This window comes from Gossypium hirsutum, chromosome A03 (genome assembly GCF_007990345.1).
Source record: "Gossypium hirsutum isolate 1008001.06 chromosome A03, Gossypium_hirsutum_v2.1, whole genome shotgun sequence".
Taxonomy (NCBI): Eukaryota; Viridiplantae; Streptophyta; class Magnoliopsida; order Malvales; family Malvaceae; genus Gossypium; species Gossypium hirsutum.
The window spans coordinates 108,862,597-108,976,705 of record NC_053426.1 but is presented as its reverse complement, the minus strand read 5'-3'; the positions used below and the strand labels follow the sequence as shown (position 1 = coordinate 108,976,705).

Below are 114,109 nucleotides of genomic sequence, written 5' to 3'. Positions count from 1 at the left end.
TCCACTTCGGGTAAAATGACCTACCTCTCCCACATCTTCAGTTATGGCTTTGGAATTTCCAACTTCCGGTGTGAAAATATTAACATCGTATCTCCACGGTACTGTTTTATTGTTCTTATAAGGGAAAGGAGATGGTACTTCGATTATTATTTTTGGCTTCACCGGCTCTTTCTTCGCGTCATAATAAATTATTAACGGTCGGTCGACGCTATATGGGAAACCTGATTATTGATTGTCAGAAGCGCATATTTCTCTTCTATCGGCCTCCTCGCTTTTATAAAAGATCCCAATCTCCTTGTTATCCATCATACTTTGCAGTAATCCGCTGAACTCATCGCAGGACTGAATGTCGTGCCCTTCAACGCCATGGAACTCACAAAAACTGTGACCTTTTGCATCTTTTCCTTCGAATACTCCGTCAAGACGATAGAGCAACTCTTTTTCAACTAGTACCTCCCAGATTTTCTGCAGAGGTATTCTTATTTAAGAAACTCATCTTCTACTTTGCCGTTCGTTTTTCTCTCCTACTGCGCTCACATCCCCTTCGGTGTGGTTTGGGAATGGATTCCCGGTTGTACCGCCAGTACCATCAAATCGCAAAATGCCCGCATCAATGAGCCCTTGAACTCTCCTTTTGAAGGCAAGACAGTTCTCCGTAGAATGCCCCTGATTCCCAGCATGGTATGCACAACTAGCGTTTGGATCGTACAATTTTGGGTATGGAGGTTTAAGGGGTGCCATGTAATGGGGGGATTTTAACTGTTTCTCCAAAAGTTTTGGGTACAATTCCCCATACGACACAGGGATGGGAGTAAACTGCGGTCTCTCGGGATTAGGCCTTGCTGGTCTTGGTTCATTTCTGGGTTGGCTTTGAGCGGGTATAGTGTTTTGTGGGAATGAGGTGATGGGTCTTTGGTTGTTCGTGGCGTAAACAGGATAGGAAGGAGGTGGTGCTTGGTAGTAAGGGTTTTGAGGGGGATAATAGAAATTTGGAGGTGGATAATTTCGAGGTCGGGGTTGGTTCGGATATGGATTAGAGGCATAACGGCTTCCCATTCCCACCATATGGGCTTCTGGTTCTTTCTTCTTCATAGGTGCTGCCCTTTTTGAACCTTCTGAGCCTTCCATTCTACCGCTCTTGACGGCATTCTCTATGAGCTCACCAGATATTACAATATCCGCAAACTCTTTCGTGGCACTTCCCACTAATTTGTCATAAAATGGCACCTTTAAGGTGTTGATAAAGAGAACGGTTATCTCCGTTTTTGTTAGTGGGGGTTCCACTTGGGCCGAGACGTCTCTCCTTCTCTGCGCATACTGTCTGAAGGTTTCTGATGGCTTTTTCTCCATCATTTGCAAGGTCATCTGGTCTGGCACCATATCTGACACATGCTTGTACTGCTCGCAAAATGCTGACGCCAAGTCCTTCCAGGATCGAATCTTTTCTCTACTGAGTTGGTTGTACCACCGAAGAGCTGACCCTGTTAGACTATCTTGAAAGCAATGTATAAGTAGCTTATCCTCGTTCACATAACCGGTCATTTTTCGACAGAACATGATGAGATGTGCTTTTGGGCACCTTGTCCCATCATACTTTTCAAAATCAGGCGCCTTGAATTTCGGAGGCAATATTAGATCAGGTACCAAACTGAGTTCTTTGGCACTTAGTGCGGAGAAAACTTCAGTGCCTTCTATTGCTTTGAGTCTTTCCTCTAGACTTCTATATTTTACATCATGATTATCCAATTTCAACTTGGCTACCTCTGCTGGGTCGTCCAGATCTGGAACTAGTGGATCAGCAGGGCTTGCCCCTGGGTTCGACACGAATATTCCTTACCCCAGATTAGTGGGTGGAGCAGGTGGCATAGGTCGTTGTTCCAAGACTGTGGGTTCCCCTTGAGTATACCCTCTTTGTGTTGTATATGCGGGTGGTGGAGTGAATCCCGGAGGATAAAGTGGATCCTAATCGTGGTGAATTCTTGACTGAGGTTCCATAACATCGGGGTTCTGCACGGGTCCTTTTCCTTTGACCAAAGTTGTCATCATCTCCATCATTTTGGCCATCTGATCTCTTTGCTCGAGTGATTCCTCTCGAGATCTCACCATTAGGTCTCTCGTTTCTTGTTGCGATTTGGCCAGTTGCTCTTGTAATTCCTTTTGAGCCCTTTCCATTCTTTCAATTCTCTCATTGAATTCAGCCTCCATTATTCTAGCTTGTCGGCGCGTTTTATACGGATGACGTGGTTCCAGTCTTATGGTATTACAACTACGAATTATATATTTTATCTTTAGTGACCGAGTATGGGATATGCAATGTATGAATGAATGCATGAATGTCAAATGAATGTCAGTCATGAATGAATATGCAAAAATTTGGTGTTAATTTCAAGATAGCCCCTATTTAGGCATTTCCTTAATCAAAGGAGTATTACACAACGTTTCGGTCACTCTTATAATTGACTCCTCCATTAGAAACTCGTTTTTGGCAACCAATCTCTAATCAACACCTTCCTAACAAGATGCCTTCGATGCATGATAAAAATAAAAATACAGACAAACGACCTTGGTTAGCGCAACACATATAAACAGAGAAAAACTGTGGAAAATCTAACAAATTAAGCTACTTGGTCCAGTGGACTCGATTCCCTTGCTTAGAAAGCACAAATGTAAAAGAAATAGAAGGTAAGATGTGCTTTTCCCGTGTACTTATTTCGGTGACTACTAAACGAGCGGAGGTTCGGCATGACTCTAGTTGGGTGTCTCGTATGGTTCACTATATGCGGTTTTGGTTCTAGACAGGTACTCGAATTGCTCGCACTATCATCTGCTAAGATTAGCATGAAGCCTCGGTCATAACCCATCACAGGCTCACGAGTTCAATTCGAGGGATTACATTTACTTATGCCTATGCGGAGGGACAAGTTAACTCACGAAAGCATAAGTCATATGTAACCCGAAAGTATTCACTAGCCTGTGCGGAGGGACGAGTTAACTCACGAAGGCATAGCATTTACTTTCACTTAAACGGACAGAGCCCGGGTAGACAGCTTATGTTATGCAAAATGCAAGTGCACGGTGTGTGGGAGAAACTTGCAATCCTTCCATTTATTTTAAAACTACAAAACTAAAACGAAAGATAAAACAAATTAAGAGATACGTATGTATGATTTTTTTGAAAACAAAACTTAAGGATCATGATTAAATATTAATTTGAACACGGAAATTTGAAAATTTTGACAACACACGTTTAATTCAACTCGACTCTCAAAAATAGAGGTCCCCAGCGGAGTCCCCAGCTGTAGCGACGTAAAAAAAAATTTAGTTTTGCTTGGTCGCTAATTGTGGCGATTTATTAAACATTTGAAAACCAACTTTCGATTTTATTAACAAAGGGAGTCGCCACCGATCCTTTTTTATAGGTGTGATCGGACACCTAATAAAATTATTTTAAAACAAAAAGAAGGCCAAATTTAGGTCTACATGAAAGTCCAGAGAAAAATTGGGGATCGGGAGTCAGTTACGCGTGAGGAAGGTATTAGCACCCTCACGACGCCCAAAATTGGTATCTCATAAACATGTGTTGACTTGATTTTCAAAAATACGAGTTCAATATAATATTTAATCGTGATCCGATTGAAAAATGATAATTTTTAGTTTTCGATTTTTTTTTAGAAAGGGTGTCCCGTTTTTTAACACAAGCCGACGAATTTCACCCAACATAGCGATGAAATCGATGGCTTAATATTAAATCGGTACATTGCCTTATTTTTGAAATTAATTAAAACATGAGAAAAAAATATTCCTAAAGTGAGAAATTAAAAATAGATAAAGGACGCAAAAAAATGATATCATTAATGAAAAATATTAACATTGAATACTAGAATATTAGAATAACAATAATAATGATATTTACAAAATAAAAACAAATCATGTATTAATAATAAAATAGGAAAAATGATATATTTGGTAATAATAATATAAAATAATAATATGTACATAAAAATACATATATATATGCATATAATAAAAGTATGTAATAATAATATCTACAATAAAAGAAAATATTAGGAAACGTACATAAAAAATATATACATAAAAAATTTACAACAATAATATAAAATAATGATATGTGCAAATATATATATACATATGTACATAAAATATACACTAATATAATAATAGTTATAATAATACTAGCAATAGTAATAATTTGTAATAATAATATATACACAATATGGTATTTAAAAAATATATATATGTATATAATAGTATTTAAGAATATATACATAAGAAATATATAACTAATGGCATTAAAAAATATATACATAATATATATAAAATACCTAAAAAAAAAGAAGGGGGAAAGAAGAGAGAAGGGAGGGGGGAAAGGAAATCCGGTCAAGAGGGGCCGGTCACCGGTCGATCATCGGTCACCGCCTGTCGTCGGCCACCGCCGGCCACCGCCCACGGTGGCCGGAAAAGGTAAAATTTTTTTAACAATATATGTATATATAAAGAAAGAAAAAAACAACACAAAAAAAAGAAAAAAAAGATTCGAAAGAAGAGGAAAAAAGAAAAAGATGCAACCTTTTTATTGATGTTTCTTTTGTGTTCAAAATTTATAGGGATTTTTGTGTTTTTTTTTTCAATCTTTGTAAAAATCCCTCCTTACATGATTTTTGAATAGCTTTTTATAGCCATCTTTTACATGATTTTCTATTATTTCTTTTTCTATTTTGTAGGTGGTGTGGTAGACAATGGATGTTAAAAATGGGAGGAAAAATGGGGCAAGTGGGAAAGTAGTTAGGTGGCTAGGGTTTCTTGGTTTTTTTTGGGGGTTAGGTTTTTCTTTTTTTTTTGGGTTAGGTTTTTTCTTTTTTCTTTTTTTTTTTGGTTAGGTTTTTTTTTGGAGGACTTAATGGGCTTTTGAATTGGGTTTAATATTTGGGTTTTGTAATGGGTTTGGGTAGATGTAAATGGGTCATGGGTTAAGGGTTTTAGTGGGTTTAGAGGTTTGGTTGGGTTTTGATATAATCGAGCCCGGGCAATTTGCGCTTCTACAAGATGGATGCTCACAACCTCAATTACAACTCTTCAAAATCACAGTACCTAATTTGCGCATGGAAAACAAAACCGTACGCTGAGTAAAACTCAGTGGTATTTCTATAATCCGAATATTTAAAGACAATATAATATAATATGCACAATTGAATTATAAGAACATATTAATGTCTAGTATCATGACTATCATTTTTCATTTATTAAATAATATCCCAATTCACACAATTACTATATAAATGGTTATTCACATATCAAACCATATTTATTCGTACAATAGCATTAGTCATGCAATACTCAATTCATGAATACATTATTTCATACCATACTCAATTCATGAGTATATAACTCATATATTCCATGTATTGCCAACATATTTTATATTTTATTTTCAATTTAATATATCACTACCATGTCATTTCAATATCAATTATAGAACTTTATTATTTATTTACCCCTATTAACACGACTCAGACTCGGACAGATACAGGGATAAAACCAACACACCAGTTTGGCACCCAGTGCCTCATCGGATAATTCGAAGTAGTAAATTGACACCCAGTGTCTCATCGAATAAATTCGAAGTAATAAATTGACACTCAGTGTATCATCGGTTAAACCGAAGTAAATTGGCACCTAGTGCCTCATCAAATCCTATGACATGCCATCTATATCTGACTCAGCCTGATACAGTTAATATTATTTAATTTCACTTTCCAAATACAACCAAAATTGAATTATCATATTTTCACACATAGATATATTCATTTCAATTCAATAATCAATACTTTCATAATATATATGTCAATTCAATCCATTCAATTAATTTTAATCCAATTCAATGTCAAAGTGTCAAATACTCACCTCAACACTTACCATATGCACTAAATAAAAAAATACAACAATTAATAACTAGTTTCGGATTATAGAAATACAAACTAAAAATTCTGAGCTATTCGATATCGACTTTATCTTTCCCCTTTTTAGTCAAAGATTTTGGTACGACATTAGCTAGAAAATTATGACAATTAAAATTCATCAATACAACACAATTCAATTTCATATTGCATATTTCAATATTTGCCTAATTTTCAATTTATTCCCTAATCGTGACTAACTTTATTTCTTTACAAATGATTTTATATTTTCACACAAATTTCACTTTTAACTAAATTTAACTCATTATTTTCACTTAAATCCCTAATTTTAGAATTTTTACAATTTAGTCCTTATTATTCAAAATTTATAATTTATTCTACAATTTAGTCATTTTTCATTTCTAGCTTAAAAATCTATCAATTTAATCCCTAATACTAAAATTATTCAACATTAATAACATTTAAAAACTTAATAATTGCTAAAATTTTAACATGGGTCGGGTAGTACTTAACACCGGAATTCCAAAAACATAAAAATTATAAGAAAAAGGGACTAAATTGACTAACCAATTGAACTTGAAACTTTGAAACCCCTAAGCTTTCGCATTTGTTTCTTTCTTCGTTCTCTTTTTCTTTTTCTTTCTTTTCTTTCTGTTTCGTTTTACTTTCTCTCTTTCTTTTTCTTTATTTCATTTACTTATTCATTTGTTTTATTATATAATATATATACTTAAATATTAAGTAAACATATTATAATATATATTTTAACTTTAGTTATTATAATATATATATAATAATAAAATTCACATCTTATGTCGCCTCAATAAAAATAATGGCATAATTCTTTTTTAGTCCCTTTAATTTTTCTTTAATCTATAATTCAACTTTCACCCTATATGTAATTTAGTCCTTATACATAATTACTCTTAATTCATGCAAATTCACTTAACCAAAACCTAATTAACTACACAACTAGCTTTGTAAATATTCTTAATAAATATTTACGAGTCTAATTTATGGGAACAGAGTCTCGAGAATACACTTTTTGACACTCCTGATTATCGGGTCATTACAAAATTAGTGACCGGTGTAACAGCCCGATTTTGGGCCTAATCAGAATAGTGGTCTCGGGACTACAAATCCGAAGTCAAAGAAATTATTTTATTATTATTTTGATATTATAGCATGTTTTTAAGAGTGCATGAAAATTTGGTGAAGTAATTTTAGCGTTTGTGAGCTTAGTTGCGTAAAATGACTAAATCGCATAAAATGCAAAAGTCTTATTTTGATAGCTAAAAGTGTCAAATAGCTAGAGAACCTAAATTGGGGTCTTTAAAGGGAAATTAGACCCTTTAGGGAGGCATGTCTGGCCATAGGAGACAAAGGTGGTCAAATTTTCAAAGTTTGGTAATTTAGGTGGCTTATTTTGACTAAAATAGGAGTAAATAAAGGAAAGATGATATCATCCCTTTTTCACCTTCTTTCTCCACTGAAAATCAGCCATTGAAAGGGGTTTGAAAGCTTGAAAATTTTAGCAACTTGTAATCCTTACAAGTAAGTGATTTTGATAGTTTTTCTTGATGATTTTTATATTTTTGAGACCCTAGAAGCATGAGCTTTCAAATGAGGGTACTATTTTGCAAAATTATTAAGTGTTTAGGGTTTTTCCATGAAAAGATTTGTAATTTTTGCTGAGTTTTCAAGGAAGAAAATAAGTCTTGGGTGTCTAATAAACAACTTTTGTGAAAGATGTTAGCATGAAAACACCTAAAATGACTATTTTGCATAAGTTGTAAAATAGATGATAAGTGTGAGAAATAGTGAGAATTTGGATATGCTATAAGAGTAAAAAGGGGTCGTCTAGGCCTAATATGTGAAGAAATTCGATAAAAATTAATTTCCGGGCTTAGGGGTAAAATGGTCATTTTGTAAAAGTCTAGGGGAAAATTGGATATTTTGCCCAAATATGAATTGTAGAGTGCCTATGTTGATAAAGTGATTAAATAAGTGTATTTTTTATTATAGATTAAGAAATACTGAATCCAAACCTAGACCGGGGGAAAGCCAAGCAAATCGACTAGTCGCCACATTTTGTAATCTGAGGTAAGTTGTGTGTAAATAGTAAAACTACATTAATAATATATGTATTTGAATTGTATTGAAACTATTATAGCATAAATTGCTTGATTGTGGAAATAAGAAAATGTGATGAGAATAGAGATAGTAGAATTCCCGGTTGAACCTTAGGAAATAAATCGGATATTCATGCCATGACGTTTGGGTACATGCATCAGCCACATTATGAGAGCCAGTGTAATACCATGTTTGGGACATGGCATCGGCATTGAGACGAGTGCTAGTGTAAGACATGTTTGGGACATGCATCGACTACGAGATGTACCAGTGTAAGACTATGTCTGGGATATGGCATCGGCACAGATATGCTAGAACTTGTATAAGACCGTATCTGGGACATGGCATCAGCACTTGGCCCCATGTTTGACGCTAAATGAGTATCTGATAATGTTCCAAATGGTTCAACGGTGAAAGTATGATTTCAAGTTAATAAGGAAAGTATAACCGAGTTGTGAGTGGTACAGGTACCTATATGGTATGTATGAAATGTGAGCTCAATATATGCTATATGAAGTGTTTTGAATATTGATGACTAAGTTTTGCTTATGCCACTTGTGTATTGTGATACTTGTTGATGAATGAGAAAGTTATGTTGTATATTTATTTATATGCAACTTACTAAGCTTTGTGCTTACTTCCTCTCCTTTTTCATTTTCTTATAGTGCCGTCTATTTAGCTCAAGGACCAAAGGAAGTCAGAGATATCGATCACACTATTAATCGAAGCATTCGGTATAGTTTGATTTATATTTTTGAATATGGCATGTATAGGGCTTAGACTTTACTATTTTTGTGTCATTAAGAACGGGCCAAATGTGTTGGCTTGGGTTGGAAACCCTTCATTTTGTATTAAGTCTAGAATGATGGCAAATATTCATTTTGATATATGCAAATGAAGTTACTCTCATGAATGAGTAATTGCTTAATTGATATGTAGTCTATTGTGGCTGATTGGTTTAAATAAATTATTCTTGTATTGGTATGGTTGCTATTATGTAGGTTGTGTAAGTAAGGGTGGTAAATAGGCTTGGTAAATAGTCTTATATTGTCCACATGGGTAGACACACGGGCATGTGTCTAGGCCGTGTGTGACACACGGTCTGCCCTTTGAGCGTGTGGTTCGGCCGTGTGTCCCCTGCACGTAAAATTTTCAAGTCGATATGCTTTGTAGTAAACGCACAGGTAGAGACACGGCCGTGTGTTTCAGCTATATGAAGGACACGGCCTAGCACACGGGCGTGTGCCTTGGCCGTGTGACCCTTAAGAAATGCTGACGTCAGAAACATAATGTCTAGGTTTTTGCACATGGGTTAGGACAAGGGCGTGTCATGGCTGTGTGAAGGACACGAGCCAGGGACACGGGCATGTGCCAGACCGTATGAAAACCCCTTGTAGGTATAAATTAGGAATTAATTTCACACGGGTGTCGGGCACGGGTGTGTCCCTGTATTGCCTAGGCCGTATAAGCCACACGGGCTAACGGCACGACCATGTCGAATTGGTCACACGGGCGTGTTGCCCCTCCCACACGGGCATGTGCCCTTGTGTCAAGTATCATTTATCTAAAGTTGACTAAAGAACCCGATTTGGTTCCAAATGATTTCTGATGTGTGTTTTGGGCCTCGTAGGCCTATATTAAGGACGTGTTGATAAGCTTGAGAAAGTTTTAAATTTGTCCAAGTCTTGGAGACTCAGAATTTGGTCGTAAGCACGAGTTTAAGTTAGGTAATGCCTCGTACTCCATCCCGGCGTAGGATACGGGTATGGGGTGTTACACCCAGTAAGATCTCCTCTCGGTCTCACTTATCTTAATTTCCCTTAGGGCATCAATCATAATTTTTAAAGTCTATTTGATTTAGTCCTTTCACCCGAAAATCACATTCCCCGTATTTCCATCAACCAACCACCTATGATTTAGCTACTCATGTTCATATTCAAACCCAATGACAACAAGAAATTAAATGAAAGTATCATTAACTTAAACCCTAAGTAAATAAATAAAAACCCAAGCTTTCTTGCAAAAACTTGACTAGCATAACAATAGAGGCAAGAACAATAAACAAAAACACCAAAGAAATGATTTTTAACCAAGGAAATTAAAGAATACTGAATAAAATTAACATGCGATTAAAATGTAAACAAAAGAGGTTGAAGGTTTAACTAAACAAATAAACTCTAGCTACAATTAAAACTAACTTAACTACCAACTATGAAACTAAGAAAAGAAAAGAAAATGTGCAAGAAAAATAAAACCTAAGCTATGGATAAGAGAAGATAAAACTAAAACCCTAAAAGAGAAAGAGAAAACATAAGAAAACTAAACTAAACTACGGCTTATATCTAATGTATGTCTCTCAGCCAATTTTGGCTTCTTTTAGCTATTTTTTGACCCTACTTCTTATGCCCAAAGTACCCCTCAATGTGTGTTTTTTATTGGTGTTGAAGTTGGACAAGTTTACCCCTGCTGTCATTTTTCTTGTCATTTTTGTCTATTCTCGTCAAGGGTATCGCGATACCCATGGTCATGTATCACGATAACCACATCAGTCTTGACTTAAAGGATTCCTTGAGAGTTTGATATCATGATTCCTATAGCTGGTATCTCGATACCACTAGGAATGGCCTTGATCCTCTTCAATTTAGCGGTGTTAGGGGTATCACGACTTCCAAGTTTCGATAGCGCAATACCCTCTTCTAGGTGATGTTTTTGCTCATGTTCGAGCCTCTAATGACTGCCTACAACACTCAATCAATTATTAGGTCCTCGATGACGTATTTAGCCATTTCGGGTCTCAAAAGTAATCGAAAACATACTAATTCACTTATTAAAGCTAAGAACAAAAATTAAGTAAAAACATAAAGAATATATATAAATTGCTCAAAAGCAAGTTCGTTAACTGTACTAGGGAGGCTAATTTGACATATTAAATTACTATAGATCAGTGGTGAAACGTTATTCACAACAACAAGGTTTAGGTTATGATGACACATTTTCTCCCGTTGCTCGGTTTGAAACAATAAAATTTCTAATTGCATTACCCGCTCAATTAAATTGGCCCATTTACTAATTTTATGTGAAGTCAGCATTTTTAAATCAAGAACTCGAAGAGGAAGTGTATGTTTCTCAGTTGGAAGGTTTTGTTGTTTGTGGGAAAAAAGAACAAGTAAGAACAAACCTACCCATACCTTCTTTTTATAGCTTAAAGAAAGCTTCATGGGCGGAGTACAACAAAATAAACTTATACTTTCTTTTTAATGGCTTCGAGAAAAGTAAGAATGAACATACTCTTTACATGGATTTCTCTCATTAATGAGTTTAAATTGTGTAGGGAAAGAAAGTTTGAGATGTTAGACTTGGGTCTGTTGCATTTTTTTCTTGGGTTAAAAGTGAAGCAAGTTAAAGATGAAATTTTTGTGTAACAAGGGAAATATACAACTGATTTACTTAAAATATTCAACATATTAAATTGCAAAATTGCAACGACCCCAATGAACTTGAACAAGAAGTTGTAGATAGATGATGGGACTAAAAAAGCTAATATAAGTCACTTTAGAACCATGGTTGATAGCTTGATCTATTCGACTCAAACAAGGCCTGACATAACCTTTCTAGTTAGGGTAATTTCAAGATTTATACACGAGCCTTCAAAGCATCATCTTGGGGGCAGCAAAACGAGTTTTGCTCTATAGGGCTGAAACAATTGATTTTGGGTTATGGTATGAAAAAGTTCCAAATTTCAAGCTAGATGGGTTCAGAACAATTATTTGACTAGGTGTTTGGAAGATAGAAGAAACACTTTAAGTTACATATTCAATCTTAGATTGACTATTTTCTGGAGTTTAAACAAGCTACAATAGCCTTGTCTTCATTATAAGCTTAGTATGCAGAAGCAACAACATTAGCATGTCAAGGAATATGGTTGAGAAGAATTTAGTTGATCTTGGTCAATAATAAAATGGAGCAATTGATATTTATTGCGACAACAAAGCGTAAATTGTTATGTCCAAAAATCTAGCATATCATGGAAGAATATAGCATATTGAGATTCAAGTTCACTTTATTCGTGAACTTGTAGCAAATGGGTGATCAAGTTGCAATATTGTAATACAAAAAAGCAAGTAGTTGACATTTTGTAACGACCTGATTTTTAGTGATGTCGGAAACAATGATTTTGGAACTCTATTTCCGTAAACTGAGTTTGTAAATATTAAATAAAGATATTTTCGAAATTATTATATAGGTGAATTGAAATTTGGGTAGTCAATTTAGTTAAAATTGTGATTAATTAAGGTTTAGAGACTAAATTGTAAAGTCCAATCACTATAGATTTTTAATTAGAAAATTGCTTGGGGACTTAAATTGCAATTAACCAAAAATTCAAAACAACAATTAAACCATGTTTAAATATAAACTCATGGACGGTAGTGTTAATAATTGATTAACTAAGTAAATTTGATTTAATTAACATAAAACACGATTTATTTTTTAATTAACACAACTTATTTTTTAATTACAACTTAACCTATGTATAAAATAAAAAAATTTGGTGGAAAGAGAGATAACTTCATCTCTTCCAACCGGCCACAAGAACAAAAGAAACGACTTTACGCCATTTTTGGGTTTTTAGACTCTTTTGGTCCTTTATTCAAGTAAGTCCCTAGTTATTTTTATAGATTTTTTTATATTGAAAACCTGATTAAGCTAACCCAAGGATTAATTTGAGCAATTATTAAAGTTTCAATGAGATGCCATTGTTGAAAATTGAAAGTTTTAGATGTTAAATTGATAGAAATTAAGCTTAGTTTTAAAAAGGACTAAATTGTAAAGCTTAGTTTTATGTGGACACTATGACGCAAAATATCATGATTGCATTCCCATCTAAGTGTATTCATCAGAGATATAAGGAGTTTCCAACAACGATATGGAACTATTAATCAACTTGCATATCGAGTTCGGTGTTCCAATTTGTGAATCCATTAAAGGGCTCTTAGGCGAGCTTCAAATATCAACCCCCATATTCTTTTTCAATGCTGTCAAGCTCAACTTACAACTCCACTCTTTCAATACCATTAGACTCATGAAGTGCAATAATTGTTTCTAGATCATCATCATATGCTACATGATTAATTGCAAAATATCTCACTAGATTGTCACAAGTAATAAATTTATACCTCAACAAGCCTATTGGAGCTCCAATTTTTTGACCAATTTTGCATCTCATATCCACTAACTTGATATCCTTTCTAAACATCATGTTAATCAGACTTTCATGCTTGAAGATTACATCGATATTCATATCTCAAATCCAACCATTATTGTTCACCACATCACAAAACATGTTACTCATTTTGTAGATTATAGAAGGTAGATAAAGATTGCAAATTATTTAAAAGATAATACCAAGAAGAAGATAACAATGCTCAAGGAAAGAAGTTGTAAAAACTTAGTTCTCCCCTTGAACTGCTGTGACGATGTTTATATATAATCTTCAACCCCGACAACTTTGTCATTATTATTTCAATTAATCATTATTATTTCAATTAACTCTTTACTAAACCGCAAGCCTTGTTCCATCATCAAGTTTCCATCAACTCATCCAGAAACTTGTTATATTGTCTCAATCTTTCATCTACTCAACCAAAAGCGTTCAGTGCCTTTTTCTATCATCAGGCTTCCATCAACTCATCTAGAGACTTATTTTATCATCTCAATCTCCCATCTGCTCAATCAGAAGCCTCTAGTTCCATCATGCTAGGCTCCCATCATCCCAAGTATGCATGCATGTACAGCAAAACTATATTACTTCAATCTTATGTGAACCCTGAATTAATTGGTTGCCTTCATGTGAGCCCTAACATTTGATAGGTTGCCATAGTCTAACCCTAACATTGATTGGTTGCCTTACCCTAATAAGAATACTAAAGTCGGCCCCTCAGGGTGCTGACTTCAACTATATCCCTAAATAATTTCTATACCCAACTAATTTGCAAAATAGATTTTGAAACTAGTATATATGGTTAATAAAGCCTTGTTGTTATTTCCTCGTAATAATCAACGTATGTAGAAATATGTTATCACGACTCTATCAATAATGAAGGGCGAAATGATTATTAAGCAATTATTGTGAAATAAGTCAAACCACAAATGGATAACTAATGGAGCAACTATTATAACTAAAAGCTAAAATCTTAAAGTGTAAGTAAGATATTACAAAAAATTCAAATATTAAATCCATTGAAAAATATAATGATACAATTAACAAGAATACTAACATTGCATAAATACATAGGGAAAAAATCATGTGTACTATTTTTTTTTTAAATTGCTTAAAATATTTTTTAGATTTTTTCATCAGCTTACGCTAATTGAGAAAATAACCATCACCTCCACGATTAACTGCATAAAACTGCAGTTAAATTAGTTAATGGCAGAGCAAATTCTTCGAATTTCGCCGTTAGTGCCCGTCTTCACACCAATGTTGCTCATCTTCACCATGGACCTTGCAAATTCCACGTTAAAGTTCAAAGGCCGCGAGCCTCTCTCACCCAAGAAGCGCTGCACAAAAGTCCTGGTGGAGGGATCAGTCCACAATTTTTGATCGGACTCTAGTATTCCCCGACCATTCCTCAAGTTGTCGAAGAAGGAGGTGTCGAACCTGTTTCCACTACCAGTGTCCAAATCAATGCGCCTTGAGCCGTCACCGTTTTGTGGGCAAAGTGCTTGCAGTTGAGGCACGAATGCTGAGTTGACTGTGGGGTCTGGACCACCGTTGGTGAAGTTGTATAATCTGTAGCTAAAAAGCTGGCAAGCTGAAGTCCCTATGGTGTGTCCTCCTGCAACAACAAGGAACAAATGTTAAGTCAACCAGACTCGATATTAATCAGATAAAAGCTTTGGAACATTATTGAAGCAAAATTACTTACCAACGAGAGCAACAAGGTCTTGAGTGTTGAGACCAAAGGCGGCGAACTTTTGCTTTTGAGAATCAATGGACTCTCTAAATCCAGGCAAAATGGTGGTATCCGATGCCAATGAAACCCTCCCATCTCTGCGTCCAGTAGGAACCACCCAGTTTATTCCTCTCGTCTGCATTTCATATATGCAAGAAATACATAATCAGCCATTCATTGACAGAGCTTTTAGTAGTATATGATTAAGAAAACGTAGTAATGTTTACCAGAAAGACGGAGTCACGAGCTGCAAGGGTTAGAATATCAGCGCATGAGACGACACCAGGACATGTAGCTTCGAGCTGAGTTTTGGCATCGTCAATAACTTCATACCCTCTCAACAATCTGTTTGGAGGGGCAGTTTTCTCCGTATTAGGGCCATCAATGAGGATGGAGGCGTCACATCCCTGAACAAAGCAGTCATGGAAGTGCATCCTCAGCAAGCCAGGTGCAATGTTAGGATTAGAACGGAAATGGGACTGAACTGTTGACCTAACAATGGATTCAGCTCGAGGGCATGTTCTTGCATAGAACCCAACTCGAGTTCCCTGAGCTTGCACCAATGCAGCAGCCATGGCAAGCATGAAAGTCATTGCAAGGAAGAAACGTGGGTTGGTGTAAGCATCCTTCATTATCGTAGTTAGTAGACTGGGATTATAATTAAGGATAAAGAGCTAAGAGAAAGATATGGTGTGTGTGTCCAGTGGATGTAATTGATTGTGAGTTTGTGGGATGGGAGAGCAGAGCAGAGGTGGGGGTTTATTTATAAGCCAAAAATTTAGTCAACATAGAGAAAAAGTAAAGAAAGCCGGCTATAAGAAAAGGGAAAAATGGGCTAATTCAAAATAACAATAATGGAGGAATGATGAGTTGGTAGACAATTAGCATGTAGCTGCTTGCCTGCTTCTGCTTAAGCATAGTCGAAACGAAAAGCAAATTGCAATGGCGAGCTGTCTTTCAGCTTCACGTGAAGACCTAGTAATTTTTTCAAACATCATCTATTTAATAACACAGATATAAAATTATTATTTTTATTTTATGTATGTTAAAAAAAATGTATATGTAATTAGATATGTACGACTCAATTGAACTTGCCAACTGGCTAATTTGAAGGTGACAGCTAACTGCAGGCTTGCAATGTATTAAGATTTTCACTTGATTAAGATTTAAGACTCGTTAATTTTATATAATTCTTAAATCCATCGAATAAGACAAGACATTATCTTACCAACTAATTTTTATATATTTTCAAGAAATCTTATCAAATAATTAACAACTCATCTACGCCAAATTTGTCACATTAAATTGGGTAGCAAACTATAACTCTATTAATTTAAGATTTAAAATTAAATCTAAATGACTTTATGAATAATATAAAAAATTTATACATTATCACTATATCAAATAACGTCCAATATAAATTATATATATTCATGTAGATGTCATCTATTTATTGTATGATTCAATAAAAAATAAAAATAATGAGGACCCTAAAAGGCCACTATATCTAAAAGTCTGTGTAATCTATGGAAAAGGAATGATTGTAATATTATTAAATTGCGCAAGTGTTTGTTTTAATGGGATAAATAAAGTAATTAATTAATTTTTGTAGTAAATAATGATTAAAACTGTTCGTGATTCTCTGTTTAATATATACAGTGTTTTCCGAATTTAGAACATAAAATAACCCAAAATGTGAAATTTCGTTAACGCGTGCATTGGATTCCATGCAAATCCCTTTGTTGAAAGACATGAAAAAACCTGCTTTACTTTTCTACTCCTTAGCTTCATTTCCGTGTAGCATCAACAGTAGTAAATACCACTTTATTCTTAGAAATATATAAATTCAAAGAATGGTTTTAGGAAAAATATAAATATAAATTCAAAGAATGGTTTTAAGCAAAAATATTAAAGTTCATTTAAAAAATTAACAGGCCTCAAGGAAAGTTTTTTAGCTTAGATTTGGCTTGATTTGAATTTGCAAAAAAAAGAAAATATATATATTGTTTAGTTATTGTTTTTACTCATGTTTTGTCAGTGTTTTATTATTTTTTCATTATTTTGTTGTTATTTCATTATTATGTTACTATTATTTTGTTATTATTATTTGAATATTGTATAACTCTTGTTTTATTTTTTTAATGTTTTTGATGTATTATTATTTTTATATAAAAAATTAATATGAATGGGCAAAAAAAATTCACCAAATTTTATATGCTGTCTTCGATGTTAAAAAATAAATTATGGTATTGTATATTTTAAAATGTTGAAGAAAGGTTATGAGTAATTTTTTATAATGTGTAAAAAATTAAAACGGTTTTAGTTTTTAGCTATAGTTTCAACAATTGTAATTTTGCTATGTTATGATAAAAGAGGATAAGCTCGCCCTACTTATAGTCAAGAGGTTACCTTGTACAAATGAATCACTTCACCATACATTGCATGATCACCTTGTCTAAGTTAAGGGGTGAGTAAAATTCGATTCAATTCGAAAATATTAAAAAAATTAAAATTCGAGTTAATCAAATTGAATTATTCGAGTTATTCAAATTATTCGAGTCAACTTGAATAAGAAATTTCAGATTTCGAGTTCGAGTCGAGTTGAATTTTTACAATTTGAATAATAGATTAGTATAAATACCCTTTTGGTCCCTATCAATTTTGAAAATGAGCAAATTGGTCTCTCTCTTAACAAAAATTACAAAAAAATAAAATATTTTTTAAATCTTCAAAATAATTTTTAAAATTAAAAATATTTATAAAAATTCAAAAATTTGTATTTTTAAAAAATTATATTTTTTTAAAATCTAAAAGTATATAAAAAAAAGTTGAAATTTTAAAATTTTATAAAATAATAATTTTGGAATCTAAAGTGATTAATGATTTTAAGTTTATCATACTAAAACATCTTATTATTATTATTATTATTATGCTTTAAAAAAGATTTCAAATATATATGTTTTCAAATTTATGTGCTCTAACATAGAAATAGTTATATTGTAACAAGATTTTAAGTTGACATGATTATTAATTTTTCTAATTTAACTCGAACAATTTCACTCGATTCAACCAAAACACTCACACTTAATTTGAGTTATTCGAAAATCCAAATTAGAAAAAGCAAAATTACATCGTTTTAATAAATGTTTACCTGATTTAAAGTAAAAAGTCAAAACTATCAAGTTAAAAGGCAAAACTACGTTGTTTTAATAAAAGTTTACCCGATAGTCTTACTTACCTTCCCGAATCGCCCCACTTTCCCTTTTTCCTTTACTCAAAATTAATCTAAAAGCTTGTACTTCGTCTACTAGTTAAATAGTCGATCCATGTAAATGCAACATTTAACATAAATAATAAGATTCGTTAACTTGACTCAACTTGAAATTTTTTTACTCGATTCAGCTCGATTAAAAAAAATTCAAATTGAGTTCAATTACTAAATTAGAATTCGTCAACTCGACTAACTCGAAATTTTTTAACTCAATTCTACTCGACTTAATCGAATACTCACCCTTAATCTAAATTACACTCTTTATCAACACATCTTCCCTATAAGCTTAGCATGTGTGTACATCGAATCTCCCTATCACATCTAAATATATTTTTGGAAGACACCATGAATAAAGTACCTATTCTTCTTAGCAATACACCTATTTTAAGCTATCCATATTGTCGAAACCATTTTTAAATTTAAAAGCGAAATGGGGATCGACTTTTTAAAACAAAGTGCGGAGTCGCCACCAATCTTTTTTGTTTAGGTGTGATTGGATCACAAAAAAGTTTGGTCATTTTAATAAAACATTTTGGTTTACTAAAACAACGATTTTGGCCTACGTAAATTTGAGAAAACAGGTTCGGGAGCCGGTTACGTATGAGGAAGGATTAGCACCCTCATTACGCCCAAAATTGGTACCAAATTGATTAAATACTGTCCTTATGTCTGAGATTTAAAAAAATGTTTTTCGAAATGTGATTCCTTTTATAAACATTTGAATAACCCAAGTTGGTCGTCAAAATTCTCTTGTTTTAGAGGAATACAGCATCACGTCTAGCACGATAGGACACGATCCTTTATACCCTCGAAAACTCAATAAATTTCGACTTCCAAAAGTTTATATGTTGAAAATCATAAAAGGATGCCTAATTATTTAGTCCAACAAAAAAACCGAAACCCAGCACAGTAAGGCACGATTCCTCGAATTTCTAGACATTGAACATTGCCTTGTTTTAGAATTTAGAAAACGTGAGTGAAATTCTAAAGGGATATTCGATTATTTTGAATAAACGGGAAATTGCAACCCAGCACGATAGAGCACTATTCCTCGAATTGCCAAACATCGAACATTACCTTCGTTTTGAAGAATTTTTAAAGACATGAGTGAAATTCCAAAGGAATATTCGATTGTTTTGAACAAACGGGAAATCGCAACCCAACACGATAGGGCATGATTTTTGAATTGCCAAAAATCGAGCATTGCCTTTGTTTTAAAGAATTTTTAAATGAATAATTATAAAAATAGCTCAAAACGTGTTAATGCGACTTGAAATAAAACGAAATTAATCTTAAAGATTTGGACCTTATAAAGCTACATTTCGTAAACCAAGTGAAAAACAATGATATGGGATAATATACACACATAAAATACAATACTTGATGAATGAGGATAATGTGTCTTATTTAATCAACTAACGAAGTAAACAATTAAGCATAACTAACCTAAAAAATATAACCCGATTACGATCATGCATGGGAAATAATTGATATAATAATACAATGATGAAAATAATAATATAACAATACAACACAACAAAACAATACACACAATAATATGCCACAATAATATACATAGCATGATATAAAACAATCAATGCAAGATGTAAAAAAAAAAACAAAACAAAATGGCAATTAGAAGCTAATGTGCTATAAAACGATTTTAAAATAATGACAAATAAATGAACACGTAATATATAAGTTGACAAATTTGCATAAAAACTAGGGATATATATTTATTGAAATAGATATTATAGAAATAAAGTTTGAATCAAATCATATGTAAAATATTTTAAACAGAAATTCATTTAAAAATTGACAAGGTACATGATAACTTAAATAATATATAATATGAAAGAATAATAAAAATACATGATAAGATATAATACACATAATAGATTTACAAAACATGCATATATAAATAAATTACTTGTAAAAATAGCATGAGATTAATAATATATATATATAAAAGGTTAACCTATAAATTATATACATACCATTATATAAAAATATTTAAATGAGATACTATATAAAACATAAAAATAATATAATATAAAGAAACATTTCAAAATAATAACTTTATAATTACAAAGATGAAGTTCCTAAAATAGTTTCATATATACATAAAGAAAAATATTTAGCGAATCATAAAGCAAGAAGTATTTTAAAATAAAAAAAATCTATTAAAGTAATAGGTGTACTAATATATATATTAATATTTGAACAAGAGGTTATATAAGAGTATTAGAATAGCTTAATGCAAAAAGAAATTTAAAATGATGATTTTATAAAATAAAGTCATGCATGTACAAATATATATATATAGAAATAAAAATATTGTACAAAATATTAAAATAATCTAATAAAAAAATCTTCAAAATGATTGTATGAATAAGTAATTAAGAATAAAAAGGGGAATAAAATAAAAAAACTTAATTAGAATTAAACTAAAACAAAAGGGATAATCTAAAAATAAAACAATAATAATAAAAGGGACCAATAGGTAATGCGCGCAAATGTATAGGGACTCAAACTAGAAATAATCCAGGCCCCAAAAAGTTGCGTTGTACCACGAACTAGTATGCAAACGCGCACAAATTAACGAGCTAATTTTAAAAAAAAAAACAAGGCAAAACGAATAAGGCGCAATTTGAAGGCTCGCGCAGATGGAAGGACTCAACGCGCAAATTCCCCATTTCGAATGAAAAGGCGCGGATCCGGCCTGCTATCCGGGTTGACGCGCGGACCCTCATTGTTACAAACGGCGCCGTTTTCATTAATAGGTTATTTAAAACCCTTTTATATTTCCTTTTTCCAAAAGCAGCCAACATTTTAACCCTAATTTACAGCCCCTAAATTGATTTGTTAAGGCTCATTCCAGCGACCGCCGATCCACCATTTCATTCGGTGGCCTACAATGCACTAGCAACGACCAGATTCCACCGACGACGGTACCATGCGAGGAAACTAGGTATGCTATTTTATTTTTTTCTTTCTCTTTTCTTTAAAAAAAAACCTAAATCTAATACTGTTCATTTAAGAAGGATGAAACCGAATGTAAAAAAAAACTTAATACCATCCGACCCTCGTCCGTTTCTCAATATTTCTGAGATATTCGGGACTTCATTGGTGTCGTTTCAAATGTTTCTTTCTTTTATGCTAAAATAACAAGAAAATGAGAAGAAAGACAAAAGGATAAAACTTGAAAATCACCTTTTGATTTGTGATTTCAGCTTTTTTCTCTATTCACTCCGTGTGCGTAAAAAAGGGCCTTTACAATCGAAAAATAGAAGGCTTTATAGCCGAATAATCAAAAGAAAAAACAACAATTTTTGTTCTCCTATTGGCTGCTACTCCGCTGCTGTTTTCTTGTTTTCTTTTGCAGGTACGGAGCATGTGCTGGCACTAGGCGTGAGGGTGGCGTACGGCCTATTGACGTGGTGGCACGAGCGGCGTTGGGGCTGTACGGCGGCTGAAGGCTACAGTGCAAGGGAGAGAAACCCTAGGGTTTTTGTTTCTAAAGTCTTTTGGGCCATTTGGGCCTTGTAACTTTGGGTCTGGGTTTATTTGTAAATGGGCTATGGGTCATTGTAATAATTTTGGAATTTGGACTGTTATACGGTTTGGATTTTATATTTATTTTTTGTTTATAACGGCCGGGCAAATTGGCCCGTTTACACATATCAGAGCATATAAATTCTGTATGCTATTTAGACCCAAAAAAAAAAAGAAAATTTCTATACTCTTCTTAAACCTCCAAAATTACCTTACACAACTCTCGATGCATTGTATGAATTATCATCGATCCATTATTAAATTTTATATAAGATTCTATGTCTGTGGTTAAGAATAAATTAATTAAAGTTGTCACCAACTCGAGTTACGATTTCTTGATAGCATTGTTAATATAGATTACATTAGCCTAACTTGTAAAAAAAATCATTTTTTCAATGAAATACTTTTTCTCAAGAAACGATATACTATTTAAGTCACTCACATTTTCAGGTCAAAAGAAAAACACTATATACAAAAGTATACATGTTATTTCTTTTGTACACTTTTTTTTCATATAAAAAAACTTTTTTTTCAATTTTTTTATAAAATAGTAAAGATTAATTAAAAATATAATTATATTATTTGATAAAAGTAAAATATGATAATTTGAATATTTTATTTTTTAAAAAAAATATAATTTTTAAAAATAAAATTAATTTAACAATTTCAACCTATTATAAGTTATATGTATTTAATTAATATGATTGTTCAAGCTTAATTTGACTTAAAATATGGATCTTAGATTTTGATTAAAGTCATCCATATTAATAAATAATTAATCTAAGTTTGTTTTAGGTCTGACATATAAAAATAATTTATATTATTTTTAATTTAATATGTAATATTTGTATATGTTTTTCTTTTATTTTAGTAATCAATAACTTAACATATTTTTTATGCTTACATTATAGTATTTTATGATATTATAGATTTAATTTTATGTGATATATATTACATAATATATAAAAATAAAACAACATATGACAATATTAAAAACGGTTTGAGAAAAGCTCGGGCTATGGATGTTGGAGTCCAAACCCGATCTATATTTGCAACATGCCTAGTTTTCTTGTCGAAGCTCATTTGTGGGACTAATATTTGTGTCCAACTTTTTCAAATATTGAACTAAACTCTTTGAGTTTAGACGAATAACACAACCTTTAAACAAGTCTATTATGGTAGGACTTATCAAATAGTTTAACCTGCTCCCAATATCTATAACCAGTGGCAGTGCTAGGGGTTGGTAGGGCCCCCTAAAATGAATTTTTGTGTGTTTAGGTCTATTTATAATTTATAAAATTTTAAATTAATAATGGTAAAATTACAGTTTAGCCTTGCAAAATGATAAAAATTTGATTTAATCCTTTACAAATTATAAAGATATAGGCTATTAAAATGGTGAAATTACTTTTTTACTATCATAAGAATATAAAATTTAATTTCGGCCCTTCCAAAAAAATTTTTTTGGCTTCGACTTAGACTTGATCATGGACCAGACAGTGCCAAGCTGATGCAGAAATTTAGGCTTGTTTTTGGACTTGAGCCAAAAAAATGGGCCTAAATTTTTGTTCAAGCTCGACCCAGATAAAAATGTTAAACCGGACCCGGTCGTATTAAATTTTTTTATATTATTTTTTATATAAAAACAAATTTAATAAATATAATATATCAAGTATACTAAAAACATTAAAATAAATGTTTCCCCAAAAATTGAAAATACATTAAAAAAGTCTTTATACTTAAATAACAGTTGGAACTTAGCAAAACAGATGCCTCTAAAATAGTAGAAAAATTAATAATAAAATAAGAGTTATACAATATCCAAATAATAACAAAATAGTAGTAACATAATAGTAAAACAGCAACAAAACAATAGCAAACAACAGCAGGAAAAAAACTTTAGGCAGATTCGGGTGGGGTCGGACAAAAAAAATCTTACCCGAAGCCCAACCAATTTAGAAAATGGGCCTTATTTTTTGTCCAAACCTATATTTTTTTCCAAACCCTCCCACTTTCCAGACGGACCTTTGGGCATAAGTGAATGGCCCGACTCATAATTAAATCTACTTTGCCTCTATCTAACAGGTGAATATGCCTCTATTTATAAGTTTAAGTATTTCTATAAATCTAAATATTAATTCTTTGTATTTCTTTTTTGCATGGTCCAATCATTGATCCCAAAAATTTCTATAATAAAATTAGGTAGGTCACAAGTATAGTTCCTTAGCCACGATTCCGCTATTTACTTTTACTAAAAATTGAAAAAAAAATGGCTGAAATAGAGGAGAAATTGTATTCTCCTGATGGGTAGAAAGAGTAAAGTAAGTACGACTTTACATGCTTTGCTTATCTAGAAAGTAAGAAAGATGATAATTGAATCCGTGGATCCTTTTTCAGTCTTTCATTGAATGATAAATAACTACAAGTGATAGAGATACACGATTTAAATAACGAAAGATCTATTATTTAAAATTTGTATCTAGAATGACTGTAAAGGTAGGAACAAGACTAGATATAATTAGATCATTATAAGCACATCCAAAATCTTTATAGATAGAGCCAATCATTAGTTCCCAACTGGGGGCGAATGAAATCCTATACATAAATCTATTAATAAAAGAATAGAAAAAGCTTTTATTGTGTTGCTTAAATTATATAGGAATTCTTGAACCCAAGAGTTAAGAATAAGAAGTTCTTCATTCCCCAAAATAGAATAACCACTTAAAATAACGAAACAGATTAGATTGGTGAGAATTCGTTACTTGAATGAAACTAAATCTTGTGGAATCATATTGAATATTTGACGATACATTCCGTACTTGCTAAAAAATCGATCCCTGTTTACCAACCATATTTTGTCTAACCAAATCCAATTCTCTCTCAATGTGTTCTACAAAATATCCGATTCGTGTGGATTCTTCCCCCAACTAACGAAGAGATCTTGGCGGAATTGCCACATATGAAATTGAGCACAATTTTGTAACGAAATAGCCCACTTGCCTCTCGAGAAGAGATGGGAAACATGCTCAATATCATTTGATTGAATAGTTGCCCCAGTTCCTTGTTGTTTGAAGAAACTCTCCACTTCGATTGGTATTTTTTCACAAAAAGCAAATATGAGATTTCAAATAGGTGTCCCGAGTTCAAGTTAATTATATTTTACCTCTCACTCGAAGAAAGACGATTAAACAATTCTCAATCATGGTCCTTGCAGATTGAATCATCCATATGATATACAAAAAGAAACTCCAGATATCAAATTTTAAAATATTTTGATATAAATTTTGTATAAAGAATGAAAATTACCTCATAATAATATTTATTTATCTCAAAAGATTTTAATTTTTTAATTAAATTAATATTTGATTCACGTAAATATATTTTAGGTTGAAATCCACCATCATAGTTTCTTTGATAATAGTTAAAAAAGAAAAAACACTTAATAGTATGAACACGTTGATTCCATGTAGTGCATGAAACGCGTTCGAGCGAGAGAAACCATTTCAAGATATTAAAAAAAAAAAAAGGAAAGGAGAATGGGAAAAAGATAGCTTTAAGGCAGCCGAAAAGAGGAACGTCAACGTCAATGCCACCCTATTAGTAAGTAAATCAGAAGGCCAAGACAAATTAAACTTCGTCATCATCATTCTGTCACGCGTTTTGCCGCTTGGGTTTTATCATGTCTCACCAACTCTACTTAATCCCACTTTAACATATAATTAGCTAAAAGCCGAAGACAACTAAAATTATATATAGTTTATTTATTTACAAAAAAGCTGACTATTTTAAATACATTGTTGAACGCTATATCTTACAAAACAATTGTATACAATAAGTGAATTACATTTGAAATGTTTTAATGGCATATTTGACAAAATAAAATATCGATAATGACAATATATCATAAAAAAGAAAAGAAAAATAGAACATATAGATTTTAAGTAGAAACTTTTTTAGAAAAAAATTACAAGTAGAGAAAAAAATTTCACTATGTCGAATTCAAATAATTATAAGGAGTATAGAGTGCATCTATTTATAGGTTTAGAAAATATTATTCTAATCAACATCTAATCGAAATAATACAATAATGTTAAAACACCTTATTCAAATCAATATCAAATAGATGAAGTAAACTTCTATACAGATTCTTCTTGTGCAGCTTGTACCGTACTATCTTAACCCGAATTCTCAATGGACAAGTTCTCCAGCCCTTGACCTTCGCCCTCATGAATCTCCATCTTACTACATATATTTTATTTTAATAAAAATTTGGGTAGAACTTTAACATTAATTTTAACTTAATCAACTAAAATCATAAAAAGAAGAAGGATAAAAAGATGGAACGCTAATTGATAAAAGGTGCAAGAGAGTAGTTTGTCATTTCATCTCTCTTTCGAGTAGTTCATTTTGATCCATTCATGGAACTATTCCTTTCTTGGACGAAGAAACTATTCATAAACCAACACCTAATTAGCACCATATAGTGGAATCCACTTTAAAGTTTTTAAATGTTATCATTTAACCATTTAATTAATATAACTTTGGTCACTTACTCTTGCAAAGTATTGTGTTTACTAATTAACCATTTAAATGATTCCTTGCCTATCTGCGAAGCAGTCCAAGTCAAAGGGAAATAAATTAGATAAACACTACTCAAATCCCATTCGTGATCGACGACTTTGTCACTAGGTAGGAAAAATAGTGATATGGGACTCACATGCATGCAAGTTGATAATGCGAGAGAAAGTAAGCTTCTTTTGGCTTTACATTTGGCATGTACCCCAAAACCCAAAGTCTTAGCTGATCCATTTTGAATCTCTCTCTCGTATACACAGTAGCTGTAAAAGTATAGCTGACTTTCTTTTGCCTATATAAGTACTACTCAATTGTCAATCCTGAATCAAAAGCCTCATCTCTCAGACATTATCTTAATCAAGGTTTTTTATAAGCTCTTAGACAAGTATATCGTCTCTTACAACAATGGATGTCAGTTGTTTCAGCCAAAATGTCCTTTTAGTTACCCTATTGCTTGCCATAGCTGTCAGCTTGGTGGAAAGCCAGGGCACCAGGGTTGGGTTCTACTCAACTTCATGTCCTCGAGTTGAGTCCATCGTGAGGTCGACGGTTCAATCCCATTTCGGGTCTGATCCCACTATTGCTCCTGGTTTGCTCCGTATGCATTTCCATGACTGCTTTGTCCATGGATGCGATGCTTCCATCCTTATTGATGGACCTGGCACTGAGAAAACCGCCCCACCGAACCTCTTGTTGAGAGGTTACGAAGTCATTGATGATGCCAAGACTCAGCTTGAAGCTGCATGCCCTGGAGTTGTTTCGTGTGCTGATATCCTAGCCCTCGCTGCTCGTGATTCTGTAGTTCTGGTAACTATATGTTCCTTTGACCTTCGTTTCGGATGAAAGAATTAATAAGGATTATACGTAGTTTAATTATTGGTTAATAATGTATGATGCAGAGCAGTGGAGCCAGCTGGGCAGTGCCGACAGGCCGCCGAGATGGAACGGTTTCACAGGCTTCTGATGCGGCCAATTTGCCAGGCTTCCGTGACTCAGTCGATGTGCAGAAGCAAAAATTTGCAGCAAAGGGTCTCAATACTCAAGATCTTGTCACCCTTGTTGGTAAGCATTTAGGTTTCTATTTCATTCGAATTTAACCCTTAATTAAAAATTTCACACTGTAACTGATGAAATTCAATGCATTAATTTTATGTACTACAGGAGGCCACACGATCGGTACTACAGCCTGCCAATTCTTCAGATACAGGCTTTACAACTTCACCACGACCGGAAACGGAGCCGACCCTTCTATCACCGCCGCATTCGTTTCCCAGCTTCAAGCGCTGTGTCCGCAGAACGGTGATGGGTCAAGGAGGATTGGATTGGACACAGGCAGCGTTAACAGATTTGATAACTCTTTCTTTGCCAACTTGAGAGATGGGAAGGGAATACTGGAATCTGATCAAAGGTTATGGACTGATGCTTCTACCAAGACCTTTGTCCAACGATTCTTGGGCATTAGAGGCTTACTTGGATTGACCTTTAACATTGAATTTGGAAGGTCCATGGTGAAGATGAGTAACATTGAAGTGAAGACAGGCACTGTGGGTGAAATCCGCAAAGTTTGTTCTAAAGTTAATTAAACCAAACATAATTTGATGTTTTTATCAGCGTAAGCTGATAAAAAGTAAAAGCTCTTCATTCAAAATAATACAATCAGATACGTGTTTATGGATAGATACGCAAGTGACTGATCGAAGGGAAGCACTTGATTTATACAATCAGATATGTGTGTGTCTATATCAATTTATTAAGGGCTGCGAATGCTTTTGAGAAGTGCCGTGAAAAAATATTTTTGAAAAGTACTTTTGAGAAGTATTTTTGAAAAATTTAAGTGTTTGGTATTGCTGTCAAAAAGTGTTTTTGAAAAGTAAAATGTTTATTTTAGACATGATACTATAAGGTAACAAATATATATTTAAATAATATTTAAATTAATTAATATTATGATATTTTAGCAAAAATATAAAAAATAATTTATTATAACTTATTGTTAATATTTTAATCTACAATATTAATTTTAAATATTTCTAAGTAATTAATATTAATTATTTATTAAATTTCATAATTATTTCATAAAATCAAAGACAGAAGAATGGAAGCAAAAAAGATAAAACTTACTGGTAGTGAGAAGAGGAACAAACCAGAGGAAAAATAAAGTTCAAAAAAAAAAAGAAGACAAAAGGGAAAAGGTGAAAAAAATATCTTGTGTTAAAAAGGTAAATTAATAGTCAAAACTACTTTTTAGCTGAGAAAAGCTAATTTTTCCTAGAACTAGCTAAAAGTACTTAATTTAAGTCAAAAAAAGTTTACCACTGTTAGCTGTTCTTTACTGCTTTTAGAGAAAAAATACTTAATTATGTATAAATCCATCTCAAATGGAATAAAGAACTGCCCTAAGTGAGATTGCTTAAAAGCAGCCTAATTTGTTTATAGCTGGAATTGCTGACCTTTTAGTTTTGAAAAGATATGGATTTTGTCTATGTTAATTAATTCGATGGGTATCCATACGACATGCAACGCATGTAATGTCGAGAAAATTCGCGACATGGCTCCCTGCGTGGCTGCTATATTCTCCATATTTATACTCCAACGTAAAGAAATTAATTCTATAAGTACTTAATCATTAATAATTTCTTGATAAAGCAAAAAAATTTCTATAAAAAAATACTTATTCTCTTAGAAAAAGAATTTAAGTTCAAAATTTAAAAATAAAAAATGTGATATGAATTTCTAAAAATTTAATTATCGTACATATTTATTTAATATTTTTAGGCTGAGTAAAAAATAATTGAGAAATTAAAAACTAATTTAAATTTAAAAATAATCAAACCGAATGGAATTCTATTGTTTATTTAATTTATAATTAATTTTAATTTTTATAATGTAAAAAATATTTTATATTTTAAATAGTGAAAAAAAACTTAAAAGTTTTATATAAAAAATTATTTTTCAAAAAATACTTTATAAGAGTTATTAATTATTTTTTATTTATTAGGAAATTATAAATCTTTTAAAATTTTAAAGCGAATGCTCCTAATTTCATAGGATAATGTATTTTTACAAATTGGATTGATATTTATAGTAATCTATATTTATATTAAGCCTTGTTGAATTAAAAAAAAATGGCTACAAGTGGAGTTGGTGGTCTCTCTTGGCCAACCAATTAACTAATTAGGCAAATTTGTCCAAAAAGAAAAATCATAACTACAAATAATGGGGCAAAGTGCATGTTGAAAACATGTTCATATTTTCCCTCCTCGTTGCAAAAGAATTTTTTTTTTTTTGCCAATCTTAATTTTTTTTTTTGCCAATCTTAAGTTTACTCTTTTTTTTTTCTCTAAATGTTTTCTTTCACTACCCAGAAGCAAAGTTGTGCTACATTACGACTTTCATGTACAACAAATCACTACCCTGTACATTACTCTAATAACTCCCAATGAATACAAAGCTAGGAATTAATCAAATCTTTCCTTTTAATATTTTTTCCTCTAACATTCCAGATTCCTTTGATTATCTATGTGAAATGCTATATGAGAAATTTGATTTATTTGAAATTTTTAGGATTTAAATCCTAGGAAGGTCATGTGATCACATTTTTAAGTCATTTTTCTAGTTTTGGACCCAAGGGGTGAAAATCATTCTGCCCATCATGAGCATTTTTGTCATTTGACACATTTTTTTTATAGTTTAATAGAGAATGTGTGGTGATGAGATGATTTTAAGCCTTTGAAAAAAAATTTCTAAATTAAATTAAATTAAATTAAGGTCACACAAAAAGGAAGTTTGACCTTTGACCAAGATTTTTATATTTTAAAATACAAATAAAAGATGGGGGAGTCTGCGGTATTTTAGTGTTCATTCTCAGGCCCGGTGCATTTTGATTAAAGGGGAGTTTCTCAAGAGGGCATTCGGATTTGGTGTTTAATACGTGGAGATTGTTGAGGTAGTTTTTGAGCAATGCCTTGAACAGTGTAAATTAGTTTAGACATTACTTGTTCAAAAAATTTATCATGTTTAATTTAACAAATTTTGGCAACAAAAATTCTTGTGCTTTTATTTTAGTTGTTACTTTGGATGTTTTTAGCCCATATTTGGTATTCAAATTATTCATAGCAATATATCTTAAAGATTGATTTGGATTAGATCAAGCAAATTAACTTTTATATTTTGAGAAAGCTGAGCCGAGTAACTTGGTAACATATCCTGAAAATTTGAAGATGTTGCGCGGAAGCGTGTGAAAGAGTAAAATTATTGTACTGAAAAATCACACTAAGTTCAATTCCCAGGAAAGAGAGGTGGATCACGAGGATCGCTTACATACCAGATCTTTCCTAGCCAGAATATCACTCTATCGTAATTTAATAGCACAATAAATCACTACAATAACACTTGCAAAATATGCAGAACAAAAATAAAGAACACTAGAATTTTAACGAGGTTCAGCAAATTTTGCCTACGTCCTCGGGCACTACCAAATATATTTCACTCCAAAAATACAAGTGAAAGTTTACAAATAGGGAGAGAGAACAATTGCCTTAAGTAGAGAATGGCAAGTGTGGGATGAAGAAAGTAAGAAATGGTTAGGCCTATTTATAGTTGAGGTTCAAGGATCAACTTGCAATGTCCCTATACAATTAGGGACCAAAATTGCAATTATCCCATGCCAACTTTTAACCCAACTTGCCAACCAATTTTACTTTCTACTTTCGGTGCCCACCCTTTTTGACTTTTCAAACAATGGGTGGGTTCCAATAATCTCCACCTTGAAGATTTGATTAGGATAATCTTATCTTCACACAATTCTTTCTGCCTTTGACAACAACACTTGATAGTGCCTTCTTCAACTGTTAAACTTGCAGGATATTAATCAAGTTCAAACAATGTTCGAACTTGGTTGCTGTTACCACCTTGGTCATCATATCTGCGGGATTATTTGCAGTCTTGATCTTCTGAAGACAAATTTTCCCCTCTTCAATAATTTCCCGCACAAAATGGAATCGTACGTCGATATGTTTTGTACGTGCATGATAGACTTGATTCTTTGCTAAATGAATAGCACTTTGACTATCACAATACACGTTAATATGCTCCTGAACCAACCCCAAGGTTTTAGCCATACCTTGTAACCAAATAGCCTCCTTTACAGCCTCTGTTACAGCCATGTACTCGGCTTCTGTGGTTGACAATGCAACTATAGACTGTAGTGTAGACTTCCAACTTATTGGTCCTCCAGCAAGTGTAAACACATAACCGGTGGTTGATCTTCGCTTGTCCAAATCACCGGTATAGTCAGAATCAACGTACCCAATAACACCTTTACCAAGTGTATTATCCTGCTTGAACAGTAATCCAACATCCACGGTCTTTTGAATATACCGTAGAATCCATTTCACAGCTTGCCAATGTCCTTTTCCAGGATTATGCATATAGCTGCTCACTATACTAACTGCCTGTGAAATGTCGGGTCTTGTACACACCATTGCATACATCAAGCTACCCACTGCATTAGAATACGGAACTTGCAACATGTATTCTCGTTCCGTATTCGTCGAAGGAGATAGTTGTGCAGAAAGCTTGAAATGAGAAGCCAACGGGGTACTTACAGGTTTGGTCTGCTCGTTCATGCCAAACTGCTGTAGTACTTTTTTCAAATACTGCTTCTGAGACAAGCTAACTCTGCCATGAGCTCTATCTCTACATATTTCCATGCCAAGAATCTTCTTAGCTTCACCTAGATCTTTCATCTCAAACTCGAGATTGAGTTGAGTCTTCAATCTCTCAATCTCAACTTTGCTCTTAGATGCTATCAGCATATCATCAACATATAAGAGCAAGTATATGAAAGTTCCTTCTTGTAGCTTCTGAAAATATACGCAATGATCAAATTTACTTCTTGTGTACCTTTGCCCTTTCATGAACTGATCAAATCGCTTGTACCACTGCCTCGGAGATTGTTTCAATCCATAAAGTGACTTTGTCAGTTTGCAAACCCAATTTTCTTTATCAGCAACATTGAATCCATCAGGCTGAGTCATATAGATTTCCTCTTCCAAATCACCGTGTAAAAATGTTGTCTTCACATCAAGCTGAACTAGTTCAAGATCGTATTGCGCAACCAAGGCTAGCAAAATTCGAATAGACGAATGCTTCACAACTGGAGAAAACACTTCATTGTAGTCTATTCCTTCTTTCTGAGCGTAACCCTTTGCTACCAATCTAGCCTTGTATCGAATTTCATTTTTACCAGGAAATCCTTCCTTCTTTGCATATACCCATTTGCATCCAATTGCCTTCTTTCCCTTGGGCAGTCTCACCAACTCCCAAGTCCTATTTTTATGAAGAGACTGCATTTCTTCATTCATAGCTTGCTTCCACTTTACACCATCAGAGTTACTTATTGCTTCTGTGTAAGTGGAAGGAACATCATCATCTGCAATTGGAAGTGCATAGGCCACCATATCGTCAAAGCGAGCAGGCTTACGAATCTCTCTTCTTGGCCTCCTATATGCAATTGAATCTTGTTGCTGTAGAAGTTCTTGGGTCGAAACTTCTTCATCATTTGTTCTTTCAATATTAGCTGGATCATCATTAACCTTTTCAAACTCCACCTGCTGCAAAGTACTACTGGTTTTGTCATCCTTTTGTGAATCCTCGTTCTTCATCATGGTTGATTCATCAAAAGTTACATCTCTACTGAAAACAATCTTCCTTGTATCAGGACACCAGAGACAGTATCCTTTTACACCACCAGTTATACCCATGAATAATGCTTTCTTTGCTCTTGGGTCTAACTTAGATTCTTTTACATGATAATATGCAGTGGAACCAAAAACATGTAAAGAATCATAATCAGTAGCAGGTTTACCAGTCCACATCTCCATAGGAGTTTTTCCATTTATTGCAGCTGATGGCAATCGGTTAATTAGATGGCACGCATATGTAACTGCCTCAGCCCAAAATTCCTTGCCCAATCCAGCATTGGACAACATACATCGAACTTTCTCCAGTATAGTCCGATTCATGCGTTCTGCCACCCCATTCTGCTGTGGTGTATCTCGAACAGTGAAGTGTCGCACAATGCCCTCATCTTGACATACTTGTAGAAATGGATCATTTTTGTACTCAGTACCATTATCTGATCGAAGTCGTTTGACCTTTCGACCTGTCTGAGTCTCCACCATCTTCTTCCACTTCAGAAATGCATCCAAAACTTCATTTTTTCTTTTCATTAGATACACCCATACTTTTCTTGAATAATCATAAAGAAAAGTGACAAAATAGTGCATACCTCCCAAAGAAGCCACTTTGGTAGGTCCCCACACATCACTGTGAACATAGTCCAGAATTCCTTTCGTATTGTGAATTGCTGAACCAAATTTTACCCTCTTCTGCTTGCCCAGAACACAATGTTCACAGAATTCCAATTTGCAAGAATTTGCACCTTTTAACAAGCCTTGCTTCGCCAAAGTCTGCAAAGCTTTTTCACCAGCATGTCCCAATCGCCTATGCCATAACCTGGTAGCCTCTGAATCTGCATCTTTCGCAGAAGCTGTTGATGTTGATCCAATAACTGTACTTCCATTTAAATAGTACAAGTTATTTCTTCTAGTGCCTTTCATCACCGTCAATACCCCAGCTACTTGGATTGAGCCGTCATGGTTCTTCAATTTGATTGTACCTACACCCATTGTCTTACAGGCACTATCATTGCCCATAAGAACAATTCCACCTTCTAGCTCTTTAAGACTAGAAAACCAGTCATTATTAGGACACATATGGTAAGTACATCCTGAATCCAAAATCCACTCATCCGTTTGACATGCCATTGCCATGCCAACCAAGCTAAAGTCTGACTCCTCATCATGCTCCGCTACACATGCATTAGAAATAGCCTTGCCCTTTGTAGCTTAGGACAATTCTTTTTCCAATGCCCTTTCTCACGACAAAAGGCACATTCATCTTTGGCGGGTCTCCCTTTGGACTTACCCCTTCTACCAGGTTTGCTGCTGTGTGAACGACCTCTTACTGTTAAGACTTCTGCAGTTGTATCTCTGTGATCTCTTTTATCTTTCTTTCGAGTCTCAGATCTATACAACGCACTACAGACTGCATCAAATGTGATTGAATCTTTCCCATGAAGCAATGTGGTGGTAAGATGATCATATTCATCAGGAAGGGAATTCAACAACAATAATGCCTTGTCTTCATCTTCAAATTTCTCATCCAAATTTAGCAAGTCTGCTAAAATTTTATTGAATGAGTTCACATGGTCATTCATCGACATACCAGGTGCATACGTGAACCGAAAAAGTTTCTTTTTCATATAAAGCCTATTTTCAAGACTTTTCGTTAGAAACTTTTCTTCCAATGTATCCCACAGCTTCTTCGCTGATGTCTCCCTCATGACGGAGTACTTCTGCTCTTTGGCCAAACATAGGCGGATTGTACCACACGCCTGTCTATTGATCTTGGCCCACTCCTTGTCATCCATCTTGTCAGGTTTTTCTTCAAGGGCTATATCCAGCTCTTGCTGACATAAGATATCCAGGATCTCACACTGCCAGATACCAAAATTATTGGTACCGTCAAATTTCTCTACTTCAAATTTTGCATTTGTCACAGTAGTCCTTGCTGATGACGATGCTGCTGCCATTTTTCTCCTCAATCCCAACTACTGTATACGTGAACAGTACCGTATACGTGAATAGTGCCGTATACTTAAATAGTACCGTATACGTGAATAGTGCCGTATACGTGAATAGTACCATAAACGGTCGTATTCCCTAAGTACGAACCTGGCTCTGGTACCAATTGTTGCGCGGAAGCGTGTGAAAGAGTAAAATTATTGTACTGAAAAATCACACTAAGTTCAATTCCCAGGAAAGAGAGGTGGATCACGAGGATCGCTTACATACCAGATCTTTCCTAGCCAGAATATCACTCTATCGTAATTTAATAGCACAATAAATCACTACAATGACACTTGCAAAATATGCAGAACAAAAATAAAGAACACTAGAATTTTAACGAGGTTCAGCAAATTTTGCCTACGTCCTCGGGCACTACCAAATATATTTCACTCCAAAAATACAAGTGAAAGTTTACAAATAGGGAGAGAGAACAATTGCCTTAAGTAGAGAATGGCAAGTGTGGGATGAAGAAAGTAAGAAATGGTTAGGCCTATTTATAGTTGAGGTTCAAGGATCAACTTGCAATGTCCCTATACAATTAGGGACCAAAATTGCAATTATCCCATGCCAACTTTTAACCCAACTTGCCAACCAATTTTACTTTCTACTTTCGGTGCCCACCCTTTTTGACTTTTCAAACAATGGGTGGGTTCCAATAGAAGACTTATCCTAGTCATATTGAAGATATTATTTATGCTGATTATCTTATTATTTTGATGGGAATTTGATTGTAATTAATATTTATCTTAACAAGCCTTAAAATCTTATACATTGAAACGCTTGGGGAGAATTTCAGTACTTATTTTGTTATTTAGAATTTGTTTCTTAATGTGTATTGGGTAAGTAATCAAGTAAGCTAATTGGTTGATGTCCTAAGTTTTGAAAGGGAAAATTTAGAATATTTAAATCTTAAGAACAAAAGTGAGGTTGCTAATTTAATTGGTGTTAGTACTTATAATCACTCATTGTACAAAATGTTAAGATAGTGAATTACCTCTCTATATAAAATTACTACACACATGTAAGAAACAAAATTGCTTAAACATATCTAGTGTTGATTATTTTTGTGCTTTATTTTTCATTGGAGCTTGAAGCAGTTAGTCACTACTAAGTTTCTACTTGCAATTATCAATTTTGGATCTAACAATCAGAAGAACCATTTTATAATTAGACGGATAGCATGTTGGCACACATTTTTATTTCTAAGTTTTTTTTTATTTTTTATTTTTTGCCAAAATTTTAAGATTTTTATGTCTAGATCAATTGGAACTCAGTAATTTCCATGAGAAACTAACAAATATCTTTCTTTTTTTGCCATGAATATTTATTACCAGATGGTTCCTGATTTGTTCTCTTTAATTTTTAGCAAATTCACCTTTCATTATGTCTGAGAAATTCCATGGAAATGATAGTATACTACATCAGTAGACAGAATCTGTATTTAATCAATGAACATCAGATATTTTACTTTAGAATTTTTAACTATTGAGGGAACTCATCAGCTCAACAAACACCATTTCCAGTTTTTTTCTTGCTCAACTCTCCTTACGTCCAAGACATAACTCAGTTATCTACATCCAAACAGATCCTTAAAGTTTTCTTTTACAATCCAAGAGCACCAAGGGGTGTCTTTCCTTGGCCAGCCTCAAAGTAGAAAATCAACATGGCTAACATCGCAATTCTAGCATGCTTAATCTCAGCAAGCTTAAGTCTCTCGAGCTTGTCAAAATCAGGGACGTAAACCCCATTCTGGATGGTTCCTGCTAGCCCCAATGGGTCAAAGAACTTGCCTCCTGGGTACCCTTGCTCACCTGTGGCGTTGGCGAAGTTCTCAGCGGTCTTAGACCATGGAGTTGCCCATTCCACTGATTGTGATTGGGGGTTGAAGAAATCAACCCACCGCTTGCTTTCAACCCAACCCATAAGGATGAGCTGAGTACCAAGGAGTGAGCCGAAAGAGAATGGAGCTATCGCACCTGGGTCAGCTCCTGCCTCGAACCATGGAATGCCACTCCAAGCTTGGCCGACGAAGATGCCGACGACAGCAGCCATGGCCCAACGTCCATGGATCAGCTCAGCTTCTCGGTACCATTTGAGGAATGCTGGGTCTTTTCCAAGACCTAGTGGGTCAAATCCGTAGTCTCCAGGGAGCCTGAAAAAGCAAACTTTATACTAAGAACTGCAAACCACAAAGACTAAAACAAGGGAAAGGGGAGATTTAAAAGGAAAAGGAACACATACGATCCATCGAGCCATTCAGGGTCAATGAAGTTGCCACCACCTCTAACAGCAGGGATCCAAGACTTTTTAGGTGCGGCGGCTGCCACAACGATCAACTTTCTAGTTCCAGCAGTAGGGGAGGGCGAGCCTTTGGCCCCAATGCTGGCACCCAAAAGGGCTTGGCTCCTCTTTCCCCCACAAAGAAATGAAGAGCCTAATCCATTTAGTACAGCCCCAGATGTAGCAGCCATTGTTGTTTGTTCTCTCTAAAATCTCTGAACCTTCTGGACACGCTTGTGGTGGAAAATGGTGGGAATCAAAGGCTTTGTAGAAAGACAAGTAGGATGATGAAATCTTAAGAGGAAATCTAAGGGAGTAAGGAGGATAGATTTCGGACCAATGGGGAGTTAAGGTCAATCTACATCTCTATGTTGCTCCCAACCACGTGGAACGTGTATTGGCCTCTTCTTGTTTTTGATCCTTTGATTCCTGGATATGATTTACCCTTGTGGGTCCTGTTTTCCTCCATATGATAATAACCTTCCCCCAACAATAATAGTAATTATAAAAATATATGTTTGTATTTAATATATTGTAATTTATAATTATAATGAATATATTGTAATTTATATATTATTGAGTGAATTATGTTATAACATATGGTAATAAATTAATGATAATTTTAAGTTTATTAAAAATACATATTATTATTTTTTAATAGGTGATTTTCTTATCATTTATTAATAATTATTTATACCAACAAATATTTAATGCAGTTAGAAAACATATCATCATTAAATTAAATTAAATAAAATTGTAAAAAATTTATAAATAAATATTAATAATTTTATTTAAATATAATTTAATAATCATTAATTATAATTATAATAATAATTCAAAAATTTAAGATCTCAAATTTAAGATTTAAGATCTAAGCTGTCATGTTTGTACATTATTATTTTTTTATCAAATTTATATAAAAATATAACATGTAAGAGTATCATAAATCAATTTGCCACTAGGTGTCGACTGTTTTCATAATTATTGAAAATAAACATAATAATTATTTTTTTGAGCAAATAATTATTTTTAATATGTGATATTCATTGTCTATATATTAAATATCGCATATATGGATCATTTTTATTTTTTTTCTTTTATTGGATGCTTTGAATTTATGAAGTCTTTGGTCATTGTCGTCATAAATAAAACTTGCAGGTCAGTTATTTTCAAAAAAAAAATTGCATGTCAGTTTAATCCCTATTTCTCTAAAACATCTTTCTCAATGACTGGTTTTTTCATGGTAAACCCCAAAAAATAAAAATATAAAATGGGAAATTTCAAATAATTTAATTCTGTGTTTAAAATATGCAGCAAGTTTTTACATTTTTATAAATTAGGGGTTTAGTTTTTATATTTTTTATATTTCAAAATTAAGGTTAAATTGTTAATTCTGCTAAAATCATTTAGTTAAATTTAAGTTTATTATAATATTATTTTTTAATTACATGAGTATTAAGTAAATATTTTTTTATTTTAAAATATTACACCAATAAATTTAACAAAAAAATGACATTGTTAACAGTTAAACCTAAATTTTGAGATCTAAAAAGTAAAGTTTTCTTGAAATAAAAGTACAAAGACTAAATTTCAAATTTATGAAAAGTACAAGGACCTATGGCATATTTTAACATAGAGTGTGTCTAATAAACTATTAAAAATTTCACCAATAATTTTTTTTAATTATGTTTGATAACTACTTATAACTTAATGTGAACAATATTAAGAATATTATTTTTGAAATAAATTAAATCTTCATTTTATTAAAAATTAAAATATTCAAATTTTGTCTTTTTAGCTTTGTCCAAAACGATTCAAAATAAAATAAATAATATCATATTAATAAGATTAAAATAATAATAAAAATGAATTTTCAAAAATCCAAGATTTACTACTATCAAACAAAATAATTCTATTCATGCTTAATTTTTACGAAATATATATCAAACAATTTTATAATATAAATTCATACACTACTTTTAGCAAGGGATAATATAATTTTTGGCCTCTTAACTTGACAACTAGGTACACTTTGGTAACTATTCTTATTAATTTTCCAACGATGATATAGTACATTCTCAGGATGTCATATTCAATTAATAAAGACAAGTTGTTGAACAAATTAAACATGTTCCCAATTCAACTAGTTCAATCGGTTTGACCGCCAGACTAAGAACAATTAAATAAATAATAAAAATTCATAAAAATCTAAAAATATTATTAAATCGATTCAACTTGTTCAACTGTTTATATTTATTCTAATTTTCGATTTTTATCAATTTCAAGCAGTTTTTCAGTCAATTGGTTTAACCCCTTTGTTTCAAACCTTATATCAATCAATTTTTTATTCGTCCAATCTAATCTTGTTCCAATAACACTGGTCACATCATCAAATCTTGACAAACTTTAAATTTAAAGATCAAAATAGATCTAATTTTCAAGTAAAAGAAAAAAAAAACCAACTACAACACTGCCGTGGTGAAGCTACAAAGGGCTCCAAGTTTTTACGATGGTTATAAAAAAAGGACTGGATTGATGAATAAAATCAAAATTAAATTGTGCTTTCCTATATCATGAGTTTATTCTCTTTATTTTCATCTCTTCATTTTTAGTTTTTATATTTTTTTAAATTTAATATTTTAATACTAACTAATAAATATTAAATTCGGTAAGTTTTTTTTTTCAAAATATGATTCGACAAACATATTATCATATGTAGTAAAATGTATTTTTTTTATTTCTACATATTACTAAAATGAAATTTGGTTAATAAATTTAACTATTGTCGTTTGTGTTAAGGCTAAAATTCGAAAAAGTATATGAATTAAAAATGATGCAATTAAAAAACATGAATTATTGAACAACTTTATGCTTAGTAAATAAATTTATGCTTAGTACATAATTGAAATTTCAAATTTTGAAAAGGACACAAACTAAAATTGACCAATTCGAAAAATACATGAACTAAAATTTACAAAATTAAAGTAAAAGAACTAAATCTAAAACTTACGCACTATTTGGTACCTGAGTTTTTTTTTTTAAAATTTGATACTTGAATATAATTTAATACCTTGGATTTTTTTAAAAAAATTTGATAGTTGAATTATTTTTTGCTTCAATTAAGTACTTAATTTTGGCTTCAACGTTTAATTTGATGCTTAATTTTTTTTTGTCCTAATACTTACGTCTTTCTATTAGAACACATATGTCAAACATTCTTTAATTACATGATTCTGTTTGGTTTAGGTAGGTACCAAATTAAATATTAAAATCATATTCAAATTTGATTAAAAAAATACAAGTAAATTAAAGTATTAAAGGGTACATTAATCCAATAAATGAATCCAACGAGTATGCATGGCAGCCGCCACCAAAGCGTGGAAAAGGATCTTTGTTTTTCAGTTTCTTTAATAGGAAGGGGGAAAAGAACCCTAGCGTTTTTAGGAGACAGTTAACTACCTTAACCCATCTTTCCTATTTTATCTCAACCTACCACTCTCTTTCTCTCACATTCAGTTTTTTTTTTTTCATTATTTTTTCGTGATTTTATCAAGTATCTGTCTTCTAAAAATAAAAAATCTCTTTGTGTCTCCAGTCTCGACAGGTCAAGAACCACTGAAACTTTTGACAATTTTCCACCTTGAAATCCCTTTTCTAAGTTTCCTTGTAATTGTTTTCCCATTTGCATTTCTGGTTTTGCTTGTTTACCTTTTCAACAACTACCATGGCTTTAAGTTCATATTACTCCAACTGCGAAACCGATGTTCAGAATCTTAACTCGGAACCAACTCATCAAATTACAAAAGCAGTTCAAGCTGATGATCATCATGAACAACAACAACAGCATCTTCAATATTACTGTGATCCACCATTTGAGCCCCCTTTAACTTTTCTCGATCCTTGCATTGACCTAAACAACAATTTCCTTCACCCTGAAAACTACAGTGCCCCTTTACTCCCTTACGACCCTTTAATCACCCCATACGATTACTTCAGCTCTTATCCATGCCCTAAACGCCACAAACTCATCGAAGATCATTGTTTGATGCCTGGTTTCTTTGATGGGGTTGCTCTAAATTCTTGCCCTCATAGCATGAATGGTGTTTATAACTTGGAAGGAACACACACAGTAGGAAACTGTAAGAAAATTAGCGATGAAAAGTGTGTGTCGGTGCAAAGCATTGCGGCGAGAGAGCGGCGGAGGAAGATAACTAAGAAGACTCAAGAACTTGGGAAGCTTGTACCTGGTGGGACTAAGATGAACACTGCTGAAATGCTTCAAGCTGCTTTTAAATATGTCAAGTATTTACAAGCTCAACTTGGAATCCTTCAACTTATGAACTCCTTTCCAGTAACTTTCTCGGCTATTTCTTACTCTCTCTTTTTCTTTTCTTTTCTTTTATTTTATTTTTGTAATTAGATTACTGTCATCATTTATTAAAAAAAAAAGGAAAATTTCAATTTCCTCTACCCCAAGTATATAGAAACCTAGATTTTCATTCTTAAGAAACCTTTCCGATATCTATCAATTTCGATCATATTATTGGTTTCTTTAAAAAAATTATAGTAATTTAATCTTTATTAATTTCAAAAGTAAGCAATTAAAGAACATTATTTTGGATATTAATGTTTTTCATCAATTGTACGTAATTTTGATTGTTATAATAATAAATTTAGCTCTCAAATTTTAGACATTTAATTTGTCAATGTGATCCCAAATTTAGTGTACAACATTTGCCTATATGTGCAAATGTTGAGCCTAAATTTATTGAATCTTTTAGAACCAAGATCAAATTGACAAAACATGTAAACATCAAGGGCTAAATGTGCTGTTTTACCAATCAAAATTATGTACGATATATTGACGAAAATTGTCTTTAGTTGTTAATGTTTAAAATTGACAAAGATTAAATTGCTCTTTTTTTAAAAGAAGGGACCAATTGAGAGGGATTGGGGAGGTATTTTTACCATTACATGATTGGTAAAATAAGCAAATTAAGGGGTTTAATTATAAATGCAGGAAAATAAGGAAGGGAATCGCAAGGACAAGGAAAGCATGCAAATTGTAACATCTTCAAAGGTACAAGAAAAGCTTTACATAGAAGAAAAGTGTTTGGTTCCAAAGGATTTTGTTCTGTCTTTGACAACACTTTCAAGGCCTCCACTCTCTGATGAACTCACTCGCCTTTTGTCTTCTTCACCTTAGCTAGTTAGGTCGCCATTGCTGAAATTACTCTCTCACGGTTCTTCTACATTTAACCAATTATGTTCTTTTTTTTATTTGATTAACGATCTCTGTACTTAGTGTTTTTTTTTCTCCTAACATATGTAAGTATCTTTGATTTCATATGAATTGCCTAACAAATAGAATTTGAGATTCTATGTTGGAAGTTTCAAAATAACTAGACCTCCATTTATTAGCTCAAATGAGCATAACAGATTAACTGGGCGCTCGAAATTCGCAACCAACTGCAGCTAAATTTTTGCTATTGGATAAAGCCTTCTATTTACGGGAAAATGAGGGTTGAACTCAATGGAAACTAGAACAATTTTTAATTTTTTATAGTTTATATTTTTATAATTTTTAAAAGATTAAATTAAATTTTTATAATTTTAAGGGGTCAAAAGAAAATTTTACCTTTGTTAGTTTAAAATTTTTAAAAAAATTTAAAAAGCCTAAATAACAATTTTTCATTTTAGAGGGGCTGGCATGGATTTGCCTCTGGTTCAAGTATGCTAAAACATATTAACTCTTATTTAAGCCTATTGAAGCATATGACCTCCGAATATTGTTTACTTTTATTTTTTTTATATTTTTAACTATACTAGTGAATTTTCAATTTTGGTACCCTTTTACTTTTTAATTATGTAAAAAAAAGTTAAATATCAATTTTGGTGTCTATACTACGTCTAAATTTGAGATCTGATCTTTATAATTGATTTTTTTTATATAATTTGGTAACTCAATGTTTATAATTCTATTGGTTTATCTAAATACTTTATTCTAATTAAAATGCTAATGTAAATTTAAAGAATTGTTAACATTGTTAAACTTTTTGTTAATTTCAAGTCTATTATGACGTCATTTTTTGCGACATGATTATCTAGTAAGTACTTTTTCTAAAATATTTAGAATGTCGCATCAATAAATTTAACAAAGTTAACAATTGGACTTGAATTTTTAAATTCAAAAAATAGATAAACAAAATTCTTAAAAATAAAAAATGGGGATTAAATGTCAAATATAGAGAGAGTACAAAAACTTAGAATATATCGTAACATTTGAATTTTAACTATTTAGCCCAAAAATGATGAACTCAACGTGCGTGGGTTGAAAAACTAGTTTAATAAATTAAAATTTTTACTAATGTTACATTTCATTAATTAAATGTACAATGATAAATTCATCCCTCAATATTTACGTCTTTTGTCAGTTTAGTATTTATTCTTTTCTTTAGCTAAATTTGACCATTAACTATTCAAAAAAAATTTGAAATACCTTTTTTTTTATGGAAACACTGACTAAAAAATTGTTTTTTAACGATATTAATGTGACAACCCATGTGCTAGTCTATGTGTACATGATAGTATTTATCTTATATGTCACGTTGCCAAATAATTTAAAAATGATAAAAATATTCAACAAAGTTCATTATGTATATAAAGTTCATAAAAATTTTAAAAAATATATGATACCATTTGAGCTGTAATGGTTTAAAAATTTAAGGTCTTAGTTAAAAAAAAAAGAGTAATTCCAAACTCTTTTTAAAATATTAATAGTCAAATTTGACTATTTTTAAATTAATGTCAAATTTTGCTAAAAAATAAAGGCTAAATTGAGAAAAAAAAATATTAGTGCTACATAGGTTATTGGTATATAACACAAGGAGAAAACTTATTTAACACATGTTCCAAAATAATTAGACTAGAATACTTAATAAAAATTCAAAATTGAGATTAAAAGGTTAGTAAAAACTCTTACAAAAATAAAACCTCTTAAAAATAAACAAAAATATTTTCTTTTTCTTTACCATAACCAATTACAAGTGACTAAAAATTATGATAGTTTATAACTAATTCATGATTAAAGCATATGAACACGTGTAATCTTAAAAATTTTAACCGGCGGTAATATATTATCTAACTTATTCTTACTGTTTTACTCAAAAAGAAATTTTGATCTGCACTGTTGCCATTTCTACAGAGAATAAGGGACCTCATCACCAAAATCGCAACAACATCCCCCAACTAGGCACTACTATTTGTGGCGTCAGAAAGAAAATGTGGGGAAAAAATATGTGCTCTAATTTTTTTTTCTTTTGTTAATTTTTTTCCTACTAATATTTTCTTCTTCTGACACGTGTAAAACTGTAGATTTGAACCCCTGGTCATCAACAGCCGATCCCCGCTTCAATCATTCTCCTTATCCATAATATCACGCTAAGAACAGTAGAATAAGCTATGAATTCCCCAGCTTTAAAGCTTAAACTCATTCTAAAATAAGCTTTCACCGTTGCGTTTAGTCTTTTGTAAAATGGTAGTATAAATTATGCAATGGCTGCCGATCCTTTCTTCTTCGCCTCTCTTGAAGCTCGCTCCATGAGTTTTCCCAGCTGCAACAACTCACTCTTCTGGAGCTTCCGCTTCCCTCAATTGCATTTTCACACACTTCGCTTCTCTCCTCCCAAACTTAAATTCAATCACCAGTTCGTCGTTTCCAAGTGCTCAAGTTCCGATTCCGTTTCTGCTGATGTAGATATCATTTCAGCAACCGGTACGCCGTTTAAAATGATCACTTTAATTCTTTTCTTTTCTTTTCTTTTTTTTGTTTACTCTCGAATGATCGAATTCGAATCTACTGTTTGTTGAATCAACTATTGTTAAGAACAACATAATGTTATGATGTTTGAAAGTGTGTTGCATTTTTAGTAACTGGTGAATTTCAAGTAAAAGAAGCTTAGATTAAATTTTGTTCGTTAGGATAATTGTAAGCGTTGGTGAAATGTGCAGAGCATTCTGATGGCAGCGTTATCTTCCGGTTTGGAAATGCGAGTGAAATGGCAATAATTGAAGATCAAACGCAAACAACCGATGAAAGTGCTAAGGTTGTTGCCAAAGTTGGTGGCAAAGATTTGGACAAGGTAGATAAGAGCAGTATTAAAGCGGTTGGTGTTTCTGATGGAGATGCTGCAGCTGTGGAACCTATGAAGAAGAAAGTTGGCCGTAATTTTCAGGTTAAATCTCAACCTAAGAGAAAACTAAGACGAAATGCAACCAAAGTAACTGAAGTTGTTAAAGAGAAACCTGCCTCTGTTGTCAGTGATGGCAGAAAGGTTGAGAAAAAATCAGTTGATTCTTCTAAGAATATAAATACTAAAGATCAACTTGATGAGCTTGGGGATGTTGTAAAAGTAGAAAATAATGTTGTCCCCAAGGAAAATGGTGAGTGCATTAGTAAAACTGAGGGTTCTAGTAAATTGAATGTGGCATTAGATCAGGAATTAGTTCATCATGTAGAAATGGTTTCTACTCCATTGACAGCTTCTGTTGTTGAAAGTGAAACTACTACTCTATTAGGTTCACCAGAGTTGGGTTCCGAAGTTGAAGTGCCCCATGGTGTTAAGTTACAGGAGTCAAATAAGGGTGGTTCTGAAGGAAGTGGTGAGAATGATGGTAAAACTGAGGATACTGCTCTGAATATGGTATCAGAGATGGATTTAGCTCCTGATATAGAAAAGGTTTCTCCCCCACTGGGAGCTTCTGATATTGGAAGTGAAATTACAACTGAATCGGCTCCTTCAGAGTCTGGTTTGGAAAGTGAAGTTCCCCACAGTGTTAAGTTGGAAGAAGAAGAAAACGCTGGTGCTGAGGAAAATGGTGAGGGGTTTGGTAAAATTGAGTGTACTATTTTGAATACAGAGTCTAAGATGGCTTTAGTTCTTGATACAGAAAAGGCTGCGCTTCCACTTGAAGTTTCTGCTATTGAAAGTGAAATTACAACTGAATTAGCTCCTTCAGAGTCCAGTTCCAAAAGTGAAGTTCCCCACAGTGTTAAGTTGGAAGAGGATGAAAATGCTGGTGCTGAGGAAAAAGGTGAGGGAATTGGTAAAATTGAATGTTCTATTTTGAATACAGAGTCTAAGATGGCTTTAGTTCCTGATACAGAAAAGGCTTCTCCTCCACTGGAAGCTTTTGCTATTGAAAGTGAAACTACAACTGCATTAGCTCCTTCAGAGTCCAGTTCCAAAAGTAAAGTTCCCCAGAGTGTTAAGTTGGAAAAGGAAGAAAATACTGGTGCTGAGGAAGAAGGTGAGGGAATTGGTAAAATTGAGTGTACAATTTTGAATACGGAGTCTAAGATAGCTTTAGTTGCTGATACAGAAAAGGCTTCTCCTCCACTGGAAGCTTCTGCCATTGAAAGTGAAATTACAACTGAATCAGCTCCTTTAGAGTCCGGTTCCAAAAGTGAAGATCCCCAGAGTGTTAAGTTGGAAGAGGAAGAAGACACTAGTGCTGAGGAAAAAGGTGAAAGAATTGGTAAATTTGAGTGTACTACTTCGAATATGGAGTCTAAGATGGCTTTAGTTCCTGATTTAGAAAAGGCTTCTCCTCCATTGGAAGCTCCTGCTAGTGGAAGTGAAACTAGAACTGAATTAGCTTCTTTAGAGCTTAGTTCCAAAAGCGAAGTTTCTCACAGTGTTAATCTGGAGGAGGAAGAAAATAGTGGTGCCGGGGAAAATGGTGAGAGAATTGGTAAAATTGAAAGTATTACTTTGAATATGGAATCTAAGATGGACTTAGCAGTGGGAGAGGTTTGTGCTCAAGTAGCAGATTCTGAAAATAGCATTGAAAGTGAAATTGAAATTCAATCTACTTCTTTAGGAGCCTGCTCCAATATTGAAATGCCTAATAATCTTGAGTTCCAGGAAAGCGGAAAGGATGATGCTGGTGAAGAAGTTGCTCAAAAATCTGTGCCTTCCAAAGAACATAGCAATGAAGAAAGCATAAATGCATCAAAAATGTTAGTGATGATAGAGGATGCGACTGAAGGTGAAGTTGGTGAAATTAAGTTGAACTCCACTTTATCTGAGGTTGAGTCAGTTCTCAATGAGGCTACAGTCCATACAACAACGAATAAATCTGTTGATAATGACATAGTCAAGAGCTCAAAAATGGTTAGTTCTCTATTTTTGTTTTTATTAGCAGCTACAACTTGTCCCTTTTGGGTGTTTATATTCAATTTGGATATCCCAGTCAAATTATATAAATGTAATACTACAAATAGTAACAAAATTGATGATGGGATATTGAATGGTTTTCCCTCTTCTTCTAGGTCAAATAATTTTACATAGAAAGTAATCATCAATAATCCTTATTGCTTTTTTATGCCATCAAAGCTGTTAAGACTAAGGCCTAAAGAATATCACAGTGAGGATCCTGTTTTTGTGTGACTAACCCAAGATTCAAATATAAAATATGTGCTTTATCTAAACATTCTGGCTGTCTAGTTGCTAGAGAAGTTCTGTTATTATCAGCAAAGCAATAAAAATAAATTTAGGATTTAACTATCTAATATAGAGTTATAATACAAGACTTGGGCATGTTTTGGGTTTAATTGTCTTAAAAACGTCTTTAAAATTGTGGAATTCTCATGAGTATGACTAGTTGTTGGTAACATATTTTTATTTTCTTCAGAGTTTTATGCTTTATTAAGTTCCAGAAACCCAGTACTACCTTTAAAAAATATTGATTGGGCTTCATATGGTTTCTCCGTCCTAATTGTCAAATGCTGCCTGCTTGTGCATGTCACCTGTTTTTGTCTATATAATACTTTATTTTGAAGCCTATTGCATTATCATCGCAAGCAAAGAACTCACTCATTGAGGATCTGAATTTATTTGTGCTCTCAAATCAAATTGCCTGGAGTAATATGTATATTTGTTGTTTGTAGTTGGATGAGGGTGTGGCTTTCACAATTTCCCAAGCAGAGATAACTGAGGCTGATGCACAAAGTGATAACAAAGTCAGACAGCTGACAATGCTTAAAGGTGTAGAGTTACAGTCTGGTGGAACTTTGGAAAGGTAAACTACTCTATTGTCAAACGAATACACAAAGAGGTTCCTGTCTATCTTATAGATCAATGCATCAGTTATTTCTTATAGATCATTGCATTGAGTTCAGGTTGAAATTTTTCTACTTATGCTTGTCTTTTGGCCATATTGTTGCTGTTCTCTATGATTTACTCTTTTAAATAATTGGTTGATCTTTCTCCCTTCAACATTTTGTCAAGTTCTCTTACATCCTCAACTTTTTTTCTAAATGTGTTCAAACAGGGAGGAAATCTCAACAGCAGGATTTTTCTTATATTCTGGTGCTGCTCTGTTGCCAAATCCGACTAAGGTACTTAGGATAGTCATAATCAGTTTTACCTCTTCAACTAATTGTTTTAATTTGCCAGAATCATGAAAACTTTGGAATTATGGTCGAAGTGGATAAAAATAAACCAAAACTCTTTGTTAAATTTACCGTCAGGTTTTGTCTAGCTTGACTTTTTAACATTTTCAGATCAATATAATGCCAAAAAAATGCATCTCGTTATTGAGAGTAGCTTAATGAACTTTGGATGTAAAAGTAACAATTAATACCTTAGAAATTTTTAATTTTGAAAGATATCAGTTGCTTGGGCACTTTGATGTATATTTGACTTGAGTTTGAGAATTCTGTTTGAGTAATTCAAATAGTAATAATTCCAGGCCTTCGCAGGTGGAGAGGATGCTTATTTTATTGCCTGCCAGAATTGGCTAGGTGTTGCTGATGGAGTTGGTCAGTGGTCATTTGAAGGTATTATTCTTTTTTATTATCCTTATTTTTGTTTTCACCAGGACCAATTCTTTGTATGGAATGAGTTTATGTTTCATTTTTATCCTTGCACTGCAAACCAGGAAAGAGTTGCTAGGAAATATATTAAATTTACATTAAATATATGTTGAATCCCTGGCAGCATACTGGAACGCATAATAAATGTCATCGTATGTTTTGCACTGTCTGGACTGAATTATTTGTTTCCTATCTTATCCTTCAGGGATTAGTGTTGGAGTATATGCAAAAGAACTTATGGAAAACTGTGAAAGAATTGTGTCTGATAGAAATGGAGTTCCAATAACTGACCCAGTTGAGATCCTTAATAGAGCTGCAGCAAATACTCAATCTTGTGGTTCGTCTACGGTTTTGGTTGCTTACTTTGATGATCAGGTATGTTGTCCTTCAACTTGACACTCTTTTCTCCTATGCAAATTTCAATTAGTCGTTATATCATAGAACTAACTTACAACCTAATCCTAACCAAACAAAGACTCACAGTTTGCAAACAAGTCTAGGATTTTACTAACAAGCCTTGAGTCGAGAAATTTAAGCAAACCTAATTAACTTCACTAGAGGAATGGTTACTTGATATACAAATAGACTTGTCATTTGATGAAAACTTAATTGCTCAACTTTTCTGAATTTTTTTTCTATGAACTTTTTGTCTGCGCAAAGTACAAGGTTAATGAGTTAACAAAACATTTTCAAATTCTTATTGAGAGTCTTATTTGCATGAATGATGATTTTTCCAAAAGATTGCTTTCTTGACGTAGGAATATTACTAATCATATACAAAAAAGATTCTTCATATTCCACTAGTCTGATTGAAATAGAGTAGTTCATATTGCTATTGGATCTAAAGAAACATATTTCCAAAAGTTCATAATGTTCATGCTTAGACTGAAATTTATCTTCTGTGTATTATGATTAGTAAAACTACTGTTGTCAAAATATGCATGAACTGACGACTGATGCTAATTATTAGCTAGTCAATCTACTTTGTGGGGATGAATATATTTCTTTTCTCATAGATATAATGGCTTGATTTTATTATAATTCAAAAAAGAAGAGGCTGAGAATGAACTTGGTGTTCCTGTTTACAACTCATACTTGGAAGGCTATGCCTTTATAAATCTGCAGGCTCTCCATGTGGCAAATATTGGTGATTCAGGCTTCATGATCATAAGAAACGGTGCTGTGTTTAAGAGGTCTTCTCCGATGGTTTATGAGTTGGCTTTTCCTGTACAGATTGCAAGAGGAGATCAACCCTCTGACTTTGTAGAGGTATACTGGTTGAATTCCATTTCTAAAAAGATAAAAAATCTTATTATTGCATACAAAAGATAAAAATATATTTGTAATTGCCTCCTGCACTAAAAATATATTTGTAATTGCCTCCTGCACTTTGAAAGCTGATATGATCCTATATCTTCATTTTCAAACATATATTGAGTTTCCTTTATGTTAGAAGGTGAAGGTAAAAAGTTCTTTTCTCCCCCTTTCCCATTTCCTCCTCGTATAAAGGTAAAATAATATGGGTCAATCTTTTTACACATGGCTGCTGGTTCAGGTTTACAAAGTTGAATTGTATGAAAAAGATGTGATTATCACTGCAACTGATGGACTTTTTGATAATCTTTACGAGCGAGATATAGTTTCAATTGTCTCCAAATCATTGCAAGAGAGTTTAAGGCCCCAGGTGCTTATCACTGTTTTTTTCCATTTCCATTTCCTTTCCCAAATATAGTAGTAAAATGCATAAGGTGCATGTGTGACATGAAAAGATAGTCTTATGTGCATGGTAACCCCAACATTTATTTAATGGGCAGGAAATAGCAGAACTCTTGGCAACTAGAGCGCAAGAGGTTGGTCAGTTATCATTGGTGAGGAGCCCATTGTCAGATGAAGTGCAGGCAGCTGGATACGTGGGATATAGGGGCGGCAAGCTTGATGATGTTACTGTTATTGTGTCATTGGTGAAAAGGCGATTCAGTAATCATGCACAGTAAGTTTGTTATCTTTGCCCTAGTTTAAAATTGATTAATATCATGTGGAAATTCATCATAAGATCATCATAGAAAATATGGCCGACTGTTGCAGGCTTAAGATTTTCAAAGGTGAACCCTTATTTGTCCATTTAGAATGCTATCGTCATTCCTTTTCATTAAATAAATTATCAACAGGAGTGAAAATTATTCATTGACCTGATTCTTAGGCAAAATGTCTTCATATTGGACCAGTGCTAATCCGGTTTATCAGTTCCTCTTTATAGTAAACGTCCTTGTGACAAGGTGGTAGAAGTTTTTCTGTTAAAGCGAGTTCAGTTGACCAGCTGTCTTAATTTCTATCAACCCGTTGGGATTGTCTATTCCATATTAGATTACTTTGATATTGATGTAGTCGTCATAGCAGTTTGGCATCTAAAACTGTTTCGTGATTAATGCTTGAATTTGTGAACCTGAGCTCGACTGAAAAACAAAATTTGCTGCGTATTTGCTGCAGCTTATTGGGTCATGGCCTGAAGTAAAAGTTTCAGGCCGACAGATATACACCATGTCTTCTTTTGCTTAAGTGACCCAGAAGGTTTTCTTTCATAGAATACTTCAAGTTATTTTCATGATGAGATACAGTTTATGCTGACGGAATTGAATTAAAAAATGGCATATGTAGATGTCTTCGGTATTAATTATCCCCTTTTGGATGAATTTCTAATAAACTGCCGTCACCTCTGGTCTCTTCATATCTTCATATATCATCTGTGGATGTGGAGGACCATGCAGGATCCACTAGCTCAACTTGACTAACAACTAGAGAACTAATTAGATAATAAAATAACCTTCTGTGCACATGCATTGCCTCTGACCAAATGTATTTTGTTACACAAGACATCCATGCATGTTTGTTACACTAACTCGGGAGTGTAATACAAATGTGTCAATGCATGAATATGTTCCTTCAGGACAAAAGGGGGGAAAAAGGGAAGTGTGGGTAAACATAACATGTAGGTGTGCCAAGCATGCGGGTGGTCGAAGTGATTGGTTTTCATGTATTTGCATATTACCAGATGTAGTTTATTAATAAATTGTTAGCAATAAGTTTACTAACTTTCATTCCCTCTATTTGCTTTCTTGTCAAAGGAGCTAAGACAGCCATTCCTTGGGGGCCATGGGCTGCCATGGGTATATGTCGTCTAGCCTTCTGCTGATAACACAATAATTGAACTTGAGTTGGCACTGCACCTAGGAAGGTCAGCACAACTTCCCTAACACCCTGGCACCTTCAATTATTGAATGATACATGAAATGCAGGCATATGGGGGATTAATTGCATCTGTAAATGCAGATATTTTGACTTGGATTATCGACATAAGCTTGTTGGCCTGCAAATAACATGGAGATCTTTGAGAAATAATACAAGGGATGGATGGGAGGCTGTATAAAATTTAGATTTAAGTTTATTTATATCTTCGTACCTACCGTTTATCCTGAATCCTTTGATAACCTTATTGAATGATCATTCGATCATATCATATATTTCAGCTTGAAATTGGTGTAGTATAACGAGTTGAAAATAGCAAATAATACTCGGACAAAGCTGGCTTGAATATAGTATATTAAGAACCTGTATTTTCCCTCATGACACAATAGAATTTGATTATGTTATACCTGATTGTTTGGACCAAGCAGTAAGCCTATAAACGGTGCGGACAATCTCCTTGGAAGAACCGCTCAAACAAACCCCTCAAGCTCCTCAGGGGAGACTCCTCGGGCCAACAATTGCGTGAGCCCTTATAATCGCCACATTAAATTCTTGTCACAACATCCCATTTGAGATGACACAGGGTAAATCAATTTTACTTAGCCATGTACAATCATACCACTTGGTCACTTGACACGCGAATGGCAATTAGTCATGTGGTGTCTAGGGATAAGGGACTAAAGGTATATAAGAACTGTAAAAACTAGATAGCAAGGAATTCCTTCTTAAGGCTGCTCACCCCATTCCTTCTTATTCCTTTCTTCTTTCTTACTCTCAACTCTGACCATATCGTTTGATGGTTATTCGTTTTATATCAAACAAGATGAATCGCACATCTTTACCACTTCTCTGTCTTACCCAAATAACCTCCAATAAATTAAAAATTCAACTAACTCATTTCAACTTATATAAAATAGAAAAAGATTAAAATTTCAGTTAGTTCATTACGAACTTATTATTTGTTACTTCTTTAAAAAAATTATTATCTATTAATAGTTTACATGATTAGTAATTTCCTATTGTTAAGAAATACATGGTATAAGAAATTTTAATAACAAAATTTGTATAACCTAAATAATTGACTTAGATACTTAACCCACTAAGTAAATTAGTTTACCTATTGGTTTTATATAATTCCAACATGACTTTTCTAAAATGTTTCACTTTACCTTGTGTCATAAAATAAGTACAAATATATTGGAATAACACAACACACCTTTTGCCATTAAGTTTGTATAAGAAACATAATTTGTGCCATAATATATGTATAAATATATTGAAAAAGTGTTATGACAACACACTTTGTGCCATACAATATATATTAGAAACATAATTTGTACCAGGAGACACATATTTTAAAGTATTATTTTTACTACTCTGTTCTGTTTTTTTTTATGATTTATTGTATTTTAGAAGTAAAATTAAAGGCTTAAGAAAAGTGATTGATTCCTCAAAAATATTTTTCCCTTAATTTTCTTTCTTCCACACATATTTGATTGATTCCTCAAGACCTTTTTGTAGTTTTATCAAGGCTTTTTTTTAATCTATTTATAATGAAATTTTTTATTAAGTTAATATCACTTTTTAATCAGATTTTAATTTAATTATAAACTAACAAAAAATCAACTTTTACAAAATAATTTCTTGTTAAATCTTTAAAAATATATACTATTGATGAGACTCGAAGATTAAAACCCAACCATCATCAATTTTATTTTACCATTTTAACTAAAATCATATAAAATTTTTATATCAAATTTTTATGAATATATTACATATTTTTTTCACTCACACAGTGAGTGGGATATAATCTAGTGAGTTTTTTTTGTTTTTTTTTTTGAGGGAAATAAATTTTATATATTTAAATATAGTAATCACGTGGAAACGATGGTCCATAATCAGTCAAACTAGGAAGTTGAAGTCAAAGAAACTAAAGAAATGTGCATAAAGAAACTAGTTAGAAAATGAAACGTTTAATATTGGTACAGGAATAAAATATTGGCATTGAGCCATTAACTCAAGTCTTCTAGTTCAATCTAGAATCGATCCATTGATTTCTTTAATTAAATTATTGAATTTTGGAATAATTATTAATAGAAGTGTGGAATAAGCAATTTTGGAAATATAAATTAATGCATTATGAACTAACGCCCTATACCTGAACTAAAAGTCTTACCCATTACTCACCACTACCCAACAAAGCTAAATTCGTGGATGAATTGAGGCTTATTAACACTATCTTCCAACCAAAATTATAACAAAATTGAATTTTATTCTTTTTATTAAAAAATAAAAGAATTAATTTTTGTATATTAAATTAAAAAATTAACGTGATTGACAGAATAATTAGACATTAACGCCTAACGTATGTGTTATATGTACCTCATTCTAATATATATAAATTAAATTTTAATAGTAAATGTGTATAAATTTTTTTATAAAAAATAATTTATTACTTAATTTAAAATATAATTTACTTATTTTTTAAATAAAATAAAGAAAATATAATTTAACTTTTAGTAAAAAAAATCTTTTATGGTAATTTTTTTTTAAAAAAAAGCATTTACAAAATTTCAAAATTGAAGGCTACTATGATTACAACCCATCATAACAGGGTATAAATTTCACCACTTTCATTTTTTTTTTTCTTTAAGAAAAGAAACCCCACCATTTTGGTATTTTTATGGGAAGTGGATTTTTATTTTACATTTAGAGGTGGGTTGTAACTTGGAAGCATCTGGAATCCTTTCATATCACCGGTTGGCATGCATCGTACAAACACTAACACAATCCTCTACTTCCAAGTTCCAACCATACTTTAAATGAATATTTAGCTTTAAATGTTTACCTTCTTATGTTTATTTTTTTAAAATAATTTATATTAGGATGATGCTAAAAATTAATATTTTTAAATATTAATAAAATTTTGTTATATCATCAAATCTTAAAGATATAAAATTATTATTAAACACTCATCCTTAAAAAAATTATTTTATAAACTCTTCCATTATATTATTCATTGTCCATTTCGAATTATTTAATAACATTTCAACAATATTTTTCATGTGATTAACACATAGTTTTGGTAATTTTTTTACTCTCAACCCCAAACCCAAAATCATGAACCCTAAATCTAGAATTTTAAACCATGAACCCAAAACCTTAAACCTAAAATCCTAAACTTGAACACCAAACACGTAAGCTCGAACCCTTGAATCTTAAACCTAAATCCAAACTCATAACTTGTAACCCTAAACCATTAAACCCAAATCTCAAACCCCAAATTCATAACCTTAAACCCAAACCCGAACCTTGAACTTTAAATCCTGAACCCTTACTCTAAATATCAAGGTTCAAGGTTTAAAATTTAGGGTTTGAGTTCAAGATCTGATGTTCTAAGTTTGGGGTTTATGATAAAATAATTACCAAAATTATGTGTCAATGACATGGAAAAATTGCACAAAAATTACTAGCTTTTTTAAAATTAGTTGCAAAAAAAGAGATTAACTTATTGAAAAAAAATAAAATGATTAAAATTTGTAAAAGAAGAAAAGATGTTTGTTTATAATTTAAAAAATTAATTATTTTAAGTAATTTAATTAAAGTTAAATGAAGTTGGAAAAGATATTAGATATAAATGAGTGTATAATAATAATTTGTTATCTTTAAAATTTAATGATGTGGCACTATTTTCTTAGTGCCTAAAAACAATATTTTTTACGATTATATTAATATAATTTATTTTCTTTTTCAGTTAAAGTTTATCTTCAACTTTTTAAAATTATCGAATTTAATCATTAATTTTCTTTAAAAAGTCAAATTATTTTTAATAAAAATATTAAATTTTTAAATATTATAATTTGCATTACAATTCATATTTACTTTATTTTTATTTTATTATTCTTTTAGATTTTGAATTTTTTATTTTTAAATATTTTTATAAATTTTAAATTATTTATTGACATGACATATAATATTAATAGATGTGGAGTGTCACGCGAATAGAATTAATCATGGGCTAGACTATCTGTCCTAGCTCGAAGGCTTACTCGAAAAGTAAGAGGATTTTGATAAAAATACAGCCCAAAAAATGGGTTAGGACAAAAAATAAGGCTCGCTTCCTTGGGTAATAATTTTTTGACTTGAGCTTGACCCGAATTTGACTAAAAAAATTTTCCCTCCTTTCTTGATGTTGTTTACTGTTGTTTTACTATCATTTTGTTATTCTATTACTACTATTTTGTTGTTATTTTTTTGGATATTGTATAACTTTTATTTTATTGTTAATTTTGCTACTATTTTAGAGGCATTTGTTTGTTAAGTTGCAACTATCTTAGTGTTATTTTTTAATGTATTTTCAATTTGTTGGGAAATATTTATTTTAATATTTTTAGTGTATTTGATGTGTTATATTTTTAAAATTTGTTTCTGTATAAAAAAAATTTTAATACGGGCAGGCAGAATTGAACTTGGAAAAAACTTTAGATCTATTTTTCGGGTTAGGTCGAGCCTAGAAAACATGCCTAAATTTTTACATCAGGTCTACACGGGAGTTGCCACACCAACATTGTTAAAAAATTACTATTTTAATTAACATTTACATTAAAAGGATGTGATTTGAATATTTTTGAAAGGATAATGACTAAATTTAAGTAAAAAATAATAAAATAAAAAATGTAATTTATTATATAACTAATATATATGAATGAACATGGCTAGTTATTGTGAATTATAACAAGGCACAGCTGATTGGGCAGGCGTACATCAAACTTTTGGAATTTGGGGCAACCATGCTATCTCTGCTTATATTAACATATTAAGCAACGTATCTATTCAAAGGATAATTAAAGGTTGGTAAAGTTATTCCCTTGTTGCCTCATTCCTTTTCAATGTCAATTTTATTTTATTTTTTTTGAAAAAAATTATATTTTAAAAATATTTCTCTTCCATTGAATAGAAAAAAAAAATCTTACAAATAGCATGACAGGTGGAGTTGTTTAAATTAATTGATGGAAAATTCATTCTGTTTATTTATGTTAATTTTTATGAATTATAGATATATTTATACGAACAACTCTATTAAAAGAGAAGGATAAGGAATTATATAAAACTGTGATTCTATATCATTCTTATTTTTTTTTAATAGGAGGGTGACAAATCAATTTTTTTTTAATCTTTAGCATTTTTAATTGGGCAGTAAAAGATGAATGATGGAATAGTTTAAATAAGTAAAAAAGGAAAATAAAACGAAAATCATGGGTGAAAAAAGAATTTTTTATTATAAAATATCACGATATTTATGGTGAAATTTGCATATAAATAAATTCCAGAATTTCAGTTCTTAATATTTAAGGAAAAAAAGTTGTTTACTTTATTAAAAAATATTTGAAAAATAAAAAAAAGGCAAATTAATGTTGTTTCTTTTTCTTTCTTTTACTCCAAAATTGTACGAATCTTGTTTAGGTGAAGGAAAGTAAGAAACCACTTTGGCCAAAGTTGTCTAAAATTGTAGTACCAAAAAGTAAATGTAAACGAAAATTGTTGAAAAAGAAAAATGATTTTTGGCTATGCAAAGGAGTGGTCCAACCATAGCCTTTTTTTCCCACTCCTCACTCTCATGGAAATTATAGAATTACAGCCATAAAATTTTATTCAATCTAATATATATTTCAGTTAAAAATCTTTTTAAAAATTATAATAATTTCAATAAAATCAATTTAATTTTAAAATCTAAATTTATAGTATGTAAATAATTTCTTTTTAATTAATTATTTTATATAAAAAAACTTTCAATCATTAAATATATATTAATATGGACAATATTTTAAATTGATATAATATAGATATCGATTCAAAACCTTAATTGTATAATAAGTAAAATTATATTGATAAATTTAACATTGAATTGTTAAAATATCAATAATAGAAAGTTAAAAATATTAAAAATTATATTAATTTTACACTAACGTAAATAACTATTTTGACAATTCATGATATATAAACTTTTATTACATTAAATAGATAAATTATGTAAACTAACAAATAAATGTAATGTTTATTATTTTTTATAAAAGAAAAACAAGTAAAGGATCCTTCAATCCTTCAAAGGGATAAATCTCAAAATTATACATGATATTTTGATTTAATGTGTAATTATATACATAAACTTTAATTTGGTACAATTATACACGTGAATCTCTAATTATGGTTCAAATGTATACTTGAAATTTTAATTTTGATTTAATCATGCATATTAAAGAAATAAATACATAAATTTATTTTTATATTGGATAAATATAATTTTTTTATGTATCAATATATAAATATAAAATAATGTTATATGAATAATTGTGTTAATAATTTATAATGATTGAATCAAATAAAAATTTCAAGTAAAATTACACAAAATTAAAATCTATTTATATAATTACATATTAAACTACAATTCACGTATAATTTTAATATTTATTTTAAAAATAAAAAAAATACAAAAGTTAAAATATGAATGGGTTTTTTTATTAAATTTATCAAATTATTAGATAAATTTAAATCTTTTATTCATAAAATAAAATTCAAATTCAAATTTTCAATTTTCAGTTTTCAATTTTTATTTGCAATCAAAATTCAAAATTCAAAGAGTTTTTTTTTTTTTTTGGTTTCGATATGGTAAGAAACTTGGATGAAGAGAACCTTGACACCTACACCCTTCTCCTTTTCATTGTACCGACGAGTGTGCCCACATGCCTCTCCTCTAATAAATTCCCCCCACTTCCACCATCCACTTCCCCCCGCCTTTTCTTTTCATTTCTTCCACAAATCTCCCATTTTTCTTCTCCCTAAGACGCTTCGCCCCATAACCCATCTAACAATGGTGGCCTCAAAATTCTGTTTTGCTTTTTCTCTTGCTATTCTTTCAATCTTGGCCGTTGATGCTGCCCAACACCATGCTCTGGCGCCCTCTCCTTCTTCCCCCGTGGACTGCTCCTCTCTGATTCTCAACATGGCGGATTGTTTGTCCTTTGTGTCGAGCGGGAGCAAAACGTCGAAGCCGGAAGGAACCTGTTGTTCTGGCTTGAAAACTGTGTTGAAAGCTGGACCCCAATGCTTGTGTGAGGCTTTTAAGAGCAGTGCTTCTCTGGGTGTCACTTTGAATGTCACCAAGGCCATGACTTTGCCTGCTGCTTGCAAAGTCTCTGCTCCTTCTGCCACTCAATGTGCATGTGAGTTAAATAGCCTTTTGTTTCCGTAACCATTTTTTTTTTGGCTTTACCAACCTGTATTGTGGTTGAAAATGTAATCAATGTTTGTTCAGTATGTTGTTTGGGAAGGGATTCTTCAATTGCATGGGGGTTTTCAAATAGTGAAAAAATTGTAAAATCTTCACCAAAGTTGTCATCTTTTTGGAGAAAATCCCCTGCAAAGCTTTTGCTTTTGCTTTTGCATGTGTAAAAAATGGTGAATTTCAAACATTAATTCATTAACATGGAAAAACAGTAAAAGAAAAAAGAATAGAAAAGAACAGGATTTTGGGTCTTAGCAGCACTGATGATTCTTTTTTCCTTTTTTTTTTTTGTTTTTACAGTGTCTCTCAGTCCTACTGGTGCACCAGGTATTATTTTCTGATAAATCTGATCCTTGTTCTTACCAGAAATGTAACTCGGAACCTTTTTGGTGATGACCCTTTTTACTGAACAACTTAACTTGTAGGTATGGCACCGTCAGCAATAGCAGGTGCGCCGGCAGCATTCTCAGGAGGAGCAAATGAGGCAGCACCGGCACCATCTCCCGGCAGCTCAGGCTCTCAAGTTGTTTCTGCTTCAATGGGATCTCTTATCTTAGGCTTCATAATTATGTTAACCTCTATGTACTAGGCTACCCTCTCGTGTTGATTTACTTCCCCTTTTGTATTGATGATGAAGGTGGAGTAGGTGGCATTGATTTTGTGAGCTTTGGACCATCCTTGTGAGCATATTAGATTATATATTAGTCTGATATTTGCAACTCGTATTCTATACTAATATACCATAATGTATGTCGAATTTTTCTATGCTTAAATTTATGTATGGAAGTTTTTTGATCAAGAGACCAGCCCCCACCATGATAGAACTGGCCTTTGCTTGCCTGTGAATGTTTTAGCATTCGTCAACAAAGGGTATTCTTCCATTACTTAAAGACTCGCTTTTATAAACTTTTAGGCCAAAAACTAAAGGTAATTGGCATCCCATTTTGTCGTCCAGGTCTGAGTCCTTTTTAAAGGGTTTATTGGGCTTAAATAAAACTTTCTATTAAGCTTTCATGTAAACCCTTTGATATATCCCTCCAAATATTGAATGATAAGAGACATGAACATGAATACATACATTTAGGGTTCTAATTCCATTTTCGAATAACATATCCGTACAGCATCAGCCACAGTGAGGAAGATCCTTCCCTCACCTATCAACTCTTGAAACTTTGAAGCATGGAGCTTATCAACCACTACTGGCCCTGGATTTGCTAATACCAGCTGCAATTTTTACAATTCCAGAGAATAAGACCTCAGATTTATTTACTCCACAAACTTTGAGCTTTTTCTTTTAACCGTTGATTTACCTTAATATCCCTCTTTTGAAGAGCTCTGAACAACTCTTCAAGGGCATGAATCCCACTAGTGTCGATGTCAGTAACAGCTGTAGCAACGCAATTTCGTAAGAAAAGAAATCTCCCATTGGGTAACTTGAAAAAGGAAAAAAAATGGAAGACTGCTTACGGCCCATTTCAATAATCAAATACTGAAATCTGGGTTGGGAATTTTCTTTCACATGTTCTTCTTCGTCAGCCAGCCATCTCAAAATCCTGCAAGGATTTATCCTTAACACATTTAAAATGGAGATCCCAATGTGGAAATGCTGACTGTTACCTTTCTTTTACATAGTTGGAGTTGGAAAAATAAATTGCAGAATCAACTCTAACAATGAGAATCCCTGACACTTTTGTTGCATCTGGATATTGCTGGATGTTCCTATAAACAGTAGCAGTCCTTGGTACCTTTCCAAGAATTGCTGTCCGAGGTCTTGTAACTTGTAATAGGATCTTTGCAAATGATATCGAAACCTATAGCAACATCCATGTTATTTGGATAATCCAAGGGTGAGTGTTGAATATAGATGTGTGATTGACACGAATCACTCACTGCAATTACAAGGCCGACCTCAACGGAAGAGAAAACAACACCAAAGAAGGCTCCCATACAAGCAATGAAATCGAATTTATCGATCTTCCATATTAGAGTCACTGCCTCAATGTCTACTAATCCAACCACTGCTGATATGATAATGGAAGCAAGTATTGCATTTGGGGTGTACTCGAACAGCGGTGTGATGAGCGCTAATGTCAACAGCACAACGCAGGCCATCACTATGTTAGAAACAGCTGTTTCACAACCAGACATGTAATTTACTGCTGACCGAGAGAAGGACCCTGCAATGTGCATGCATACATGAAAAAGAACATTACAATGATTTATATGTATATATATGTGTTGAAAAGTTTGTGTTTTTGTCACCTGTGGCGACATAGCAAGATGTCATTGAACCAACAATGTTCATGGTTCCTAATGCTATCATTTCTTTGTTACCATCCAACTGGTAGTCTTTCATGGAAGCAAATGTTCTTCCAATTGCAACAGCTTCCTAATGAAAGAAAATATATAAAAATTAAGGTGATTTGAATCGTCTTAATTGAAGCAATGAAATCCGGGGCTGCGTTTTTTCGTACCGTCAATGCTATCATACCCGACACGACACCGATCTTGAAACCTTTGCCAGCATACTGTCCGGAGAAAAATATTTCTTTCACAGATGGTGGATTGATCCCCTTTCTGATATTTTTCACCTATAGAAACCACAAAAAAACCATAGGAATCTTCATTGCTTTGTAAAAAAAGATAACGGTATACGTACGATCTCAACCCCATGCTTGTCGGCTCTTGTGGCATACACTGTAACGGTGGAGATGATGACAGAGATCAATGGAGCAATGGCTGGCACCCAAAAGAATTTCTTTTGCTTTTTCCCCTGTTTCCATTTTTATATGATCATTATATTAGATGAACAATTAATAGTTCTTCATAGATGGTGAAGCAAAGGATTTGATCTTACAATGTATTTTGTAACCGAGAGGAAGATCAAAAAGGAGATTCCTATTAGTATAGTGTGCCAATTCCACTGTAGAATCAGAGTTAAACATTAGGGTTATTAGCAAAACAAAAACATGTCTAACCACAGAAATAGTAAATTACTTACACCATGACGTGCTGAACTAAATACTGAACTCATGACAGAGACAATATCGGTGTCCTTTGTAAATTTTTTTATTCCAAGTAGACCTTTAAGTTGTTGAAGTGCAATGGTGACTGCAGTACCCCCCATAAACCCAACTATGGCGGCATGAGATAGGAAGTCTATCAAGAATCCCAACCTATAACCAATCATACCAACCATTAAGCATGATATACGTAACCCGAAAAATATGTGCTCATGTATATATATATACCTGAAAAATCCGAGTATGAACTGAGTGAGGCCAGCAAAGAAAGTAGCCGTGAATGCAAGGTGACGGTAACCGACCGGATTAGCAGAAGAGTCGATTTCATCCTGCAGGAGACTACCAAGCAAAAGAGACACCACTGCCACCGGTCCGATAGCGATATCCCGTGAGCTTCCCATGAATGCATATACCAGAGGTGGAACAAAGCTACTATCTGTCATGGAATTGAAATCAAGTTCCTTGATCAGTAACTAAATGATTAATTGATTGGTTCCTAGCTTAGTAACTTGTAAGAAACATACATAGTCCATATTGGGGTTCCAAATTGGCAAGCTTTGCATATCCAATGTCCTGTTTTGAATAAAAAAAAAGTTGAATAAAAGAGAAAATTTTCTACTACATTAATTTATGGGTAAACTACATTATTAGTCACTAAACTATGGGCAACTTTTCATTTTGATCACTTAACTAAAAATGTTACAATTTTATCATTGAACTATTTAAAAGTTTTTATTTAAGTCATTGAATTATTCAAAAAGAAAGTTTTTATTTAAGTCGCTAGACTGTTAAATCTTTTTTTAAAAAGAAGTTCCGCTAGCAAGCTCTAACTGTCAATTTGACGGTCAGTACGGTGGATCATTACCCTTCGACGAGTAGAAGAACATACCTTAAATCCAAATCGATCTGACAGTCAATGTCAAAGATCGGAGAAAAAAATTGTTTGAATTTTGGTTAATAGATTTATAACATCCAAAGTTGTTTCATAAAAAAAACAACTTAACTGTAGAAGAGAAAGAAAAAGAGCTTTCAATTGGTGCAAGCAGTGCGAATAGAGAAAGCCATATAACATCGATTTTAACAATCTAATAACTTAAATTAAAACTTTTGAATAGTTTAGTGGCCAAATTATAACTTTTTTAGTTAAGTAACCAAAACAAAAATTTACCTATAATTTAGTGACTAATAGTATAGTTTACCCTTAATTTATTTCACAGATTGGGGGATACCTGTGGAATGCAAAGACTTGCAATAGTAAGTCCAGCAATCAAGTCGCCTTTGAATTTAGAAAGATTATAGTGTTTTCCCCATTCTAATATAGGAAATATTGCTTGAAGGCCCAGAATAAACTTTTTTGAGCTCGGTTGATCCTTGAAATGTCGCAAAGGATCATCTGCAAATAAAGTTTCCTTCACAGCTGCTGCAATTTCTTTTAACAGGTTTTGCTTCAGAGGCACTCCCACTTCGTGAACATACGGCGAACTCCGAGGGGACGACGAACTCTGACACGACGACGAACTACTAATCGTTTCCACACCCTTGAAGCCATGCTCATCACTCACATTCTTAGCCATTCTGTTAGAATTGTGTCGAATACATGTATATTTTTCTAGATTTAGTAATTGAACAGTTCTTATAAAAAGATGTCTAGATTCATCACACTTGCATAGTTTTTATGTGGACTCTAAGCCACTGGAAACAAAAGGGGGAAAAAACCAATATATTTTCTATTTAAGAAAGACAACAGTTGAGACGTGAACATAGCATGAAATGTTGGGTAAATTAATTACAAAGTCAAAAGAAAATGTAGAAAAATATTGCGTTTTCTTCTTATATTCGAGATTTAATGCCTTCTTAATTTAGTCATTATATATACTATATATATCCTAGGTTGAATACATTGATCTCGAAATTAATTTATAACCAAAAAAAAAAATGTGAAGTTGACTACGAAATTGGGGTAATATGCTTTTTTTCCCCTTCCATTCATCACCTCTTTAATGTGTGTCGTTTTTTCTTGGTTTAATGCTGCTATTAGTCCCTATACTTTGCAAAAGCTATAGATTTAGTCCCTGTACTTTTCATATTTTAGAATTTCAGTCATCATTAAGTTTAGATTTTAGATTTTCAGTCATCATTAAGTTTTGTTTTGTTTTTTTTTCCAAAATCTTATGCTCAAAATATATTATCATATGTGTAATGGCATATCAATTTATTATTTCTATATATTACTAACTAAAAATTCAGGCAATAGATTAACGACTATTATTTGTGTCAAGACTGAAATTTAAAAATTTGTGATTTAGAATTAGAAAAATATAGATTAAATCTATAATTGTACGTATAGTACAAGATTAGTGATTGAATTTAAACAAACAAATTTGACAACTACTATTTGGGTTAGGATTAAAATTTCAAAATTTGAAAAATATAAGAACTAAAATTGACCAATTCAAAAAGTATAGGAACTAAAATTGGTCAAATTAAAATTCAAGCATACTACAAATACTGATAGCAAAATTTAACCTTTTGTTATTACAATTTATAATCACTCAATTTAGTTAAATAACCCTGATTTAGATTTTAGGAAAAATAGTTAATTTAGCTTAATTTTTATCATTTTTCACTTTGGTGTCTAAAAATAGCATTTTAACTAAAATTTAAAAGTTGACGGTAAAAAAAATTTTAAAAATATTAAAATTAAAATCAAAATAAAAAATAAATTTATTATTATTACTAAATTTTATATTTGCATTTAAGCAAATACCATGTGTAGCGCATGATATGGATATATTGTTGCTTTAAAAACCACGATAACAAGAGCTTCTATATTTGTATTTAATACACTAAAATAAATAATCATATTAAAATATATCATCAATAAATTAATTAAAAATTATAAAAAATAAATATAATTATTATTTTAACATGTTACATCTTATGATTCATTAACAATTTAATACACTACTAATAAATCAAAAATATAAATCTAATTTTTTATTTGATAGGCTAGATAGTGAAGAATTAGATTAGGTAACTTCAATTATTATTTAAAATAAATAAATACAGATAATTTTCATGATATCAAGTTGAATAATATAAAACTTACTATATAATTGGCGGCCCATAATAATAAAATTCAGTGTCAAACCATGCATGGGAACGTCGACATCCCTATACCTATCATCACTTCACAATTTTCACATATTCCAAGTCCACACCTACTTACCCATCGTTTTTATTACCACACACTAAATATTAAAATGAATTTTGCTTTGTTTTCCATTTTCGTCCCAAAGAGGCATTTCAACAAGGCCAGAACTCAGCCTTTTTCACCTTTGAAATGCTCTCCAATACACCCACCGGCGATACGTGCCCCATCACCGTCACCCTCTTGGTTTCAATGTCTATACTGAATGATGTAACCCCTGCTTTTCCAATCCACAAAAGAAAAAGGAAACAAATCACGAAATAAAATTTCATCGTATTTATTGTTTTAGCAAAGGTAGCTGAATAGATGCTTGTTGACCAATATCATGGGAGCTTTATGTACTGTTGGTTTAATCCATGTGAAAACAATTGCTAGTTAACTATATGTTTTTTTTTTTTTTTACAACTGGTTGGTTGGCTCAGCTTTTGAGCTTGAAGGTAACATTCAATGCCCTCTTGGTGGTTGGTGCTACATGCAACTTGTAAAACAAGTCGAAAATGATATGACGAAAAGATAATAAGGTCTGTCCTTGACTCTTTTATACGAAATAAGTGGTGGGCCAATGCAGATTCATTTCTTCATAAATAACCTCACCTCCATATTGGGTGAAGAAAATAAAGAAAAAAAGCATCACAAGGTATGTTATGGTTAACTTTTAAGCTATCTTATACTTAAATGAAACGCTATGGTTTAACTGAAAATAGGTCATATTAGGTGGAGATACCAATGCTTCATGTTATGATCTTAACGTTGTGTGATCAAAAAAAGATTTAACTGAAATTACATGATGCATTTTAAGTAGAGCATGCATCGATTCGCCTATATATGTGTATATACCTTCCATTTTGGATAAATGTTTCTTCACTTTACCAGCACAACCTTGACAATGAATGGCGACCCGCATGACAACCACCTGCCATAAAAAAGGGTTATATAGCCATTTACAAGATCTGTTTGTTAAACATTGGTTCTTTTGAAGATGATGTATACGTATGTGTCATGTGTCTATGTTTTATTGAAGCAAATATTATTGGCATAATCGAATACATGATGATGACCACCTGGAAAACATGCTCCGATGAAGCTAGTTGAACCGGTTTCTCAAGGGTCTTCTTCGGCTTCTGTTGTTGATTTTGTTCCCTTCTTACAAAAGTGGTGACAATTGGCCTCTTGTCAGCTCCAACAAGCCTAGAATACCTAGCATTGTTGATTACTCTTTTATCATCATCATCATCACCTACACGGAGTCTGTCGGCCCTTCTCGGCATCACAACGGAGCGAGGATCGGCCGCCATGCACGCAGTGTTTACTGCCGTGGACTGGCACATGAAGCCTCTCATCATCTTCCCATTCTTCATCTTTGAAACAATGAGAGTAGTGGGGAGGAAAGGAAAGAATTTTCAACATAAACAGCTAAGGAGAGAGAGCTATTTAACATATGGAAATCAAAAGTAGGCTCTGATTTAATGAGTAAAAAATGTGAGAAAGTGTATATAAAAATAGAAAAGGAAATATGCATGCATATACGCACATTTATGACTTTAGCTAACGGGATCTTGGGGCAGCGATAGTATAATTCTTATCCGCTCTTCATATTTACGATGAATACGCATTTAAATATAAAAGTATATATATCGTAGGATCAATTATTGTGCGGTGGAGTTTGAGAATGTTGAATTATACCCATTCTATTATTAATTATATCCTTTCTTTTGTTGAAAATTTTTATAACAAAACACAGAAAAAAGTATTTTCATTGATGGAGATACAACACTTTAAAAAAGCTTTTAAAAAAATCGACTCCCATGGAAAATAAAAAATTGATCAAATGGTAACATACTTATGCTGAGAGATCGATGGGCTGTACTCAAAAACATCTCTAAAAGTTGTCCGTGGACGACTATATGTATATTAATTAATGAAATCAAAATTCATGTTTGTAAAAGATTTTGGAGTTGAAACCTTCAATATTAAGAGTTGTAGCAGGTGGTAAAGTATAATGGTTGCAATGCAGGGTTAAATCTTAAATGGGTTAAGTCAAAAGGGCAAAATGTTGAGCAATAAATAAAGAATGATAAAGCAAATTATGGTGGAGAAGGAGAAAGGAATAAAGAAGGAAATATTCAGTTAAAAGAGGCAGAACAATAAATGAATGAAGGGAGGTAAAAGAGTGAAGGACTGCAAAAACACAGAGCTGGGAACCAACTAACATGTCAGAATCAGACCAATCTCTCACTGTCCATCTCTGTTGTGCGTGTTCCATATGAGAGCTTTTAAATAAAGAAAAAAAAAATGAAACCAACAATTAAAAAAAAAACTAAAAATACGTTAGTAGGAAATTGAAAAATTATATCCACCACTAATTGAATTATCAAACTATGTTATTTGAGCAAAAGTTAAAAAAAGTGAAATAGAAAATAATTTAAAATAAAAAAATCAACTGCTTAGAAATTAATTTTTTTAAAAGAAATTGGTCGCATAAAAATAAAAAATATTAACATTTGGAAAAAAATTAAAATTGATTAAAAAATTGTAAAAAGAAGAAAAGAGGTTTGTTTATTATTTTAAAAAATAATTATTTTAAATAATTTAATTAAAAGTTAAATTAAGTTGAAGAAAGTATTATATATAGATAGGTATAATAATATTTTGTTTAATAATACTTTTTAGTATGATTTTAACATAAGTTATTCCTTTTATATTTTAGGTGACATCTATTTTACTTGACGCGACACTGCATTTTATTATAACAAACATATCATTTTTTTAAATTAATTGTATTTTTAGTATTATTTTGATAATTTTCCCTATTAAGCCCTGATGCTACTACTTTGTATTTAAAATCTTGGGAATGGATATAATTTTAAATTAGTATGACAAGAATCATCCACAACGGGGTGGTGGCGCAGTTGGCCAGCGCGTAGGTCTCATAGCTTAGTGAGTGATCCTGAGGTCGAGAGTTCGAGCCTCTCTCACCCCAAAAATTTCTCTTTTTTAGTCTTCATGCTAATGATTCATATATAATAGTATATAGGGGTGTTCATTCGGTTAACCGACCCGAAATTACTATAACCGAATTAACCGACCTTCCAAAAATTTTAACCGTTAATTGAACCGATTTTTTTTAAAAAAAATTTAACCGAACCGAAATTTTTTCGGTTAATAAGGTCGGTTAACCGAATTAACCGAAAATTATGTATTTTTTATTTTTGGTTAAAAATACCCGAATTCCCCGAATTACCCGAATTAACCGAATTAACCGAATTACCGAAAAATACCCGATTTTTTTTATTTTTTATTTTTAAAATTTAAAAAATTTATAAATTATTAAAGTAAATTGGGTTTTAGACTTTAATAAATTGGGTTGTCTTTTAGTTTTAGTTTTATTGGATTGGGTAATTGGGTAAACTTTAGTTTTAGTTTTATTGGGTTGGGTAATTGAGTTTGGGTTGGGTTGGATAATTTTATTTATTAATTTTTTCGGTTAACCGAAAATTTTCGGTTAACCGACCGGTTTCAAACCGAATTAACCGTTAACCGAAAAATCATAAAAAAATTAACCGACCCCCGACCGAAAAAATTCGGTTAACCGACCGATTAACCGAATTCGGTCGGTTAACCGAATTTTTTCGGTTTTACCCGAATTATGCACACCCCTAATAGTATATAGTTGAAACTAAAAGAAATGGTTAGAGAATGATGGTTTAATAATACAACATGCAGTATACAATAATTGCGAAGCAAACAAAATGGACCCAAAAGTTATTAAATTATATACATCAACCATGATGAGAAATGGGAATGGCATGTGAAACAGTTACCATTTGCCATTCTTAAATTCCACCACCAAGAGTTCCTTCCATTTCAATCAACCCTACAAAAATGTCAGAAACAAACGAGGACCACTCCCCACCTTAACTCCCACTAGTTTTGGATTAAATCAATATAGGCTTTTGTTGCGCGGAAGCGTGTGAAAGAGTAAAATTATTGTACTGAAAAATCACACTAAGTTCAATTCCCAGGAAAGAGAGGTGGATCACGAGGATCGTTTACATACCAGATCTTTCCTAGCCAGAATATCCCTCTATCGTAATTTAATAGCACAATAAATCACTATAATGACACTTGCAAAATATGCAGAACAAAAAATAAAGAACACTAGAATTTTAACGAGGTTCAGCAAATTTTGCCTACGTCCTCGGGCACTACCAAATATATTTCACTCCAAAAATACAAGTGAAAGTTTACAAATAGGGAGAGAGAACAATTGCCTTAAGTAGAGAATGGCAAGTGTGGGATGAAGAAAGTAAGAGATGGTTAGGCCTATTTATAGTTGAGGTTTAAGGATCAACTTGCAATGTCCCTATACAATTAGGGACCAAAATTGCAATTATCCCATGCCAACTTTTAACCCAACTTGCCAACCAATCTTACTTTCTACTTTCGGTGCCTTTCGGTGCCAACTTTCTGCCACTATTCATCTTTGAAAAGTCAAAGATTGTAGGTATCCAATAATCTCCACCTTGAAGATTTGATTAGGATAATCTTATCTTCACACAATTCTTTCTTCCTTTGACAACAATACTTGATAGTGCCTTCTTCAACTGTTAAACTTGCAGGATATTGATCAAGTTCAAACAATGTTCGAACTTGGTTGTTGTTACCACCTTGGTCATCATATCTGCAGGATTATCTGCAGTCTTGATCTTCTGAAGACAAATTTTCCCTTCTTCAATAATTTCCCGCACAAAATGGAATCGTACGTCGATATGTTTTGTACATGCATGATAGACTTGATTCTTTGCTAAATGAATAGCACTTTGACTATCACAATACACGTTAATATGCTCCTGAACCAACCCCAAGGTTTTAGCCATACCTTGTAACCAAATAGCCTCCTTTACAGCCTCTGTTACAGCCATGTATTCGGCTTCTGTGGTTGACAATGCAACTGTAGACTGTAGTGTAGACTTCCAACTTATTGGTCCTCCAGCAAGTGTAAACACATAACCGGTGGTTGATCTTCGCTTGTCCAAATCACCGGCATAGTCAGAATCAACGTACCCAATAACACATTTACCAAGTGTATTATCCTACTTGAACAGTAATCCAACATCCACGGTCTTCTGAATATACCGTAGAATCCATTTCACAGCTTGCCAATGTCCTTTTCCAGGATTATGCATATAGTTGCTCACTATACTAACTGCCTGTGAAATGTCGGGTCTTGTACACACCATTGCATACATCAAGCTACCCACTGCATTAGAATACGGAACTTGCAACATGTATTCTCGTTCCGTATTCGTCGAAGGAGATAGTTGTGCAGAAAGCTTGAAATGAGAAGCCAACGGGGTACTTACAAGTTTGGTCTGCTCGTTCATGCCAAACTGCTATAGTACTTTCTTCAAATACTGCTTCTGAGACAAGCTAACTCTGCCATGAGCTCTATCTCTACATATTTCCATGCCAAGAATCTTCTTAGCTTCACCTAGATCTTTCATCTCAAACTCGAGATTGAGTTGAGTCTTCAATCTCTCAATCTCAACTTTGCTCTTAGATGCTATCAGCATATCATCAACATATAAGAGCAAGTATATGAAAGTTCCTTCTTGTAGCTTCTGAAAATATACGCAATGATCAAATTTACTTCTTGTGTACCTTTGCCCTTTCATGAACTGATCAAATCGCTTGTACCACTGCCTCGGAGATTGTTTCAATCCATAAAGCGACTTTGTCAGTTTGCAAACCCAATTTTCTTTATCAGCAACATTGAATCCATCAGGCTGAGTCATATAGATTTCCTCTTCCAAATCACCGTGTAAAAATGCTGTCTTCACATCAAGCTGAACTAGTTCAAGATCGTATTGCGCAACCAAGGCTAGCAAAATTCGAATAGACGAATGCTTCACAACTGGAGAAAACACTTCATTGTAGTCTATTCCTTCTTTCTGAGCGTAACCCTTTGCTACCAATCTAGCCTTGTATCGAATTTCATTTTTACCAGGAAATCCTTCCTTCTTTGCATATACCCATTTGCATCCAATTGCCTTCTTTCCCTTGGGCAGTCTCACCAACTCCCAAGTCCTATTTTTATGAAGAGACTGCATTTCTTCATTCATAGCTTGCTTCCACTTTACACCATCAGAGTTACTTATTGCTTCTGTGTAAGTGGAAGGAACATCATCATCTGCAATTGGAAGTGCATAGGCCACCATATCATCAAAGCGAGCAGGCTTACGAATCTCTCTTCTTGGCCTCCTATATGCAATTGAATCTTGTTGCTGTAGAAGTTCTTGGGTCGAAACTTCTTCATCATTTGTTCTTTCAATATTAGCTGGATCATCATTAACCTTTTCAAACTCCACCTGCTGTAAGGTACTACTGGTTTTGTCATCCTTTTGTGAATCCTCGTTCTTCATCATGGTTGATTCATCAAAAGTTACATCTCTACTGAAAACAATCTTCCTTGTATCAGGACACCAGAGACGGCATCCTTTTACACCACCAGTTATACCCATGAATAATGCTTTCTTTGCTCTTGGGTCTAACTTAGATTCTTTTACATGATAATATGCAGTGGAACCAAAAACATGTAAAGAATCATAATCAGTAGCAGGTTTGCCAGTCCACATCTCCATAGGAGTTTTTCCATTTATTGCAGCTGATGGCAATCGGTTAATTAGATGGCACGCATATGTAACTGCCTCAGCCCAAAATTCCTTGCCCAATCCAGCATTGGACAACATACATCGAACTTTCTCCAGTATAGTCCGATTCATGCGTTCTGCCACCCCATTCTGCTGTGGTGTATCTCGAACAGTGAAGTGTCGCACAATGCCCTCATCTTGACATACTTGTAGAAATGGATCATTTTTGTACTCAGTACCATTATCTGATCGAAGTCGTTTGACCTTTCGACCTGTCTGAGTCTCCACCATATTCTTCCACTTCAGAAATGCATCCAAAACTTCATTTTTTCTTTTCATTAGATACACCCATACTTTTCTTGAATAATCATCAAGAAAAGTGACAAAATAGTGCATACCTCCCAAAGAAGCCACTTTGGTAGGTCCCCATACATCACTGTGAACATAGTCCAGAATTCCTTTCGTATTGTGAATTGCTGAACCAAATTTTACCCTCGTCTGCTTGCCCAGAACACAATGTTCACAGAATTCCAATTTGCAAGAATTTGCACCTTTCAACAAGCCTTGCTTCGCCAAAGTCTGCAAAGCTTTTTCACCAGCATGTCCCAATCGCCTATGCCATAACCTGGTAGCCTCTGAATCTGCATCTTTCGCAGAAGCTGTTGATGTTGATCCAATAACTGTACTTCCATTTAAATAGTACAAGTTATTTCTTCTAGTGCCTTTCATCACCGTCAATACCCCAGCTACTACCTTTAGTAATCCATCTCTCAAAGTGATTGTGAGCCCTTTAGATTCTAGGGCCCCTAATGAGATGAGATTTTTCTTCAAGCTGGGTACATAGCGAACATCTGTCAGAACTTGGATTGAGCCGTCATGGTTCTTCAATTTGATTGTACCTACACCCATTGTCTTACAGGCACTATCATTGCCCATAAAAACAACTCCACCTTCTAGTTCTTCAAGACTAGAAAACCAGTCCTTATTAGGACACATATGGTAAGTACATCCTGAATCCAAAATCCACTCATCCGTTTGACATGCCATTGCCATGCCAACCAAGCTAAAGTCTGACTCCTCATCATGCTCCGCTACACATGCATTAGAAATAGCCTTGCCCTTTTGTAGCTTAGGACAATTCTTTTTCCAATGCCCTTTCTCACGACAAAAGGCACATTCATCTTTGGCGGGTCTCCCTTTGGACTTACCCCTTCTACCAGGTTTGCTGCTGTGTGAACGACCTCTTACTGTTAAGACTTCTGCAGTTGTATCTCAGTGATCTCTTTTATCTTTCTTTCGAGTCTCAGATCTATACAACGCACTACAGACTGCATCAAATGTGATCGTGTCCTTCCCATGAAGCAATGTGGTGGTAAGATGATCATATTCATCAGGAAGGGAATTCAACAACAATAATGCCTTGTCTTCATCTTCAAATTTCTCATCCAAATTTAACAAGTCTACTAAAATTTTATTGAATGAGTTCACATGGTCATTCATCGACATACCGGGTGCATACGTGAATCGATAAAGTTTCTTTTTCATATAAAGCCTATTTTCAAGACTTTTCGTTAGAAACTTTTCTTCCAATGTATCCCACAGCTTCTTCGCTAATGTCTCCCTCATGACGGAGTACTTTTGCTCTTTGGCCAAACATAGGCGGATTGTTCCACACGCCTGTCTATTGATCTTGGCCCACTCCTTGTCATCCATCTTGTCAGGTTTTTCTTCAAGGGCTATATCCAGCTCTTGCTGACATAAGACATCCAGGATCTCGCACTGCCACATACCAAAATTATTGGTACCGTCAAATTTCTCTACTTCAAATTTTGCATTTGTCACAGTAGTCCTTGCTGATGACGATGCTGCTGCCATTTTTCTCCTCAATCCCAACTACTGTATACGTGAATAGTACCGTATACGTGAATAGTGCCGTATACGTGAATAGTACTGTATACGTAAATAGTGCCGTATACGTGAATAGTATCGTAAACGGTCGTATTCCCCAAGTACGAACCTGGCTCTGGTACCAATTGTTGCGCGGAAGCGTGTGAAAGAGTAAAATTATTGTACTGAAAAATCACACTAAGTTCAATTCCCAGGAAAGAGAGGTGGATCACGAGGATCGTTTACATACCAGATCTTTCCTAGCCAGAATATCCCTCTATCGTAATTTAATAGCACAATAAATCACTACAATGACACTTGCAAAATATGCAGAACAAAAAATAAAGAACACTAGAATTTTAACGAGGTTCAGCAAATTTTGCCTACGTCCTCGGGCACTACCAAATATATTTCACTCCAAAAATACAAGTGAAAGTTTACAAATAGGGAGAGAGAACAATTGCCTTAAGTAGAGAATGGCAAGTGTGGGATGAAGAAAGTAAGAGATGGTTAGGCCTATTTATAGTTGAGGTTTAAGGATCAACTTGCAATGTCCCTATACAATTAGGGACCAAAATTGCAATTATCCCATGCCAACTTTTAACCCAACTTGCCAACCAATCTTACTTTCTACTTTCGGTGCCTTTCGGTGCCAACTTTCTGCCACTATTCAAAGATTGTAGGTATCCAATAGCTTTATTATCCCAAGTTCTGTGGAGTTAAATTTTTACGGATTTTATCATTTTTTAGTTTAATTATTTTAAGTTGATATCATTTTAATTTATTTATTCTAATAATTTTATATTCAATTCGAATTTTGATTCAACTCATTTTTTATGGGTTACTAAAGTAAAATAAGATTACTAACTGCTTAGAGTTGCAAGTCGTCGTTGTGCGGATGCTTAAAATTTGGAGGAGCATAAACATGGACCCCCCGATTTTGCATGTTTGCTTAATCTCTCAAGTTAAGATTTTCAAACATGGTGGAAAAAATCTAATGAAGTTTGTGATTTTCAGCCAATCAAAATCTTTTCTTTATCTCCTTCCACCAATCAAACTCTTCACCCTCCATAATTTATTATTATTTACCTTCTTCCGTCTTCTTCACTGCCCTGTTCCAACTCTGCTATTAACTGCTCAACAACTCTCAGCAGCTCTACTGTGCAACACCATCGCACCATCCTAACGCCTAAACCAGCGCACTCCCCAAACTTGTTCCAGCTCCTTCACCACCAAGGCTCGCCATAACAGCACCGAGCGTCCCCACCGTCAACATCCTTCAACCGCGACATATTTCTCTTTTTCTCACGTTAAAACTCTCTGATAAAGATGTGGTAAATCACATTTGATATGGACTGGTTTCAACTATTCTTCAAGAGTGGACTGAACAAATGAGAGATATGTTGGAGGTAAGAAAGCGTTCCGTCAGGAGGATTTTAATACCGCTATAGTGTGTTATTTCTGTAGAAGTGAAAGGATTTTAAAATCACAATTATGGTGATTGTTGTAACCAAACATGTGAGTTTCATGTATGGTAGAAAGTTTTGAATTGTACTTTTTTTCCAAGTATGTAATGTTATATTCTGCCAGGAAGGGAATTGTTTTCGCACTGGCACTCCTATTTGGCTCTGTCATCACTCATCACATCTTTATTTTCTTTTGTTGTATCTTAATGAAAAAAAGCAAGAACATAATGGTGAAATCATTCCATTTTGATTCATGGTCACTGTTGTTAATATGAACTGCCATTGTCCTTACATTTCCTTTTTCTGTTCAAGTCTTTGCATTTCTTATTGATCCTTAAATTGCATAATAAATAAAATGTCAGAATATAGTGATACCAACTGTTGTGTGTAACTCTTGCAACCAGCCTCGTGGCTTTTGTTAATTACAGAAACAAAAAAAATATGAGATTTGAATTTATTCTTGTACAAGAACAAAAACTCAATGGAGACTTAAGCCAAAGACAATCTTGAACTAAGAAACATATAGCTTAGGCTCAGCTTTTCTATCAATGAAGGGCTCATAAGCTTTTCTCCAACAGTTGAGCAAGCGTGTCAATGTGAGTTGTACACAGTGAAGAACATGAAAGGAGAAAAATAATAAATTATGGAGGGGGAGGAGTTTGATGGGTTGAAGGAGATGAAAGAAAACAAGGAGAGGAGTGAGTTTTCAACCTTATTTATTTTATTTTATTATTTTTATTTCAGTCAAAATGGTGATGGATATGTCGCTTGTGATATTTTTATTAGCTAAATTTTTTTTATTAAAAGTTATTTACTAAATTGAGATAAAAGAAAGTTTAGATACTAAAGTGAGAAATGAGTATATTTCAAGAGCTAAATCGTAAATTAAATCATTAAATTATTAAATAAATATAATTTTATTTTAGGTACGATAATAATAATTAATAGTGTTAAAACCAATATTTTATAATTAATAAAAATTAAATGTGTGAGATTAACATTATATATATAAAGATAATATCAATATATTGGTAATCTAAGTTATAATGTATAAATTTATTTATTTATTTATTAATAATACTTTCATTATCAATGTAATACTTATTATTTAATTAGCCTTTTGGTTTATATTAAATTTTAAATTAATTCTCACTTAATTAGTGTTACGATTATATACCAATTAAAATTAATATTTACCACTATAAATATATATGTATTAGTAACACATCTTCATTCAAAATAACATCTAAAAATTACTAAAAAAATAATACTTTAGCATTATTTAATAGACATTGTTTTCATCACCAAAAAAGATTGTAGGTGAAATTTTGACTCACATATAAATAAAAATTTATTTTTATCTAATTGCTTAACATTTTACTATTAGTTGTTTTCCAATTCTTTTTTCATTATTTTTAAAATATTATTTTATCCTCTCAATTATTTAAATTAAATAAATTATTTTTTAATTAGCAAATATTTTTTAATTTTATAAAAATATGTTATTTAATAAATTTAAAAGAAACACATAAAATCACGCGTGTAACACAAGTATATATGAGAACTGTTTAAATAAAATGAAAAAGTCAAAAAATAGTTAATCATTGAATACATTATTTAGAAAAACAACTCTGTTATCTTTAAATTTGTATTCTGTGATACTGTTGTTCATGGGTGAGTATTTGATTGAGTCGAGTCAAATCGAGTAAAAAAAATTTGAGTTAGTCGAATTGACGAATCCTATTTTAGCAACCAAACTCAATTTAAAATTTTTCAAATCGAATAAAAAAATTTTGAGTCGAGTTAACAAATCCTATTATTTATACTCAATATTGCATTTACATAGACCGATTATTTAACTAACAGATGAAGTACAAGATTATATAACTATATAAACAATATAATAGTTTTGCTTTTAAACTTAATAGGTAAAAATTTATCAAAATGGCGTAGTTTTACCTCTTAACTTAATTTTAACTTTAATTTAGAAAAGGTAAATAGTTATTAAAACGATGTAATTTTACCTTTTGTTATTCAAATTTTCGGATAACTCAGACTGTGTAATTCATTCTAGTTAAATCGAAAAATTTGATTTTTTTATTCGAGTTGATCTGTATAACTCAGATAACTCAAACTATTTAATTAAAATTTTGATTTTTTTAATTAACATTTAAGAATCTTTGCTTCAAACGCGTTTTCTCTGTCTGTCTTTTAACACGTCTCTTTCACAATTCCTTTTAACTTTCTTCTCCAGATTAAGAGTTTTCTAGTGTTTTTTTTTCTTTCTCCTTTTCAATTTTTTCTCTTTTCGACCGCGTTGAGTGTGCTTTGGAATGGAAGATGATTTAGCCAACCTGCGTGTAACAGTCCGGTTTTGACCTTAGTTGAAATAGTAGTTTCAGGACCACATATCCGAGTCAGAAAAATATTTTAATAATATTTTTCGTGCCTTTTATAAGTGAATTGACATTTTTGAAAATCTCGTGTGAAAATCTCGTGTGAAAATTTAAATGTTTGTGTGCTTAATTTGCAAAAATGACCTAATCGCGTAAAAGGTAAAAGCTATGTGCTAGATGTTAAAAGTACTTATTTAGCTTGGCTTATTAAATGAGAGGTCCTTATGTTATTATTTGACCATTGGAAGTTTGAATGGACATTAATAACCATCCATTATGTGATTTTATAATGGTTTAATAATGGTTATAATAGTAAAATGTTTAATAAGTTAATATATGTTAAAATAAAACATGCAAATAGGCATTATATGTTGTTTTTGTGCCGAAAATTGAAGAACAAAAGAAAAGAAAAAGATTTTTAGGGTTCGACAAGTTTAAAGCTTAATTGAGGTATGTTTTTATTTTGGTTTTTGATAATTTCTATGTTTCTGTAATCGTTGCTTGTATACTATCAAACCCATGCTTCAATTTCTGATTTTGGTGATAATTTTGAAATGTGCCATTGATGAAACTATGAATTTTGTGATGTTAGTTGATAAATTATGGAAGCTTGATGTTGGGTTTAAATGTTTTGTTTTTGGATTTTTGATGAAATTGAGTAATTTGGGCTAAATTGTGAAAATATTATTTTGAGGGACTAAAATGTGAAATAAATGAAAAGTGTGGACTAGTATGAGTACTAGAAGAATTTGGCTAAGCTTGTGTATATGCAAATTATGTGTATTTTGTGATTTTATGAAATAGGGACTAAAGTGTCGTGAGGGCTAGTTTGCAAATTGCCCTAAATATGTGTTTAAGGATTGAATTGAATTATCTGGTGAATAAAAGGGTTAATTTTGAAAACATATAGATCAAGAAAGGAGGAATTCAGACTTGGATCGAGGAAAGTCGAAGGTTATCGAGTAGACAGTCCAAGTCGACAAATTTCGAGTACGAGGTAAGTTCGTACTTAAAATATGATATTAAGTAAGTTTTGATGCCTTTATTACACATGGGTTGTATATAATTGAATTGGATAATATGGTGATGAATTGGAAGTTTTGACACTAAATGTGCGATTTAAACTAATTTTAGCACTAAGTGTGCGATTTAAATAGCTTCGGCTACTTGAGGCACTAAGTGTGCAATACCGACTTAATCTCGGTTATTTGAAATGACACTAAGTGTGCGGAAATATTTAGCTTCGGCTAATCTTATAACACTAAGTGTGCAGATGTCTAAAATACGAATAAGTTATGGAAGGTCTTATAACATTCAACAAGAGGTAAGTACGAAAGTGAACAAGTACGAAAAGATTTAGGTATGTATAATACCTAAGTGGTAGATGAAATTATGTATGTGAATTTCATTGAGTTTATATGGTTTTATGGATTGAAATGGTGCAAATACTCATATGTTGTTATTTTATGTTCATATACTATTGATGATTTGAGTGCGAGCTTACTAAGCTTTTTGAAAGCTTACTTCGTGTATTGTGTTTAAATTGTTTTGTAGATATCGAAGCTACCAAGCTCAGGGATCGTCAAGGATTTTCGCCACACTATCGAACCTCATTTTGGTACTTTTGGAAATGTATATATATATTTTAAGTATGGCATGTATAGGCTAGTAGTTGTGGAGTATGTTTTGTGATGTATATATTTAGCCATGTGATTTGGCTACTTTGTGTTTCAACTTATGGTTGTGAAAGGCTTATGATATGTGATGTTAATTTAAAATTGTGATATGTTTTAGTTGGATAATGGAGAAGGTAAGTTTGGTGAGTTCATGGTATAAGAATGAATGATGTTTTTGATATAATATTACATTATGTCTTAGTATAAATTGTTAAGGTTTATAAGTATGTAAATAATTGATAATATTATAGTATGAATGATATGCGTTTCAGCATGAGAAAAATGGTTGATTGGGTTGTACACATATGCTTGATTCCTTGTTTGTAGGTTGACCCATAATGGGGTGGCAAGTTGGCTTAAACTAAGCCTACATTATGCCACATGGCCATAACACACGGGCGTGTCTGTTGGTCGTGGGCTTAAGTCAGTAGCTAGCTAAGAACTACACGGCCATAGCACACGGGCGTGTCTGTTGGCCGTGGGTGAAAGTTAGTATGTATGCTCTGTTTTGGCACGGCTGGATTACATGGGTGTGTCTGGTACCCGTGTAAGGCACATGGCCTAATCACACGGGCGTGTGACCTTACAGAATAGAATTTTTTTCTAAGTGTTGAAATTTGTGAATGTGTTTGGTCTAGTCCTGACCTCTTCCTAATCCATGTCTTAGGTCTCGTTGACCTAAGAAAATGACTTTATGTTGATGTTTGACTATGATGTTATGATGTTTGTGAAATGAATGTTAAATGTTCTGATATGTCTAGTAATACCTTGTAACCCTAGTCCGATGATGGATACGGGTTAGAGGTGTTACACTGCGTCTTTTGAATGAAGAAGAAGAGGCGTTCCAGGAGGATGCCACGGTAGTGGATCGAAACTACCAATACTACTTGGTGGGGAGATGTCTCACTGATAGTGTTGTCCATTTTCCCTATTTACGGAATACAATGGCTGATTTGTAGCACCCAATTGGAGGAATATGTATCACGGATCTAGGAGACAAAAGGTAAATTTTCCAATTTTTCCATGAGGTTGATATGCAAAGGGTACTGTCCGGAACACCTTGGTTTTTTAATAACCATTTACTTATTCTGCAAGCAGTCCAAAAAGGAGAGAATCCGTCAGCCATTTTATTAAATTTTACTGAATTTTGGGTCCAAGTTCATGATTTGCCACCAGGTCTTATATCTGAAACTATGGCAAAACAGTTTAACGATTTCTTGAGGAAATTTTTAGAATATGATACTACTTTTCCGACGTTGGGTTTTAAAAGTTTTATGCGTATTCATATTAGGTTAGATGTACATATTCCTTTGAAATGAAAGAAGAAGATTTGGATTGAGAAAGATACAACTGTTTATGCCCAGTTTCAATATGAAAAGTTGAGCCTTTTTTATTTTATTTGTGGTAAACTGGGACATGGAGAGAGTTTCTGTCCTTACAGACTGCGGATTGAACCAGCTAAGATTGTTTTTGGGTGGGATGTATCCTTGCGCGCGATGGCACGGCGGCGAAATACAATGACGAATAGGTGGCTCCGTTAGGCTGATGGTTCACAATGGAGCAGTGCAAATATGGAAGACAATGTTCAGAGTAGTAAATTGGCACATGATTTTGGGAGTAATTTTAGGGGGGATTCAGGAAATCAACTTTCAAATCCTAATTTATTCCCACAAAAATCAAATCAACAGATTTTGGCCAAAGAATCTGATAATTGACGCAATTTGGGCTGCGGGGCTTTAAATGGCAAAGATGCTGGAAATGGGCTTATGGATTTGGTATTAGAAGAGGAAAATGACCCGTTATTTAATTTAGAAGGTAAGAAAAGGCCACGATAAGTAGAGGGATCATTAACTCTTATGGGAAATATTGCGGAAGCTGGTCAATCGGATTTAACGGCTAGCTCTGGGGACCAGAGCAGCCGATTGCAATAAAAGTCCTTAGTTGGAATGTTTGTGGTATGGAGAGGCCACACACTATAAAAGGGGTTCAAAAACAAATTGAGAGCCATAAATTCGCGAATTTTATTTTTGATGGAAACAAAGTTAAGTGCGAAGAAGATGGAAATGGTGAGATTGAAATGCAGTTTCGAAAATGGTATTGATGTTGGGACGGTGAGATAAAAAAGAGGCCTTTCTTTGGGCTAGAAAGGAAACTCATTGATTCATCTTAAGAGTTTCTCTTCTTTTCACATTGATGCTGAGATTCACTATGATGAATGTGATGCTATTTGGCGTTTAATGGGTTTTTATGGGAACCTGGAAAAGAAGAGTAGATGCGAGTTGTGAGACTTACTTAGAAGATTGGGGCAAAAACAAATGATCCCTTGGATTGTTTTGGGTGACTTTAACGAAATTATGAATTCTTTCGAGAAGAATGGTGGTCGACTAAGGGCTGAATGTCAGATGAATGAATTTAGAATGGCTTTGGATGACTGCGGACTTATTGATCTTGGGTATATCGGTCGCTGGTTTACATGGGAACAAGGAAAGGTCTTGTCAACAAACATTAGAAAGAGGTTGGATCAGGGGGTTGCAACATTGAATTGGGTTAATCTTTGTCCTAACTACCAACTAGAACATTTGACTCATTCTTTTTTGGATCACTGTTTTATCCTTTTGGATACCTTAGGTAAGCAAAGGGTTTTGGACATTAAAAATAAACCATTCTGGTTTGAGGCCAAGTGGTGCTTAGAAGACTCTTTTGAGGAAGAAGTTAGGAGAATTTGGAATGATATTTCCGGAAGTGTTCCTGATAAGCTTAGACGATTGGGTCAGCAGCTTCAAAGGTGGAATAGTTCCAAAGCTATAGGCAAAAAGAAAAATCGAGAGATTCTTGAAGAAAGGCTTAATTGTCTTTATGAGTTGGAACCAACTGATGAGATTTTGGGTGAAATCATCGATATTCAATTGAGCCTGAATTTAGAGGCTAATCAAGAAGAAATTTTTTGGGAACAACAAGCTCGTGTCAATTGGCTGAAAAATAGTGACAGGAACACCTGTTACTTTCATAAAGTTGTTGTTTAACGTCAGCTCCATGGTCAAATCAAAGAGTTAGAAGGGGAAAATGGAGAAAGAATTTCCACGACTGAGGAAATACTTAAGTTTGCCTCAGAATTCTTTGGCAAGCTTTTTCGACCTCGGATTCGGGTCCTGATGAGCGGGTTTTTGATTTAGTGGAAAAGTTAATGATGACATGAATAAATTCCTTCTCCAACAAGTTACAGAGGAAGATATTTCCCGTGTAGTTAAATTCATGGCGCCACTGAAAGCCCCCAGGACTGATGGTTTTTCAGCAATATTCTTCCAAAGGTACTAGCATATTTTTGGATCAGACATTTCTAGATACTGTTTATCTGTTTTGAGTGGTGATACTGAAATAGGTGATATTAATAAAACACGCATTGTTTTGATCCCCAAAATCAATAAGCCTAAGACTCTCTCACATTTTAGGCCCATAAGTCTTTATAATGTTATTTACAAAATTGTCTTTGTAATGTTATTTACAAAATTGTCGTGAAAGTCTTGGTAAATTGTATGAGTTCTATTTTGGGAAGTTGCATAAATGAAGCCCAATGAGCTTTTATCCCAGAAAGACAAATTTCGGATAATGTTTTAATCACTTATAAGGTCCTTCATTCCTTGAAGATGAAGAAGAAAGGTAAGAAGGGGAATTTTGCGCTTAAACTCATATAAGTAAAGCGTATGATCGCGTTGAATGGGAGTTTTTAACCAGGATGATGACTCACTTGGGATTTCATGAGGATCGGATTATCTTTATTACGAGATGTGTTTGTTCAATTTCCTATTCAGTGAGTCTCAATGGGTTGAATAGCGACTGGTTTTCACCATATAGAGGACTAAGGCAGAGCGATCCACTTAGCCCTTACCTTTTTTCTTATTTGTGCAGAAGGTTTTTCAACACTAATCAATGATGCTAAGTAAAAGGGTTTGATGCGAGGGGCTGCTATTGGAAGGGAAATATTTTCATCAATCATTTATTCTTTGTGGATGATTGCATCCTTTTTAGAGATGCTTCTCAAGAAGGTGTAAATGTGGTTCATGAGGTTATTAAGGAATATGAGGCAATATCGCGCCAAAGAGTGAATTTTAAAAATCGCTGATCTATTTTAGGGCCAATGTTGATGCTAATCTCAAGGATACTATAACCAATACTTTAGGTGTGAGGGTAGCTTCAAACCCTGAGAAGTATTTAGGATTTCTTATGATGATCGGTTGGAAGAAGAACTGGGCTTTTGTTAACTTTATAGACTGGTTTAAGAGATGTATCGCAAGATGAAGTTTACGCTATTTGTCTATGGGGGGAAAGGAAGTTTTTGTTAAAGTGGTCTTACAGTCTATTCCGGTTTATGTTATGTAGTGTTTCACTTTGCCAAAACTATTATCTCGCAAACTTGAAGGCATCATGAACAAGTTTTGGTGGTCTAATAACAAGTCGAATAAGGGAATTCATTGGAGCAACTGTGACGCGTTATGTAAGCCAAAAAATGTTGGTGGGCTAGGGTTCAAAAACTTGTTTTTGTTTAATAAAGCCTTATTAGCAAAATAGGTGTGGTGTATTTTAACCCAACCCAGTTGCCTTTTAGCCGAAGTTCTTAAAGCCCGTTACTTTCCTAATTCAGACATTTTATCAGCTAAGATAGGTTCTTACCCTTCGTTTACTTAGAGGAGCATTTGCAGTGCTCAAGACCTAATTAAATATAGAATTTTATGGCGAATTGGTAATGGCTCTCATGTTAACATATGGAATGACCCTTGGCTTCCTGGAATAGAGAAAAATAGAGTATCAGTCAATCGCATTTTACCGAATTGGACGACAATTAATAAGCTGATTAATGAAGATACTAATACTTGGAACAGAGATCTGGTTTTTAATATTGTCGATAATGAGCAGGCAAATCGTATTCTGTCCATTCTGCTTTCTGAAGCTCGGCCGTAGGATATACTGGTCTAAAAGTATGAGGGTTCTGGAGATTACTCCGTTAGAAGCGGTTATCGAGTCCTTGTTACAGAGTATTTACAGGGTAACAATTACATCACGCCTAATACTGAGGCTTTCAAGGATTTTTACAAGTCCCTATAGGCTGCTTTACACATCCCAGGAAAGTTCAAAATACATCTATGGAGATTGTTTAATAATTTTCTGCCTCACTATAGTAATCTGTTACAAAGGACTTTAAGGGTTGATGTTCTTTGCCCTATTTGCAAGAAAGTACCGGAAGACTCCGAACGTGTTTGGGCGTCTCTTCAACTCCGAACTGCCTCACCTGATAGCCCTACGAATTGCAAAACTCTTTTCATTAATAATTTATATGCAGCTGATGATCAGAAAAAACATCTTATTGCTATTTCCTTATGGGCTTTATGGAATAGAAGAAATAAGCTTATTAACGAAGGAAAAATATTTTCTTTGCAGGATCTTTTAGGTTTCATTCGCGGTTATAGTAAAAAATTAAGTTTGTCCCATGAAAAGTTGGGTGCTTTTTGTAGACCGTCACCGGATATTCTTTGGAGTCCTCCTGATTTTGGTGTTACCAAAGTAAATTTTGATGCAACATTTCAGTGTGACTCTAGGACTTCTACATTAGCGGTTATTGCCAGTGACTACAAAGGAGATTATTTAGGTACAAAAACTTATCTGTTCAACGAGGTATTCAATGCGTTCGTGGCTGAAGTGAGGGCGTCTAAAAGGGCGTTGCTGTTTGCGACTAACATGGGCTTCCGACGTCTGCTGGTGGAATGAGACTCTTTGACGGTCATTAAAAAACTCAAATCAAAGGAAGAGGACAGATCGGTTATCAGACCAATATTCACCAAATGTGTAACTTGGAAAAGTGTTTTGACGAAATATGTTACCTGTTTCTTCCCGTTTAGTTAATGGAGTGGCCCATACCCTGGCGATGGAAGGAAGGAGAAGACAGCGGTCTGGATTTTGGGTCGATGAGGTTTCGGTTTCTGTCAAGATGTTGATAGCAAGGGATCAAAGAATTTGCTAACGAAGTCATCACAGCTTGTCGTAGAAGGCTTTGAAAATGGAGAAGGTTCTTGGAATCTCCATGGCTGGACTCAAAGCTTTTGGGTTTCCTCTGGTTCACATTTTGGTCATCCTTTCATAGGATATGGAAGCTACTTGGCTGATATTTTGTTGGTTTCTGCTTTGTTTATTTTGGCTTAAGGTGGTTTTACTCTCTTTTCCTTTATGGTTTTTATTTCCTAAGTGCGGGTTTAATTGGTTTTTGCCCGTTGGTCTGCTATTGATTAGACATTTCCTCTATTCTCTTTTAGTTATTACTTCTCTGCCATCTTGAGCTGTGTGTTTAATAAATATCAGTCTTTTCTTTAAAAAAAATAATTTTTTTATCAAAATTTTTGAATCGAATCAAATTTTGTTCACCCTAATTGTTTATTTATTTTTCCTTAATTTTGTTCCTTTTAAGTGTGCGTAACTTATGTGCCTAACTTTCGTAAGTTAAGCAAAAAAATATAATCATATTATTTTTTCCTTTATTTTTTTTAGTTTCAATGTAATTTTCCTTAATTTTTGGCTTAAATGTTTGTGTAATTATAATTATCAAATTTTCAATTATATTTACATGTCAATTTTTCATTGGTGACACATGGTATGCTCTAAAGTTTTCATTCATGTGTTAAAACCTTGTTTATATATATATATATATGATTAACTAAGGATGATAAAGGAGTAGGGCGGGGCGAATTAAATCCATCATCACTTCATAGTTGGCATTCTCTGTTTTATTATCCGTATTGTTTCATTATGAATGTATAATTTTAAAAATTATTATTATCTCTGCATATTGGGTCACTCTACTTCAATTTAAATTTTGCTACTTATCTTTAATATTTTCAATCAATTAAATATTTAAACATAATTCTTCAAAAAAATTAAATATAAAATATATAGATTTTTATATTACGTTATTACATTTTTACAATTTTTAAAGTATATATATATGATAACTTCATATAATAGAGCGAGTTAGAATGGGTAAACAATTACCATAAGTGCTCTAAATCTTCTATTCAAAAGTAAAAATCCACTCCACCTTATCTTGCATTGACTTTTGAAAAGAAAAAAAAATTTACGGATTAATTTGAAATCAATAAGACAGGTTGAAAGTACTAAGAGTATGTTTGGTTGGGTGTATTGGCATAGCCAATACACCCCTAATCGGTGGGCCCACTTAATCCCATGTTTGGTTGGGTGTATTGCCCTAATACGGGCCTATTACGTTACGTACGCAATCCTCATTTTCTCTGCTTCAACGCTGATTTCCAATCCCTTCCAAAAGAAAGGATTAGCTAATCGGTGTCTGTTTTACCCTTCCCAGCAGAAATCGTTCTCCCCACCCTCTCCCTCTCCCTCTCCCTCCCAACATCAACAGAAGTTGCCACCGAACCAAACCTCCACCCGCTCAGATCTTTCGCCGACTTTCATCTTGGCATCTTTCACCAACATCAACAGAAGCGGCAAGTGCTTCTTCTCTTTTTTACTTAATTTGGATTTTTAATTTTCTTCCTCATGATTGTTTTGCTGACAAAAAACAGATTTGTGTTCTTCAACTATGGTGGGTTTTGTCTGTTGAAATTAGGGTTTTTTTGGGGATAAATTATCAATTCTCCTGCATTATCATTCTATCTTGTATCCTTCAGTTGTCTGTTGAAATAAGTCTAGTTTGGAGTAGAAAGTTAAAAATGCGTGGATTAGGCTTCTGTTTTTTTTCCCTTTATTTCGCCATTCAAACTTCATGTGTGGTGAAGCCGTTATATAATGATAAAGTATGATTGAGTTTATAATGTCGTAATTACATGGTGGATTTTAATTTCTAAGCAAGAAGTTCTGTGGCTGAACTTTCTGTTTTGTCGTGGCCAAGCAGGAGTTTTAATTGTGAAATGGTCTCTGAGGATACTGTCCATGCATTAAAAATGAACAGCTGATTAATAATCTTGACAACTGCGGAGAACTTCTGATCTATTGCATTCTCATTTTTTGGAGTTTCTGTTTCATTATATCAATTCATTTTATACAACTTTTCTTGCTTTTGTTTGAATATTTGTTTTATGCTGTTTCTCTTTTCTTGGATTTTAATTTTGATCTAAAGTCACTTGATTTTTGGATTTTAGTTTTGATCTGAAGTTACTTAAAAAGTAGCATCTATAATCTTCAAGATGTTCAATTTTCAGTATTTCTGGGTCTTATTATGGCTTGTTTGTCGAGAAATTCTAATGTGTGGTTTTGGATATAGGTTTAGTTGAGGCAAAAGTACCATGTAACCTTTTAGTTGAATGTTTTACATGTGGAGTAGTGTATAATCTATCATATGTTTTACACACTGCTGGGAGGTACTTAGTTAAGCGTTTTAGAAAGGCTCAGTGCCCCATTGTTGAGAGGCTTACAAACTCATTGATGATGCATGGCCGAAACAATGGAAAGAAACTTATGGCAGTCAGGATTGTGAAGCATGCTATGGAAATTATTTATCTCCTGACTGATCAGAACCCAATTCAAGTCATTGTTGATGCCATTATCAACAGGTGGCCTATATGACCTTTAAGAATTTCCTTTTTCAAATGTATCACTAGCTGACTTTAATCTTTAAAGTAGCAGATGATGTTAATTAAAACATCTTCCAATTCTGGGTTATCTTTGTTGGATCAATCTTTGATAATCCTTGTTGATTTTTGATTGATATAATAGTGGACCTCGTGAAGATGCTACTCGTATTGGTTCTGCTGGTGTTGTGAGGCGTCAGGCTGTTGATATTTCTCCTCTTCGTCGAGTGAATCAAGCCATCTATCTCCTCACCACTGGTAATCGTGAGTCTGCATTTAGAAACATTAAAACTATCGCTGAATGTTTAGCTGATGAGCTTATTAACGCAGCAAAGGGATCATCTAACAGGTAAATAACAACCTTTGAACTCCCGTGTTTGAACCTTATTTTGCTTTGAAACTAGGAACTGTCCTTGCAATCCCATTTATTTACCACAGCTTGCTTCATCATTCTCGTGTTGTTTGTGCAGCTATGCCATCAAGAAGAAGGACGAAATCGAGAGAGTTGCCAAGGCCAATCGTTGAGGAATTGGTAGGACTTTGCATAAACCATGGCAGTGGACACTTCTGTTTTTTATTCAGTACTTTATAAGTTACCTATTTTGTGTTCCGAACATAATATGAATGTTCCGTTATTTAAGTTGAGATGTTATTGAAGAAAGCATATCCTGTTTTGGTTATATATGTTGTACTTATTTTGCCATGGTTTGAAGCTGTTGAGTTCATCTTTGCTGCAAACAAAGAGATGAGAGTGCTTGATGTGGTTGTTTTGACCACATTAAATCGCTCTGCCTGTTGCTGATAATTAGTACTTAAAAAAGAGACAATTAAAGGAAGAAATCAAATTGAGTTTTTCCAATTATTGAGCAGATGAAATTATACAAGTCTTTCAAAAATATTGTTTTGAATTTCTAACCCAGCCAATAGAAGCAAAGAAAAAAATATTAATTGGAGCAATTGTACAAACTTCTATTTGAAGTTAAATACAAAGGCCGTAACACTATTGAAATCAAGCCTTTCAACCTGCATTAACAATGGAAGAGACTGCAGTTCATCAACGTCAAATTTTATATGTTTTATGAACATGATTCTCTCTATCTACAGATAAAGAAAATTTTTTTTGGAACTTTATACTACAAAAGTCGATTTAATAATACACCTCTAATCCCAACACACCTCTAATCCAATACACCTCTAATCCAATACAGCGAACCAAACGCACCCTAAAGGAAGAATATAAGGTTGTTCACGCAGAAGTAGGGGTGTTCATTCGGTTAACCGACCGGTTAACCGACCCGAAATTACTATAACCGAATTAACCGACCTTCCAAAAATTTTAACCGTTAACCGAACCGATTTTTTTTAAAAAAATTTAACCGAACCGAAATTTTTTCGGTTAATAAGGTCGGTTAACCGAATTAACCGAAAATTATGTATTTTTTATTTTTGGTTAAAAATTACCCGAATTACCCGAATTACCCGAATTAACCGAATTAACCGAATTACCGAAAAATACCCGAATTTTTTTTATTTTTTATTTTTAAAATTTAAAAAATTTATAAATTATTAAAGTAAATTAGGTTTTAGACTTTAGTAAATTGGGTTGTCTTTTAGTTTTAGTTTTATTGGATTGGGTAATTGGGTAAACTTTAGTTTTAGTTTTATTGGGTTGGGTAATTGAGTTTGGGTTGAGTTGGATAATTTTATTTATTAATTTTTTCGGTTAACCGAAAATTTTCGGTTAACCGACCGGTTTCGAACCGAATTAACCGTTAACCGAAAAATCATAAAAAAATTAACCGACCCCGACCGAAAAGATTAACCGAATTCGATCGGTTAACCGAATTTTTTCGGTTTTACCCGAATTATGCACACCCCTAAGCAGAAGAGACGAAAACTCTATCCCTGTACCAAAGGTGAATTACGAATGGATCGCTTGGAAACCTCAAATGATTTGTCTTCCGGGGCTCTTCGTCTCGCCGTAAAGATTAAGGTTCTTTTTTCCTCCAATTTTCTATGTTTCAAAAAAGAAATAAACTTTGCTCTTTAGCTTAGTTTTCTGGGATTCTACTGCTTAGGATTTTGTTTGTAGCTGTTTTATTGGAATTTTTATCCCTTGGAATTGAACATAGAAGGTGGGTTCTTTCATTTCTTTTTCTTCAATTTGTTTCATCAGTGTTACTATTAGATCGATTGTAGATACATGTACTTAATTTAGCTGTTTCCCCCCCCTGCTTTTAGATTAATGCAGTTTTTTTGTTTAATTAATTGATGACTTAAGTGAGGAGCCCTTTTTGAATCGTTTTAATTGGGAATTTGGGGATTTTAGTGGTGTTGTTGTTCTTGCTGGATGGGAAGTGATCAAAACATTGACCTTTTTATTTGACTTTATCTGGTCACTGCGAAAAATTAAGGATACGTGAGGAGAAGTAACTTCTGAATTTTTTCTTTATCATTGTCCTGATCTTGGTGACCTTATAGGAAGAAAGATATTATAATCTATTGAATAATAAGGAAAAACTTACAAAAAATTAACCTCCCAATTTCTTGATGAGTATTTGTTCTGAAACTGATTGATTCGATAGAATTAAGAAAGGGATACCATTTTTTGACGGTCTCTCGTAACTCTTAAGTTACCCTCGTGCTCTATGCTCTTTCCTGTTGAACATATACTGGATGTTTTTTTTAGAGAGGGTCTTTGATATTTCTTACACTTCCCATATTTTCTTATCAGGAGGTTGTGAGGTTTTGATTGGTGAGATATAATTATTAAGCTGAGAACTTCTTGCCGTCATTGAGAACAAACTAATTTAACTGGGAACAGTTCTATTCCATTTCTCAGCTTTATGGTAAAGTGCGGTGTCTCTTTGTTTCGCCTTTCTTTTCTTATCATGCTTTCCAATTGTACACAAGGCATTCCAATTCCTTTGCTCCTAATACAATTGGCCGAGGGGATGGTATCACCCCCCATTGGTACTTATTGTTAAATGCTTCTTCTTCTTTTTTTTTTTTTTTCAATTTGGTAGATTATATTATTTTTTGATGGTCTTCTTTCATGTAAATGGTTGTACTGAAATAAATTGAAGGTTTTGGCCTTTTAATTTGACTCTGACACCTTCCATTTTACTCTGCTTTTTTCTGTTTTTATCTCAGATACTAGATAGAGTCTTGGTGGTTTTGAGCAGATTCATCTAGGATAACCTTTTCTTCTGATTAAGATATTTAGCCATCAAAGGTTGTTCTGGAATTGATTTACTAATATATTGCAACCAATAAGATATTGATGGGGGCATTCTTAAGTCTAAACAATTCCAGGGCTGGAATGAGTGAGCCCTTAGATGTTTCACAAAATGGAACATGCAAAAGGCAGAAGTTGTCATCATGTCTTTCTGAAGAGAATCCAAGATTGATTCCTAGCCTTCCTGATGAGATATCTTATCAGATTCTTGCCAGAATTCCGAGGATTAATTACTTGAATGTGAGGTTAGTATCTCGAGCCTGGAAAGCTGCCATCATGAGTACTGAACTTTTTAATACAAGGAAAGAACTAGGAACAACAGAAGAATGGCTCTATATATTGACTAAGGTTGAAGGTGACAAGCTTTTGTGGTATGCTTTGGATCCATTGTCAAGAAGGTGGCAGAGGTTGCCTCAAATGCCCAATGTTGCTTTTGAAGCTGAATCCAGGAAACGTTTAGCTAGCCTTCGGATGTGGAATGTGGTTGACTCTGGCATAAAAATTGCAGATGCCATTAGGGGTTGGCTTGGGAGGAAGGATGCATTGGACAGAAAGCCCTTTTGTGGGTGTGCTATTGGTGCTGTTGATGGCTGCCTCTACGTGTTAGGAGGATTCTCTAGAGCATCAGCCCTGAGCTGTGTTTGGCAGTATAATCCAGTTCTAAATTCGTGGAATGAAATAAGTTCAATGTCAACTGGTAGAGCCTACTGTAAGACTGGCATCTTAAATAATAAGCTATATGTTGTTGGAGGGGTTACCAGGGGCCATGGTGGATTAACTCCACTTAAGTCTGCTGAAGTGTTTGATCCTCATACTGGTATATGGTCCCAACTTCCAAGCATGCCCTTTTCAAAAGCTCAGATTCTACCCACGGCCTTTCTGGCTGATCTACTCAAACCGATTGCCACAGGAATGACATCATATAGGGGAAGGCTATTTGTGCCTCAAAGTTTATATTGCTGGCCATTTTTTGTTGATGTTGGAGGGGAGGTATATGATCCCGATGTAAATTCTTGGGTTGAAATGCCAGCTGGCATGGGTGATGGTTGGCCTGCAAGACAGGCAGGAACAAAATTGAGTGTCACCGTGGATGGTGAGCTGTATGCACTCGATCCATCTAATTCTCCTGAAAGTGTGAGGATTAAGGTATATGATTACCAAGATGATGCATGGAAAGTTGTAGTCGGAGAGGTCCCCATTCCTGACTTTACTGATTCAGATTTTCCCTATTTACTTTCTGGTTTACTGGGAAAGCTTCATGTGATCACTAAAGATGCCAACAACAATATTTCAGTCTTGCAGGCTGATGTGCAAAACCATTTTACTTCCCTATCATCAGCTTCATTGAATAGCTCACCTGGTGCACATCCCGAGTCTGCAGAACCTGCAACAGCATTTGAAATGGATCTTTGGAGGGTTATTGCTACAAGGACAACCGGATCTTCCGAACTAGTAAGTTGTCAGACACTCAATATCTAGTGCCACTGTTGGACTACTTAGGGATCTAAGTTTCAACTTTCCGAAAATTATTTGGTTGCCCTTATTTGTTTCACTAGATCTGTTGATTTTACAAGCGGCACATTGAAATTGTGATTTATGTAAGTTATAACCTTTACTCTTGTATCCTTGTATAATATAAAGCAAAGGAATTCTCTTGAACTGGAAAACAAGTGCCTGTTGTTTATCTTACGTTGATTTCACGGCTCCTTTAAGTGACGTTACAATATTCAGTATTCTTATGACTTGGCAATTGATCTTTCTAGTGGCCCACGTATTTAGCCACTTTTGTAGTTCGAAATTATGCATACGCCTGTATTAAGCCCAGTTTATGCAACACATTGAAAAGAACCACCAGATAATGGATATTGTAGTTCCTGTAGAATAGCTTAAGTTACAAATAGGATGCCTGCAAATAACATAAAGGATTATAAGAAAGATTTATAGCCAACCAATATTTAACACTTGAATATCATCAGTCCAAGGGATCCAACTTACATGGCACTGGTTATTTTATTATTTTACACAATGATTATACCATGAGATGGCATGGCCGGTGAAACACACCATTTTTTTTTTAATTTTATTTTAGACAGTTACAAAGGGGTTTTCCCTTGGAGAATAGTTTTTCCAGCCTCCATGATGCTTCTATGATGTGCTTTCTTTTCCCAAAAGCACTGATTCTGATATACTCTGCACCACCAGGGCCAAAACCAGATCCCGGTACTGTTATTATATGAGTCTTTTCAAGAATTTCTGCAAATATATTCCATGATTTTGAACCAGGAAAATGCACCCAAACATACGGGGCGCTGACACCGCCATAAACTTCTAAGCCAAGAGAGGCAAACGTATCTACCAATATCTTTGCATTCTCCTTGTAGTAGTCGATCACTGCACAGATAGCCTGAGAATCATAAAAAATACAAATTCAGCAGTCCTCTAGAATACTCAATCATAGACCAGTTAAAAGAGTATAGATTGTATTTTGTTAGACTTGCATGCCAAAATAATGTTCTTTCACCAACTATTGTTTCTTCCTCAAAGGTTTGGCTCAAATCAGAATCGACTGCAGCCATTTCAACAGATCTAATTTGGCCATTACGATTCATTACTATCATCAAACATACCTATGCCCGCAAGCAGAATACAGCACGCCCTCATACTCCTTTTACACATTTGACTGAAAAGCTGAACATTTATGTGCAAGGCTTTCTTGGACTTACCTGGAAACCTTCTGGAGAAAGGCATGCTAGTCCACCAGCCTGAGCTATATTGGATGCTCCATTGAAACAGGTGCATACAATGCGGTTGAAATCATGTATGACAGGAAACCCACCTGAAAACAAGAGTTCTTCAGGCACTACTGTCCAACCAAGACGAACTCCGGTGAACCCAGCAAATTTGGAGAATGATGAAATTTCAATTGCAACCTGAGGAAATTTTCTTTTCTTTTTCAGTCTCAAGACAAAAGGGTAGGTTCAAAACTAAAATTGATATACTATGTTTCAAGGACCTGAGAAATTGATTTAAAATTCACTTTTCCATCCAGGTATTTCATTAATCTATAAACATAAAATTTATGTTCTCATGAACCCTCTAGAAACAATTATACTTTTGAAAATCCAATTCCTTGTTAAAATGGTGAGAATCAGTTTTTACAAGCTGCCATAAGCAGTTTTATCAAGTCTATTTAACAATCCCAAAATGAAGAGATCCTTCTTCAAATGCTTTCTATATTCGTAAATAACTAATCATTAGTCAAAGCCTTGCAAGTAACTGTACTCGAACAAATGTTGACTGGTGTCTAGGATTTAGTTCCACTTCATTAGAGCTTAATCTATTGAAAGGCAAAAGGGTCAAATGTCGTTGGTTAGCTCTCAATTATAGAACCGTTACACCCTGACATTCAGAAGACTGAAGCAGGACTTTTTTTCTTAGCTAGATGACATGTCAGCAACGTACCTCTTTGGCACCAGGAATTTCAAAGATTGATTTAGGACTGTCATCAGAGATATAGGCTGCATAAGCGGAGTCAAAAATAATAATTGATCCATTATCCCTTGCAAACTCTACAAGGTGCTGCAATTGCTTCCTTGTAGCTGCATGACCTGTAGGATTATTTGGTGAACAAAAGAAGATGATATCCGTTCTTGGAGTGACCGTTAGATCAGGGAAGAAATTATTCTGAGGGCCAAGCTGCATGTACTCAATGTTTTGATACTTCCCAGTTTTGTCTTGAAAATTACCAGCCTGGCCGATTATGACACTTGAATCTATATAACCCTGTTACAAAGTACATTTTCCATATTAACCCTGTTACAGCTCTAATTCAAGGATCCATCGTAAATTGTTGCAAAAGGCAAATATGATCAGATATCCTTTTTATTTTTTGCCCTTTTGATCATATTAAAAGATTAGTTCAATTTTGGGAAACTAAATTAAGAAAATGGTACAGACAGAACAAAAAGTATGATGACGATAGGCAGATCTAAATTGTGAAAAGTAGACTACTTCGGTTCCTGTAACGCCTAATCTTTAGGCAGAATTCTAATTTCTTTCTATGAAAAAATTAGTTTCACGTTTTGTGATATTTTTGTATTTTCAAATGCAAGTGCCCCACATTAGTATAGAACATCTTCAAAGTTACAAGCAAGACATTGATTAATTATGGCAGTTTATTACTAAAATTATATCCATATTCAGCTTGCTCGAGGATATTTTCCGCTATTAGAAAAGCAACATGCAGTGGAACATAAGGTTAAACAAATAGAAGCATGATAACATCACCGGAAAAGATGGATCCTGCACGGCTATTGTCACTTTTGAACCTAAAAGCAGCTGCAAATATCGACAGAGAAAAGTATTCAGTACTTTTAACACAAGAAATCTGCAGGTTGGCTCAGTTGTAACATTACTTGCATAAGATGCAGGCAGCTGGCTGAAGGAACAAAGACAGGTGCATATAAAAAAAAAAAACAATCTTATATGAAGAGTCACCTGAAGGCGGGAAATATCACACTGAGAACCATCTGATACAAAAACTTCTGTATCCTTTATGGCGACATCCTTGTAAAATGTTTCGGCAATTGCTTTCCTCAATGCCTGTTATTCATACAACGTTAATATTTGAAACGTTTACCTGATAAATAATTGTTTAAACAATCACTCCTACTAAAGTACAATAAGCGCAAAGTTACAACTTAGGCATCAGAAGGGAATTCAGTATATTAGAGCAGTGTTAAACTTCCACAAAGCATCATTCTGTTTCAAAACTGTATAATGCCGTCTACTGGAAGCAGGATAAGTAGATGATTTATCCACCGAATTTCCAACTAGGCTTAGAAAACAAATCTAATACGGGAGAAAGTCATACTACTGTCAAATACTTGGCATGAGTCGGCTACAAAGAGACAAAAAGGTCTAAGACTCATAACTAATGGTAGTAACAGATGTGATGAACCTCAAGAAATGAATCCGATAGAGTAATCAGCTAACAAACAAGTCTTCTTTACAATAAACCAGAACAGGTGAAACAAAGACCTATACCTGATTCCCTTGCTCAGCTCCATAGCCCCTATAACCGTCAGCGGTTGAAAGGGCATGTGCATACTGCAAAATAACAAAGAAGTGAAATATTTATCTCTCAATAAATGAAACAACCTTCCTTTGCTCCCGTCACAAAGTCAGACATTGGATTATTTAAGATAGCCGTAGAAGGCGTAGGCGCTTTTGTTTATGTGTGCAGCACCTAGGCGTGCACCTTGACAACGCTGGCCTTAGGTTCAAAACACTTTCTTCAAGCGGGACAAGAGGTGGCTTATCCCATGGACTCGTTATCAGGAACAGGCCTCTTAAGTATTAAAGCTTAAACTCAGAACAGACTGCTGACTGCCAAAACATATCGATAGGTTCAAAAAGAACATTTGGTATGTAGGGTTGCAATTTTATGGGTTTGGTTGCACTGGGACGAACCCTGAATTAGATCGCAATCAACTTGCCAACCATCAAGTTTAACAGCCATACGTGTGAAAGTTTTGAAAGTTAATGATAACATAAGCTAGTTGCATAGAGACCGTAGCAACACAAATAACAACAGACTGGAATTGACCAAGACTTACATTAGCCATGCTAAGGCTGATTTGCTCGGGAATTGGCTCTGTGGTATCACCAATTCCAAGGCTAATTACTTTTGCATTTGGGTACTTTTCCAGGTGCTGCAGCTCCCGCTTTGAAATCTGGTTAGAATCCAATTAGAATAAATAGAATCATCAAATGGTAAATGTTGGGTCACCTTGGGACACCCAAGAGAAAATCCAAGCAGTGGTAGTTTTAAAGTCAGTAAAGAGCTTGGTAGAATGAATGTAACCAAGAAACAAGCTGAAAAGGCAACAATATTTTGTCCTTAAAGAATCAATTTGATCATTTTAAAATACCTGCGGTATGAGAATAAATAAAATGTCCATCACCAGTGACAAAAGAAGGGCTACAAGTATTCTCCCCTCCTATTATATTGAAGTGCTACTATGCAGAAGCTAAAATTTTAAAATGGTAAAAATCTGACTTAAAAGCCTTTAATGATGTAATATGAGATTTTAACAACCACCTCAGGAAACAAATAGTTATTTTGCAGCTTTTCCAAGTTTACATTACGGGGTACATTTGTGCAACGACCTGCGATCAGACAAGTTAGACAGTTCAAACCAGTTTGTAGCTAAAGAAACCTTAATAAGAAAAATAAAAAGAAAAACAAGAAGTTAAGAGGGATATAGACAAATGCAATACATGGCACGTACCGTTTCCCTGCTTACGTACTCTCAAACTGTATGCCAATCAACAAACAATGGCACAATTTTAGAGAGTGAAATGCATAAAATAATAGCAGGGATGTAAGAAAATTTTATCCATGTTTCAAGAACATATACCTGGCCAGGACCATCTTAGGCTGCAAAGAAATTCCACAGGCCATAGAACTGCAAGCTGATAGCTTGTTCATTTTGGTTTCGGATTTTTTGCAAAAACACAAGCTCCTTTAACCTTCTTGCTTTGATGCGGGTGAGTAGTAAGAATGCAACCCATCCGCTTTGACAAATATATAGATCCATGCCACAGTCAAACAACACTCTAAAACTTCATATTTAAGCCATATGTCACCCTCAACCTGGATATATTATAAACATCAAGGAAGTGACCCATGCAGAACCCAGTGCCAGGAAGAAGACGCGTGTGAAATCGATCATTTCACACCAGATGTCAATTTTCATAGCTTTGTCTATATTCCACACCTTCACCCAACGTCCTCCTTTATTTCTTTTTCCCCATTTGCGTGATGCTCTTTACTTATACAAGGTGCCCAAATGTATAGTCTAGTCTCAAATTTTTTTTCTATATAGAGAAAGGTCAATCAACCTCTAATAGCAAGCTATTTTTATACATTTTTTTCATAGACATAGCCAATCAACTAAAAGTTAACATTGAAGGATATATTTCACCCTCAGCCTGGATTTATTATGGATATCGAGGAGGCGACCTATTCAAAAGTCATTATTCAGAGATTTTCATTTTGATAGTAGTTATTGCACTACAGCATGCATTGATCTTTCAATATTAATTCAGCAAAGAGTGACATGTCTATTTCCACAGCTTCACCTAATATCTTCCCTTTGTCCTTTTTCCTCATCTCCATGATGCACTTGCCTTTTATCATTCAAAGGATCCAAAATTTTCCCGAGGTGTTTGATTTGAAACAACTGAAGTGCCACAATCTCTTTTGAAAGGAAAAGCACAATATACCAGTCCAAATGAAATGTTCTAAAAAGGAACATAGGGATTCCTTTTTGTCAATAAGATCTTTCTTTTCACCGACCATCGCTTAAAACTTAGAATCTACAGAGTTTTATGCATGATGGCCTCTCACTTAGTCTAGTCTTCGAATATATTATTACCTATAGAGTGAATGATAAGTCACCCCTAAACATTATTCTAACTCCCATTAGAGTTTAGGCAAGTACTGCTTCCACTTATTTCATCAGAGCTGCCAATATATAGAATCAACCTTTAAATATTTACATGCAACCGTTGGATAATTGATTACTTTGTTACATGTTGGGAAAACCATATTCCAACTTGAATGTTAAAAGTAGCAATGTAGCATAATCTAGAAGCCTACTACAGGGATTGACTCCATAATTGATAAGAGTTCTTTATCCTCTTTGATAAGTCAAGTGAGCACTCCCTCCGTCATGTCTCGCTTCATGCAAATGCATGCACCATAGGAAAATCTTGACTCAAAAGTTTCTAGTCATTCAAATAAAACAACACATATCTACTCCTACTATTAACTTTTGAATTTGGTGTACTAAGTATAATATATTCGTTTGTATACTAGTAATTTTTTCGACCAGATTTGTTAATAAAATTATTCATTAATTACATTAATACCCTTTGTATAGTTTTTTTACATAGTTTTTACATGTTAAGCAAAATAGAAATAAATATTAGCTCATTAATTGTCTAATGTTTAATTAATACTAAGCAGTATTACGTGGTCGGACCGTAATATGGAAAGACAACTTATATTAGTAAACGAATCTAAACATGTCCTTAGTCTAATCGGAAATTAGCAAACCGATTGAAAGACTAATATGTCATCTATCAAGTCCAATTGGGGAGATACTTTTTCTTGGATATCAGAGCGGATAACTCCTAGAAGATAGAAACATAAATGTGACTAAATGGATTAACAATATATTGGATAAGGCCTAAGTAAAATAGATCCTGAATCCATTTATGGGTTTATTCATTTGCGATGTTCATAGTGTGGCATACCTTAATCCTAAGTGGATGATGGACTATGCATGTGCGAATCACATATTTTGATGTAAATAAAAGTTTGAGTTCAAATAAATAATTAATCGAAAGTTAGTGCGTTGGACATATGACTTCTGTAGTATGTAGCATCATTCAAAATAGTGGAATTCATAATCCAAGATATAGGTAAATGATATCCTCTCATTAACATTACATGATAAATGAAAAGTAAACGTGGCAACATGTCATTTGTCTTTATGATAAATGACTTAATTACTATATAATAGTAATAGACATGGGTAAATGATATCCTTTTTTTCCTGATCAACAAGTGCCTGCCCAGGCCAGTCATTCACACGACCAGTCGAATAGAGTGCAACATCCCTCAACTAGGTGTTCGCATGCCTGGCCCGGTGTTGCTGATGGGGTTGGTCAAGACCCCTAGCAGGCTGTTCGAACAGCTTGCTATCATGGTTAAGTCATCATCGGCTAGGCATTTGCATGCCTGGCTGGCTGGTGAGATAACTGGTTTGCTCTTGCTAGTTCAATCTGGGCCAGTGACGGCTTGAACAATCCAATCCAGCCACCGGTTGGACCGTCGACCCAGTTTCATATGCCAGATCCGGTTCAACCAGTTTAGGGTCTCAATCTTGATTTTTTTATTTTCAAGTCCAATTTTTAAGTTCAATTACCCATTGAGCCAATTGTTTGATTTGAAAATTAATTTTCAAAAATGTCATATTTATTTTAATTAATTTGATTAATTCAATTTTACTTAATAAAAATTAATTTTTCTAAAAATCATTAAGATTTTCCAAATTATTTTTTCAAGAAAATTTTTTAATCAAATCTCTAGTTTAAAAAATTCTCATGACTGTCTAATTTAATTCCCCATCGAATAAATCAACTCAATTAAATTATTTCCAAAATTGTAAAATTTTCTTCTGATTCAAATGCAATCTGGTCGAGCTTTAGTTGAGCTAGAAGAGGGACCAATCAGACATATACAATTAAGCTTGAGTAATTGCAATTATGTCTAGACATATCGCTCAGATAATTCGCAATTTACTTAATCGTGGAGTCAGTCCACAAGAAGTACCATGATCAAAAACTTCTTATTCTATATTTTTACGAAAACAATTCATGAGGAAGGCTTTAATATATATATATATATAAAGGGAGAAATTGAAAAAATCTTAAACCTTAAGGGGCCTATTTATATTTTTAGGAAGGCTATAATATATTTACAGAGGACTAAATTAAAAAAATTAAACTTTGGGGGGACCATGGCCCCCCAGGCCTCCACATGGCTCTGCCCTTAAATTCATCCAATTGCTTTGTCTGATAACCTTATTATGTATGTGTTACCCTCATATGATATCATTGATTCCTTTGAGTTAAATACGTTTACTCAATACTGTAACAGCCTATTTTTCGCTAAATCGAAACAGTGGTTTTGGGACTACAAATCCAAGGTTAAATATTTTAATATTATTTTATGTGTTTACAGTATGTGAATATGTATGTGTGAAAGTTTCGTGCGCTAATTTTACTGTTTGGATGTTTAATTTGACAAAAGGACTAAATTGCATAAAATGCAAAAGTTGCATTCTATATAATAAAGGTGTCTATTTGCTATGGATTATTAATTGAAAGGTCCTTATGTTGTAATTAAACCTTGGATAGTGAAAATGGACATAAATGGGCATTAAATGGATGTTTATAATGGTTTTTAACCAAGGTTAATTTTTGTAAAATGTTTATTAACATAACATAAATAAATAAAAAAAGATGATAACATGTTCATCTTTACTTGTTTTTCAATCCAAAATTAGAAAGAAGAGAGCCAAAAGATTAGGTTTTCATTTGGCACTTGCATAGCTTGATTGAGGTATGTTTTGAGTTCAGTTTTTGATAATTTTTATATTTTTATGATCGTTGCTTTGAGTACTAGCTAGCCCGTGTCTTAATTTTTGAAACTGTTAAAGATCTTGAGAATTGACATTGATGAGTTATTGTGTTCTTTGATTTTTTATGATGAAATATGAATTTTTGATTTTAAATTGTAATGTTTTGTAAAGTGATTTTTAGTGAAATTGCATAAAAGGGATTTATTTTGAAGAGTGTAAAATGTATGGTTAAATGTGTGAAATATTAATAAATATGGGCTTTTATGGAGCCTATAGATATTCGGCTAGCTTGCGTTTAGTTGAAATTGTTGTATATTGTATTTTTATGAAATAGGGACTAAATTGAGAAAATATGAAATTATAGGGGTTAATGTGTAAAATGTCTCAAATTGTGTGTTTTGTATGAAATTGAATGAATTGAGGAATAAAAAATTTAATTTTGAATTTATATAGATCAAGAACAAAAGAAATCAGATTTAGATCGAGGGAAATCGAAAGTTACTGAGTAATTGATATGATTTGTCTATTTCCACTACGAGGTAAGTTCATTTGAAAATAAATGTTTTTGATTTGAATTATATATGTTTTATTATCATTTAATTGATATGAATGTCGAACAAGCAAATACGAGCATGAATTTACGAAGTTACGACATCCGAAATTCCCGTATGAACCTTAGGAATAGCATAGGATACAAATGTCATGACATTAGGTTATCGAGATGCGATTACATGTAAGACCATGTCTAAAACATTGGCATTGTATTGAGATTACGTGTAAGAACATGTCTGGGACATTGGCATCGTTAATCGAGTTCGTGTAAGACCCTGTCTGGGATAGTGGCATCGATATGGGTTAACATGTAAGACCATATCTGGGATATGACATTGTACGAGCTTATATGATTTCTGAGTATCCTTAACGATTTCGAATGGTTCAACGGGCAAAGTAAAGTCGAGGAAGAATGTGTGAATGGGTTAAATTACTCGGGTACGTATGAGATTTATATGAGTATGGAAAGGTGAAGTATATGATGAATTTGATTAAGATATAGAATATGTGTTCAAGATGAAAGGTTTATGAACTTGTATATGATTTTTTATGCTTAACGTATTTGAATTGATGTGCAAGTGTTCATATGATGACTTTATTTGTATATGGCTTACTAAGCTTTTAAACCTTACTTTGTGTGTTCTTTCCATGTTTTATAGATCATCGAAGCTAGTTCGGACATCGGGGATCATCGGAAACCATCATCACACTATCGAATACTTGTTGGTATTTTTGGTTGCTTGTAAATATGGTACATAGCATGTATAGGCTAGTGAGTTGATGATATGTATTAAGATTAGATATAGCCATGAGATTTGGCTTATTTTTTGTTGAAAATGTTGTTATGTATTTGGTCATATAATTTGGCCTAAGTGTTATGTTTGAAAGTGTAAGAGTATGCCCAAAGATCAATCACGAGATGGTTGTAATAACATACTTGGCTTATCATGTTTATTAATATAAGGCGTTGCCATTATTATTTCAGTTTCTTTTCTGTTTGCATAAATAAACTGTTTTATAATAATGTCCTGAGAATAATATGATTATTCTTAAAAGATCCTTAGTCAAGTATTATTGTTGGCTAGGACAATAATAATGTATTAAGACTAACATGTAGTTGATTGATGATAAAGAGTTGTCATTGATATGGAGTGTCAGAATCAATGCATGAATATGTGTGTTAGAGAACAACATATTGTACTGACCCGCTATGAGTATGTTTCTTGGATTATTATGTAATTGTCACAACATTACTCATAGTGATTAATATGTATATGATCCTCATACTTGACATCATCTTTGTCCCAACATCGTGAGTTGTATATTTTGATACAGTCAAACAAATACCGTAAATGGTTGTTCTATAAAGACTGATGTTGGATATACCACAATCTATGTTGAGGGATATAGTTGATCAATATAGGATAAGTCCCTCCTACATAATGAGAGTAATATCTCAGGCCACTTGATTGAGTGAGGCTAGAAATGCATGGCCATGCTCAAATAAGTTGATATGAGATTTCATACTTTTTTTGTGTATCATATTCTACTCAAGGTATCAAGAAACATGGGATGGACTATGCAAGTGTGACTATTCCATGACTTGTGTCCATTCCAAAGATATAGGACTTAAGGATTAATGCATAAAAGGTTAATCACAAAAGGTTATGTCGAATCATGACTTCTTGTAACTTAGGTAGCATTGATGCATTGCTAGATGTCACTCGTTGTTTGTAACATTAGAATCATTCTAATATTACTGCTAACGTTACAAGAACCTATGGGGTCACACCCTATGGTTGAAATGAACGAGGTAAAACATAGTTGGTATATTGCTTGGTTGTCACATGAATTAAATTAATTATAGAATTAATTTAATTGGGCAATCAAATTGTTGAACATACTATATGTACAAGGATGTTGTACACATAATCAGAACATAATTTTATTGATATATGAATTTAGTTCGTATATAAGTTTAAATAAATATAGTTTATCGAAATCTTTATTATAATTAATGTAATTATAATTTTTCGGTTAAACATTATTATATTTATTTGAATGATAATTATTATGTTCGGATTAATTTTAATAAATTAAAATTCGTTATAAATATATACCAATTAAGAGGGAGTTATATATAGCAAGGGTAAAAACCCTAAAAAGGATATATAAAAACTAGCCCGAAAATATGCAATGTGGTCTAGCAGCCGTTTAGCAAAATACTCTTTGAAAATAGTTTTCTGGGATTTCTACCGTTCATTGTCAATCGGGTGGACTACGTAGAGGCCGACATCGGAAAAGGTTGCGGCTTGGTTCGATAGTGGTTCGGCATTCCTGTTGCCTAGGCGTCGCTGTCTACTCAGATTGAAGTTTCGGTAATTTCGAAACCTTTTTATCACCCCGATTCGTTCCTTACACATGGATCTTTGATTTGGATCACTGGAATTTTTTTTTTTAATTTTTCGCTGGGCCTTGGAGGCACCGGTGTTCCAACAGAAAGGTGATATATGGGATGTGTATAGTGGCTTATATATTGGAATGTTTTGGAAATATTTGCCTTAGTGATTGATATAGATAAATGCTATGTTTATATGGCATGGAGTATATAATAATATGATGAGTTGATGTAATTGAAATTTATGCAAATTGTGATGATTTTGGGTATATTGAATTGGTATGTTTGTGATTATGGAATTTAATAATGGGATTGGTTGATGATGATAGCATGATATGTCATTGAATTGGTATGTCTTAGTTGCCTATATATGTGTTAAAGTGGTACCATTTTGTTGGCTAGTTGAGCATGAGAAATGGGTGACAAAATGGCTTTACAAATGGCCTATTTTTTACCATACGGGCAGAGACACGGGTGTGTGTCTCAGCCGTGTGTGACACACAATCATATTACATGGTCATGTGTCCCTTGGAGAATAATTAGAAATTCAAGTCAATCTCGAGCACGACCTAGACACACAGGCATGTCTGGTGGCCGTGTGAGGCACACAGCCTTGGCACATGGGCGTGTTTGGCCATTTTGAAGGGTACACAGGCTAGACAAACAGGCATGTGGTCGACAGTGTGACCCAAGTCAGTATGTATGCCCTGTTTTCACACGGTCTATGGCACGAACGTGTCTAATAACCGTGTGAGGCACACGGTCTGTTCAGACGAGTGTATGACCTATGATTTCATGAAATTTTTCTAAGTGTTCGGAAACTTTTATATGTGATCGGTTTAGTCCCAAACCACTCTTAATAATGTTTTAAGGTCTCGTAGAACATTATAAGGGATAATGTGAATGTTTGTGAATGGTTATGATAACGATTGTATAATGCATGTGATTGAGGTGTATCATCCGGTAATGCCTCGTAACCCTAATCTGGTGATAGATACGGGTTAGGGGTGTTATAAATATAATCTTATTTTATCTCATTGTCATCATTATGTCTTCTTAGTAATTAATATATGATCACTGTCAACTAATAATTTTGATAAATTTCTCGTTCCAAAATAAGTAACATGTCGCCCCATTCCATATTTATCAATCCAAGAATTTCGATGAGAGGATATCGTTAACTCTTTAATCGAACTATGAATTCCATTGTTGCTAGTAAAGTCATGCCATACACAAATCATGTACTCAACATCTTGGTTATCGACACTATCATCTTTAGAGCATATGCCTCCACTTATATCAAAGTACATGAGTTACATACACATAGTCAATTACTAACTCAAGATTTAGGTAAGTCACACCATATACGTCACAAGTGAATCAATTTACAAACGAATTCAAGATTAACTCAACTTGGATCCAGTCCAATGTATCATTCTTCCAATTAGTATATCTATGTCTCCACCCGTTGAGTCAACTGCTCAACCAAGATTAGTCATCTACCTAATTGGAATTGTAGATGACATAATAATCCTTCTAAGTATTTGAATCAAATATTCACTTTGACTTTTTTACGGGATTATGAACTTGTTTAGATTATCTATTGAAGTAAGTTATCTTTCTTACAATGTAAACATTCTTAGAGTGTCACTTATCATCAGTTTGAACTTAGGTAATTAATGAGCTAATATTTACTTGTCACAATTTTGCTATATATGCAAAACATGAAAGGCAAAAACACAAAATATATAATAGTGAAATGTGAAATTAACTTTATCTATTTATTTATCATTCAAATACATAAAAAACATTTACATGTTTAATACAAATGGGCACATTTCCTAACACATTGGACGAGCACTGACTGAATAGCTTTCGTAATGGTATGTTATTAAGGAAAGCTCAATCATGATACTATAGTAGAATGACTTCGTAACTAAATGAGTTTATAATTAATAGGCAAAAAGCTGGAATTAATTATAAAACATTTGAATCCTAATTACTTATGTCCAATCAGTCTCTCCGCTAACTTGTTAAAACCAGAAATGAAATGCATATTGAATCAAGTGAACAGAAATAAATAGAAATGATAGAATTAAATAAATGAGTTACATTCATAAATGAATGTAGGATTCACTAAGTATGGAAATGACTCGAGAATTAATTTAAGTTTTTAAAATTATTATTTAATTAATTGAAGTTTAAAAATAAAATAAAATTAATTGTTCGTTATGAATCTATTGAATATAGAAATTAAATATATTTTTTATAAAAATTTTACGGTAAAGTTGTTATAATTTTAATGGAATTAGAATTGAGTTAAGAAAATTATTTAATTGAAAATTTTAATTTAATAAATAATATTTATTTTGGGAAATAGAAAAACATGTATTGAGTTAAGTTAAATTATAAAGTGTTGGATTAAAAGTCTAAAAAACACATATAATTGGACCCAATACAAAAGAGACTCAAATCTCTATTAATACATATGAAACACACCTTATTAGTGCTCCTCTCTTCTAGTTCAACTAGGGCATTGCCTTCTTCTATTAAACAAATATTATTTCTATTAATTCAACTAAGATTTTACTTCCTTTCCTTATAAATAGATATGCTAAAAATATAATAAATTATACACAACTTTTGAGATATTGTTATTTTACCCCAAAATAGTTAGAATTTATTTTTAGGTGTAAGTTATATTTTCAAAAATAAAAATTCTACCAATTTCTTTAGGAGAGAGAAATAATTTATGGCAAGAAAATAGTGAAGAAAATCATTCTGTTGAAAAAAAAAGACAAGATTTGTCTCACTCAAAGAACATATATTATTTCAAAAAAAATTATTTCTATAAAAATAAAAAACAAATTTAATTTTTTATTTTTTTTATTTTTCCGTTATATAAAAACACCGTTTTCAAACCGATTTTTTCCAAATTATTTCGAGGAGAATGTATTCTGCCAATCTCCACTAGGAACCACACAGTTCATTCCAAGAATCATGTTGAAATTTTCCAATCTAAACTTCATAAGTTCTCCAATTGTTTTTAAAAAACAATATCTTAAAAGGTCATCCTCGCATGCCACAACCAAAATTCCAAGAAACTTCAAACAACCAACCATCAAACGCCAAAAAAAAAAAAAACCTTGACTAAAAATGTCAACATATTCAAATGCAATTTTAGTCTACCCAAATTATTGTGGAAAAAAAATCCCATTTTGACTTCCATATATATGGTCAACCCTATAGTATTTAATGCATCAAAGCTTTGAAATAACTAAGAAATTATATTGAATACGACATGTTGATGGTATGAACAGCATTTTCAAGGAAGGCAATGAGTAAAGACCTACCTTTCAACCCATTCCAATTAATAAAGATAAAAGAGATGGCTTAAAATATTTATGAAACGAAAGGGTCATTGACATTGTGGAATAATAAATTAGTATTCGACAGAAACCAGGATCTGAAACATGGAAAATAACAAGTCAATGAACACCCACAAGAACCAAGTGGTTTTAGATTTCATTTTAAATTATTATTTGAATCTAAGCATTTTCTAAAAGGAGAAATTTGCATAAAACCAAAACAAAAAATGTAGAAAATATTAGATAGGAACAAAAATGACGGGAAAATGAAAACAACTAAGCACCTAATCATAAACCTGGAAAGTATCATACAAAACCAAATAAAAAAGAGACAAAAGCTAAAGATTGAGACATTTCACCAGTGTTTTTTTTTTACCCTGTTTTTCCTATTGCAGGAGTGCTTTGTAATCATCTTCCACTTTCCGACCTTGAATAGGTCTTCCATTATTATCCAAAAAAAAAGGTGGGGGGGGGGGGAGCTGCTCTGCCTGTATATCAACTTTCAATGCAAAAAAACCATGAATTTTGGAAATTCCAAAACTGTGTTCCGGAGAAAAAAATATAATAAAGAAGCTTTGGGAACTGACAAATTATTGTACTATGTTTGGAATCTTGTCGAGTTTGGACTTTTAAGCCATACGGGTCATTCACTGTCTCGCTGCTTTTCTGGGCATATACTTAGGTGAATAACATTTGGCACCATGATTGCAGGGGGGCCTCTGCCCCCTCCAATTCTTTTAGTGTTTTGACATATTTTGGATCAATAAAGGAATGTAAGGTAAATTTAAATCTTTTGTAATAGTTAATGAGTTTTTTTTAAGATTTTGTTTCATTATATTTTGTTTCTTTTATAATTGTGTTTTGTATTGATTTGATTTTAATTTGTAATTATTAAATATGTATATACAATTATGATTATATTATATTTGTACTTATAAACTCTAAAAAACATTATTTAAATTAGAAAAATTATTTGATATATTGTTAGTATAGTTTTTTATATTTTAAAAAATACAAATATAAAAATTAAATTCTTAAAAGCATAGGTAGAGAGATTAAGTTTAAAAAATATAAGTGTATTATGAAAATTATTGCCATCAAAATGCAGAAGTTTTGCCTACTATCATTTTCAGCAATCAAAGCACCTTTATGGAAGGAAACTTGTGAGTGATGTTTTAATTGCCCATGAAGTGATTAATGGTTATAGTAGAAGGAATTAGTTTCTACGGTGTCCTTTGAAGATTGATCTTAAGAGAGCATTTGATTTTTTTCGATTAATTTATTCTCTAAATTTTGTTTCAAAATAGGGTCAAGATTTAAATTTCATGTGCTGATTTTATGGTTAGGGTGTTAACTGCTTTAAGTATGGTCTGAGTTTAAGTCATATTATTGTTAAGGTTTTACCCTCCTATTGTAATTCACCAAAAAGAAAAGTCAAAATATCAATTTAAACAAAAAAATTTATGTGTTAACTGCTAGTATCTAATCTTTTAGATTCCACATCATACGAATTGAGGGTGTGACAAGTATCACATTTATTTATATGATTAATTTTTTTTAAATTTGCTACACCTTATAATATATTTATCAAATCTTTAATCTTATTTCGAGACACTTTTTAAAACTTAAATATTCTCAAAATCTAGAAAATAAATTATTAATTCAAAAAATCAAATACTTCCTAAAAGTCAATTTTCAAAGCACACCGTCGAAACAAATTCCTTCTACTATAACCATGAATCACCTAAGCAAAACGTTACTCACAAGTTTCCTTCCATAAAGGTGCTTTGATTGTTGAAAATGATGGTAGGCAAAACTACTGACATTTTGGTGGTAATAATTTTCATAATACACTGATAGACAATAATTTGTTATTTGGCATGGTTTTGGAATTTAACTTTTAACATATAATTTTTTTTATATTACTCTTAACTTTTAATTAATTCACCATCAATTAGAAATTAATTATATAATTATATGTACTTTATTTAATAATTAAAGTTCAGTAAAATTTAATCGTATTTGGACATTTTAATTTAAACTAACCTTTTATGATAGTAAAAAACAAGATTTAATATATCATTTAGTACCAAAGTTTGACTATTTTTTCTAATACGGTACGTGTGTTATTTTTTGGTCCAATTCGGTACATGTATTTGATAAAAGTTATATATTTTGATACCTAAATGTAATGGTGTTAACTTTGTAGTGTCTAATTCGGGTTTTATGATTAATTTGATGAAAGTTAATTAATAATATTATTGAGTTTTAATTTTTCATGATTTTGTTAATAAAATAAATTTAGTGTTAATTGTGAATTTTATTAATTTTAAATTTAATTTATCAAATACAGTCCGATAATGTAATTTAATATGGGTATTTGGATTTATTTGATGAAAGTTAATTACTAATATTAATAGCTAACTTTGTATTTTTCTCAAATCAACTCTTAAAACTCGAATTAAATACTACAAAGTTAATATTGTTACCTTTGGGTACCAAAATATATAACTTTTATTAAAATAAAAATACTAGATTGGATCAAAAAATAACACATATATCACATTAGAAAAATAGTCAAACTCAAATATCAAATTATATATGATGTGAAATAATAATTATAAAATTATTTTTTTTACAAATAATATCTAATTATTTGTATCATATATATTTAATATCTATATATTTCCAACAATTATACATATATCACTATGGCATTGAAATGTCAAACTTATAATTATTGATTTCAAATCTAAAATTTATTAAAATTGATCTCACTGTCCGTAAGGTAGATTCAAGTCTACTATTGTTTTTATTTCCCTTTAATGACAATACGATGCCAAAAGTGATCCCTACAATTCTCTATTCTTATTTTTTAATTTTTATATATTTTTTAACAATAGTTACCTTATTTTATGTAGCCTCCCAATTTGACCCTTTTAATAAGGTTCTTAAATTAATTTACTTTTTTTATTGCATAAATACTATGGAGAAATTATAACATAAGCCCTTCACACCACTTAGGATATAGACCCAGCTAGACCTATTTATGGGTCAAGCTATCCACCCAGATTTGAAGGCCTGCCCGAAATTTAGGAGGGTTTGGACAAAAAAATTAAGCTTGTTTAAAATATGGGTTGGGCTTAAGTTTGAACATTCAAGGCTCGGGCCCAGCCTAGTCCATTTTAAGTTTATAATATTTTATATTATGTTATTTTTATATATTATGTAATTCAGAACACATTAAACTATACTAAATATATAATACTATTCTAATGTAAACATTAAAATAGTTAAGATGATTATATAAAAATTTTAAATAAAGAAAAATATATATAATTATTAAATAATAAAATAAAATAATATAAATATTTTTAAAAAAATTTAAAATAATATGGGTTGACATAAAATGGGCTTGAATTAGTCTTTTACATATATGGGCGAGTTTGGGAAAAATTTTAGGCCCAGGTATTGGGCCAGGTCAAGTTTAGACAAGCATAAAATATGTTAATGTCATACTTAGACACGACCCAAACCCTATCCGATCCGACCCATGAGTACCTCTAAGCTCAACTAATAAAAACAATGCACTTTTTTTTTACATGTTATCTCTGCATGTAATTCTTGATTTTTTTACCCTAATTATTGAAAAAGAAAAACTTTGTAATCTATTGTTTTTTTTTACACAATGGACATTTTTTTCTTTTAATTATTAAAATTAAAAAAAATTAAGAATTGCATGTAGAGATGACATGTAAAAAAAGCTGACATGGATTATTTTCATTGATTGAGCCTATATCCTAAGTGGTCACAAAGGTCTATGGTATAATTTTTTCTTAATTTGATATTTAAAATGTCAGACTCAAGCTTAATTTTTTTCCATTTAAACATTAAAATATAAAAAATACCTTTCATACATCTTGAATGAAGAGGTTTTTAAATACATTTGGTAAAAGACGGTTTAATAAAATATTTAAAATACTAATTATCAAATATTAAAGTTTTTTTATTACAAATAAGAAACTTTATTACACCAATATGTGAAAATTACGAATTTAGAATATAGATGTGTGATTAAAAATAATATACAATAAGTAATGGAACGTGTGGTTTAAAACTAATAAATTATAATAACACATGAAATATGTATGATATAAAATAAAAAAATAAATTCAATTGTGAGTAAAATGAAATTTAAACACGTAAATATATCACATTAACAATATTAAAAGGACTACATTGTTTAATTATTAATATATACAATTAATTGATGTAATAAAATGCACATAATAAAATTAAAATGTAAAAAAAATTAAAAAAAAAGCCTTGGTTAAATGGCAAAATTTAAAGTTTTTCCAATTTAATTGGCATAGATTCAAATCTCATCATATGCGTGTTTTTATTTTTTTAAAATTAAAAAGATTAAAGTATTCTCAAAAAATATAACTTATTTTAAATACTGAAGGTTATTTTTGTAATTTATCTAATCAAGTTGGTGCTCGGTTGGCTCGTGACATCAATCTAGTCAAGATCTTTTGTGTTAAAACATTTGGTGAGAGAAAACATTTTGTGTTAAAAGTTAACTTTTTTTAAAATGTTTAATTAAAAATTATTATTGACGTAATGGTAAAAATTTTGTTTATAAATTCATTAAACATAGGTTCAATATCTAGACATGTTAATTTCTTTTATTTAAAAACTATATAAAAATATGAAAAGATACAAAAATCATCAAAATAATAATAAACATTTAATAAAAAGAATATATTAATTATTTTCTAACTGAATTGTATCTAGCTAACATGTAATACTAACTCGGTATCAAAGATTTTATTAATATTATAGATAATCAAATTCAAATATTATTTGTGAAGAAATAAGTTATAATATATATTTATATGAATAATAAATTGATATAATTCCGCAAGCAGATTCCATTTAATATATATATATTTGTCTTTTAAATATTTTATAATATATATTTTTTTATGAGCTTATATTGTTTTTATTGTTTTTGGAAAAGAAGTTGTGTAGTATTGATATAATTTATAATTACCATACTTAATTTTGCTGAATTGAATTATTTCTTCAAAATTTAATTCAAACTCAACTCTTTTTCTTTCAAAATCAATATTTTTATAATTTTCTTCAAATTGTTTAAAAAAAAACCTTTTTATCTTTATATCTCAAATAGACATAGTTATAAAGGATTCAAAAAATATATATACAAATACATAATATTTTCAAATATATATAATAAATTATAAGAAAAAAACATTCCACATATGTGACACAATAATTTGATAACCAGTAGGAAAGTGACTGGTTTCGCTAGTTTTAAGCAATCCCCGATAAGCTAGTGAAGTTGAGAAGTTTTGTGATACGCTCTAATTAATATAAAAATTTCTAATGCTAATTTCTAACAAAACATTAAAAATTTTGGTAAAAGTTAACAAGAAGTGTTACAAATTTTGGTAAATATTAGATATGTGTGTGTGCTCGAAGTGCATGGGAAATTTGTTCACTGAAACCGTGTGTGAAAACTACTGTATTTTTCAATAAAAAAATTATTTTTATTTTTTCAACATTCAAAAGTTAATGGATAAAAATAAAATATCAGTAAAGTCATGGATGAAAACG

The 114,109-nt window shown here is 32.8% G+C and overlaps 13 protein-coding genes, 1 long non-coding RNA gene and 1 other non-coding gene across 19 annotated transcripts; 10 read left to right on the top strand and 5 right to left on the bottom strand.

Annotated features, from left to right (window-relative positions):
• Window positions 1-14,161: 14,161 nt before the first annotated feature.
• Window positions 14,162-15,756, bottom strand: LOC107947912 (peroxidase N1). The gene is made up of 3 exons (XM_041101758.1): window positions 15,250-15,756; window positions 14,996-15,158; window positions 14,162-14,905 (listed from the first exon to the last, which is right to left on the bottom strand). The coding sequence occupies exons 1-3, from the start codon at window positions 15,652-15,654 to the stop codon at window positions 14,490-14,492; spliced, it is 984 nt and encodes a 327-aa protein (XP_040957692.1). The 5' UTR covers window positions 15,655-15,756; the 3' UTR covers window positions 14,162-14,489.
• Window positions 15,757-20,905: 5,149 nt separating this feature from the next.
• On the top strand, window positions 20,906-22,033 carry LOC121221162 (uncharacterized). Its single transcript, XR_005918634.1, has 2 exons — window positions 20,906-21,264; window positions 21,679-22,033. It is a non-coding gene; the product is annotated as an uncharacterized lncRNA (long non-coding RNA).
• A 4,712-nt stretch (window positions 22,034-26,745) lies between these two features.
• LOC107908968 (peroxidase N1-like) lies at window positions 26,746-28,297 on the top strand. The gene is made up of 3 exons (NM_001327009.2): window positions 26,746-27,230; window positions 27,323-27,485; window positions 27,585-28,297. The coding sequence occupies exons 1-3, from the start codon at window positions 26,829-26,831 to the stop codon at window positions 28,004-28,006; spliced, it is 987 nt and encodes a 328-aa protein (NP_001313938.1). The 5' UTR covers window positions 26,746-26,828; the 3' UTR covers window positions 28,007-28,297.
• Window positions 28,298-36,556: 8,259 nt separating this feature from the next.
• Window positions 36,557-37,834, bottom strand: LOC107908969 (chlorophyll a-b binding protein CP24 10A, chloroplastic). Its single transcript, XM_016836292.2, has 2 exons — window positions 37,358-37,834; window positions 36,557-37,268 (listed from the first exon to the last, which is right to left on the bottom strand). Exons 1-2 carry the CDS (start codon window positions 37,585-37,587, stop codon window positions 36,719-36,721), a joined length of 780 nt encoding a protein of 259 aa, XP_016691781.2. The 5' UTR covers window positions 37,588-37,834; the 3' UTR covers window positions 36,557-36,718.
• A 2,939-nt stretch (window positions 37,835-40,773) lies between these two features.
• On the top strand, window positions 40,774-42,835 carry LOC121221159 (transcription factor bHLH53). Its single transcript, XM_041101750.1, has 2 exons — window positions 40,774-41,747; window positions 42,417-42,835. The coding sequence occupies exons 1-2, from the start codon at window positions 41,121-41,123 to the stop codon at window positions 42,600-42,602; spliced, it is 813 nt and encodes a 270-aa protein (XP_040957684.1). The 5' UTR covers window positions 40,774-41,120; the 3' UTR covers window positions 42,603-42,835.
• Window positions 42,836-44,808: 1,973 nt separating this feature from the next.
• On the top strand, window positions 44,809-52,921 carry LOC107948611 (probable protein phosphatase 2C 62). 2 transcript variants are annotated; one of them, XM_016883226.2, is made up of 11 exons: window positions 44,809-45,170; window positions 45,407-47,571; window positions 48,348-48,478; window positions 48,731-48,797; window positions 49,151-49,238; window positions 49,480-49,649; window positions 50,400-50,543; window positions 50,830-50,958; window positions 51,089-51,264; window positions 52,397-52,506; window positions 52,602-52,921. In XM_016883226.2, the coding sequence occupies exons 1-10, from the start codon at window positions 44,951-44,953 to the stop codon at window positions 52,401-52,403; spliced, it is 3,297 nt and encodes a 1,098-aa protein (XP_016738715.1). In that variant the 5' UTR covers window positions 44,809-44,950; the 3' UTR covers window positions 52,404-52,506; window positions 52,602-52,921. The 2 variants fall into 2 exon arrangements, with proteins under 2 accessions (XP_016738715.1, XP_016738717.1); XM_016883228.2 differs by lacking the exons at window positions 52,397-52,506; window positions 52,602-52,921 and having other exon boundaries at window positions 50,830-50,971; window positions 51,089-51,259.
• A 6,237-nt stretch (window positions 52,922-59,158) lies between these two features.
• LOC107948612 (non-specific lipid transfer protein GPI-anchored 31) lies at window positions 59,159-60,598 on the top strand. The gene is made up of 3 exons (XM_016883229.2): window positions 59,159-59,737; window positions 60,100-60,126; window positions 60,225-60,598. The coding sequence occupies exons 1-3, from the start codon at window positions 59,197-59,199 to the stop codon at window positions 60,386-60,388; spliced, it is 732 nt and encodes a 243-aa protein (XP_016738718.2). The 5' UTR covers window positions 59,159-59,196; the 3' UTR covers window positions 60,389-60,598.
• A 60-nt stretch (window positions 60,599-60,658) lies between these two features.
• On the bottom strand, window positions 60,659-64,566 carry LOC107940751 (sulfate transporter 1.3). The gene is made up of 13 exons (XM_041101733.1): window positions 64,052-64,566; window positions 63,347-63,395; window positions 63,051-63,258; window positions 62,801-62,975; window positions 62,657-62,722; window positions 62,459-62,572; window positions 62,274-62,390; window positions 62,062-62,188; window positions 61,690-61,976; window positions 61,417-61,610; window positions 61,267-61,352; window positions 61,110-61,186; window positions 60,659-61,023 (listed from the first exon to the last, which is right to left on the bottom strand). The coding sequence occupies exons 1-13, from the start codon at window positions 64,394-64,396 to the stop codon at window positions 60,880-60,882; spliced, it is 1,989 nt and encodes a 662-aa protein (XP_040957667.1). The 5' UTR covers window positions 64,397-64,566; the 3' UTR covers window positions 60,659-60,879.
• A 1,345-nt stretch (window positions 64,567-65,911) lies between these two features.
• LOC121221153 (protein SODIUM POTASSIUM ROOT DEFECTIVE 3) lies at window positions 65,912-68,129 on the bottom strand. The gene is made up of 3 exons (XM_041101732.1): window positions 67,095-68,129; window positions 66,871-66,946; window positions 65,912-66,250 (listed from the first exon to the last, which is right to left on the bottom strand). Exons 1-3 carry the CDS (start codon window positions 67,389-67,391, stop codon window positions 66,129-66,131), a joined length of 495 nt encoding a protein of 164 aa, XP_040957666.1. The 5' UTR covers window positions 67,392-68,129; the 3' UTR covers window positions 65,912-66,128.
• A 798-nt stretch (window positions 68,130-68,927) lies between these two features.
• Window positions 68,928-69,013, top strand: TRNAM-CAU (transfer RNA methionine (anticodon CAU)). The gene is given in 2 exon segments: window positions 68,928-68,965; window positions 68,978-69,013. It is a non-coding gene; the product is annotated as a tRNA-Met (tRNA).
• Window positions 69,014-82,462: 13,449 nt separating this feature from the next.
• LOC121218418 (uncharacterized) lies at window positions 82,463-83,131 on the top strand. Its single transcript, XM_041095597.1, has one exon. It carries the CDS (start codon window positions 82,463-82,465, stop codon window positions 83,129-83,131), a length of 669 nt encoding a protein of 222 aa, XP_040951531.1.
• Window positions 83,132-83,360: 229 nt separating this feature from the next.
• LOC107898261 (uncharacterized) lies at window positions 83,361-85,868 on the top strand. Its single transcript, XM_016823786.1, has 3 exons — window positions 83,361-83,416; window positions 85,020-85,149; window positions 85,335-85,868. Exons 1-3 carry the CDS (start codon window positions 83,361-83,363, stop codon window positions 85,866-85,868), a joined length of 720 nt encoding a protein of 239 aa, XP_016679275.1.
• Window positions 85,869-88,339: 2,471 nt separating this feature from the next.
• Window positions 88,340-89,376, top strand: LOC107898262 (40S ribosomal protein S5). The gene is made up of 3 exons (XM_016823787.2): window positions 88,340-88,678; window positions 88,842-89,045; window positions 89,167-89,376. The coding sequence occupies exons 1-3, from the start codon at window positions 88,551-88,553 to the stop codon at window positions 89,219-89,221; spliced, it is 387 nt and encodes a 128-aa protein (XP_016679276.2). The 5' UTR covers window positions 88,340-88,550; the 3' UTR covers window positions 89,222-89,376.
• A 1,193-nt stretch (window positions 89,377-90,569) lies between these two features.
• Window positions 90,570-93,601, top strand: LOC107899573 (F-box/kelch-repeat protein At1g22040). 4 transcript variants are annotated; one of them, XM_016825328.2, is made up of 3 exons: window positions 90,570-90,689; window positions 91,431-91,545; window positions 91,850-93,601. In XM_016825328.2, exon 3 carries the CDS (start codon window positions 91,980-91,982, stop codon window positions 93,411-93,413), a length of 1,434 nt encoding a protein of 477 aa, XP_016680817.1. In that variant the 5' UTR covers window positions 90,570-90,689; window positions 91,431-91,545; window positions 91,850-91,979; the 3' UTR covers window positions 93,414-93,601. The 4 variants fall into 4 exon arrangements, with proteins under 4 accessions (XP_016680817.1, XP_016680816.1, XP_016680818.1 ...); XM_016825329.2 differs by having other exon boundaries at window positions 90,589-90,831; XM_016825327.2 differs by lacking the exon at window positions 91,431-91,545 and having other exon boundaries at window positions 90,571-90,689.
• Window positions 93,602-93,847: 246 nt separating this feature from the next.
• On the bottom strand, window positions 93,848-98,652 carry LOC107899574 (aminotransferase ALD1, chloroplastic). Its single transcript, XM_016825331.2, has 10 exons — window positions 98,357-98,652; window positions 98,228-98,253; window positions 98,038-98,105; window positions 97,553-97,669; window positions 96,981-97,043; window positions 96,432-96,536; window positions 96,222-96,272; window positions 95,397-95,717; window positions 94,658-94,864; window positions 93,848-94,338 (listed from the first exon to the last, which is right to left on the bottom strand). The coding sequence occupies exons 1-10, from the start codon at window positions 98,425-98,427 to the stop codon at window positions 94,015-94,017; spliced, it is 1,353 nt and encodes a 450-aa protein (XP_016680820.1). The 5' UTR covers window positions 98,428-98,652; the 3' UTR covers window positions 93,848-94,014.
• Between the last annotated feature and the right edge of the window lie 15,457 nt (window positions 98,653-114,109).

Coding starts and splice junctions, on each gene's coding strand:
- LOC107947912 (XM_041101758.1), bottom strand. CDS start 15,654: ATGAAGGATGCTTACACCAACCCACGTTTCTTCCTTGCAATGACTTTC. Junction 15,159..15,249: donor CTCGTGACTCCGTCTTTCTG/GTAAACATTACT, acceptor TATGAAATGCAG/ACGAGAGGAATAAACTGGGT. Junction 14,906..14,995: donor AGACCTTGTTGCTCTCGTTG/GTAAGTAATTTT, acceptor TTGTTGTTGCAG/GAGGACACACCATAGGGACT.
- LOC107908968 (NM_001327009.2), top strand. CDS start 26,829: ATGGATGTCAGTTGTTTCAGCCAAAATGTCCTTTTAGTTACCCTATTG. Junction 27,231..27,322: donor CTCGTGATTCTGTAGTTCTG/GTAACTATATGT, acceptor TGTATGATGCAG/AGCAGTGGAGCCAGCTGGGC. Junction 27,486..27,584: donor AGATCTTGTCACCCTTGTTG/GTAAGCATTTAG, acceptor TATGTACTACAG/GAGGCCACACGATCGGTACT.
- LOC107908969 (XM_016836292.2), bottom strand. CDS start 37,587: ATGGCTGCTACATCTGGGGCTGTACTAAATGGATTAGGCTCTTCATTT. Junction 37,269..37,357: donor CCTGAATGGCTCGATGGATC/GTATGTGTTCCT, acceptor TTGCTTTTTCAG/GCTCCCTGGAGACTACGGAT.
- LOC121221159 (XM_041101750.1), top strand. CDS start 41,121: ATGGCTTTAAGTTCATATTACTCCAACTGCGAAACCGATGTTCAGAAT. Junction 41,748..42,416: donor AACTTATGAACTCCTTTCCA/GTAACTTTCTCG, acceptor TTATAAATGCAG/GAAAATAAGGAAGGGAATCG.
- LOC107948611 (XM_016883226.2), top strand. CDS start 44,951: ATGGCTGCCGATCCTTTCTTCTTCGCCTCTCTTGAAGCTCGCTCCATG. Junction 48,798..49,150: donor TGTTGCCAAATCCGACTAAG/GTACTTAGGATA, acceptor TAATAATTCCAG/GCCTTCGCAGGTGGAGAGGA. Junction 50,544..50,829: donor AACCCTCTGACTTTGTAGAG/GTATACTGGTTG, acceptor CTGCTGGTTCAG/GTTTACAAAGTTGAATTGTA.
- LOC107948612 (XM_016883229.2), top strand. CDS start 59,197: ATGAAGAGAACCTTGACACCTACACCCTTCTCCTTTTCATTGTACCGA. Junction 59,738..60,099: donor TTCTGCCACTCAATGTGCAT/GTGAGTTAAATA, acceptor TTGTTTTTACAG/TGTCTCTCAGTCCTACTGGT. Junction 60,127..60,224: donor CAGTCCTACTGGTGCACCAG/GTATTATTTTCT, acceptor CTTAACTTGTAG/GTATGGCACCGTCAGCAATA.
- LOC107940751 (XM_041101733.1), bottom strand. CDS start 64,396: ATGGCTAAGAATGTGAGTGATGAGCATGGCTTCAAGGGTGTGGAAACG. Junction 62,189..62,273: donor CGGGTATGATAGCATTGACG/GTACGAAAAAAC, acceptor TTCTTTCATTAG/GAAGCTGTTGCAATTGGAAG. Junction 61,187..61,266: donor TTTGATTATTGAAATGGGCC/GTAAGCAGTCTT, acceptor GCGTTGCTACAG/CTGTTACTGACATCGACACT.
- LOC121221153 (XM_041101732.1), bottom strand. CDS start 67,391: ATGAAGAATGGGAAGATGATGAGAGGCTTCATGTGCCAGTCCACGGCA. Junction 66,947..67,094: donor CATCGGAGCATGTTTTCCAG/GTGGTCATCATC, acceptor TTTTTATGGCAG/GTGGTTGTCATGCGGGTCGC. Junction 66,251..66,870: donor ACATTTATCCAAAATGGAAG/GTATATACACAT, acceptor TTGGAAAAGCAG/GGGTTACATCATTCAGTATA.
- LOC121218418 (XM_041095597.1), top strand. CDS start 82,463: ATGAATTCTTTCGAGAAGAATGGTGGTCGACTAAGGGCTGAATGTCAG.
- LOC107898261 (XM_016823786.1), top strand. CDS start 83,361: ATGGCGCCACTGAAAGCCCCCAGGACTGATGGTTTTTCAGCAATATTC. Junction 83,417..85,019: donor TCAGCAATATTCTTCCAAAG/GTACTAGCATAT, acceptor GATAATGAGCAG/GCAAATCGTATTCTGTCCAT. Junction 85,150..85,334: donor TGTTACAGAGTATTTACAGG/GTAACAATTACA, acceptor CCTATTTGCAAG/AAAGTACCGGAAGACTCCGA.
- LOC107898262 (XM_016823787.2), top strand. CDS start 88,551: ATGATGCATGGCCGAAACAATGGAAAGAAACTTATGGCAGTCAGGATT. Junction 88,679..88,841: donor GTTGATGCCATTATCAACAG/GTGGCCTATATG, acceptor TTGATATAATAG/TGGACCTCGTGAAGATGCTA. Junction 89,046..89,166: donor GCAAAGGGATCATCTAACAG/GTAAATAACAAC, acceptor TTGTTTGTGCAG/CTATGCCATCAAGAAGAAGG.
- LOC107899573 (XM_016825328.2), top strand. CDS start 91,980: ATGGGGGCATTCTTAAGTCTAAACAATTCCAGGGCTGGAATGAGTGAG.
- LOC107899574 (XM_016825331.2), bottom strand. CDS start 98,427: ATGAACAAGCTATCAGCTTGCAGTTCTATGGCCTGTGGAATTTCTTTG. Junction 98,254..98,356: donor CCTAAGATGGTCCTGGCCAG/GTATATGTTCTT, acceptor ATTGGCATACAG/TTTGAGAGTACGTAAGCAGG. Junction 95,718..96,221: donor TGCAGGATCCATCTTTTCCG/GTGATGTTATCA, acceptor ACTTTGTAACAG/GGTTATATAGATTCAAGTGT.